This window comes from Oncorhynchus masou, chromosome 5, assembly GCF_036934945.1.
Source record: "Oncorhynchus masou masou isolate Uvic2021 chromosome 5, UVic_Omas_1.1, whole genome shotgun sequence".
Classification (NCBI taxonomy): domain Eukaryota; kingdom Metazoa; phylum Chordata; class Actinopteri; order Salmoniformes; family Salmonidae; genus Oncorhynchus; species Oncorhynchus masou.
Window position 1 is genome coordinate 29,334,285 of NC_088216.1, and position 111,421 is coordinate 29,445,705.

Genomic DNA, 111,421 nt, shown 5'->3' on the forward strand with positions numbered 1-111,421 from the left:
TAGACAGCTTCATTAGATGTTTTATCATGAACTTTCAATCATTATTTACTTTAACTTCTTTACTTTAACCTTGGTCCATGGCTATCACCATAACATGATTTGCACTGTATATTTTTATTTTATTTCTGAACAGCTTCCCGCTAGTGATTTTGGTATGCTTCAAGAAGAGAGCACTTCCCAACGAAGTAGAGTAAAAAATATATATATATAAGAACAAATAATAAATATATAAAATAATACAAATAAAAATAGTAACACAAAATGAATAGGATACACACTAATGAAGTTCTATACAGGGAGTACCAGTACCATATCACTGTGCAGGTGTATGAGGTATTTGAGGGATACTATACAGGGAGTACCAGTACCATATCACTGTGCAGGTGTATGAGGTATTTGAGGGATAATATACAGGGAGTACCAGTACCATATCACTGTGCAGGTGTATGAGGTGCAAAAACAAAGTACAGAGTAAAGGTCTGAATACTTATGTAAATGTAATAATTTTTTTTTCTAGATTGATGAAGGGAAAAAACAATTTAATCCATTTTAGAATAAGGCTGTAACGTAACAAAATGTGGAAAAAGTCAAGGGGTCTGAATGCACTGTATATACACACAAAAGTATGTGGACACTCCTTCAAATTAGTGGATTCAGCTATTTCAGCCACACCCATTGCAGACAGGTGTATAAAATCGAGTACAAAGCCAAGCAATATCCATAGACAAAGTATGTGTGCATACAGTTGAAGTAGGAAGTTTACATACACTTAGGTTGGAGTCATTAAAGCTCCCTTTTCAACCACTCCACAAATGTCTTGTTAATAAACTATAGTTTTGGCAAGTCGGTTAGGACATCTACTTTGTGCATGGCACAAGTAATTTTTCCAACAATTGTTTACAGACAGATTATTTCACTTATAATTCACTGTATCACAATTCCAGTGGGTCAGAAGTTTACATACACTAAGTTGTCTGTGCCTTTAAACAGCTTGGAAAATTCCATAAAATGATGTCATGGCTTTAGAAGCTTCTGATAGGCTAATTGACATCATATGAGTCAATTGGAGGTGTACCTGTGGATGTATATCAAGGCCTACCTTCAAACTCAGTGCCTCTTTGCTTGACATCATGGGAAAATCAAAAGAAATCAGCTCAGAAAAAAATTATAGACCTCCACAAGTCTGGTTCATCCTTGGGAGCAATTTCCAAACGCCTGAAGGTACCACGTTCATTTGTACAAACAATAGTATGCAAGTATAAACACCATGGGACCATGCAGCTGTCATACCGCTCAGGAAGGAGACGCATTCTGTCTCCTAGAGATGAATGTACTTTGGTGCGAAAAGTGCAAATCAATCCCAGAACAACAGCAAAGGACCTTGTGAAGATGCTGGAGGAAACAGGTACAAAAGTATCTCTATCCACAGTAAAACGAGTCCTAGATCGACATAACCTGAAAGGCCGCTCAGCAAGGAAGAAGCCATTGCTCCAAAACCGCCATAAAAAAGCCCGACTACGGTTTGCAACTGCACATGGGGACAAAGATCATACTTTTTGGAGTAATGTCCTCTGGTCTAATGAAACAAATATAGAACTGTTTGGCCATAATGACCATCATTATGTTTGGAGGAAAAAGGGGGAAGCTTGCAAGCCGAAGAACACCATCCCAACCATGAAGCATGGGGGTGGCAGCATCATGTTGTGGGGGCGCTTTGCTGCAGGAGGGACTGGTGCACTTCACAAAATAGATGGCATCATAAGGAAGGAAATTTATGTGGATATTTTTATTTATTTAATCTTTATTTAACTAGGCAAGTCAGTTAAGAACAAATTCTTATTTTCAATGACGGCCTAGGAACAGTGGGTTAACTGCCTGTTCATGGGCAGAACGACAGATTTGTACCTTGTCAGCTCGGGGGTTTGAACTTGCAACCTTCCGGTTACTAGTCCAACACTCTAACCACTAGGCTACCCTGCTATATTGAAGCAACATCTCAAGACATCAATCAGGAGGTTAAAGCTTGGTCATAAATGGGTCTTCCAAATGGACAGTGACCCCAAGCATACTTCCAAAGTTGTGGCAAAATGTCGAGGTATTGGAGTGGCCATCACAAAGCCCTGACCTCAATCCTATTGAAAATTAGTGAGCAGAACTGAACAAGTGTGTGAGAGCAAGGAGGCCTACAAACCTCACTCAGTTACACCAGCTTTGTCAGGAGGAATGGGCCAAAATTCACCCAACTTATTGTGGGAAGTTTGTGGAAGGCTACCTGAAACATTTGACCCAAGTTAAACAATTTAAACGCAATGCTACCGAATATGAATTGAGTGTATGTAATCTTCTGACCAACTGGGAATGTGATGAAAGATATAAAAGCTGAAATAAATCATTCTCTCTACTATTATTCTGACATTTTACATTCTTAAAATAAAGTGGTAATCTTAACTGACCTAAAACAGGTAATTTTTACTTGGATTAAATGTCAGGAATTGTGAACATTTTAGCTTACACTTTAGCTGTAACGATGTTCTTCGTTTGTCAAAAGAGAGTCGGACCGAAATGCAGCGTGGTGGTTACTCATGATCTTTAATGAAGGATCGCGATACATAAAATAACTATTACAAAATAACAAACGGAACGTGAAATCTAATTACAGCCTATCTGGTGAACTACACAGAGACAGGAGCAATCACCCACGAAATACAAAGTGAAACCCAGGCTACCTAAATACGGTTCCCAATCAGAGACAACGAGAATCACCTGACTCTGATTGAGAACCGCCTCAGGCAGCCAAACCTATGCAACACCCCTACTCAGCCGCAATCCCAATAACTACAAAACCCCACTGCAAAATACAACAACATAAACCCATGTCACACCCTGGCCTGACCAACTAATTAACAAAAACACAAAATACTAAGACCAAGGCGTGACATTAGCCAAATATATTTATGTAAACTTCTCACTTCAACTGTATGTAGTATATGAGAGTGGTTTTGTGTGAGAGTGTCAGTGTAGTGTGTGAGAATAGTGTGTATATACTGTATAGTCTTGTGAGTGTGCATAGCGTCAGTGCAGATAGAATGGGTAACCATTTTAATGAACTATTTAGCAGTCTTATGACTATTTAACAGTCTTCTGGATTGGGGGTAGACACTGTCTCAGAGCTTGTTAGTGAACAGTCTATGGCTTGGGTGGCTGAAGTCATTGGCAATCTTTCGGACCTTCCTCTGACAGCCTGATATAGAGGTCCTGGATGGCAGGGAGTTTGGCCCCGGTGATGTACTAGGCTGTCCACACCACCTTCTGTAACACTTTTTTCGGTCAAGGGCGGTGCCAAGACTCTTATCGCCGTCGGTGATTAGGCCTACCACCGTCATGTCATCAGCAAACTTGATGGTGTTGGAGTCATATTTGACCACGCAGTCGTGGTAGAACAGGCAGTAGTCGTGGGTGAACAGGGAGAAAAGAGTACCCCATCCGCTTGATGTTTTTCCTCTCTCAATGTAGGTATTGATGTCTGCCACCGTCTTGGTAACAGCCAGTGCTACTTTAATGTAATGTTATTCCGGGAAGACAATATTAGGCTACAGGCCTTATTTTGGCTAATCTCTGAAAACTCTATTGGGGCACATGAAAGTAATTTTTTAATTGAACCTTTATTTAACTAGATAAGTCAGTTAAGAACAAACGATGCTGGTGCCAATTGTGAGCCGGCCTATTGTGCGCCGGCCTAGCTGGATGTGGTACAGCCTGGATTTGAACCAGGGACTGTAGTGACACCTCATGCACTGAGATGCAGTGCCTTAGACTGTTGCACCACTCGGGAGCAGTGTATGTTTTGACGTTGCCTTGGTAAACCATTTACACCAATAGAGAGAGAGAGAGAGTGTGTGTGTGTGTGTGTGTGTGTGTGTGTGTGTGTGTGTGTGTGTGTGTGTGTGTGTGTGTGTGTGTGTGTGTGTGTGTGTGTGTGTGTGTGTGTGTGTGTGTGTGTGTGTGTGTGTGTGTGTGTGTGTGTGTGTGCGTGTGTGTGTGCGTGCGTGTGTGTGTGAGTAAAAATGAGATACAGAATGAATGAGAGTAGCTCTATCATCTGAAATGCTTTTTGTCTTTAAGGCTCCTTCTTAGTGCAGGAACACACAACACCAATCCACTGAAATCTCTGTCAGGCATCCCTCGAAAATATGTATTGTATATGATTCCAAGTGTCTGAACAAAAAAGTCCTTTTCACTGTCTGAAACATGATTTTATTGAGTTGAGAGCGCCAAAGAGTTGTGCTCATCCACATTTATAGTTCTGAATACTCAAACAGATCAAATACAGAACTGGGGAAAAAACACTGCCATCCCGCAACATTTTCCCTTAAAAGCTTGAATCCTCATTTTCAAAATGGCCCAAACATTTGATTATGTTTGAGGACTGTATTGTTTCAGAAGATGAAATATCAGACACTATTTTACTGTAATTGATACTAAATCTGAAAGTGTGGTTGAACGCTTCCTTGCTCTCTCTATTGTGTTTTGGTTTAGAAATTAACATACAAAGAAGTTTGCTGTGCTAAAATGAAATATCTCCTTTTCCTTCTCCCTCAATTCCAAAAAGTATTATACTTTTACTTTAAGAACAATGAAAAACAACTAAAAGTGGAGATTTGTCATTAAGGGCAAGAAGGTAGAGACAACAATACATCACGCAAAGCAGGCACGACTGTCAGTAAGACAGCGGCAGAGTGGTAATCACTGACTGGTGTCCTTTCTAGGTGTTAGCAATAGACTCCATCATCACAACCCAGTCAATACATCTTTAAATATACTTAAATCATACTTCATTAATATATTTAAGTATCTGTAAGAAAGACACTAAAGTATATTTAAAATGTAATAAATATTTTTTATATATATACACATTTAACATTACTTTATTAGCATTTACAGTTGAAGTCGGAAGTTCACATACACCTTAGCCAAATACATTTAAACTCAGTTTTTCACAATTCCTGACATGTAATCCTAGTAAAAATTCCCTGTCTTAGTTCAGTTAGGATCACCACTTTACTTTAAGAATGTGAAATGTCAGAATAATATTAGAGAATTATTTATTTCAGCTTTTATGTCTTTCATCACATTCCCAGTGGGTCAGAAGTTAACATACACTCAATTAGTATTTGATAGCATTGGCTTTAAATGGTTTAACTTGGGTCAAACGTTTTGGGTAGCCTTCCACAAGCTTCCCACAATAAGTTTTGTCCCATTCCTCCTGACAGAGCTGGTGTAACTGAGTCAGGTTTGTAGGCCTCCTTGCTCGCACACGCTTTTACAGTTCTGTCAACACATTTTCTATAAGATTGAGGTCAGGGCTTTGTGATGTCCACTCTAACACCATGACTTTGTTACCAAACCATTTTGCCACAACTTTGGAAGTATGCTTGGGGTCATTGTCCATTTGCGACCAAGCTTCAACTTCCTGACTGATGTCTTGATGTTGCTTCAATATATCCACATAATATTCTTCTTATGATGCCATCTATTTTGTGAAGTACACCAGTCCCTCCTGCAGCAAAGCACCCCCACAACATGATGCTGCCACCCCCGTGCTTAAGGGTTGGGATGGTGTTCTTCGGCTTGCAAGCTTCCCCCTTTTTCCTCCAAACATAATGATGGTCATTATGGCCAAACAGTTCTATATTTGTTTCATTAGACCAGAGGACATTTCTCCAAAAAGTATGACCTTTGTCCCCATGTGCAGTTGCAAACCGTAGTCAGGCTTTTTTATGGCGGTTTTGGAGCAATGGCTTCTTCCTTGCTGAGCGGCCTTTCAGGTTATGCCGGTATAGGACTCGTTTTACTGTGGATATAGATACTTTTGTACCTGTTTCCTCCAGCATCTTCACAAGGTCCTTTGCTGTTGTTCTGGGATTGATTTGCACTTTTCGCTACAAAGTACGTTCATCTCTCGGAGACAGAACGCGTCTCCTTCCTGAGTGGTATGACGGCTGCGTGGTCACATGATGCTTACACTGTACCTCATTCCCATGTTGTTTTTTTGCTCCTTTACACCCCAGTATTTCTACTTGCGCATTCATCATCTTCTGCACACCTATCACTCCAGGGTTTTCTAATGATCAATTAGCCTTTTAAAATGATAAACTTGGATTAGCTAACACAGCGTGCCTTTGGAACACAGGAGTGATGGTTGCTGATAATGGGCCTCTGTACGCCTATGTAGATATTCCATTAAAAATCTGCCGTTTCCAGCTACAATTGTCAGGACCCGGTTGCGAACCTGGGTCTCCGGAGTGAGAAACAGTCACTTAACCAACTGAGCCACGAATAGTCAGCAGAACCCAGAAGATGAGGCAGACACAGCAGTACTTAAGACGGTGTATTTAATAAAGTAAAAGGGAGAAGTCCTTCAATACAAAAATGGTAAATCCAAAAGGTGGTAGGAATAGCACAAAAAAGCCTTAAGAGATACTCAAAAACAAAAACAGAATTCCACAAGAGCATTCACCGGAATCGACAAGAATACACAGAACACTAGGGCTGGGTGCTAACATACAAACACAGAGCACAGAACTGAGGGAAACTAAGGGTTTAAATACAATCAGGGGAAAACGAGGCACAGGTGCAAATAATAATGGGGAACAAGGGAAAAAACATAAGGTCAAAAAGCACAATGGGGGCATCTAGTGACCAAAACCCGGAACAACCCTGGCCAAATCCTGACAGAATCCCCCCCCTAGGAACGGCTCCTGACGTTCCTACCAGCTCTCTCAGGGTGGAGGGCCCTGAACTGACGAATGAGGTCAGGGTCCAGGATGTCTTTGGCAGGAACCCAGGACCAGGAGCGCTCCTCGGGACCGTAGCCTTCCCAGTCCACCAGATACTGCCAGGACCGCTGCACCCGGCGGGAATCCAGTATCCGATGGACGGTATAAGCCGGCTGGCCTCCAATGACACGAGGCGGAGGGGGAGGTCTGTCTGCCGGGACAAGGGGAGAAAAAACAACAGGTTTTAACAATGAAATGTGAAATGTGGGATTAATCTTAAGGGATCTGGGTAAGTGTAGGCGATAAGAAACTGGGTTAACTCTCCTGGCAACCTTGAAGGGACCGATGTATTTTTGGTACAGCTTGCGAGACTCCACCCGTAGAGGTAAGTCTCTTGTGGAGAGCCAGACTCTCTGGCCGGGGCGCAGTGTAGGCCCGGGACGGCGACGTCTGTTGGCTTGTTGTTGGTACCTCTGTGAGGAACACATAAGATTAAGACGGGTCTTCCTCCACATAAGCCGACAGCGTCTGACGAACTTCAAGGCTGAAGGCACTCTGACTTCTGCCTCCTGGTCCGGGAACAATGGAGGAGCATAGCCAAACTGACACTCGTGCGGGGACATACCAGTGAAGGAGGAGCGCAAGGTGTTGTGCGCGTATTCGGCCCAAACAATAAAGGATGACCATGTGGATGGGTTGTCACGAGTCATACATCGGAGGGTGGTTCCCAGCTCTTGATTCATCCTCTCTGTTTGGCCGTTGGACTCCGGATGGTACCCTGAAGATAGACTGGCAGAAGCCCCCATGAGTTGGCAGAAGGCCTTCCAAAACCTTGAGGCGAACTGGGGACCTCTGTCAGAAACCATATCTTGAGGAATGCCGAAGACTCGGAACACATGATTAATTACCAACTCAGCCGTTTCCTTGGCAGAAGGTAACTTAGTCAGAGGGACGAACCTGGCCGCCTTTGAAAACCTGTCGATTATGACTAGGATAGTAGTATTGCCATGGGATGGAGGAAGTCCAGTAATAAAGTCCAATGAGATATGGGACCAGGGTCTGTGGGGAACAGGTAAAGGGTGAAGGAGTCCTTGAGGGTGGAGGTGAGAAGATTTGCCCTGGCAGCACACGGGACAGGCATTGACGAAAGTGGCAACGTCTTCTCTTATGGTAGGCCACCAGAACTTACGCTGGATGAACTCCAAGGTGCGACCTACGCCCGGATGACAGGAGAGGCGAGAGGAGTGCCCCCACAGAAGGACCTGAGTCCTCACTGCCTTGGGGACAAACAACCGATTGGCAGGACCTCCTTTCGGGTCCGGTTCGCTAGCTTGAGCACGTCTCACGGTATCCTCAACTTGCCACGAGATCGGAGCCACAATCTTAGCAGCAGGAAGGACAGGCATGTCCGTGTCATCTCGAATGGCAGGAGCGTAGACTCGGGACAGGGCATCCGGTTTGAGATTCTTCGACCCGGGCTGATAGGTGAGGATAAACTGGAATCGATTGAAGAAAAGAGACCATCTAGCTTGTCTAGAGTTCAACCGCTTCGCCTGCTGGATATACTCCAGATTTTTGTGGTCCGTAAGCACTTGAAACGGGTGAGAAGCCCCCTCGAGCCAGTGTCTCCATTCCTTCAATGCCATCTTAACCGCTAGGAGTTCACGATCCCCCACATCGTAGTTCCTCTCAGTCGGGGTAAGCCGGTGTGAGAAGAAAGCGCACGGATGAAGCTTCTTGTCTTCACCCCTCTGAGACAGGACAGCTCCAACACCAACCTCTGATGCGTCTACCTCCACCACAAATGGTTCATCCGTAGTCGGTAGTATCAGGATGGGAGCAGAGAGAACGCGCTGCTTGAGTCCTTGGAAGGCCGTCTCAGCTTCTCTTCCCCACAAAAACCTTGCATTGCCACCCTTGGTTAAAGCTGAGAGAGGGGCTGCCACCAAGCTGAAGTTCTTGATGAACTTGCGGTAAAAGTTTGTGAAGCCCAGGAAACGCTGAACTTTCTTAACGGATTTGGGGGTGGGCCAATCCGCTACCGCCCCTACCTTCCTGGGGTCCATTTGGACTCGACCGGGTTCCACTACAAATCTCAGGAATTGTACTCGGGATGAATGGAATTCACATTTTTCCGGCTTAACGTACAGATGGCTGTCCAGGAGGCGTTTGAGTACTTGTCTGACATGCTTAGTGTGTTCTTGAAGGGAGCTCGAAAAGATGAGGATGTCATCCAAGTAAACGAACACAAATATGTTAAGCATATCCCTAAGCACATCGTTTATGAGCGCTTGGAACACCGCTGGGGCGTTGGTCAGGCCGAAGGGCATCACCAAGTATTCATAGTGACCAGTAGGCGTGTTGAAAGCGGTCTTCCACTCGTCACCAGGTCTGATCCGCACAAGATGGTATGCGTTCCGCAGGTCAAGCTTAGTGAAAACAACTGCTTCCTGGAGCAGCTCGAAGGCTGTGGCCATAAGGGGTAGCGGGTAACGGTTACGGACGGTTATGGCATTGAGTCCCCGGTAGTCGATGCAAGGACGTAATCCACCGTCTTTCTTGGCCACAAAGAAAAACCCTGCTCCCGCCGGGGAGGTGGATGGACGCATGAGGCCTGCTTCCAGAGCGTCCTTGATGTAGGTATCCATAGCAGCTCGTTCGGGTGGAGATAGGGAAAAGATCCGACCCCTGGGGGGGCAAGTGCCCGGAAACAGGTCGATGGGGCAATCGTAAGGTCTATGGGGTGGTAGCATGGTGGCCCTCTGTTTGCTAAACACCAGTTTGAGGTCATGGTAACACTCGGGAACTCGGGTCAGGTCGATGGATTCTAAAGACTCGGGAGTAGAACTCGGGGAATTCTGGAAAATACAAGTAGGTTGGCACGTAGGACCCCACTGCTTGATAGTGCTCACAGACCAGTCGATGTGAGGGTTATGGTTGTGAAGCCAGGGGTATCCAAGGACGAGAGGGAACTCGGAACAGGAGATCAAATGAAAGTTCATCAATTCCTGGTGTTGTGAAACTGAAAGTCGCAAGGAGGTAGTGACATGAGTGACAAGTCCAGATCCCAAAGGGCTTCCATCCAATGTAGTGACCCTCATGGGTTCACTTAGAGGTTCAGAGGGAACGCCATTCTCCTTCGCCCAGACACCATCCATGAAGTTACCTGCGGCTCCAGAGTCTACCAAGGCTTGAAGGTGAAGCTTGTGGTTGTCCCAGGAGAGGGTGACTGGAATGAGCAGACGGGAGTTGGACGGATGGGAGGAGGTTATGTTTCCCGTTACAGTTCCCCCGGTCTGTACGGGACAGAGCGTTTCCCTGGAGCCCGGGACATGTGGAACGGAAATGGCCCGGTTTGCCGCAATATAGACAGCGTCGCTCCCTCATCCGGCGGTCTCTCTCAGCCTGGGAGATGCGTCCAATCTGCATGGGTTCCGATGGAGCCAGTGAGGATAAAGGTGGGGACTCGGAGCTGGGACTGATAGGGGCTAGAGGTCTACGGTTGAGTTCTCTCTCTCTCAGACGCTGGTCAATGCGTGAGGCCAACTTGATCAGGGACTCGAGATTGTCCGGTGGTTCCCGAGTGGCCAGTTCATCTTGGATAGTGTCGGAAAGGCCTTTCAGAAAGCACACCGTGAGCGCCTCGTTGTTCCAGCCACTTGCTGCTGCCACCGTGCGGAACTGGATGGCATAGTCCGTCACGCTGCGCCAACCTTGGTGGAGAGTCAGGAGCTGTTTGGCTGAGTCAGAACCACTGCTTGGGCCTTGAAACACTCGTTTGAATTCCTCAGCAAAGGCAGAGTAGCTGGCACAGCAGGAACTATGGGCATCCCACACAGCAGTAGCCCAGGCCAGGGCTTTTTCCGACAGCAGGGTGATGATATAAGCGATCTTAGACCGGTCGGTGGGAAACGACGAGGGTTGTAGCTCAAAGGAGAGAGAACATTGGGTGAGAAACCCTTTAGAAGCACTTGGATCACCTGAGAACCGTTGGGGAGGTGGAAGACGAGGTTCAGCCAGGGGGTTAACTGCCATGGGTACGTGAATCTGAGGTACTGGGACGGGAACTGTTGCCGGGGTAAGACGATCAGATATTTGCTTAATGGAAGTCAGCATCTCCGACAGAAGATGAGAATGTCTAGCCATTAAGGCCTCTTGCTGAACCAGGGCGGCTTCGTGGTGTTGGACAGTCTCCTGGTGGTGGGACAGCATGGCAAAAAGGTCCTGGGAACTGGCTGCCTCTGGGTTCATTTATGGCTCTGTGTTTCTGTCAGGACCCGGTTGCGAACCTGGGTCTCCGGAGTGAGAAACAGTCACTTAACCAACTGAGCCACGAATAGTCAGCAGAACCAAGAAGATGAGGCAGACACAGCAGTACTTAAGACGGTGTATTTAATAAAGTAAAAAGGAGAAGTCCTTCAATACAAAAATGGTAAATCCAAAAGGTGGTAGGAATAGCACAAAAAAGCCTTAAGAGATACTCAAAAACAGAATTCCACAAGAGCATCCACCGGAATCGACAAGAATACACAGAACACTAGGGCTGGGTGCTAACATACAAACACAGAGCACAGAACTGAGGGAAACTAAGGGTTTAAATACAATCAGGAGAAAACGAGGCACAGGTGCAAATAATAATGGGGAACAAGGGAAAAAACATAAGGTCAAAAAGCACAATGGGGGCATCTAGTGACCAAAACCCGGAACAACCCTGGCCAAATCCTGACAACAATAGTCATTTACAACATTAACAATGTCTACACTCTATTTCTTTCAAAAACAAAGACATTTCTAAGTGATCCCAAACCTTTGAACGGTAGTGTGTGTGTGTGTGTGTGTGTGTGTGTGTATACACACACACACACGCAATGATATGCTTAATATAAGGAATTTGAAGTACTTTTTAAGTATGACAATTAAGTACTTTTTCCACCACGGTACTTAAGTACTTTTAAAACCAGATCGTTTAAGGCTTTTACTTAAGTAGTATTTTACTAGGTGACTTATCTTTACTTAGTCATTTTCTATTAAGGCCTCTTTATTCAGGTATTTGAGTACTTTTTTCCACCATTACCCAGGATAATATTCTGCAGTTTTGAGTTGATTTATAATATGATGCTTTTCCTCTTATTTAGCTTATTCACATTTGTTGATGTTTTCCAATTTAATAATGTTTTACTTTGAATTACACGTTACACATTACAAATGTTTTTCATTGTTAATTTATCAGTGTAATGTGAACATCTAGTGCAAAATGCTACTGGTGCACAGTTAAACAATGTTGCTTCTAAAGTGCTGCTCCCACCACAAGTGCTGTGTCAGTAGCCTGTTGTAACATTGGCTGAGAAGATGGTCAATCAAGTTAACCTTTACATGGCTAATTACAATAGCCAATGTGGTTAATGAGTAGATGTCTATTTGTATAAGTTTACTTGAAAAACATAAATGCACTTTATTTGTAAAGAAAGTACAGGAATTCTAATTCAAAAACAATTTCATTGATGATGCTAGTATACTAATAATACAATTACATTATTTGGTCAACTACATCAAACATACAACACATTTACAGTGAATTCGAATTTTAGTATACTTCTCATTTATTAGAAATATACATAAAATGTACTTAAGATGTATTCAAAGTATATTTGTTGTTCTCTTTATCTAATATACTAAGAATATAAGTACAAAAAAAGTGTTCCAATTTAGATAATTTTATGCATGTAATATACATACAGTTGATGTCGGAAGTTTACATACACTTAGGTTGGAGTCATTAAAACTCGTTTTTCAACCACTCCACAAATTTCTTGTTAACAAACTACAGTTTTGGCAAGTCGGTTAGGACATCTACTTTGTGCATGACACAAGTCATTTTTCCAACAATTGTTTACAGACAGACTACTTCACTGTATCACAATTCCAGTGGGTCAGAAGTTTACATACACTGTGCCTTTAAACAGTCATGACTTCGGATAGGCTAATTGACATCATTTGAGTCAATTGGAGGTGTACCTGTGGATCTAGTTCAAGGCCTACCTTCAAACTCAGTGCCTCTGCTTGAAATTATGGGAAAATGAAAAGAAATCAGCCAAGACCTCAGAAGAAAAATTGTAGACCTCCACAAGTCTGGTTCATCCTTGGGAGCAATTTGCAAATGCCTGAAGGTACCACGTTCATCTGTACAAACAATAGTACGTAAGTACATGTAGTTGGATGGGCTATTTACAGGTGCAATGATTTGTAAGCTGCTCTGACAGCTGATGCTTAAAGTTAGTGAGGGAGATATGAGTCTCCAGCTTCAGTGATTTTTATTTATTTATTTAATTCAATTAGTTCCAGTCACTGGCAGCAGAGAACTGGAAGGAAAGGCAGCCAAAGTAGGAGTTGGCTTTGGGGTGACCAGGGAAATATACCTGCTGGAGCGCGTGCTACGGGTGAGTGCTGATATGGTGACCAGTGAGCTGAGATAAGGCGGGGCTTTACCTAGCAGAGACTTATAGATGACCTGGAGCCAGTGGGTTTGGTGACTAATATGAAGCGAGGGCCAGCCAATGAGAGCATACAGGTAGCAGTGGTGGGTAGTATATGGGGCTTTGGTGACAAAACGGATGGCACTGTGATAGACTACATCCAATTTGCTGAGTAGAGTGTTGGAGGCTATTTTGTAAATTATATCGCCGAAGTCAAGGATCGGTAGGATAGTCAGTTTTACGAGGGTATGTTTGGCATGATGAGTGAAGGATGCTTTGTTGCAAAATAGGAAGCCGATTCTAGATTTAATTTTGATTTGGAGATGCTTAATGTGAGTCTGGAAGGAGAGTTTACAGTCTAACCAGACACCTAGGTATTTGTAGTTGTCCACATATTCTAAGTCAGAACCGTCCAGGGTAGTGATACTTGACAGCCGGGCAGGTGCGGGCAGAGATCGGTTGAAGAGCATGCATTTAGTTTTACTTGCATTTAAGAGCAGTTGGAGGCCACGGAAGAAGAGTTGGCATTGAAGCTCGTCTGGAAGTTAGTTAACAGTGTCCAAAGAAGGGCCAGAAGTTTACAGAATGGTGTTGTCTGCGTAGAGGTGGATCAGAGAATCACCAGCAGCAAGAGCGACAACATTGATATATACAGAGAAAAGACTCTGCCTGAGAATTGAACCCTGTGGCTCCCCCATAGAGACTGCCAGAGGTCCAGACAACAGGCCCTCAGATTTGACACACTGAACTCGGTCTGAGAAGTAGTTGGTGAACCAGGCGAGGCAGTCATTTGAGAAACCAAGGCTGTTGAGTCTGCCGATAAGAATGGAGTGATTGACGGAATCGAAAGCCTTGGCCAGGTCGATGAATACGGAGGCACAGTATTGTCTTTTATCCATGGTGGTTACGATATCGTTTAGGACCTTAAGCGTGGCTGAGGTGCACCCATGACCAGCTCGGAAACCAGACTGCATAGCGGAGAAGGTCCGGTGGGATTTGAAATGGTCGGTGATCTATTTGTTAACTTGGCTTTGGTTATATCACAATCATATGGTAAATTATAAGCACACAGCCTAGGCTACAGGGAAGCCTGCAATTTGGTCAGCGCACGCCCGGGAAATATGAAATAGCTGCTTGTCAACATCTAAAAACAGCCCTAGCCCATTGCAATATTTCAAAATTCAAGTGACATATTTTCTGGGTGATCCTTTAAAATGATTTAACTGTAAAACGTACTGTAGTTTATTCCCATTCGTAGGCTACACCAGGACTAATCTCTTGGCACTAGCGGAGTGCGTCGGACAGATCCCTGGTGAGTACGCATATTCACTGTCTTCATTGGGTGAGTCGGTGCCACTGGAAGGTTTAGTAGGATACTTTCCTCCTCCTGTCTAGATGGATGTCATGATGTGTATTTAATTATGTTTGTTTACTGTCGAACTTGGATGGTCAGCTTGTTTTGTCAGAGTTGTTGTTGTATGCGGTTTTAACTTGTGCTGCCTACTTGGCAATAGGCCTAATTACGGGCTTGTTTGACAAGGGAAATTTGTGGTGTTTCTTGGGCACATTTATCATGTTTTATGTGTTAAATGATGCAATTGCATTCATTTTCACTTACTATGTCGGGATGTTTTTGCTGGAAAATGTTGGCCCAGATCCAGTCACTTTTACTCGGCCCCAGACACAGCATTTTCTGCCTACACCTCTGACGGACAGACAGGTGCACACACTCCAACATCATTTGCAAACGCAGTATTTGTGTTTATTTACTCCGCCGAATCAGAGGCAGTAGCGATGACAACGTGTTATATTGATAGGTACTTAAATTGGACCATATTGCTTTCCTACCTGAGCATTTGATATTAAACAAGTACTTTTTGTTTCAAGGAAAATGTATGGGAGTAAAAAGTAGGGGGAGAGCGAGATATGTTGTCACATGGATAAGTTGTCAAACTGTTCATACCTTCGACACTAGAGGAGCTATCTCAAAAACTAAACAGCTACTTTGTGTGACTACATGTTCAACTTCCTGTCAAGTGACCTTGACACGTGGTCACGGTCACTCTAATCTGAGGTGAGCGCAAGTTTATTTTCTTCCCCCTTCAAAAGCTTTAGCCAACATTAGCACACATGTCAGTTTGGGGCAAGTTGTCTCAATGACCTTGGGGAGAATCTTCACATGACAACTTGCCACAGTATACATAGACACATAGAACATGCTCAATAAACATTGTGATATTGTGTAATCAGCTCTGATAATAGTATTAAATGCTACTGTAAATGGAATAGTATATATGCGTATAGTTTAGAGCAGCAGACATATCCCTGGACTACACAAGACAGGCTCTGGTGTGTGTGTGTCTACTAACACACAACATGCCTACTCGATGAGAGTATCCACACACACTACTTCATACAGTGTCATGAATTTAGTGTGGTGTTGTGAATTGCATTGTGACAACAAGGATTGTAGACAGGGAGGTGGGCATAATAAGCCTGTAATGAATATCCAATTGCAATGAGGAAATGTGTTTAGGAAGGAAGGAAGGAAGGAAGGAAGGAAGGAAGGAAGGAAGGAAGGAAGGAAGGAAGGAAGGAAGGAAGGAAGGAAGGAGAGAAAGTAGGTTAGAAATGATAAAAGAAAGACAGAGAATGGCAGCACACCACCTGGCATAATGTTAAAGAATGTGAGGCAGGTGAAGTTGCAGAACAAATCAATCAGGAGTACAGCTAAGGATTTCGACATAAATTACCATACTCTAACTCGGTATTGTCAAAAGGTTACCAGAGAAGTAGTTGAAAGTCAGACAGCCATGCCAACAACAGTGGTTGGCTAGTCAAAGCCACGGCAGGTTTTTTCACCTGATTTGGAGTTGCAGCTTGTTCAGTATATTACTAGGTCAGCTGACATTTATTTTGGTCTGTCGCCAAGCTAGGTCAAAAGACTTGCCTGCCAGTCTGCTATGTCACACCAGCTGATGTTCGCGCCACTGTGGGCAGAAAAAGAAAAGGCTTGGAGTGGTTTACAGGCTTCTTAAAGCGGCACCCAATGCTGTCCCTGAGAAAACCAGAGGCAACTAGCCTTTCCAGGGCAAGTAGCTTCAACAGAGAAAATGTTCATGCTTTCTACAACAATGTAGCAGAAGTGCTACAGAAACGTCAGTTTGGACCAGGAGACATATGGAATGTCGATGAAACTGGGGTGACCACTGTACATAAACCTGACAGACGTGGATTCAAACAAGTAGGGTCACTGACCTCTGCTGAAAGGGGAACCCTCGTTAAACTGGCCTGTGCTGTCTCAGCCACAGGGAATAGTATTCCTCCATAGGGGCAAATCCCTCTGGGTGGATGAAAGATGTGCACTTTGTTGACTTCCTGAAACATTTCGTTGAGCATACGAAGTGTTCAAAGGAGAAGCCCTGTTTACTCCTTTTGGACAAAACCCATGAGTCTCATCTGTCCATTGATGGACTCAATTATGCCAAAGAAAATGGCATAATTATGTTGTCATTTCCACCCAATTCCTCTCATCGGCTTCAACCCTTAGACAGGTCTGTCTACGGGCCGCTAAAGAGGCACATCAACACCGCGTGTATTGCAGGAAGACAATGTCAATTTATGACATTCCTGGGATTGTGGCAATCGCCTATCCTCTGGCTGCAACCCCCTTGAACATTCAGGCTGGCTGGGGTACAACCTTACAACAGGGGTGTATTTCTGGAAACCGAGTTTGCGCCATCCTACGTTACAGATCGCCCCATTCAGAACCCAACCCTACTAGGCCCCAGCACCAACCCTGCCCTGCCAGTCCCTAGCACCAACCTGCCAGGCCCCAGCACCATTTCAGCCCTGCCAGGCCCCAGCACCATTTCAGCCCTGCCAGGCCCCAGCACCATTTCAGCCCTGCCAGTCCCTAGCACCAACCTGCCAGTCCCTAGCACCATTTCAGCCCTGCCAGTCCCTAGCACCAACCTGCCAGGCCCCAGCACCATTTCAGCCCTGCCAGGCCCCAGCACCATTTCAGCCCTGCCATGCCCTAGCACTATTCCAGCCTTCCAGACCCAGCACCAACCTGCCAGGCCCCAGCACCATTCCAGTCCTGCCAGTCTCAGCACCAACCTGCCAGGCCACAGCACCATTCCAGCCCTGCCAGACCCAGCACCATTCCAGCCCTGCCTAGCACGATTTCAGACACAGACCTGCCCAGTTGTTATGCTAGCACCAGCTCACCCTTTTGCCCAGCAATGCCATTGCTGACAGCTTACCTAACTCCAGACTAACTCCAGAGGACATCCGGCCATATCCAAAAGCTGGACCCCGAAAACCAGCTTGCTAAGGAAGAAAACGGCGCAAAACAGCAATTCTAACTGACACACCAGTGAAGCAGGCACTAGTAATGGAAAAGAATAAGGCACAATCTAGCAAAATGCTGTTTCTGAAGAAAGGGAAGCAAGGGGGGGAGGCAAAATCTGGATCTGCACAGAACAAGAAGGCAGCTGAAAAAAGAAAAATGTTAGTCATCATCAGATGAAGAGGAGTGCTTCTGCCTTGTTTGTGTGGAGCCATTTTCAAACAGCCTTTCAAAGGAGACTTGGGTGAAATGTGTGAGAGGCAACAAATGGGCCCATGATGCTTGCACCTCAGGCCAGGCAATTTATGTGTGCCAGAACTGTGACTCTGAAGATGAGTCTGATTAGTCAGATACGGATAAACATCATATAGGGGCGGCAAGATAGCCTAGTGGTTAGAGCGTTGGACTAGTAACTGACAGGTTGCAAGTTCAAATCCCCAACCTGACAAGGTACAAATCTGTCATTCTGCCCCTGAACAGGCAGTTAACCCACTGTTTCTAGGCCATCATTGAAAATAAGAATTTATTCTTAACTGACTTAACTGACCACTAGTTAAAAACAAGTTTAAAAAAATAGGCTGTTACAAAACTGTGTGTTTGTTATGTTGTGTGTCTGGTTTGTCTATTTCTATGTTTGGCCTGATATGGTTCTCAATCAGAGGCAGGTGTTAGTCATTGTCTCTGATTGGGAACCATATTTAGGTAGCCTGTTTTGTATTGGGTTTTTGTGGGTGATTGTTCCTGTGGCACCAGATAGGACTGGTTCGGTTTTTTCACGGTTCTTGTTTTGTAGATTGTTGTATTTTCCTCTTTATTAAAGATGTACAAAAATAACCACGCTGCATTTTGGTCCGCCTCTCTTTCACCAGAAGAAAACCGTTACAATCTGCAGCATTACATTCTATTCCGATTCCAATAATTATGGATCTATGTGCACGCCACAGAATGTTCGATTTCAAGGTAAAGTGGTCGTGCCACTTAATGTGTGCTCTGCCAGCATTATTGTTTTGATTGAAAGGCATGATTTGCCAGATTCTCTAGGCATGATTGTTTTTATTTTGAGTTCTTTAATGAAGTTGAATCCAGTTTTGAAATTAAAATCAATATTCACAAAGAATTAGTTGCGTTCTTATTTGTTGATAATCCAATGTGACAATTTACCCGACGTAGTGTGACAATTTACCCGCTGATGGGGCAAATTGTCAAAAGTATACAACTCCGTACTGAAATAAGATGTGAAGATGTAAAGAATACAAAATATATGCCCAAGTGTTCCAGCTATCATTAAGTATGACATTTATACCATTGTGATGTATTGTGCCCAGTACATGTTAGACAGCGTGAAAAGTGTGACAACATATCTTGCTCTCCCCTACATATTTTCTGGACGAATGTGGTGAGTAAAAGTAAGACATTCAAGTATTATTCATTTTTAGGACATTGGTGAAGCTGACTTCCATGTATTGTCAATCTATGTGCCTGAGTTTGGCACAGAGTCAGTAATGGCAGTAATAGTAATGCCTCTGAGTCTGGTCCCTTGAGGGGATGTCAAAGCCATTCTCAGGCCTACAGCGAGACAGCTGCTGTTTACAAACACATTTAGTCCTTATAAATAGTTTACAGATACATAGAAACTTGGACCAAGCAGTTTGAGGATAGTAACAACACAAATCCTTTTAAAACAGCATCCACTAATTGTCATAGCATGGACATGAGAGGTCAGTACACCAATGCAGTTGTAAATGAAGTGGTGAAAATGGTAGGTCCTAGACTTACTCTGTCACAGCACATATATATTAGTTCACTGAGATGTTTGCCAAATAAAGTGTGTTGAATATATTACGGTAAGTATCGGGAGATAAAAATCATTTACGTGACTAAGTCCCTTATGGCATTTACACATTCCCACCCACTAGGATGTAACCCGATAAAGAAAGCCTGACATCTTGAATCACCGCACCCCCCCTCCCGCCGCCACTCCCATACCCCACCATGGCAGTCAGTTTGGTCATCAACTTTCCTGATCCACCTTAACAGCTGTAGTCTGAGGCACACAGGCCCCCTTCAGTCGACACAGTCAGAGAAGGGAGAGGGCCGTGAAAACTAGGGCACAGCTAAACTGACCCCATTCCCTCAAACTAGAGGCACAAATCCAACAGAGAGAGAGACAAAGAGTGATAGGGTGTAGGCTGGGGAAGAGAGACATTTGTGGACGGCAGTGTTGGCTGTTAAGGAGTGAAGCCCGCGAACATCCACCACCGACGCCTCCACAAGTTTGACGTCCCTTCAAGTCTGATCCAAGCGAGGACCTCGGTGCTACGCATTTCTTCTTCTTTGGACATCTTCTTGTCAGTGTTTCCACGTACAAACTACACCATGCACAAACGTACGAAGGTGAAGATCACGTTCTTTGTGATCCTGGTGGGTATGGCGTCCATGTTTACGGCGGTGGTGACGGACCATTGGGCCGTGCTGAGCCCGCGGGTGGAGCAGGTGAACGCGACGTGTGAAGCGGCCCACTTTGGCCTCTGGAGGCTGTGTAAGAAGGCCATCTACATCAGTGAGGCGGACTACAATGGAAAGGGTTGTGGCCCCATCAGCTTACCTGGAGGTAAGACAAGATACACGGAGGCGGCTTATAGCTTGGACCTGAAAATCTGCACTGTCTGTGTCCATCCTAACCCCGAACCTCTCTGTCCAATGTCTGAGGCTACCTAATGTTACCTAAATGTAACACCGACCAATTTGGTACTTTAAAACATTGTCTGTGTCTATAACTATTGTTAAAGTGGATACACACTAACTGCTGATCAGGAAATATGTGCTATCACACAGTATAAAAAAACAGTATTTGGATTGTTATAACAGGCCTGAGAGATTGGGTTTGGTGGAAGGGGGTCAGTTAACTCTTGTTAAGGGCATGGTTCAACACTTGACCATTATCATCAAGCACCAGTCATCTTTGCAATGTGGCCAGCTAATGTTCCTCTTAACCACAAGCCCTCCTGGTGCGGAAAACTGCTTGTCAGACAATTATTTAATTGAGATATTGGGGCTTCAGAAGCCAGGAAACAAGGGGTAACTACCCAACAGTGTGAGAATTAGCCTATGCTACAATAAATAGCACAAGAATAAGATAAACTACGCTAAGTCAAGCAATTTCAGACTGACCACAACACTTTCAGACTAATCTTAACCTTTAAAGTCCCAATCCAGCTACTTCCCCACAGTAATTAAATGACGAGGTGTCTGTCCCCCAGCTCTTAGCAACTAAGAACTCTTGAAGCTGCAGTATCCCCTAAGTGCCAGCTCTCACAAGTCTAGCTCCAATGCCTTAAAATACACTCTATAATGACTGCAGTTGTCATTTACTCCAATCAAAATATGACCCAGGGCAGGATTCAATCTGGACCAAGGATGATCCATTTTGTAGCGCGGTTGACATTTAAAAGGTAATTTCTAATTTAGACGACATCTGCAGCATTTATTTTGACTGCGACCTCCACGACATTGCCTTTAAATGGTGCATAGCCAAAAAGGGCCGATCGGATTGAATCCCGGCTTTATCCGACCTTTGAATGACAACTAATGCTTTGATCCCGCTACACTAACTTGTGATGACTCACACTAAAGGCTGTGAGTCAATATCACATTGAGTGAGAAATGAACGCATAGACAGGAAGCGGACTAATTGAGTGGAGCTTGTAAAAGCAATACAACACGTTGCTTTAGTAATGGTCTGATACAAAGCAGAATGAAGGAAACACACTTTCTGATGACTTATGATACATTCTGCCCTGCGTTTCTTGAGGTCTTTCCGACTGCTCCGCCATTTGAACGCTTCCATCGCCAAAGGTCCCAATGCCCGAACATACACACCTTTACAACAATCTTGGATAGATTCACTGAAGCAAATGTGCCCCCTCCAAAGTTAGCTCAGCTATGGGCTTCTGGGAAATTCATATGCCGACTGGTGCAGGCACGCACGTTCATGAACAGATGGAAATGCCTGGTTGAGGCTCATTTTGTAAACATTCTTGGCTGACCCCTCCTAGCTAGAAAGAATCAAGGGATTTATCATGTTAAGCTTGGGGCATTCCCGAACCAACAGCACGGTCAGATAGTGGTAATGTAAGGAACAGTGTTGGGCAGGCTATTTAGAGATACCCAAACTTGCAATGTCTTATTAGATACATGGTGTTATGTGCCATCAGACGTAGACCTATCATGGATACATTTGGTGGTCAGTGTGGGTGAGATGCTCTTGGCATCTCTCCACGTAGGGCTGGCTTTTACATTTTTGAATGATAACTCATTGGCGAAACTATAGACATCTCACACTCCTTAACTCTGATCACAAATGAAAAAGCCTAAACTTATTTTCAAATTGTCACGGCTTTCATTGTGGGAAGGAGGAGCGGACCAAAATGCAGCGTAGTTGTGATTCATTTTATTTAATAAGGAAACTATACACGATCAAAATAACAAACGTCCGAAAACAGCCCTATCTGGTGCAAAACACAGAGACAGGAACAATCACCAAACAAACAGGGAAACCCAGGCTACCTAAATATGGTTCCCAATCAGAGACAATGACTAACACCTGCCTCTGATTGAGAACCATATCAGGCCAGACATAGAAATAGACAAACAAGACATCCAACATAGAATGCCCACTCAGACCACACCCTGACCAACCAAACCATAGAAACATACAAAATAAACTATGGTCAGGGTGTGACACAAATAGTCTTTATGGGGAAAACCTCAATGAATATCATGTTGCTAAAACTCCCTTGCAGCTAACAACCAAATTTGACTACATTGCTAATGCCACACACGCAGTGAGTAATGGCATTGCGTGTGAGAAGTAATGCAGTGGATAGGTGCCAAGATGAATATAACCGTTCTCGTATGTACAAAGCCAGACACCAGGGTTTCATTTGGTATCGCTAGCTCTATTTGCGAATGAATAACAATATTTATTATAGCCCCACATCTTAATGAGAGAAATACCAACCACTCTCGTCTCTAAGATGATGACACTGTCGAAGTGACCCTCCCTGAGTTTTGCCATCCGAGTTGGAATAAAAAATGTGTACATATACTTTAGCTGGTAGTCTACAAAGATCAAATTCCTTGAGGAGAAATGGAGATCTCTGTATATATGTACATGTAGGTTGCCCCCCACTTGTTGCTCATCTCGTTTCCCTTCCTAAATAATCATAACAGATAGTTAGAAAATAAGAATGACTGTGAAACAGGATATTGATATAATGGACTTCACATGAACAGCAAACATGCATTCTAGGTCAGGGATGTGGCGAGATGTTCAGCCCGAAGCCAATATAGCAACTGTTACAGAAACAAAGATATCGGCGGGATTTTCTGTTGTGCGCAGCACTACGGAGGATAAATATAGGCTGTGTAAATACCCAGCTGTCCCGGGGTAAGAGCTGTGAGGGAGTCAAGTGTGTGCACACCTTCAGAGCCCTACTGAGTGACAAGGCCACCTGCACCAGCCAGGCATAGCCCTTCAACCCCTAACCCCCTCCCTGGAGCTGCCCTGTAGCCCACCGTTCAAAGTTATTTCCTGTCCCCTGGGGGTGGGCTACAAAGGGTCCTGGGGTGGGCTAGTCAAAGCCCTGGCATGTAAGGCAACCGGGAACTTCAACCACATACCAGTCCTGGGAGGGGAAACCCGGCTGTGGAAGTGCCAATGATGACTTGTTCCCAATGTTGCATGTTGGTCTTTCTGGTTTGCCTTTCTGTATAGAACGATCTCAATGGGTCGACTATCTAATGGTGGGTTATATTTCCTTATTTTGATTTTAGGCGTGAGCTGAAATGTTTGTATTTAACTTGTGTCTCGTATTCATCCTAGCTGGCACCATCAGATAGAAGCTAGAGTGGTCTGGGGGGATTTTTCTGGGTGGGTCATTTTCGTCTACAACACAACACTTGCTGCTAGCTATATATAGCCTATGCAACATGGCAAAGAGAATGAAAACACAGGCTCAGAGAAATGCCTAACACCTTATGTTAATGACATGGCTGTTAATATACAGGCAGACAAACTCACTGTGAAGCACCTCAGTACAACAAGAGTCGAGGCTTATTCTGATGCCCTCACCTTCCTAAAGACGGGTGTAGAATTGTTGAGTAGCGCGTAGAGTTTCTGTTTTGAGCAAGTCAGCTAATTGAAACGCTGTTGAGTTCCACCGGGTGCTATTACTTGTCGTCTCCTTGAGATGTTGACGTCGACGAAGTGGCTCCTAGTTAGCGTGCGGTTTTGGACTCCTCCATTCGCACTGAAATCTATATACCCTGTTGGTGTGGAGAGGCCTTGGGTGTCACCTGGATGTTACACGGTGGGACAACACTGGCAGTACAAATCCACTCACTGACAGACAGAGCATTGTCTGGACATGTGCCAAGTGATAAGGTTCCAGGGTGGAATTAATACAACACAAAGAGAGCCACGGCATCTGGTAGTGTGGGTCGATATTCATGGATGTGGATAGACATGGGGGGAGCCTTACAAGTCCTTATAGAGACCTGGGTTTGAATACCAAGCACATATACTGCAAAACAGTTCCTGGAAGGCCTGGGTCTTTTCTACCCATCATTGGTAACTTTTTGAGTGGCCTCCAATGCCATTAGAGTGCACAGTGGCACAGACTGTGTGTGTGTGTGTGTGTGTGTGTGTGTGTGTGTGTGTGTGTGTGTGTGTGTGTGTGTGTGTGTGTGTGTGTGTGTGTGTGTGTGTGTGTGTGTGTGTCTCTAAAGGTGAGGATGGGAGTGCCGTAATGAGGACATCAAACTAATGAGGCGAGCAACGCCTCCGCATAATTGGCATAATCCCTGGATTTAGTGTTTCAATTAACACACACAGAAAGACAACAACACAGCCCCAATGTCTGTTCAAGTATCTCATAATGCAGCGTGGGCTATCTCTCCTCTCAGCGCAATGAAAGGGCACTTGGTCTTCAGCATGATGACAAGAATCACTTCTGGTCCATTATGGTTATTAACAAAGGAGTTTGTGGTGCACAGAGATACTACCGAAGCTAGAGCCGAGGTGTTTGGTTTTAAGGGGTGAACGACTTCAAATGGCTGGGTTGAGCTGAGGTGACTCAGCAATTTACCTTTTATGGACTGAATGTACTCTGACTCTTCTATAAATGAACTCTCTCTCTCCAAACCAAAACATTGAATTCTGCCTCCTTTTCATTCCCCTGCCCGCCTTTACTCAATAAAAAGAGCAGACAAGCCAGTTGCTAAGTAACCCCCTCTGTGTTTTCCCTTGATGGCCAGTCCCTGTCTTCATTCACAAAAACATCCTCTGTGTGAGAGTCAAAACATTAAAACATTTAGATCCATTTTCATGGTCTTTTACTTTACCAAAACCAAGGTTTTCCCCAGCGGGCAATACTGGTTGCAATTAAGTTTTTATGACATTATTGTCTGGTTGTATACTAGTTGTATAAGATTGTTTTGTGAGCAGCTTTTAAGTAACCAGAAAAATACATCTTTATCTGGTGTAAATCTGGTGATTTGACGAGATAACAACCTAAATGTGACATATTTAACTTCAGGTTTTCATTCTGTCCTGAAAAATACATGTTTACCTGGTTGTAACAATGACCAGTTGGTTGTACTCTGATTTATATGATGTCTTCTCAACCAGAAAACCAGTTTACACCGAGAAAATTAAGTCATTAAAACATGTTCCAAATTTGGTCTGCTGGGTTCTACTTAATGAATAGTGCTTTGCTGGTGCCATGTATGGGCGCCAAATCCAGGTAATTGAATTTGCACATACTTTGTGTATCTTTCTTTATTAGCCTTCTCTGAGTAATGCATCCAAACTGGCAACCCCACCCACCACTAACTCTATCTTCCTGGGTGTCCTGGGAGGGCGGAGTTATCTCCAGCCCATGTGTATGTGTGGATATGAGGAACGCTGGAGCCGATGTGATAACATGCTTAGCTCACATAATTCTACATGAAAGCCTGTCACTTACTCCCCCGTGGTCCCTGTAGTTGGCCCAGCACATTAGATGCCACGTATCTGATGCAGAGCAGGCCTCTCCGGTGACAGAACAGAGTTGAGCGACTCTGAAGTTTCCCCTAACGTCTGAGAGACGAGACACACAGCAGTCTGCCGCCGCCGTTTACAAATATAGTTTCCCTGGCGAATGGATGTTTTGACGTTCTGGCTTAGCATCAAAGCTTAGGGCGATACTCCTAGCCCCCTGCAATCGCTGTGATCGTATTCTGTGGATCAGCTTGTACTTGTGCTTAGCACGGATCCCCGGTGGTGAGCACATTGGGCCCAAGTGAATGGGATGCCCCTATCGGCTGTTTCAAGTTTGGGGAAGCTAAAAATTATAATGAATCTCATGCATCTATCTATTTGCAGACTAACGTAAAATATATTTCTATTCGTAATATGATGAGTAGATTGGATAGTCATAAACTAGGCTAATAATATAAAATTGGCCTTTTAAAAACATATTTCATGCAATTCTACGACACTTTCGTCTCCATAACTGGGGACTAGCAGAATCTTTAATGCCACAAAAAATGACAGGCTACTCTGACAAACTCAGATCATTAAAAACGTCTGGACTGCAACCATCTAATCGAGGCCTATGAAAAGGGGAGACACAGGCTATGACTTTCAACTAGCCTGGAGGAGGAAATTATTGTCCCTACAGGTGCAGGGACCCAATGAATAAGACACTGAATATGCGCACGAACCGGGGATATGGCAGATGGTCTCCGCTATAGTGACAATAAAATAGGCTACTGTTCGCTCAATAGCCTACTGTGAGTTGAGAATTTTGATAGCCTAACTTCACTGACAGCCGCAAATCAACAATCAGCTACTTGATATGCTGCGCAGCCTGCCAAAATTGCGCGCTTCCCAACTGTAGGTTATGCCCTGGACTTGTGATTTAAAAGAAGCGAATCATCCTCTGTGGTTAAATCATACTCTCTGGTGTAGTGTGTTGAAGGAATGTATTTATTATATTATACAGAGGAGTAATTATATCATTTTGGCAAGTTCAATTAAATGTACCTCCTATTGGATGCGCCGCTTATGGATGCCCAGCATAACCTACACTAACAAAAAATCTGACACTGTCAATCAACATGGTGCAGATAGAGAAGGATTTTTATGTAAACTCAGCGCACACCATAAAATGAAAGTTGCGCGCCTAAATGTTGATCCGTGTTGATTAACTGTTACATCGCAACTACAGAATGCTTATTCATCGGTACCATATAAAAGTTGTTTTAAAGGTAGTCCAGGTAAAAAAATCATCAAAATCCTTTTATTTTTTTAATGAAGTTAGCGTCTTTACATTTGTGGAAGACTCGTGAAACAGTTCTTGGTAAACACGTTGGTCTATTATGCTACTGTATTTCCAAAGTGTTGTGCATCTATTATGAAGTAAATATACCTATTTTTACGATTGTTTAGTAACTTCTGTGATGTTCCGCGTATTGATGAGAAACTGCACATTGCCCTAAAGTGCTACTATCTTCACCTTCACCTAACTGTGTTTTCATGTCTCCCACAGCGGAGAACTGCACTTACTTCAAACACTTCACTCCAGGGGACGAGTCTGAGATTTTTGAAGTCAAAACCCAGAAAGGTAAGGTTTATTTTGTGCCATGATTCTGTTTTGTAACTTTCACGTACACTGAGTGTACAAACCATTAGGAACACCTTCCTACTATTGCGTTGCACCCCCTTTCGCCCTCAGAACAGCCTCAATGCGTCGGGGCAAGGACTCTACAAGGTATCGAAAGCGTTCCACAGGGATGCTGGCCCATGGTGACTCCAATGCTTCCCACAGTTGTGTTGAGTTGGTTGGATGGATGACCATTGGGTGATGGACCATTCTTGATACACATGGGAAACTTTTGAGTGTGAAAAACCCAGCAGCATTGCAGTTCTTGACACATTCAAATCAGTGCGCCTGTCACCTACTACCCTACCCCGTTCAAATGGCACACATACACAATTTGTCTCACTTGTCTCAAGGCTTAAAAATCCTTTAACCTGTCTCCTCACCTTCATCTACACTGATTGAAGTGGATTTAACAGGTGATAAAAGGGATCATAGCTTTCACCTGGATTCCACTGTTCAGTCTACGTCATGGAAAGAGCAGGTGTTCTTAATGTTTTGTACACTTGGTTATACACTATAAATACAAAAGTATGTGGACACCCCTTCAAATGAGTGGAATAGGCTATTTCAACCACACCTGTTGCTGACAGGTGTATATAATCAAGCACACAGCCATTCAATCTCCATAGACACACTTTGGCAGTAGAATGGCCTTACTGAAGAGCTCAGTGACCTTCAACATGGCACCGTTAGAGGATGCCACCTTTCCAACAAGTCAGTTTGTAAAATTTCTGCCCTGCTAGAGCTGCCCCGGTCAACTGTAAGTGCTGTTATAGTGAAGTGGAAATGTCTATAAGCAATAGCGGCTCAGCCTCAAAGTGGTAGGCCACAAATGCTCACAGAACGGGACCGCTGAGTGCTGAAGCATGTGGCGTGTAAAAATCATCTCTCCTCAGTTGCAACAATCACTACCGAGTTCCAAACTGCCTCTGGAAGCAACGTTAACACAAGAACTGTTCGTCGGGAGCTTCATGAAATGGGTTTCCATGTTCGAGCAGCCACACACAAGCCTAAGATCACCATGCACAATGCCAAGCATCAGCTGGAGTGGTGTAAAGCTCGCCGCCATTGGACTCTGGAGCAGTGGAAACCTGTCTCTGGAGTGATGAATCACGCTTCACCGTCTGGCAGTCCGATGGACGAATCTGGGTTTGCCGGATTCCAGGAGAACGCTACCTGCCCCAATGCATAGTGCCAACTGTAAAGTTTGGTGGAGGAGGAATAATGGTCTAGGGCTGTTTTTCATGGTTCGGCTAGGCCCCTTATTTCCAGTGAAGGGAAATCGTAACACTACAGCATACAATTACATTTTAGAAGATTCTGCGCTTCCAGCTTTGTGGCAACAGTTTAGCGAAGGCCCTTTCCTGTTTCAGCATGACAATGCCCCCTGTGCACAAAGCAAGGTCCATACAGAACCCCATCGAACCCCTTTGGGATGAATTGAAACGCCGGCTAATGAAAGCCTTTTCAAGAACAGTGGATGTTGCTATAGCAGGAAAGGGGGGGGGGGGCCAACTCCATATTAATGCCCATGATTTTGGAACGAGATGAGCAGGTGTCCACATACCTTTGGCCATGTAGTGGATCTTCAAGAATAGAAGAAGTGTATTCTTTGATGTCCTTCTGACAGAATGTTTCATAAGAGAAGATTCAAAGGGAACAGTCATACAAAGAATAGGCAACTCGGGACATGAAACATGGGTGGTGAATAATACAAGCCAAATTGGATACATCTCAACTCAAACAGTCCATGCTTGGCGCAAGGCAGTTCTGCCCGTTGTCTCCCAAGTTTCATGGACAAATGCTAATAAAAACAAACGCACAAAGAACCAGACATACTGCTTCATTCTAAGCTTTGCACACTTAACCAACGGTGATTTGGTCATTCTTAGAATGTGTCCATCAGCCTTTAATTAATTTCAACACAAGCAGAAATGTTTAAGTATTTAGAGCTTTCCCAGGATACCAAGTCAACTGAGTGGATATAAGCTCCGGCAGGTAGCGTCAACGGACCTCCACGTGACAGAGATAATCCCTGTCACTGCCCATTCCCTTCTCTCCTGGATATTTTCCTTCTCCCATCTCCCCTCTAGCCCCATTGGTGACCCTGCCAGTACTGTGCACATGCTTGGCCCATTAGAGACATGTACTCTCACATATGACAGGACTTCATGTGATGCACGCAAGGGCGCCAAGCACATGCAGCGCCTTGTAAGACCGAATCAGTAGGGTGTAAATCAAAATAGACTTACACACACATACACACACAAACACAGACACACACACACATACACACCCTTTAAGCCCCCTATGGTCCTTTGAGGACCCTCTTTCAAAGTCACTTCTAGCCATAGTAGCCAAAATAATGGGCAACTGGGCATTTTTATACATGAACCCTAAGCATGGTGGAAGGTTTTAATTGCTTAATTAACTCAGAAACCACACCTGTGTGGTAGCACTTGCTTTTTAATATACTTTACATCCTTCATTTACACAAGCGTTTCCTTTATTTTGGCAGTTACCTGCATATTGGTTTATACTCTTCAAGAACAAAATATGTGCATTCTTTGAAGTCCTTTTGACAAATGTTTCATAAGAGAAGATTCAAAGGGAGAGTCATAAAAACAAATAAGCAACCTGGGACATGGGTGGTGAATAGTACAAGCCAAATTGGATACATCTCAACTCCATGCTAGGCGCAAGGCGGGCTGCCCATTGTCTCCTAAGTATTATGGACAAATGCTAACAAAGACCAAAGCACAAAGAGCCAGACTTTGCACACCGACTTTGCACACCTTTGCACACAGACTTTGCACACCTTTGCACACAACCAATGGTGCCTTGAGGCTGGATTCAATCCGCATCGCCAAAGTTTAGAGTTACAGCGCAATGGAAATTTCAAGGTAATTTCCGATTGAGCCGACTTATGGAGTCCTAACAGTCAATGCAGTCTCCGCTGACGCGAGAAGATTGCCTTTCCTTTCCTAATGCGCTGTAGCGTATCTCATCAGCACTATGGACTGAATGGGGCCCTTGGTCTTTGTTAGCATTTGTCCATCAGCCTTGGTTTCAACACAAGCAGAAACATTGAAGTATATGTAGTTTTCCCAGTGTACCAAGGGACGAGGCCAAGTCAACTGAATGGATAGCAAGCTAGCACATCCTAGGAAATTGTGGAAACATATATTTTTGATTTCTCATTGGTTCTGTGAACGAAGCCATATGTTTCCTGATCGCTGGAACTGACTTAAAAAAAATTTTTCTGAAAATGGAATGATAACTTAGCCTGTTCTGGGAATGTTAGTTTAGGTTGCAGGGGGGTTCTGGGAACGTTTTAATATGGTTCCTTGAAAGTTTTCCTGGAATGTTTTTACTTATGTTCTGAGAACTGAAATTATAGGTTATTTGGAGTTTTTTGAATAACTTCCTTAAAACTTTCCCTGAATGTTTCAAGAACATGGAAAACTTGCTTGGGCATTAATCATGCAAATTTATTTATATTTTTTATTAATGCACGGCGTCAGTGAGATTCAAGCCTATGATCTTCTGTTCTCTATCCATGGAATTAGTCCACCGCGTGCCATGTTTGTTTTGTTTTTTATTCAGCTGTTTACAAAGCTGTTCATTTTAGTCTATTCAAACAGACCCCATTTCAAATGAAACAAGCACTCATTAACATTAACAGATTTTCCATGGCAAGAAAAGAAAACACGAAGCAGACTCAACTCTATGGTCCTTTAAATCCTACTATATTGTGTGCTATTGCTTGGAGAATAAGCAAATGTGACTCTGGGTGACAACATAAGACTTCTTGTATCCAACATTAGGAAGGTTTCCCTCAAGAAATGTAGTCTGCTTCATAATTTGTTTCCTTTTCTTCCTTTCTTCCTAGTATCGAGATACTGGTATCGTGACAACGTTACTAATGCTTTCTCGTGTTTTTTATGGAAAGAACATGACTTGCAAAAACGTTACGCTGAAGTACTAACATTCCCAATCAAAAAACATATGGTTCTCAGAATGTTATGTGTTAGCTGGGTATCCGATCTGGCAGGTAGCATCAATGGAACTCCATGTGACAGACCTAATCCGGCTCAATGCCCATTCCCTTCTCTTTTGGACATTTTCCTTCCCCCATCTCTCCACTAGCACCCTCTGTGACCCTGCCAGTACTGTGCACGTTTGGTCCATTCAATGTACACTCACATACGACAGGACTGCTAAGCACATGCAGGGCCTTGTCAGACCCAATCAGTAGGGTGTAAATCAGAATATATTTACACACACACTACGTTTTTATAGTTTATGATGTCAGTCAGTTTATAACATGGTTTATAGGGACCCACCTTTCCCATGGTCCTGTCAATTAAATGAACACATCATTTTAAAATTGTTATATATAGAAGACATGTCTTACTTCACATTTGTTCATCGGATCATATTAAAATAATATACCTGTAAATTCACAGGTTTGCAAGGGACATGTGTTTTATAGGGACATGTGGTTTATAAGGACATACATTCATACTGTGGTTTATAAGGACATTGTGTATATGAGTACATATAAGGAGAAATGTAATGGATATTTGCTCAAATGAGCAATAAGAGGCAGTAGACTGTAGCAGTAGCAATTGCCTCTTGTGCTTCTGAACGAGCATTGCTGGTGTAAAACTGGCTACTGCCAATCTGTGATGTAATAGTTTCAACCTTTTCTGTCAAGAAACGTAAAATCAGTTTGCATAGATCAGGAGATACGAGCAGGTCACTGTTTTTGACGTCCAGGTGACCACGACAAAAACCTTTTGATGTTCCGAAGACGTCCTAACGTCTCCTTTTTGTTTGCATGCGTCACTGGGCGTCACGGCTTTCATCTGTAGAAGGAGGAGCGGACCAAAATGCAGCGTGGTTGTTATTCATTTTTACTTTAATAAAGAAACTGTACACAAATAAACTAACCAAAACAACAAACGTGCGAAAACCTAAAACAGTCCTATCTGGTGCAAGAGACAGGAACAATCACCCACAAACACACAGTGAAACCCAGGCTACCTAAATATGGTTCCCAATCAGAGACAATGACTAACACCTGCCCCTGATTGAGAACCATATCAGGCCAGACATAGAAATAGACAAACAAGACATCCAACAAAGAATGCCCACTCAGATCACACCCTGACCAACCAAAACATAGAAACATACAAAGTAAACTATGGTCAGGGTGTGACACTGGGGAGTCCTGCAAAAAGAGCTATGATGCTAATATTTGTGTAAACTCTTCCGAATTGTAATATGTGGGTGTCAGTGAGTAGGCTGATGCACCATGTCATGGGTGCACACACTATAGGTAAAGCTATATGAATGTTCAATACGTACAATAGGCTGAATAGTGTGGTGATTTCACACAGTTAAAGAGCCACTGAACACACTGATTGGCACATGTATTTTTCTGTTGCTCATTAGAAAAATTTGATTTCAGTCTTGGTGGTGTGCGTCCTGACCGATTCTGCATTTGGTTAATGATGTTTGTCCATCATGAGACAATAGGAAGCCTATTTCTCTTCCTCAAAATTCCCAGAATGAATCTAAGAACTCAAGAAATCTGTATTTAATTTTGATGTTTTTTGCAGAGGATGTTTTAGTTGTGCAATTTTACATCTAACTAAGGTGTATGGTGCAGTATTTCTCATGTTTAAACAATGCATGACATGTTGTCTTATGTAAACAAAGTCGAAGCTGCTGGCCAGGTCTGTCTCACTGTCTAATATTGGATAGAGAGCAATCACCTCTGCTTTTCACCCCATGTTAGTGGGAAAATGGACATTGTCAAATCAAAACCCAACCTTCATTTACCCATTGTGGCGCACGGATGTTCCAAACTCCGTTTTAGACCAGACGTTTGAATAAAATGATCCTATTTACATTTATTTTCTCAATTTTGACACTAAAATAACTGTTTCTGACACATAACGATGCCACATAGGCCGTTTTTAAAAGGGATTTGTTGTTTTTTAAAGGAAGTCGCTCTCTAAAGTCCTGCAACAAACATGGTTAACATGTTAATGACTAACAACATGGTGGTTGTTGAATTACATGAGTACATGTCTAAAACACGGTTTATGACAAAATACTACTATCTGTTTAAAGCAACAAGCAGAGTGTGGCTGCAGCAGGTCGGGAGTGAGGTGCAGCATTTCAGAGGGAGAAGGATGCAGTGTATTGCGGGATGAGCAGTGGGCTCTCTCTTATTGCAGGACTTTGACTGTGAGAAATCACCTTCCCAGTCAGTCTGTTGTGTGTATTGGAAATTAATATTGCAACGTACTGCCTTACTTTTGAAGTGTGCACCGATGAAATGGGGTATCAGCCCAGCGAGTAACAACCACAGATTACAATTCCAAAGATTTTACACAAATATTAGCATCATGGATCTTATTGCAGGACTTTGACTGTGAGAAATCACCTTGCCAGTCAATCTATTGTGTGTATTGAACATTCATAACGGACTGTAAAGTCTTGCAATAGTATTATGACGCTAATATTTGTGTAAACTCTATGGGATTGTAATCTATGGGTGTCACTGAGTAGGCTGATACCCCATTTCATGGGTGCACACTCGAGGTAAGGCTGCACATTCCAATATTAATATTTAATAGGTTGACCGTGGAGGTAATTTATCACAATCAAATGTCCTGCAATAAAAGCTATGACACTTAATATTTGTGTGAACTCATAATATATTTACACACACATCTCATGCAAATACTAATGGCTATCCCCAGAGACAGAAATAGCCCTTACTTGAAATATAGCACTGGCCCACTCCAAATGCCCATTTGGTATTCTTCACTCATCAATAAACCAATGGATACCATTTATATGGAACATGGCCATAGAGCTACGCTCCAGTGCTTTCTGTACGACTGGCCACAGGCAGATCCAGCTGAGCAGCGCACACAGAGCTAAACTGAAAGTGACCCTGGGATAACAATCACTAAAGCACCAATAGAGCGCAAAATATATATTTTAGCCCCTTCAGACATTAAACCACTGATCCAACCTACTCTGACACCACTCACCCCTCTCTTTGGGTTTTCAAGGGGAAGAGAGCTAGCACTCCAGCGGGATGTAGCATGATTCCAGAACTACTCAAGGGGTGAGAGCCACCATCCTCCCCCAGCTTGAGATGAAGGGGAGCCCCCGAGGCGAGGCTCTCCCCTGGGCACCGATTCTAGGAGAGCAGGCTGAAGATCAAAACCTAGCTCCTCCATTCACATCACAACAACAACATAACTGGAATGGCTGGTTAAGCAGCTTGGAATAACAAGCCAGTAAACAACTTACAGTAATGCCAATCGTATTTCTCTCCTTTGGTTGAATAAAGATGGCTGCCTTACTGCCAGAGGAACTTTTTCACTGGGTAACATGGCTCTCATTTCACACAACAATTTTGACTTAAAGTGCAATGTAATTTCAAATGTAGACTAGTTATTTAATTCTGTTAGTTAGTTTGATTGATTTAGGTAGTTTGAGTAATGGCAGATTCCACCAACCAAGTGAAATTCCATCTTCCTTATCATACTTCACACTCCTGTTCAGAGAGAGCTGATAATTAAAAAAATATATATTTAATTGTCATTTCTGTGACTGTACACAACCTCATGTATTGTACAATGAGGTGACAAACTAAATTGTTCTGCACACGTAACAATTCAGTTAGGCCCCGTCAACTATTTTCTCAGGCAGAAATTAAAGCCTAATTAAAAAATCCACATAAGCGTTTGCACATCCAGTTACGCCCAGCGTTGCAATGTAATGAAATATCATTTATATAATTCAGCTGGAGACATAAGGACTCATGCTGCTCTGGAATAAAACAATATTTATTGGTAAGCCTCCTATCGGTTTATGGCTGATTTATATACACATACAAATAAATTAATCCCCACAACCCACCATAATGACTTTTGCTTACCTTTTAGTGTACTGTAACGTAAAATGAAAACAAATTAGAGTATTGAAAGTTAATTCATGCAGATCCAGTTTAGGAGGGAGGAAAGTAGCACTCTACAAGTTTACAGGTTGTACAATTGCTTAAGATAGAAGTTGCCCTTTTCCACAGATCTAGGATCAGATTACCCTTCCCTCAATCCTAACCTAAACCATGGGGATGAGTAAAAATGTCTGACCCTGTATCAGTGGTTAGGAGCAACTTTAACCTATGTTGTGTAATTATGTACTTTGTAACTCGGTTAGTAGTGCATGGCGCTTGTAACGCCAAGATAGTGGGTTTTATTCCTAGGACCACCCATATGTAAAACGTCTGCTAAATGGCATACTATATTTAAAATAAATATATTATTTCCATAGGTCAGGGGACATCTTGAAGTGACCTCTATTTGCTCTCTTTTCAGAGTACAATATCTCGGCAGCGGCCATCGCCATCTTCAGCCTGGCCTTTATGATCCTGGGCACCTTGTGTCTCCTGTGCTCCTTCAAGAAGGGGAATGACTACATCCTTAAACCTGCCGGAATGTTCTTCGCTTTTGCAGGTGAGACCAGACAAGCAGATAACGCATGACCTTTTTAATCTTTTGGTTGTACTGTTATCAGTGGGTTAAAGGAACAGATACAGTACTAAAATCATAATGTAGTAGAGCAAATTAAAAACACCTGTGATTGGAGGTCATCGCCGTTAACCCATCCTCCTCTCTCCCTCTCCGCCCCAATCGCAGGCCTGTGCGCCGTCATCTCAGTGGAGGTGATGCGTCAGTCGGTAAAGCGGATGATCGAGAGCGAGGACACCATCTGGATAGACTACTCCTACTCCTGGTCCTTTGCATGTGCCTGCGCTGGCTTCTGCCTCCTCTTCCTCAGTGGCCTCGGCCTCCTCCTGCTCTCCATGCCCCGCATGCCCCAAAACCCCTGGGAGTCCTGCATGGACGCTGAACACGAAGTGGAGTAATAGACAAGGAGGGATGAGAGGAGGAAGAGTGACACTTTCTTTAAAAGCAATACGATCACGATCAATATCAACTTTGTTTCGTTCTATAGTGGAACCAGAGGGTTCTTTCACACAGTGCTTGGGAGCAGTCCAATGTACCGAATGAAAAATACAAGTTAAATGGGTTTCCATCGCATTTTCAACTCTAATGACGACAGAAAACGGTTGCATTATATAGCAAATATGCCGATCTGGTCTTGGCACGTGCCCTCTAGCCAACACGTCGCAGATACAGTGCGGGTAGGCTACCTACATTTTAAGATTATTATGGATAAGAGTGATACCATTTTTATTTGTCAAATGGCACTTTCATCACCATGTGAATCTCATAATTTATTTTGTCTGTAGCCTAATAAACTGCATGCTTTCCCGAGTCATAGTGGGAGGACCACACAACATACAGTATCATCGCGTGACTCCCAAGTTTACTTCGATATGATGGTTATTATATACATATTTGCAGATGAAGGCATGTCCACCACCATTTCTCACATATTTAATTTCTGACACAAAAACATCCCACCATGTCCAACAAGCAAATTGTCTGTTTTATTAAATTGTAGAGGCATTTCCTGTTTCCATCAGCCCAGTCATGACTTTTTTTCAAGTGTCAGGTAATTCATCAGCATGAAATGGTTGGTTAGAAAGCTGGTTAATTATACATTTTGACACGTTATTTAACGGTATAAATAGTAATTGACATTTGACCTATGCATTCACCTTTTCTGTACTGTGTGTTTTGTATGATAATTCTGTACATAAGTCAATCAATTTATAACTGAGATGGTTCTCCTGTTATTTTCAGTGCATCAAGCACTTGCATTGAATTTATGTCAAATTCAGGCAAGATTAAGCTAAACCAGGAAATTGTTAGTGTCAGATGCCAAATTATTACGTCATGATTAAGTATTTAATACTATTACAACTCCTTAAAAAAAGTATTCACAGCATACATAACACTAATTGTGATGTATAGAAGTGTTATCAAAATGATCAGTTTTAATTCAAGAATTTAGGTCATGTTAGACAGAGTGAAAAAATATATATTTTCAGTTTTCAAACAGACTTACTTTTATAAGAATAATACATGGGTGTGACAGTAAATTGGAGAAGCAAATAATGCTGTCTGGTGGGTTTAGTGTGCATACCAATGCAGAATGCTAAACACCAACAGTCTCTGAACCACTGAATGTGTGGGTTGCCATGTTGGAAAAAGTTTAGTTCTAGCAGGTGTACACGAAACACTAAAAATCTACCAATTTTTTTTTGTTAGATATATATTCTTTTAGAGCTGAGGACATGGCAGCCCAATTTCTTTGACTATTTGATCCCATTCAATTTAGGGGAACCAAGCGCTCTATTTTTAATCAAGGTATAATTTTCTGATTTTAGTTAGTGTCTGATGCATTTAACTTAGATCTCACAAGGTATTCAGTAGCCAACACTTTCAGGGTCTTTCAGTTCAAATGGTCAGGGAAAAACTCAGAGCCTTAATATGTACCATCTAGATCTAGTATACGGCTTTAATATATATATATATATTTTCCTAATGTCGTCTTCTCAGCCAAACTAACCTGGACTGCTCTCCCATGTTACCATTCATCTTTGGCTTCTATGGACAGGCAGGAATTAGGTGTACATTCTTTTTGTTATGGATGATACTGCTTTTGTATTTACTCAGTGGAAGTGTTAAACTAGGATTCTTTTTGATACAGAAATGTACATTACTAGTGTCTTGAGCTAAGACCATTACTTTCCCCATTTGATATTTGATTGAATAGATGAGGGCTTTGATAAAGGTATTGGCACTATTGTACTTAAATGCTACATAAGACCTCAGGAATGTAGCAGATTAAAACTTGCTTTGCCATGTCATCTGTTCTTGCCTGTTAGAACTAGCTTTTGGTATGCAATGATGGATTACAGTAGAGTGGTTGTCTTTAGCTCTGTGTACATGTTATAACCATAAAACCATGCATTTCTAATGAAAATAAATTCACTGATATCTAGCTTTGATGAAAGCCAGTTTCCTGCATCTTTTTAAAATTTAATTAATTAGGCAAGTCAGTTGAGAACAAATCCTCATTTACAATGACGGCCTAGGAACACTGGGTTAACCGTCTTGTTCAGGGGCAGAATTACAGATTTTTACCTCGTCAGCTCAGGGATTTGAACCAGCAACCTTTCGGTTACTGGCTCAATACTCTAACCACTAGGATACCTGCCGCTCTCTTTCATCCTTGTCTCCTGTATACAAGACACTTGGGTCGTGTTCATTTAGGCACAAAACAGAAGAAACGGGACGGACTACCTGGACTTCCCCAATAAGAAAGGCTAATTTGGTTCTTTGTTGCAAAAGGTTTTCCTTTGTGTGTCCCAATGAACACAAACCTGTGGTGAGGAAAAAAAGCCTTGCAGCATGGTCAGAGGGGATTTGTGAAATGGTTACTGTTGCTGTAAACCCTGCCGGGAACCTGCGCTGGTCACTGGCAGGAATGACAGCATGGTCTGTGGAAGCGTCCCCTCACTGTGTGTGTAGGGGGATGATGAAAGAGGAGCAAGAGCACCCTCCCTGTCCTTCCCCACATCAGAAAGAGTCCAGGCTATTGAACTGGAAATTTGGTGGGTTAATTTAGATTCCAAAAACTCACAGCCGGAGTTAGTTTGGTGGCAGAGAAGATGGAAGAGAGGGAGCAACCGCATGGAGAATGGATCAAAAATAGAAACATTGAGGAAAATACTTCAGAGCTCCCTCGGTTGATTCTAAGCCAATAGTAGCATCAAATGCACAAGACGCAAGTCTATTTTCCTTGGGTCTTGAGTGCAACCTGTTGGGGTACTGTAAACCACTAGCAGCAGTTATGGGTAGCGGGCCTGCGCACCTGTTGAGACTGCTAAGGATAAACCGGTCCTAAGACGGATACAGTGTTGGGGTTGTGTTCCTCAGGGGCCACATGACTTCTGAGTGAGATAACGACAAGTCATAACTTCAATGACAAACAAGACACCCAGCGACTTAATGAGAGTAAAGTCAGTTGCGTAACCCTTCGTGTTCCTTTTGGGATATTGAGCCACATGGTGTGCACTTCCTTTCCACAGGGAAAATCACTCAGCGCAATAAAACACTACCTCATCCAATCCAACAACTGAAGTATGTCTCTGCAATAACAACAAGAGTAACTGATTCAATAAGACACTTTAATAGAGAAACACATTAAAAAAAAAAAAAAATTAATAAAATCTTTGAAACAAAGTCGAAATTCTTTATTATGACCACCACCAATTGAATTGAAAAGAGTGAAAGGGAAATATTCATCATTATGTAGCCCACCTGTGTGGATAGAGTGGAGGGATAACAGTTAACAGGAGTGCCATTGATTTACTGTGGGAGGGGAAGAAATAGAGGAGACTGGAGACCAGATGGATGACAACAGGAGATGTGGTTTTACAAAAGGCTGAACACAGTGCTCTCTACTGGCTGGGCAAAAGGCTGCTCCCACCACAAAAACCATCCTTTCAAGTTAAGGTTGTTTTACGAAAGCAACGTGAGGAACCTTCATAAGCCACTTACACGCAATAATATGTGACTGGGTCTGGGTGGAGGCTAACTGACATTCAAACTTGGTTGTCTACAAACAAAATTAAAAGCTTCAGTCTCGATGCAAAGTCAGTCAGGTCACGAGTCATGACACGGCACAAAATGGAGATTTTGATAGTGAGTAAGCAATAATAAAGGCCTGAAAAAGGCCCGGTATGGACACAAGCACAGACCTACAATTACTTACTCCTGGACAAGATTATTAAGAACAATCTCTTACGGTTTGGATTTTACACAAATACAGATCAGATACTGCAGATATTGTGAGGAATAAGTCTTGCACAATTCAGGTTAACCAACAACTAATTTGCAGAAAGCGGATTCAAATTTGATATCCACTTCTTTGTAAAGATGTTCAAAGCTTATGATATGTGCCCCGTATGGCTGGGAGCAACTTTTGCCCAGCAAAATAATTTGGAGGGAAAACAACTCTTACATGAGCATTACATAATTCATTGACATGTTAGTAAAATATCATACTTTTTTGTTCATAATGTCACAAGTCATTGTACAGATCAAATAATATACCAAAATGTTACTTGGTAGGGAGAGAACAAAAACATTTTTTATTGTTGTTGCACAAATCAATAAACTATTTGATAAATCGGGGATATAAACAAGCCATGTCATCTTGGCATGCACAGAATGAATGTACAGTCTTACATGAAAAATCATTGTCGAACCACAAAGCACCGCTGAAATTAAAATATCTTTTAAATGGATTTAGCGGAAAAACTGAACCAAGGACAAATAATTCCTGCAACATTGATTTTAAAAATAAGTATTCTACAGTAAAATAACATTTTATATGCCTGCAACAAAAACACTTTGTAAAAGCAGCCAGACACCATCTTATAAAAATGAATTTAAAAAGTTATATTACTATAAGATGCTGTGACTGCCAACACGGTCCATGTCCATTTTTGTGAGTTGATTTTGTGAATTTGCATAATTAAAAAGGGCATACCTCTTCTTTTAAACAGCTTCTACAAAATTGAGGCACTCCCTAAACCTTGTTTGTAAATACCTAGAAAATGCATATTTACAAGTATGTTTTTTGTTGTGATGAACCTAAAATTCACAACCTCTTGAATCTGGACCTTGAAAAATTCAAATAAACTGTCCCCGTAAATGTTTTGAATGATTGTTTCAACTATGTTTAAGAGATGTTTTTCATTCCAACTAGATTTGAATAGCTGACAGCATGTTTGACTCTTGAAAAAAAAAAAAAAAAACTTATTGACGGGCTCATACATTAAAATGAATGACTAAATAGTTACATAAAATGTACCAGTTAGAATCCAAGGGTATTTTATTAAAATATACTGAAACATACCATTAACCAATTAAAAATAAATGAATCATGAAAAGTTGAGAGAAGATGGTTTCCAGTAAATGTGATAACAGTGGCTATTACACACCAAAAAATAATCTACCAAGTCAATCAAAATCAGTCACAAATTTGCATTTGATAATCGTCAATAATTGTCATTATCATTTTATCCTACAGGCAATTTATTTTGAGTGTGCACACCATACAAATGTATAAAGATTTGACAGCTTGATGGTTGTTAGCAAATTATTTTACAAAAATGCAAATCGATTTCACTCACAAGATGCGTGTCACCCTAAAAACAAAATACATCACTGAATGGAATGCATGTCAGAAAAATCCTACAAACGCCTGAACAATTTAAAAAAAATGTTGTGGTTAAAATAACCCACACTGATTGCATTTATTTGCTAACAATTGAAACATTTTGAGTCGTCAAAATAAAAGCATCATCTTTTTTTCTGTCTATATTTCCAGGCAAATTGCCAGGGCAAACAGACAGAATGAGTTCTGTCTTCTAAGCAACGATCTAATCAGAGCAATTGGTTGGTAGCTAAAAGTGATGTCCGCTGATGCCAAAGGGTACATGGAATATCGGTGAAAAAGACTGGTATTGCAGTACTCAGATGATAAGCCAGAACCAAATGGTAACTGATAGTGCTGGTCTAAACCAGCCGGTATTCTTTCGGGCCGAAGACCTACACAAGTCTCGGGTCGCAAAAAATAGTCTCGGGTTGCAAATTTCCCCAAATTCCCAGTTTTTATTTTTTAGAAATCCTGGTTGAAGAATTCCAAGTCAGACGATTCCCTAGTTGCTTACTCCCTTGGCTGAATCCAGAAAACCTCAAACCGGGATTTCAGAAATACCAGGGAATGTTGGGGAAAGTTGGTGATAGGATCTTTCTCAAGCCTTCTAAAATGACCGTAAAGCTCTGAAGTGGGTCAAAGAAAAACAAGGAGATAACTGACGTAGACCCAACATCTCACTCAACGTGAATCAAAATCTTTAAAACTTGGCCGTCATCCCTCTCTATACCTTCAGACTCCCTCAGCAGCCGAGCCTTAGTTATGACCCACGTTTACCCAGCCACTCATTCATACAGTTTGTCTCAAGTTTTTTAACAAACTTTTTTATTTTTATCTGCAGTTTTGCTTAACTGATTAGATGTTTGGTCGACATGTGATTGGACATGTAACACTTTGGAATTTAACCCCTTCACGCAATATGCCTACTTCAAAGACAGTGGGTAACGGACAAATGGGAAAGCCAATCGAACAACTATCTGTGGGCCTCAGATGAAACGGCAGAAGACACGTACCATGGTTCTTCCTGAAACTAGTTTTTCCAAGTTGGAATCAGACAACAGCAGACCTCACTTCGATGCGGCTTTGCATGCTTATCATCAATCATCATCTATCCTCTATTTTGATCTTTTAAACGAGAGGGGCCAGGGAAATAAAGGAATCGACGTGCAACCAACATATTTGTATAAATGTATAATAAAGTAAAAGTTTTATTCTGAATCGTGTGTGTTTGCATGTATGTAAAAATCCCATTTACTCCACTAATCTGTTACTGAAGATGATTTTCAGGTGAGAATGTCTAAGGTTAAGGATTAAAAGCAAACCAAATTAAGTCTAAATGTAAATTCTAACATGATACAGGAATTTAGGTACATGTCTGTGGCATACAACTCAGTCATTTATTTTCTCTATATGTACAGATTAGAGGAAAATGCATCTACTTCTATACAATGTTCCATATATTTTATATGAAATTAGTTGACCACTTAGCTTTTTCCCTGTTAACACAACTATGATGAAAATCAAGACATAGAATTCCACTCAAAATGTTTTTAAAAATGAAAAAAAAAAAAAAAAAAACAAACAAACACAAAAAAACCAAAGTGGCCAACATAACCAACTTCAACAAGGGAAAACAGACAGGCAGCCAAGTGGTCAACCAAATTTTGTGTTTTTAAAATCATTTTAGTTAATTTTTCTACTTTTTTTTTTTTTTTTGCATTACGTACATATATAAGTGTACATAATATAAGCATATATTCATATATACATAATGTGTATGTATATATACCAGTAATGCATCCATTATATATACTTATGTTTTACATATTTTTTTTACATTTTTTATGTCAGATATGTGAAACAGAAGAAAGATTTGACTGTTACAAATAAAAGTTTAAAACAAAACAAAAAAGCGGGAAACAAAAACGATGAATAGAAACGATTTGTAAAAGCACTTGTACCGTTTTTTTTAAGTTTTGCCATTTAATTTTTTTTTCTCTCTTTATATTTTACATGTTTTTTTTCTTTATATTTTTCTAGGGGGTATTTCTCAGGGGTGAAACTCATTTAAAATAGGAATAGTATCCGTTGCTACCATTTGAACTTCCTATGCTCAGCTCTTGGAGTAGGGAAAGTGGGTCGCTGTGCTTTTTGACCTGTTCGGGACGAGCTCTGGGTTTAGGTGGGGCGCGGAGGGCACTGGCGTAGGACATGGTGGGGGGTTTGCCAGGGTTTTGGGGGCCCCCAGAGCCTTGGCCAGGCTCTGGGGTGGCCTGCTGCTGCTGCTGCTGTGGCTTGCTGTTGGGCATGAGAGGGGGGAATTGTCCGAGGTGCTGGAGGGAGTGGGCGGGAGGCTGGGCCGCAGCTACTGCTGCTGCTGCTTCAGCCTTCATCTGCTCCTCTGCTGCCTGCCGCAGGGCCTTGGAAGCTACTGGAGAGGGAGAAGGAGGAAGGAAGAAGGATGAGGTGGAGGTGAAAGACGAGGCAGCAGAGCAAGAGGGGAAAGAGTAGGAAGAAGGGAAAGAGGAGAAATGAGGGATGAAGAGATTACGTTCAACTTCCAAAACATACAATACTTGGGGGTTACTTGTCAATGTCAGGAGAACAAATGGTCACACGTGGGAAGGAAACTGACACATTTGCTTTTGTCACGCTTGCATTGTTGGAATCATTGACAATGGCAGAAACATGACAGGCATTTCAGCAGGAGGATTCATCAACCGTACAGTGGCCAACAAGCCAACAGCCTTCAAATTGTATTCACTAGGTCAAACCTAATGACAACTGTCAGAAAGTGAACACCCGATTGGCTCTCACCTGTCACAACCCTGCCACTGCTAGAGTTATCACTGCCAAGTACAATGAGTGCAGTAGGTTACACTTGATCTGCACTGTACCTCGTTCGGGTACATTGTCAATAGAATGCTGAATAATTAGCATAACAGATTGATAACAGTTTAAAAAGTAATTTGTGGCGCTTCTGCTACATACCTAGGAGGTCCCGGTGTTGAATGAGTGTGCTGGCTCCGTTGCATGGAATGTTCTGGAACGGGCCGGGGCCGCCCCCGTTGCCGGGCCACAGCTCGGGCGGGGGGTAGCCGTAGGGGGCGTGGGGGTGTTGGTGGGGGTGTTGGTGTGTGTGGGGGTGCTCCTGGGGGTCTGGCGGGCAGGGCTGTGGCTGCTGCTGGGCGGCGGCGGCGTTGGCGGGGATCCCTCGTCTGGGTAGCTGGAGGAGATCCGCCGCTGGTAGAGGGGCCGCCCGGGACCCCTGGGTTCATACTGAGGGAGAAATAAAATAAGAGACAGGTGGGACACAGAAAGGAGGAAAGGAAGGAGAGAGAAAAAAGACAATCTAGGTCAATCACAAGGTTCTCATTTCACTTATACAACACATTCACTCTTCTGCCAGAGTGCCCATTACAGTTCCCGTAAGCTGGGAAGATGCAAGGAATCATGATTAAAATCCTGGAAACCTCAAGGGAATACCAATAAGACGTGATAAGAGCCACGGACAGGCTGAGCCTTCCGAAGAGCAGTCGAGAAAAACACCCATTCTGAAATTGGACAGTGGTGTGAAAACAGAACAGCCCTTGGACCAGAACACCATTCAAAGGTGTTGGTGAGCTGAGCCTCACCCTGTAAGAGCCCCTTTCTTCTCTGGAAATGTTGGTCGCATGTTTGTGGCAAAAACAGTTTTTTACTGAAGCGGTCAGATTTTCCAAAAGGACTAACGTCAATCATCAGTTGAACGTTGATTCCGGGTTATGCGTGCGGGTGTTGAGAAGCGCGGCTTGGCAGGTCATGTTTCGGAGGACGCATGACTCGACATTTACCTCTCCCAAGCCTGTTGGGGAGTTGCAGCGATGAGACAATATAATAATTGGATATCAAAAAATTGGAGAGAAAGGGGGTAAAATATATATTTTTAGAATAGCTATAAAACTGCAAATTTTTCTTCCCCATGTGTAGAATTGCTAGAAGTTAGCCGTTTTCCCCCCAAAACATATTTGTTTTAGGTGGAGGGGTGAGACTTGACTAGTGCAGTATTGAAACTTGACTAGGTGAGAGGTGAGGTGGTGTGCCGTCTCTCCAGGTCTGACTAGCCACCCTGCGTTTCCTGCTCAGGCAGGTTTGACTACCACACCGGCGCAAAGAGCTAAATAACATTTAAAACGATGTTGCACTTGGACAAATTATCGAAAATATGTTTGGTAAAAATACTATGATTTTAGCGTGGCGCAGCGCCACAGCTAAATGAACACAACGAAAACACTGGAGTCCTAACACTTCAACTGGATACACTGTGGGCGAATATCCTTTTCAGATCGGATATTGGCAAACGAAAAGAGCAATGTCTTCCAATAACGTTAATTGCCTGTTAAAATCTAATAAAGGAAAATGCCACGAGGTCGACTAGGCTGCCACGTTAATCGAACAGGCTAGACAATAACACATACGTAGGATGGAGAGGGCTGCTTATTCACTCTGTGGTCTGACCCAGCTGGGTAGGACCAAATGCCTTGGTCGTGTTCATTAGGGACCCGCAACGGAAAATGTTTTCAAACATTTTACACTGGGAAATGAAAATTAGTGTTGGACAAGTCCATGTAGTCCCTGCTCGTTTGTCCGTTTGGTGCCTAATGAACAACCATGCACACACACACACTGTAGCTCTCCAGGACAAGGGTTGCCCAAACCCTGGACCACACCTTCACCCACAGAAATCCTTAATGCTATGCCCTAGCATCTCTTGTCCTCAGTCACCTGGCTTTAACTTTCTACTGCGACAAAGTTAGCAAATTATTTTCCCAGCGTTAGGAGAGCTTCTGAGCAATATGCTGCGCTTTAACTGATACATGTCTCCTTTTCTCACAGTCATTTTTAGGTCAGAAAAACTAATTACAGAGAGTGAGAAAGTCACAGCTTCCATTTCCTGTGATGTCATGGTGAGAATTCTTTCTCTCCAAACATTTATGTATTAAAATCTTGAAATACATTTACATGCACCCGTCTGTGCTAAAACGTAGCATTGGAAGTGAGGTGAAAAGACAGTATACTGTAGCACAAAACTGTGACAGACAGGGCATACTAGTAACGGTGACAGACGGGGCATACTAGTAACGGTGACAGACGGGGCCATACTAGTATAATAGTGACAGCAACTCTATTCTTCACACACACACACACACACGGATGGAGCATGGTCCTTACCTCTTCTACATTGTGAAGGGCGGTGGCACCTGTTGTTCTGGGGGAGAGAGGGTGGTAGGGCTCCTGGCCTGGGCCTTGACCCTGCTGCTGCTGCTGCTGTTGGTGCTGCTGCTGCTGGTGGTGGAGCTGCATGAGGTGGACCTGCTCCTGTCTACTGGGGTGGGCCATGACGGGCAGCCCATAGGGGAAGCCCTGGCCCTGGGCCAGCATGTGGTTCTGGGCCACGCCAGCTCCGCCGTGAGGCCACTGGGCCTCCTGGAGGAGGTACTTGACCTGCGGGGGCGGGGTAGTGGAGTGGCCCAGCTGGTGGGGGTAGGCGTTGGGGTTGTAGAGCTGGTTCCCCGGGTGCTGATGGAGACCCGGGTTATTGAGGAGCTCCAGCTCGTGGCTGGTGGGATCTCGGCCGGGATAGGGGCCAGGGGGGAAGGGGCCGGTCTGGTTGGAGGTTACAGACGAGGGGGAGGAGGGGTCTCCCGGGGAGCGGGACTGGACCTGGCGGTACTGGAGCAGGCGGGACTGGGGAGGGGGCTGCATCTCAACCGGGTCCCTGGGATCGGGCTGATCCTGGGGGGGCATCTCTCTTAGGAGGCCTGGGAACCTACGGAGGACAGAAGACAGATATATACCCTTAATATCCAAAGGCAGTCAAGTCAGTAGAAAGAGAGGGTGTGAGCGGAGAGTGAGAGGAAAAACAGCCAGAGATCGAAAGAGCGCGAGGGAGAGAGAAAGAGAACAAGACAAAGCCGTTGTCAGCCCTGAAGGTTACCTAGTGAAAGGCGGTCCGCCAGCCTCGTCCTCCATGCCGGCGCTCATTCTCCAGTTGGCCCGTGCCAGCAGCTGAGGGGGGAAGCGGGCTAGGCCGGGCTGGGCCAGATGGGCCAGCTGCTGGGGCAGAGGGAAGGCCACACCGCCCTGGAGGAAGGGCCCGGGCTCACCCCACTGGCCCAGCCGCGCCTGCTGGCTCAGGGCCTCCAGAGTTAGGGAATCTGTTGTAGGGAAAGAGGGAGCAAGATTGTTAGATTATGGTTTGATACTGTATCAAAAAACTATTATTTTAGTGTCACATCATATGATGCAAAAAACATCATTCTGTGACACTTGAAAGTTCTATATATTGAAAGTGTAATTGCTGACATGCAAAACATTTTGGGAGTGTATCAACAGTGGACCAACAAATACCAAAAGATAATTTGAGTGGTATTTTCTCTCAAGTGTTTTCCTAGGTAGTAGAAGCATCGGAAGACTAGGAGTCATCACCAGATTGCTTAAACCTAGGCCTGTCCGAGTGTCTTTAGATACGAAAATATCAAAGTTGTAGTGACAAGGGTTTGTTTCTGGACCCGGTCAAAGACTCAAATTAAAAACAAGCCATAGCCTACGGTCGCTACCTCACAGCCCAACCAAGGTGTGTGAAACAAAGAGCAGACTGGAACTACAAGAGTTGTTCAGACAGAATCATTTAAATAAAAGGTGTTTAATTATTAAATTCATATATGTCGGTATAATTAAACCCAAATGAATGCTGTAGAGTCACGCGTTAGGTTTAATTAACAAAAAAAAACCTTTTATTAAACTTCCCATTTCCTCAGAGAACGGATTATATATTTCAGTGAAAGAGTAAGGTTGACAGTGTAATGTTATCCTTTCTGGTTGAAAAAGAACTTGGAAGTTTGCCTAAGGTCGGTACTGAAATCCAGCCACTCGAAGGGAAAATAGTTGTTTTCAGAAAGCCATTTCAAATAAAGAATTTCAGTCAAACACTATTTTCTCTGCATTAACCATGACTTGAACCATTCAAAGTTCAAAAACGTTGTTTCCCTATAGCTAATTACCTGACCTTTTGTGTAGTTATGTGAAAGTGATACCGGCATCAACTTTGAAACAAAAAGCGAGGGTCAAAACTGATTACTGGATCTCCCACAACTACAGGAGGCACTCACCGAAGTGCCCCGAACCATCAGTTTAGTCTAACGTGACCTTAGACTGTTGCATGTGAAAAGACACAGACCACAGACCCACACCCACCACCTCCTCCTCCTCCTCTCAGGGATTATGAAGAAAAACTAATTGAAGTGTTGACCAATTATAACCTTATCTGTGTCCCAAGCTATAAAAATACAGACAAGGAAGAGACTGCAGCAAAAGCTATACATGCATACAGTAAATAGATCAACAGGAAATGCACACAGCTACAACACAGCAGTGAAATAACTCCAGGTGATTATTCCATTGGACAAGTCATCTCACCAACATCTCGACCCATTTGGAAAAAGGTGCTTCTTTCTATGTGCGCAGGCCTTTATTTGTCACTGAATGACAAGAAACATTTCTGGACAAGACATTTATGTCCTTAGACAAACTATAGTGTGATAATCAACACATTTGATCAAAACAGTGTCTACTTCACACAAAAAAAACAAGGCTTCCAGTTTTGACTATTTGCAGCATGGATGGTTGATTCCTGAGGTTGGTTGAGTAACACATTCTCTGTGAGAAGACTTGACTATTGGGAGTTCATTCACCCTAAATGCCCATACGGCAACCTCAGTGCCACGTGCTGGGATGTATGTGTCCTCAACCTCTCCATCATTCTGTCAAACTACCTTGCCCTCTGTCTTGAGATAAGAGAAGGGTCTGTCCTGCTGTCTGGCGCTCTGTCTCGATTTGACAACCTCAAGAGCCTTTACATACAGGGGTGTCTGCCCACGATTCTTCCTGAGACCTTCCAAGGGGCTGTCCAGGGTGAAGAAACTCTCTCTGTACTGCAATAAGTGTTACAATTCATCACTTCTATCCAACACCTTTACTGACCTGACTAACCTGGAGGAAGTCTATTAATAATTATAGGCTTTCGAGCCTGGACTTTACATCAGACGAGAAAGTCATTGACCTGCTCCGAAACCAAAAAGGGAGCCGTTTTGAGCTTCCTTACTTCTATCGTCTTCAAGAGGTGTTTCTTACATTCCCTAATGCACGTCGTTGAGAAAAAGGATCATTCAGATGCTTTGAAAACATCTCATCTCGGTCTTTGCCCGCTATCGATGAGTTACAGAAACAGCTTCTGCAGTCTGGTATCAACAGATTAGGTTATTTTCCCTTTGGCGAGAAAAGCATTTCCTTTGTGAGACGGTATATTCAAACTGTCAATCACACAACCTGAATTAGATCACTGAAAATTCAGGAACTACTCCACATCCACAGTCAAAAATTGCTTGGGAATAAAGACGATAAATCTTGTTGGCTTTGGATTTCATGCCAGCATAAACTTGAGCTTGATACATTATCTGAAGAATGTCACCAAGATTTGTCCTGGTCCTCTGCACCTCCTTGGCCCTGCTCCTCTTCATGCTGGTGGTCCTGCTCCATCAGCTGGCCCTCTTCGACATTGTCTGAGGCTGGCTGGAGGAAGGATTGCGGAGGCCCAACCCCAGGTACCGCTATGATGCCTATGTGTCGTACAGCAGAAGGGCAAGTCTTGGGGCCTCCCTTCCTATGTCTCTGTCTGCACAGCAGGGACTTACAGCGAGGGAAGAACATCGTGGACAACATCACAGCGAGCCTCTACGCCAGCCACCACCTTCCTGAGCAGTAACTAGTGCTCGCTGGAGCAGAGACTGGCCACTCTCCGTATGCTGGTGGAGCACAGGGACTTCCTCATCCTGGTATCCTGGAGGACATCCCACATAGGCAGATGTCTGCCCACCACCGTCTGGCCAGAATGGTCAAGACCAGGACCTACCTGGACTGGCCCCGTCACACAGCCTGCCTTCTGGGACCATCTGTGGACCAAACTGGCCCTCCCAGACTAACGCAACACACATTTACACCTGTATACCTACCTGTATCACAACAAGAGTATTCAACATTTACAGATTCTTGTTTGCTATTTTGTTGTTATTATTATCGTTCCCTTGCTTTGAATAAACTTCCCGGTTAGAGGGGACAAAAAAAGGGAGAAAAAAAGTAGCACTCGTAGAATTTGTACTCTATGGTAGAACTCACCCATCCCATCTCCCAGGCCTCCTTCCTGGTTTTCCTCTCCGAAGCTGTTAACTCGGCTGGGTTGCGACAGGGCCGGGTGGTGCCCCACCTGGTGGCCCATCTGGGACCTGATGGAATTCCCAATCTCCTCCGGCCCCTCCTCCTCAGTCTCCGGCACACCCCTGTGGGAGGCCATGGTCCCACCAAAGAAGGAGGGGTTGTGGCTGCCGCTGGCGTAGGCTGGGGATAGCTGGGCCGAGTGATGCTGGTTAGGCTGGCCCATGCCTGGGCTCCCACCTGGGTGCTGGGTCGGCACCCTAAAGGGGAGCCTGGACACGCCGGGGTACTGTGGGGGGAAGGCCCGACCCACGGGATGGGGGGCAAAGGCCGGGTTGGGGGGCGCCAGGTGGTAGTTGAGGGGTCTTTGGCTTGAGTTGTCCTTGCGGTGGAGCATGGCATTGGGGAAGCCCAGTCCGTCCGTCTGAGAGTCCAGACCCCGGCCACCGCCCGGATCACACTCTCCCTGGAGCAGTTGAAAACAAAGTGTGAACAGGGCTACAATCACATTGCTCATTTAGCCATATAGCAATTCTACAGAATAAATTAAACTATATTAACTTATATACATATTCATTTATACATGTATCAATTCTAAATTGTTCATTAACTATAAATGGGTTGGTTAGCTGACAACGTCAAGACAACGATGCTTCATTCGGGCAGAAGTCTGTGTATTGTTGTGATTCTGGATGGCCAGAAACGATGACAAGAAACTGCCAGGTGGGGAAATCGCAGGTGGCTCGTTTCAGCCAGTTGTATCTTGTTCTTGATACCATGTGTTGTTTTGTGTTTTGACTGATGTCACATTTATGCTAATATGGATCAAATTCGCTAGCTCGCTAAACAACAATTGCAACGACGTATTTGAGAGAAAACAAGTGCTGATTGTGCAAATGTATTTATGTTTTCAAAAACATTGGAGACTAAATATAGTTTACATGTTGTCAACAATCAAGCCAACCCAGTCTGTTTCGCCCCATAGTTGTACACACGTCGGTTTTGTTGCTAAACAACCAACCATTCTAATATCAATACTTATTTCTGGAAATACGTGTGAGCAAAACACTCCTTTTTGAAATCATGTATTATTTGAATTATTGCTAAATAGAGGCTTTAATGGAGACCAGTAAAAGTCCTTTTTCTCATTGTGATAACGCACCAAGCCCACAGCGTGACTACAGAGCGAGTCAACAACATACCTGCTTGTCCTTCATCTCCGAGGTCTTCCTCTCTGGTGTCTGCAGCCGACTCTGCTCGGACTTTGCACACCCGTCCATTTTACCTGTGTGTGTGTGTGTGTGTGTGGGGGGGGGGGGGGTTAAAAAATGCAGGCACCTTTTCAGCTACTGTGCTGTGTTTGAGTTACTGAGCTAAAAAAACACCAACTTCACACAGTTTCTAGCAATTTCCACATTAAAGCACTTCAACTTATTTGCTACACACCGTTTCTGACGGAATCAGCCTGAAGCTCCTTGTCGGGACTGGTCTGCTGGCCCAAGGGGGAGGGGTGTGTGACTCCGCCGTAGGGGATGGGCGAGCCCCGGTTCTGGGCCTGCAGCAGGTTCAGGTTGTAGGCCATGGCCGCCTGGTGGCTCATGATGCGTGGGTCCATGGCAAAGCGGTTCTGGTAGCCGGGCCACGGCAACTGGATGGGGACAGACTGGACATCACATCAATACGAGTCAATATAAATCAATCCATGCAATACGCCTGGTCAGAGCAGACAGGGTTGACAGGATGCAGGTCAGCTAATTCCAGTGGTGTTCTATCGAAGTTCATTCTACAATGTTGACTACAGTGCATTCTCGCTGTTAAATCAATTACAATATCGGTAGAAACAAATAAGTGCAAGTCTAGGGAACAGATCATTCCTAAAGAGTGGTACCTAGGCCAATTAATGCAATGATCCCTCTTTCCCCATGGACATCCTGGTAAAATGCATTAAGACTTTCACAACTGACTAGTAAATACATATGCAGGAGATACTGTGTTGAAGAGTGAACGCAGCAGCCTTGATGCGTCGAGCTGAACTACCATGCTAGATATTTAAGCATATTTAAGATATTTATTGCTATTATAAACTGGTTTATATACCGCAACCCCCCAGGAGATGCCTTATTGCTATTATAAACTGGTTTATATACCACAACCCCCCAGGAGGTGCCTTATTGCTATTATAAACTGGTTTATATACCGCAACCCCCCAGGAGGTGCCTTATTGCTATTATAAACTGGTTTATATACCGCAACCCCCCAGGAGGTGCCTTATTGCTATTATAAACTGGTTTATGTACCACAACCCCCCAGGAGGTGCCTTATTGCTATTATAAACTGGTTTATATACCGCAACCCCCCAGGAGGTGCCTTATTGCTATTATAAACTGGTTTATATACCACAACCCCCCAGGAGGTGCCTTATTGCTATTATAAACTGGTTTATATACCGCAACCCCCCAGGAGGTGCCTTATTGCTATTATAAACTGGTTTATGTACCGCAACCCCCCAGGAGGTGCCTTATTGCTATTATAAACTGGTTTATGTACCGCAACCCCCCAGGAGGTGCCTTATTGCTATTATAAACTGGTTTATGTACCACAACCCCCCAGGAGGTGCCTTATTGCTATTATAAACTGGTTTATGTACCACAACCCCCCAGGAGGTGCCTTATTGCTATTATAAACTGGTTTATGTACCACAACCCCCCAGGAGGTGCCTTATTGCTATTATAAACTGGTTTATATACCTCAACCCCCCAGGAGGTGCCTTATTGCTATTATAAACTGGTTTATGTACCACAACCCCCCAGGAGGTGCCTTATTGCTATTATAAACTGGTTTATGTACCACAACCCCCCAGGAGGTGCCTTATTGCTATTATAAACTGGTTTATGTACCACAACCCCCCAGGAGGTGCCTTATTGCTATTATAAACTGGTTTATGTACCACAACCCCCCTGGAGGTGCCTTATTGCTATTATAAACTGGTTTATGTACCGCAACCCCCCAGGAGGTGCCTTATTGCTATTATAAACTGGTTTATATACCGCAACCCCCCAGGAGGTGCCTTATTGCTATTATAAACTGGTTTATATACCGCAACCCCCCAGGAGATGCCTTATTGCTATTATAAACTGGTTTATATACCACAACCCCCCAGGAGGTGCCTTATTGCTATTATAAACTGGTTTATATACCACAACCCCCCTGGAGATGCCTTATTGCTATTATAAACTGGTTTATGTACCACAACCCCCCAGGAGGTGCCTTATTGCTATTATAAACTGGTTTATATACCACAACCCCCCAGGAGGTGCCTTATTGCTATTATAAACTGGTTTATATACCACAACCCCCCAGGAGGTGCCTTATTGCTATTATAAACTGGTTTATGTACCACAACCCCCCAGGAGGTGCCTTATTGCTATTATAAACTGGTTTATATACCACAACCCCCCAGGAGGTGCCTTATTGCTATTATAAACTGGTTTATGTACCACAACCCCCCCGTGCAGATGGTCTATGTGAAAAGCACAGTGGCTGATGCAGGTCGGAGGAAACAGACAGTGTGTTAAAATATTCATCTGTTTCGGTGAGGGAGAGCAGTTTGATGTTGGATCGGTCTCTGCCACCTGTCAGACCGGCTGGTGAGTGAAACATATCCCTTTATTGCAGTGGATGCAAATGGATTGACAACAGTGAGCAGAAATACAATGAACATTTAAAAAAAGGCTATTTTGAACAAAGCACATTCATCCACCACCCCCCCCCAAAAAAAAAGAGGCATTGGTATGCGAAGGAATGAAGGCTCTCCGATTGCTTGCATGGTGCATATAATAAACTAACTACTATATAAATGTATTTATCAAAAAAAAGTATGCCAACAAAATCCTCCTCAAATATAAAGAAAAGGGCCCTGAAAACAGTAGAACAATCTTCTGCTTCCCAAAATGATGAAACAGAAAAAAGGATGCCATGTATCTCATGAGAACATCACTTCCCTCCGTGTGTCGACACTTAGCTATTTGCCGTGGCAAATCATACTCCTGATTAAAAAAAAAAACAACTCATTCTATCAGCCCTGTGCCATTATGGTTTAATGGGAAAATAAACAGCCTAGGTTGGGTTAGACGGAGAGTTGACTTTCTTTCCATTACTGAACGAGGAATAACGAGCATGAAATATCACCCCGCGGGCCGAACTGAAAATGTTCAGACTAACAGAAGTCATTATTCTCAATTAACGTGTTGTTCCCTGTCTTGTTTTCAGACATGGAGGAGACGGACGGAGACCGAGGGCCCAAACACAAAAAGAACATTTTGCAATGAAGCTTATGGGGATTTTGACACTCTATTAGCAATCGTTACGCGCTGCTGAGTTTTCGTTAACAACTCGGCGTAACACCACAGCCCAACTGACAAGTCTGAATTAAATGCAGTATTGCATAAGGGGTCCGTGTTTTTTCCCCTCGACTGATTCATCACGTTACAACCCAAAGAAATCTAGTTTTCTTTGAAACTCAAATAAACAGTGCATTTAGACCAAGAACGAACACCAACTGAAAGACTTGTGTAAGTCAGTGTGTGTGTGCTAGCATGCATAAGAGTGTACGGCACGCTGTGTGCTATTGCGCACACAGTTAACCCCTTCCAACTCCGACTCAAAGTAATACACTTTACACAAAAATTAACACAAAAATGCATTAATTCAAAGCAAAACCCACACATTTTGAGTCTTCCCTCAACAATAAACAACTACAATTCCCAGTAGCAGTATACTTACGGGCAGTGGCATGGACATGACCATGTTTCCTCCGTAAACGGCGGGCACGTAGAGGATGCTGGCACCCGTGTGGGGGTCTATCCTCTGCACGGGACTGGGGGACTTGCCCATGCCGCCAGGTGTGCCCCCTAAGGGCGGCGTGAACGCCCGGATGGGGTTGCCCATCAACACCGCGGGGTTGGGTTGAACTGTAGAGGGTTGGGGGAGGAAGGGAAGAAGAAAATAAAAGTTAATATCTGCTAACAATGTGCAACTCTTAGAAGTAGAAGAGAATAGTAGGATAGAAAATAAAAGTTTATATCTGCTAATGATTTGCTACTCCTATGTGATATTCATTTCAGCAGTGGCTAGTCTTGTTGCTCAGGATTTTATTATCTAGACCAAATCACTGTTTTGGTCTGTGTTATTTGTGCCTATGCAGACCAAGCTAATTTCCCCATGAGATAATAAGTTATTGTATTTTCAAACAATTGGTACTTAAGATGTCTTAACTTAATACTGTATTGTATTCTTTTTCACAACAACAATTGCACCATGTTGGTCTTCAAGTGTAGACAGCTCCTGTGACGATCTAGCTAGAAAGATAATTCCATGACCCCCAGAAAGGGATAAAGAACAGTTAACCTTATAGAAACTGCCACAGTAGCTGTGGGCCTAAAGTTCTGCAGCTAATGTCGGGGTGGGGGATGGGGGACAGGATGGTGACGGAGTGCTCAGTTCTGTTGCGTGATTATGTTGACTATGCTGGCAGTAATTACTGCGATGATGATAGTAATAACATGTACACTGTTATGACGGTACTCTTGGTACGCTTCCCTGTTCTCGTCGCTCCAGCTCTCGGTCTAAAGGGATGGCACAATATGCATCCTTCCTCCTCCTGTCCATCTCTCCCCTGTGCGCCTGGTGATTTCTCCATACGGGGTGACTAGATTCATGGTGACAGAGCTCCTACACAGTAGGGTACACTGTGCTCTGTGCTACAGCTCTCTAATAGTGAATATTCACATCCCAGTGGAACGTGAACCATTGAGAAGTGAATCCAATCAATGGAAAAGAAAGAAATATGGTGTCCTTCCTGTATTATGAATAACAAGTTGTTGTTGTTTTTGGAGAAGAGGGAAACATATTGAGTATGTTTGTGGAGAGATGGAAGTTTAAGACTTGGACAGTGCTTCAGCCTCAAACTACATACAGCTAGAGTATAGTGTTCTTGACTTGGCAGTGTTCTCCCTTACACTAACTGTGTGTGAGTGGTTTGTATTGGGATTTGTGTGGACTCCAGAAAGAGTATCCCGAAGTGGATACAAATAGACAAGTCAACACTCAAATGATGGAAGGAAGAGAAAAGATAGACACTCACCAAATCCTTCAGGTGGGAAGTGATCCGTGTGGTTCGCATGTTGACCTTTCCCCTGGAAGAGAATGAGAGAGGGAGGGAGACACCCTTAGAAAGCGCTGGAGCGAGAGAAGTGGAGGAGTGCAAGGCTCCCTATATGAAGCGGTGGGCAGGCCATGGCCCACATATGTCACAATGGCTACATGGTTAACGCTTCCAAAGACACTTTAAAATATCCAACCCTGTTGAATCTAAAAAGGCAATAACACTCTAAGAGGATAATGCATTCACTACAGCTCTTGAATATAAAGCCACCGTGCGGATTCATGAGGGAGGCAGCTATAGTAGTCTAGGGCCAGGAGTTTTACCTAGCGTGACCGGATTAGGGAAACCGCTGACAGAAAGAATAAGCAATGGGTCAACACATTTCAAACATCCTGCATTCGAGTTCTTCGCCTACTTTCGCTTTCATGCGGTCAAGTCATGTGGGCAGAAATACTACTGGCCCTAAGATATCAAAACGCCGGAGGTTTCCTATTTTCCCACTCCTCGCTTCCTTCTTTAAAATCATTTGACCAATTCTGTGCTCATTGAAAGATGTCCATCCTACACTGGCGTATCATTTAATAAACTCGTCAGCTCTTTTGCTGTTATGATGGTCGCACACAGAGGCGCTTCCTTACATTATTACTGTATTAAAAGGCTAGCAGACACCACGCACATTTTTCATCACTTTCTCTGCTAATGAGGACTGACACTAACTGGAGTGAGCAAGCAAACACAATACCCCATTTAGCAGACACTTTTCCCCAACGCAACGTACACAAGCACGCACCAATAAGTCTTAATTATCTCTCTCCATCTCCACTCTCTCTCGCCATACAGAAGGGAGAGGCAATTCTGTGCCCCCGGGTTCCATTTTAACGCCCTCACAACGTTGGGCCGTATCTATTTTCAAACAAAAACGAAGTCTGACATTGATTGTTATGTGACCAACAACATGGAGGTTCTCGATCCAATTGACTTTCGGTGGATTGAAACCTGTTGCATTATTGATGCACGGAGGAATGTACACAATCATCGACTTTAGCGTGTCTTAGCGTAGCCGAGCTGAGGCACGCATTCCCCCGAGGTGGTGGTGTTAACACTTGACATGGTTTCCCTTGGGAGGGATGCGCCTCGTGATAGGTTAGATGGCTGGTTTGGGTTCCCCTTTATGGGTTTAGACACTCAGGGAATGCTTCTTGTAGTTGTGTTAAACTATTAAAAGTGCGAGTCTTTCACTATTAAATATAACATTGCCTAGTTAAATAAAGTCAACGCAGGACAAGCTAGTTAACATGGATGATATTGCTAGGTTAGCTAGTGATTACGTGAAGATTGATTGTTTTCTAAAAAGTAAGTTTAATGCTAGCTAGCAACTTACCTTGGCTTCTTGCAGCCACAAGGTCCTTTTGATGCTGCACTCGCGTAGCAGGTGAACAGCCTGCCACGCAGTCTCCTCGTGGATTGCAATGTAATCGGTCATTATCGGCATCCAAAAAGGCAGATTACCGATTGTTATGAAAACTTGAAAATCGGCCCTAATTAAATCGGTCGACTTCTACTCTCAATGTCACTCCTGCCAAGCCAACCTCTGTCACAGGTGCAATACAGTGGCTAATGATAGCTCCATTGCATCTGCCTGGCATAGATCCTTCGAAGTCTATGCCAGGCCAGATGACCAGTGCCACACATCAAGAGAGGGAGATTGAGACAGAGCTGGAGGAGGACACCTTCAGACCAGGGGACACCGGGTGTTGGCAGCAGCATTTCCTACTTAGCAGCCATATTGGACCAGTGATATTGGGAGCTCGGAACGAGTCTACGCAAAGTGACAGCAATGTCAGATGCACCTGGAGGATGAATACCTGATCAAGACGGGCTCACGCGCTCTCACACACACACGGTTATCAGTCAGCTCACACAAGATGGCAAACAAACTGTGTCGAAGAGGTCTGGCCACATTTCTCTGCAGCAGTGTCTCTAGAAGATGCTTTTATCAGCAGCCTTTTAACATACATAAGATAGATTACAGCAAGTCTTTTTTTTGGTGAGGGCAGAATGGAAAATATACTTTGAGTGTCAACTGTAGCAGACGAGGTGAAAATCCCTGTAAGGATGTATGTTTGTCACATGTGAGTATGTGCGCGCGCCTAGGTGCACAGTATGTGTACTGTGTATACAAGAATGTATGTGCATGTCATACGATATGGACAAAATACCATTCGTTTGTGAATAATAAAAAAAGTTATAGTGCACGGCAACAAATTAAGTGGTTTAAATGTTTTTATTTAACCTTTAACTAGGCAAGTCAGTTAAGAACAACTTCTTATTTTCAATGACGGCCTAGGAACAGTGGGTTAACCGCCTTGTTCAGGGGCAGAACGACAGATTTTTACCTTGTCAGGTCGGGATTCGATCTTGCAACCGGTTACTGGTCCAACTCTCTAACCACTAGGCTACCTGCCGCCCCAATAGGCTTTCTCTTTCCAATTGCTTTATAGCGTTCAACCAAACCAACCAAAAATAAATAATAGGACTAAACTGACAGTGAAGTGGTCATACTTGTAGGACTTTCGATAAGAGATTTAAAATCCTCTTTGGTTGACTTCAACTCTGGTACTCAACCAATGGTTTCCATTTGCATAGTTATTTTTTCTCTTCAAGCATTTATACATTTCTTAATTTCCTGCATTAATTTCCTCTATTTAGTACCCCCCAAAAATCCTTTACGAGAATAATTATTCTATATGACTTAACCTAAGTGTCAACTGCAATTCTTACTTCCACCACTGGTGGCAGTCAGACAATTTCTGGGGGTCTGTACTCAGTTGTTGACTGTTGTGCTTGCAATTTAACTAGTAGTTCTCAACTGTTAGCTGTTACTGGCAAAAAAACTGATGATTATCATCCTTTTTTTTAGGCATTACTGAATCATTTAACATTTAACTTCTGACATTAAAACAACGTTATAGAAGGTAAAGCTGTCCATAAATTAATACCGATACTGTTTACCGCCCAGCCCTACATGGCAGGAGACAGCGAGGCTTAATACTGACCTTTCTGTTAGGAGGAGTATTTTAAAAAGAGTAAGAGCCTGTAACCAACCCACTCTCTGTGTGTGTGTGTGTGTGTGTGTGTGTGTGTGTGTGTGTGTGTGTGTGTGTGTGTGTGTGTGTGTGTGTGTGAGCCAGTATGCGTGCCAGTGTGTGCTATCATGTGTGTTAGCGTGTGTGGAAGTGCGCGCGACTGTGTGCACGCACGTGTGTGAGATGTGGATATCCACTTCATTAGACGCAGTGGGCGAAAGAGGGCTTGGCAGCTGTGGTGATTTAGTTCACCTTTATGCCAGTAGCGAGGACAGCAGAAAAACAGTTAACATTTTCACAGGACACAAAAAAATCTAAATAAAAACACTTTCGAAAAGTAAAACACGGTTTTGCGATAATAATAAAAACTGCCTAGAGGACTGCAACCACAAAAAAACGTTGTTTTTTCACCCAAAAGGCCCGCGAGGGAACCAATTACGTTGTATTGAACTGAAGTTAATTTAATTGAAAATAAGATTCATTCCTTGAGCCCTAAAACCACTGACTATGTGAGTGTACTCTTGTACTACTACCACCAAGACAAAGACGCTGGAGAGCCAGAGCCATGCATCCCTCTCATTAGGGCTGTGACAAAGGCATGGAATTTTAGATGAAGGTAATTGGTCAGCCAAATGATTGCATTCCCCCCCACCAAAAATCTATATCTAAATCAAATGAGAGCCTTTTTACAACAGCAGTTGTCCCAAACCGCTTACACAGAAAGAGCCTAAACCCCCAGAGAGCAAGCAATGCAGATGCACGGCGGCTAGGGAAAAACCCTAGAAAGGCAGGAACCTACTGTAGGAAGAAACCTAAAGAGGAATTAGGCTCTGAAGTGGCCAGTCCTATCCTATTTTTGTTAAGACTGACATTTTCTCCTCAGCGCTTGACTGCATGTGCTGCTGCAGGAAGGGGGGTTGCCTAGGCAAACCAGGACTTGTTTGCTACAACAACTTGATTGTGTCAGCAACGAGCAACAAAGTGTTATCATGTTGTAGAGTTCATGTTACAGCAGAAACAGACTCAAAAGCACAAATGCCCATCAGTCCTGTATTCAATCAGATGTTTGTTTGACACAAAATTATAATAAATAAAAATGTTATGGTTAGTTTATTTCCATGACGGTCTTCATCCATAACTGTCGGTTACACGGTTATAAGGTAATTGTGACAGCCCTCTCTCTCATCACGGTTCACTTAATATACACTTAGTGTACAACACATTAGGAAGACCTTCCCAATATTGAGTTGTACCCCCTTTCGCCCACAGAAGAGCCTCAATTCGTTGGGGCATGGAACTCTATAAGGTGTCGGAAGCGTTCCACATGGATGCTGGCCCATGTTGACTCTAATGCTTCCCACAGTCATGTCAATTTGGCTGGATGTCCTTTGGGTGGTAGACCATTCTTGATACACACGGGAAACTGTTGAGTGTGAAAAACCCAGCAGCGTTGCAGTTCTTGACACAAAAACCTAGTACAACAAAGACCTCAATTCACAGTACCTCCAGCCTTCAGTATCCTAGTACATATCCACACCCAAGACCCATAGCCCCAAGACCCAAGTGCCCAGCTGCTCTGCCACCCCTCCCCCAGGCTTAACACACTTACCTTCGGGGGAGACTGCTGCGGTTGCTGCTGCTGGGGCTGCTTGATGGCCGTGTGTCCCTGGGGGTGTTGGTGATGGTGTTGGTGATGATGGGGGTGCTGGGCCGGCTGGGGCCGCAGGGCGCGGGGGATGAACTCGGGCGCCAGCGGGTTGAGCACGTAGGTCTTCTTGAGCTCAAGGGCCTCCAGCTGGGCCTTGATCTGCTCAAAGGTGATGCCGTGCAGACTGGCGTTCTCGTGGCAGATGGAGATGAACTTCTCCCAGAACTTTCTGTTAGAGGGGAGGAGAGGGAGTGATGAGAGTGGCATGGACATACATGCACTTTATCTCGACTCTCGAACGAGCGGTTGCACACTTCTTCACACGCCAACTTAAGTCATTACTATTTCAAGAAACGCATAGTGCACACACACACGCACGCACGCACACACACACACACCCCCTTCAGTTTGAAGTCACGTAGATCACATCATTACGCTCTTTTTGTTTACAAAGCCCTGCTCTACAAACCTCCGACTTACCTAACATCACTATTAAGATCTAAAATGACAAGTTATCAAACCCGTTCACAGGGTTGGTTAACTCTGGAGACTTTTAGGTAAATCGACCTGAAATTTCCTTGCACCTTACATGTGGAACGATCGACAACATGCTTTAAAATTTGAGGAATTGGTGCTTCTAGGGCATTTCAGACTGTTCTTAAGGGACATCTTTACTGAATAATGTCTGTTTTTTATGATTCTGTTTTGCTTTTCGTGTATTGTTGTGTATAATAACGTGTATTTTAAGGGTGTGCATGAATGTGGAGCTGAATGTGTATATTTAGGTGCTATACAGGGCTCATCTGGAAAAGACGATGTCAAAATAAAGTTGAAATGAAACAAAGTCAAATCTTGCACAGAATCTTCATGTGAAAGGCTCCTACTTTCAGAATTCAATTATTAAACCACCCACTACGGTAGATATGACTCCAAATCATGTAGTGTAGCATAAATGAATAAACCATGGTCCATTTAAAAAAAGACCTATTGTCGGCAGCAACACCAAAGCAAATGAAGTTGAAAAGAAATGTCTTTAGTGGGGTTGGCATGTTCATAACAGCTCAGTTCTGACGAGTAGACCGTGCGTGTGTGTGTATGATTTGCATGTTTGTGTGTGTGTGTGTGTGTGTATACGAGTGTGTACGGAAACAACGTCGCTTGCATAATGTCCGGTTGAACAAACATTTCCGGAAATTACTCACCGATTTGCATATTAACTGCAGAACCTGCGACCGAGGGGAAAATAAGCTGTCAGCCCATTAAGGAACAGAGACCGGTCCCTATTCACAACTGTCCCCTATTCACAACTGTGCCCTTTGTGAAATGGTCATCATCAAAATGAGATGGGTTCCTATTCACAACTGTCCCTTACCTCACCAGTGTGCGACAGCTACAGGTGCTTTCAAATGACACCGCATACTGATGGCAAACCCAACGAGAAATATTCAAAGAAGGGGTCAGAGTTTGTGACTTGAAAATGACCGCATCTAGAGTAGACGTCTCTATGAAAAAGCATCACTATGACTCAGGCTTGTGAGATTCACTCTACTCCCCAACAGGGGCAGCTCCATTTCAACTCCATTTATGGAGTCATTTGAAAAATCCTTCTAGAATATGAATGGAATTGAATTTACATTTCTATGAATCTCTAGCTTTACTCTGAAAGCAAATGCAAGGCTTTTGTGCTGGTATCAAATTGAGGGCACCTCACAAGTATGGCTGGTGTGGTACAGTGCTTGTCGCTAATCAGGCGTTAAATCAGCCCCGCGCCCAGACGAGACCACCGCTATCCCATCTCCTCCGATTACTCGCGTTTAAGGCATCGCTTCCATGACCCACATCAAGCCCAAACGGGCAGCATTGACGGAGACTACTGTCCTGACTACAATCTGTTCATTCTGAGTTTCAAGCCCAAATAGATGGCGAATTCTATCAATTGCACACAAACCGTAAAACAAATCTGAATTGGTAAGTTCACTGCCAACTTGTTTGTTTATTCAATGTGCATTTTATCAAGAGCGCGACTGTATTCCACACGTCAAGTGACGCTCAATGTGGATCACGTGATCAATAATCGAAGCTTCTAAAAAGATAGAGATCATAACATGTCTGGTGACATTTCACTGTGGAGGGGTATATGTGTATATAGAACTGCTATGGCCGCTCTCTGTAGTCAGAACGCTTAACCTTTGTGGCTACCCGCTGGTTCATCTGACAGGCACAGCAGAGTGGTGTGAGTGTGTGTCCAGTGCCGTGTTCTTACCAACATGGGGAGGGGTCTGTGACATATCGAAAATGAGTCGACACCCCAATCATCTCTCCCTCTCGCTTTCATGCTCCTCTTACCCACCCTCCATGTGTGTGTCATATGCACGCTTGAATGTAAACGTGTATGAGCGAGTGTGTATGCACGTCACACGCGCATGTACTGTGCAGCCTACTCTATGGGGCCATGACCAGCCCACTGGTCTGTTCTTTTTAAAGGTGACAGTCTGACAGTCTCCTCCCCCTCTCCAGGCATTAAGACAGTCCATCTAAACAGAGCTTCTTCCTCGTTAGCGCCATTGATTTAACTGGGGGAGACATTTTCTAAACTGCCAACAGTTGCCATGGCGACGGGGGAGAGGGGCTGCAGCTGGGGTCTGGGGTGTATGTGTGTGTGTGTGTAATGGGGAATGGGCTAGCAGAATCTGAAAATGTTTTGAATATGGGGAAAATATTTGGACATAATCAACACAGAACTAGGCAAAGTGTCGATTTTGGCTTAATTCTATTCAGGGCAGAGATGAGAACTCCTTAGGTCACAAATTGCTGCACCAAATTCAATACACCCCCCCCTCATATTTCAGTTCCATTGAGAAAAAAAACTAAACTCCTAAAATATGATTTCTGAAAGTAGTGCCCCCTTGACGCACCACTTCTACAATATGATAGCATTATCAAAACAAACACACCCCAGAAACACAGCACATTGCTGATGTCAACGGCTCTGGCAGGGCCTGGCATTATGATGTCATCCTAAGCGGACACTCCGCGGGTGTGCATTGGTGAGGGCGTGTGAATGAGTGTGGGGCAGAGGTAGAGCGAGCCTGCCTGGCAGGGAGACATAACCCCACTGTGCTACTTCTTCCTGCACAGCTGGCACACTGACTGTGCCCCTTCCCCCCCCCCACACACACACACACAGCAACGCGTAACATATTTACTGTGAGACTTCAGAACATGAAAACAGTGAGATTTCAAACCCCGTCAAGAGCAATACTTCGACGACTAGGACGTGACCAGGGAAAACTCCAGGCCCCGTTTGAATGCTATAAAAACACACCCATCCTTCCTTCATCCCTTGGAGTAATTCACTGATCTAACCCAAATTGATAAGTGTAAGCAAAAGTTCTACCATATAGCTGTCGCCAATCATGTCAGATCAGGGATTTCTTTCAGGAAGGATTCATTTAAGTATTCAAAACAGGGCCCTAACCCATGACAACACTTCCTGATCTGTTTTTCATACCTGCAGCGGCCCACCGAACAGAGCGCTATGGGGTCTCCCACCACGGCCACCAGGGACTGGGCGCGAGTGATAGCCGTGTTGAGCAGCTTGTAGTTGGACAGGAAGCCGTAGTCCAGGTCCTCCGTCGAGTCCTCCACCAGCTGCTCCTTCCGCTTGATGGCCGTCTGTTTGTGCTTGCAGGTGTGCCGTGTGCGCACAGTGCTCAGGAAGAGCACCCGGAACTGCTTGCCTGGAGAGAGTGTGTGTGTGGGGGGGGACATACAGGGCCAGTTTAGACCTTAGTTTTCAGCCATTGAGCAATGAGGAGCTAGTGTGTGGTATAGCAAACGTTAATAGTAATGAATTGCATTCACACAATGCTTTTTCATTGGGTCACTAAGCGCTACTGGTCATATTCAGCTTGCTTTCGTGGATATTCATCTTATAGAAACTAATTCATTACATTATAACCATTATATGATCCAAGTACCTCGACTAGGCGCTGACATCATTCATGTCATGACCCAAAATACGATCCAATTACGTCAGAAATTACTCATAAAGCTTAAGCGTTTGCAATACAAAAAAAACACTATTCACACCCTCTCAAACTCCAGGTAGTGTGTGTACTGTACACACAGCTGTGTGTTGCGAGACCCGTCCTGATCGCTGCATCTTCTCCTTAATGAGAGAGTTAACGAGCTGGAAGCAGCAGCGTATGGCTGGGAGTGTGAGTGAGTGAGTGTGAGAGTGAGAGAGAGTTGCCAGTGGGAGCATTAGCCTCGTCCCGGAGACGAGAGGAGCTGGGAGATGAGAGACAGACTACGTTAGGAGAGAGGATGTGAAGTGCTGCTGCCAACTGCACCGGCCCCACATCTCACACACAGTCACTGAGAGACTGAGAGTCTCAGATGTCGGGTAGAAACGGGAAGGGTCACACTTTAAAATCGCTGGCTCTCTTAGAATGCCAAAAAATCATTTTTAAATGGGAGAATGGGAAAGTTCCATAGTGAAAGTCCTGTGTATGAGTAATATGGGATTTGATCTTTACAATTCCATTGTGATTGCAGTATTGACATTCTTATTCTATTTGACAGCAAATATGTGCCAAATGGCCGTCTGTGCCATGGGTGACAGTGGAATGTAGTGTCATAAGTTAAATTAAATAAACACAGATCTAATTGTAAGGAAATGGAGCAACAAAGTATTCTTCTCACCTTGGACGTTGAGCACCCGTTCCACGCTGACCTCGTGCATCCTCTTCTTTCGGAGCTCGGCGCGGATGCGGAATACCTGGTCGGCGTAGGGCGACACCACGCCGATGCTGCCCTCGTCCAGCTTGCCCCACGCCACCGGCCACTTCTTACGCATCTCCTCCACCCGCTCCACGATCTCAAACACCTCGGGTAACACAGGAGGAGGGAGAGACTGGTTTCCAGTGCCAGTGTTTCTCATAGATCATGTCCAAAAACCGACATCTCTACGGGGTGAAGTTTCCCCTAGGTACAGATCTAGGATCAGCTTCCCCTCCCCCAATACTAGCCTTAACCGTAAATGGGGGAAATGCTAAACTGACCCAAGATCAGCGTCTAGGGGCAGCGTCACCCTACTCCCCAGTCCCCACTGACTACAAGGTGGTGTGCTTTTTCATGGTCCTTTGAGCTGGATAGAAACAATTGTCCTGGAAGGCAGGGCGCCCTGTCAAGCTCTGTTGCCTCCCGCCAAAAAACCTTTTCATCTTCTATTGGTGTCAATTGAATCTTTACAAGGGCAACACAGGAGACAGTCAATTTTAATCAAGTTTTTGCCATTATTTACGAGTCATCAAAGTACTTAACCAGGGCCTAAAACCATCAAAGAGAAAGCAGAACTAAAGAGACGGTGGAAATGACAGCTGCTCAAGGGGCCTTTTCAGCCGAGAGAAGAAGAAAAAACTAGGAGAATCCAGACGTCACATCAGCAGACAAACAGGACACACACATAATCAAGGCAACCTAAACTTATGACATTATGCTAATGTCCCGAGCCGTTTGACACAGGTGCAGTATCATCAAAGGGAGGCAGGGTAATTCCTGTGGCGTCTATGACAGGTTGGCACAGCGCTGTGATAGGACTAGGTCCAATTTAATTGGGCAGCTTCTGTCAGCTGGGTTCAGGGGTCAACTTAGCAAGTTTCCCCTCAGATTTAGCAGAGGCACCTCTGAATTTCAAACTCAGTGGCTGGAGTGCCTGGTTTTGAATGCTGGGCTTCATGAGGAATTTGCATTTAGGTATTTTCCAAATAACTGTCTGGTTGTGAAGTGCAGTAAATAGTATGAGGCATAAGTAATACATCACAGTAATGTTGACTGTATGGGGTGAGTTGTCTGCGTGTGCATTTCAACTCAATTCCATTGAACGATTAACCATTTCAATTCACCATGAACGCACTAATAGCATCAACATTCAAATTAACCAATTCATTCTATCGCTGCAGTCCTAAGTCAGTGGCGTACAGGGAATAAAAGGGTTTATACCTCTGCGTTGTTGTAGTAGGCCGTGCTGTTCTTCTCCTGGACGTCCTCGCCGCGCGCCGTGAAGAAGGTCAGCGGGTAGAAGTCCTTGTGAGACGGCTGCTTGCCGCTGGCCATCAGCTTCCCATCGTAGAACAGTTCTGACGTGTAGCTGAAGGTCGGTAGGGAGGGTGGGAGACTTAACATCAGTGGGTCAACCCAAATGTCACAGTTGCGACAGGTGTCAGTTGAGAAAGGCATGGTTGAACGGGCGTACATTGTATATTAACAGTGTGGTCATGGGACTCCGAGTGCACATTGGGCTTCTATTTCTGTCAACAGCCTAGAGGGACTATCAACTCTGTCAAGTCTCCTGCCTGCATAAAATCTCCCATTTTTAAACGATGTTGCTGAGTCGGGGTCAAATGTTATTTCATCCAAACTATTCTAACTATCAATTTCCCACCATCACTATTGCAGAGTGTTTTTTCATGATGCATTCACTGTACCGCCTTCCCCTCCCCCATCTCCCCATCCTTCCCCTCCCTCCGCTCTCCTCCTCCCACCCCCTCCTGGTGGTGTGATAAAAGTTCACACCTACCTGATGATGGCTTCGTGGGAGCGGTAGTTTTCACAGAGCAGGATGCGGCAGGGGAACTCGGCTGGGTAGTGCTCGTACAGCCGGTCCAACAGCGACACATGCAGGTTCCGCTCTCGAGAAAACTCGCTGTACACAAACGGACTGAGCTGGAGGGAGGGAAAGGGGAAAAGAGCGGGATGGAGGTAGAGAAGTGAGGGCAACCCAAAAGCATTGAGTAAAATGAATCTTGAGTAATATAGTCAATTTATTTTTTATTTTGTTTCTTTTCAATGCAACAGGGGTGTGCAGGTGGTGATATAGCCTGACTGGAGTGGTCTTTTCTGCATTTGTAGTAAAAAAAAAAAAAAACTGGAGCTGTACATGTTTAGTGGCAATATTTGTTTTGATCCAAATTCATTCTACATCTACTTTGGTTTCAGATACTGTATGTAGTCTTGTGGAACAGACATCTTGCTGAACTCAAAAAGGCTAAATCAATTTCTTCCAACAGCTCATGTCACGTAGTCTGTGTAGACAACGCAATGCTCCAAATCAATAAGTTCCCGTCCAACCGAATCGGAAATATTTTGACCTGTGGCTCCAAAACCAAAGTGACCGGTATCCTACCATCGGTAGCTACATTTCTGCTGAGATGTTTTGCCATTAGTGTGATTTGTCAAGTTGAATTTGATTAGTCATATGTACACATGGTATACACTAGAGATCGGCCGATTTCTCAACACCAATACCGATTATTGGAGAACAAAAAAAAGCAGATACCAATTAAAACCGGCCGATATATATATTTATAATGACAATAACAACAATACTGAATGAACACTTATTTTAAAATAATATAATACATCAATAAAATCAATTACGTCTCAAACAAATAATGAAACATGTTCAATTTGGTTTAAATAATGCAAAAACAAAGTGTTGGAGAAGAAAGTAAAAGTGCAATATGTGCCATGTCAAAAAGCTACCGTTTAAGTTCCTTGCTCAGAACATGAGAACATATGAAAGCCGGTGGTTCCTCTTAACATGAGAATTCAATATTCCCAGTTAAGAAGTTTTAGGTTGTAGTTATTATAGGACTATTTCTCTATATACCATTTGTATTTCATATACCTTTGACTATTGGATGTTCTTATAGGCACTTTAGTATTGCCAGCCTAATCTCGGGAGTTGATAGGCTTGAAGTCACAAACAATGCTGTGCTTCAGGCATTGCGAAATGCTGCTGGCAAACGAAGGAAAGTGCGGTTTGAATGAATGCTTATGAGCCTGCTGCTGCCTACCACCGCTCAGTCAGACTGCTCTATCAAATCATATAATAACACAGAAATACGAGCCATTGGTCATTAATATGATCAACTCCGGAAACTATCATTTCGAAAACAAAACGTTTATTCTTTCAGTGAAATATGGAACCGTTCCGTATTTTATCGAATGGGTGGAAACCCCAAGTCTAAATATTGCTGTTACATTGCACAACCTTCAATGTTATGTCATAATTATGTAAAATTCTGGCAAATTAATTACGGTCTTTGTTAGGAACATATGGTCTTCACACAGTTCGCAACGAGCCATGCAAACCAAACTGCCGCTTATACCCGGACTCTGCTTACACTGAACGCAAGAGAAGTGACAACTTCGGGCATTGATTATATGCAACACAGGATAAGCTAGTTAAACTAGTAATATCATCAACCATGTGTAGTTAACTAGAGATGATGTTAAGATTGATTGTTTCGATAAGATAAGTTTAATGCTAGCAAGCAACCATGGCTCCTTTATACGTGCACTCACGTAACAGGTGGTCAGCCTGCCACGCAGTCTCGTCATGGATTGCAAAATAAAATGGGCATCCAAAAATGCCGATACCGATTGTTATGAAAACTTGAAATCGGCCATTCCAATTAATCGGTTGACCTCTAGTATACACTGTCCAACTAAATGCTAACTTGCAGGTTCCTTCGACAATGCAACAATAACAAATAATAAAATAGTTAAAGCTCCGAAAGATATCCTCAGCAGCATCTTTGAAAACTATTACAGACTACAAAGGGAAACCCAGACACGAGCTGCCCAGTGATGCGAGCCTACCAGACAAGCTAAATGCCTTTTATGCTCGCTTCGAGGCAAGCAACACTGAAGCATGCACGTGAACACCAGCTGTTTTGGACGACTGTGTGATAACGCTCTCGGTAGCCGATTAGAGCAAGACCTTTAGACAGGTCAACATTCACAAAGCTGCGGGGTCAGACGGATTACCAGGACGTCTACTCAAAGCATGCATGGACCAATTGGCAAGTGTCTTCACTGACATTTTCAACCTCTCCTTGACCGAGTCTGTAATACCAACATGGCCAAGGAGGTGAAGGTAACCTGCCTAAATGATTACCGCCCCGTGGCACGTCAGTAGCCATGAAGTGCCTTGAAAGGCTGGTCATGGCTCACATCAAGAGCCTCCTCCGGACACCCTAGACCCACTCCAATTCGCATACCGTCCCAACAGATGACGCAATCTCAATCTAACTCCACACTGCCCTTTCCCACCTACACAAAAATAACACCTATATGAGAAAGTTGTTCATTGACTACAGCTCAGCGTTCAACACCACAGTGCCCACAAAGCTCATCACTAAGCTAAGGACCCTGGGACTAAACACCTCCCTCTGCAACTGGATCATGGGCTTCTTTACCGGCCGCCCCCAGGTGGTAAGGGAAGGCAACAACATGTCTGCCACGCTGATCTTCAACACTGGGGCCCCTCAGGGGTGTGTACTTAGTCCCGTCCTGTACTCCTTGTTAACCCACGACTGAGTGGCCAAACATGACTCCAAAACCATCATTAAGTTTGCTGATGACACAACAGTGGTAGGCTTGATCACCGACAACGATGAGACAGCCTATAGGAAGGAGGTCAGAGACCTGGCAGTGTGGTGCCAGGACAACAACCTCTCCCTCAATGTGAGCAAGATAAAAAGGAGCTAATCATAGAGTACAGGATAATACAGGCTGAACAGGCCCCCATTAACATTGACAGGGCTGTAGTGGAGCGGGATGAGAGTTAAGTTCCTTGGTGTCCACATCACCAACGAACTATCATGGTCCAAACAGACCAAGACAGTCGTGAAGAGGGCACGACAAAGCTTTTCCCCTCAGGAGACTGAAAAGATTTGGCATGGGTCCCCAGATCCTCAAAAGGTTCTACGAGCGCATCCTGACCAGTTGCATCACTGCCTGGTATGGCAACTGCTCGGCATCTGACCGTAAGGCGCTACAGAGGGTAGTGCGAACAGCCCAGTACATTACTGGGGCCAAACTTCCTGCCATCCAGGACCTATAGAATAGACGGTGTCAGAGGAAAGCCCATAAAATCAGAGACTCCAGTCACCCAAGTTATAGACTGTGTTCTCTGCTACTGCACGGCAAGCGGTACCGGAGCGCCAAGTCTAGGAAAAAAAACCTCAACAGCTTCTACCCCCAAGTCATAAGACTTACTATTTACATTGACACCCCCCCTCCATTTATTTTGTACACTGCTGCTACTCAATGTTAATTATCTATGCAGTCCCTTCACCCCTACCTACAAATTACCTCAACTAACCTGTACCCCCGCACACTGACTCGGTACCGGTACCCCCAGTATATACGTACGTTATTGTGTTGTGTTACTTTTTATTATTTTTTACTTCAGTTTTATATAAATATTTCTTGAATGGCACTGTTGGTTAAGGGCTTAGGTCTACACGGTAAGGTCTACACTTGTTGTATTTCGGCGCATGTGACAAATAAAGTTTGATTTGATTAAGATGCGCTTAAGACACACAATCCCCCCAATAGCAATTATCTCTAATCTGACACTGGCTGAACTAGATTGTTTTGTGTTTGTGGTAATTTAGCTCAAGGTTGGTCCTTCCAGTCTCAGGGGAAATTTTAAAAGCCTGGCTGAACCAGGCCCACACAGTGAATAGAAGACCTGAAGTCAATAGGAGCCGTGAACCTTCATTCACTATTCTCAGCCTGCTTCATTCAGCTGCGGGACAAAAAAACATCCGATAATGAACAGTGATAACAGAGAAGAGAGTAGGATGAGGGGCAAAGAAATCCTCCTCGGTAACAGACATGCAGCGCACAGACAATGTGCAACAGATTTAGATGTAGAGGGAGAGAGAGAGGTAGACAGAGGGAGACCGAGAGAGAGAGCAAGAGAGAAAGAAAATGGCAGGAGGAAAGGCAGGAGAAGGGAATTGAGCATGTTTCGAGGCGTTGCTCCTTCTGAGAGAGAGCGCAAGAACGAGTAGAAAAATAATTACAACCGTTATCGTATGGTTAAACTCCCGCGGGGTTTATTCATCTAATGCCTACTCTTAGTCCTGTCGCACTCAATAAACACAATGTCCAGAACACAAAAAGAAACGGAAATGAGGGGCTACTTTGGAGTGTTCCACAAAGCTTGACTGACAGGGGGAGTTTAGTTTACCTCGTCTGACTGGACTGTGAATGGTAAACATGCTCTCTCGGCCAAGTTCTTTCTTTCCTACGTCTGTTTCACTCGCGGTCAACGTGAAGTTAGCCTCAGGCTAACGACGGAGTCCAAAGCACACGGAAATGTAAAGGACTTTGGCGATACACTGGTTTTTATTTGCTGGCTTGGCAAAGGCCTGCAGAACTCGGAGGTCATTTGCATGAGAGAATACAAGTAAGGCCGCAAGTTTTTCCACTCTGTGACCTGACCCTAAAAAAAAAAGGACTTACAGTGAGTTTTTTTTTCAAAAGGTCAGAGTTTGTTCAAACCAATGACATCATCCTAAACCGCAGTTTTACCTGCATGTGGTCTCCAGCCAGCACGATGCGGGTGCTTTTGCTGGCCAGCGCGAAAGGCATGATGGTCTCACACTCCATGGCCTGGGCCGCCTCGTCCAATAGGATGTGAGAGAAGAGCCCTGCGGACACAGAAGAACACAAACCATTTCAGTCAGAGCACCGTTAAATGGCCCATTAATTACCACGAGGTGAGGATTCATTAGACACCTTGAAACAAACGGTCTTGTTCTGTGGCGGTGCTTATGGTGAATGCCGTCGGTAATACCCATTGACACATGTAACATCACAACCTCATTGGATAATGATTGATTTCGATATCGTGTGGTATAGATCTGCTATGTAGCTTTGCAGTTTGGTCCTTTTGGATCGGGGTCCAACGTTCCCAATGCGATGGTCTTATTTGTGACTAGTGCTATGCACTTTAAATATTCAAAATTGACAAACATGAACTTTTTAACTCCAAACAAACTATTGACGAATGCTCTCATGTACTATTCGTTCTGTAAACTTGTAGGCCTACTTTAGCTGTGCTTATTGTTCCAGCAAAAAAGGTTGGTTTATCTTCTACCCCTTCTGTCTATCCATCTTCAACAGTAGCCACTACACACCAATGCTGGTTTCGCTGACGTTTGAAAGGGTTTGAGCGGTGGCATCCCGGATTTAAAATACTCAAACATTTCTCAGTCCATGAGGAGAAGGTTATGTACAGACTTTTTTTTTGTTGTTGTTGGTTTCTCGTCCGTCTGGCTTTGTGATTGCACAGACAGCAAAAAAATAAAATAAAAAATACACAGGAAAAAGATAAATGCGGGCCTGTCTTCTGCCACATCTCTCCGTCTCTTTCTCAGCTTCAGACAGTAGCCGCTATACACACTAAAGCTGGTATTGCAGACGTTTGATAGGTATCGAGCGGTAACCCTGATTTAAAAAAAAGGGGCTCAAACGCTGCTTGGCACATGAGGATGAAACGGCATAGTCGAGGACTGTCGGAGCAGAGCAAGCAGGGAGAGGTGGAAGAAACAACCACTGTACAGCCAAGTCCAAACGCCGCAACATTTCCACAAGAATAGTAAAGTATGGTGGTGGAGAAACGGATCAATTGAGGGCGTCAGAATATATTTTAAAAACCAGACAGGAGTGGAATGCATTCACGTTCTGTATAGTGTAACCCCATATTTACAATATTTATCTTTACAACTAATTATTTAGCAAAATGCACAACAAAGATTGTATTCATGTTGAGCGTTGGAACTGCAGTTGCACTTGAGCAAGAGATTAAATATAAAGCACATTTTGCTATATATTGTAGTAGGGCTGTTTGTGTACGGCACCCTGTATGTCAGTTAAGAGTCTACAAAGACACCAAAGTGCCATAAATTCACCTCCCATTGTCATAAGAGTCATTATTAACAACTATAACCCAGCCATCTAACCCCAGCCTAAGGTGAAGTTAGTGCCACAGCTCCACCCTCATAAATAGGCAAAACAGCGCATAATGGACAGGAATGGATGTACAGGATGTACAGTGATAATTACGTAAGGGTCTGTAATGTACCGAGGCTGGGCGTAAGAGGGTAGGAAGGCAGGTTCTGTTAATGATCGGGGGCAGTCGGACATGAAAGGAGGGTGGGTGGGGGTGGGGTTGTACTTAATCGTGCACATGCCTTACTGGGCCGTCTAAGAACCAGGGGACAAATTGCATTTCTCCATACCCGCTATCATCATATGTCTACCTGCCCTACAGGACACCTACACCACCCGATGTTACAGGAAGGCCATAAAGATCATCAAGGACGTCAACCACCCGAGCCACTGCCTGTTCACCCCGCTATCATCCAGAAGGCGTGGTCAGTACAGGTGCATCAAAGCTGGGACCGAGAGACTGAAAAACAGCTTCTATCTCAAGGCCATCAGACTGTTAAACAGCCACCACTAACATTGAGTGGCTGCTGCCAACACACTGACACTGACTCAACTCCAGCCACTTTAATAATGGGAATTGATGGGAAATGATGTAAATATATCACTAGCCACTTTAAACAATGCTACCTTATATAATGTTACTTACCCTACATTATTCATCTCATATGCATACGTATATACTGTACTCTATATCATCGACTGCATCCTTATGTAATACATGTATCACTAGCCACTTTAACTATGCCACTTTGTTTACATACTCATCTCATATGTATATACTGTACTCGATACCATCTACTGTATCTTGCCTATGCTGCTCTGTACCATCACTCATTCATATATCCTTATGTACATATTCTTTATCCACTTACACTGTGTATAAGACAGTAGTTTAGGAATTGTTAGATTACTTGTTGGTTATTACTGCATTGTCAGAACTAGAAGCACAAGCATTTCGCTACACTCGCATTAACATCTGCTAACCATGTGTATGTGACAAATAAAATTTGATTTGATTTGTCTAACGATGGCTGTGGAATTTGGCCTGAGCTGGGGGAGGAAGGAGAGCCCTGGGGGGGTGCGGTGGTGTTAGGAGGTAGACTATTTAGGAGAAAAATGTAGTTCTCTCGGTCATCTCACACACACAGACAAATCATTGGCTGCCAAAAGCCTGGCCCATAGAGAAGGAGAGGGGATTAACAAGCCCAAACAAAAACAGATGAGTCAACGCAACCTGATCGACATGTGTACTGGATTGGTGATTTGTTATCACTACAAAGGAGTGGGAGGGGCTCCCAATTGCCTCATTTGTCGACGGTTTTCATCAACGGCGAATGCGGGAGACAGATGAAACGCGAGGGGGGGGGGGGCTAATAAAGTGAAGTGCATGCAATACAGGCAGACAGTGTTCCTAAAAAACAGACAAAGCCCTCCGCTGACACATTAGAGACGGTTATTAGCTCGCTGCTGACAAATTGGTTTGTTTTCATCGTCTTTTTAACTCCATCTTAAAATGACTTCTTTCCTCTCTCCACCGCCTCCTGCCGTTACGGGGAAGGGGTGGCGGCTGATCTAAAGGCGCGCTGGGGCGGGTTTGAGATGTGTCATGTAGCTACGGGGACGTGGGGTGTCTGGATCGTTTTAAGGCCCCGTTGTCATTCCGTTGACTTTAAAACAAAACTGCTTGGTAAACGAAGAAAATGTGCATGTAGCCTAAGCCATTTCAACAGGCAGTTTGCAGTTGCATTGCTCACTTGTTCCTGGCTATACAGCTCCTTGTGTCAAGTAGTTATCGCACCTGTGTATGATACGTTTGCTGTATATGCTACGTCAGCGGGTAGCCACTCACCTGGCTCCAAGTCCAGCTGGCAGAGGTACTGGGAGGTGCTGAGGGTGACCACCACCACGCGGTGCCGGAGGATGTCCTCTCTCTCGGGCATCTGGAAAGTGTACTGTGTGTTAGAGATCAGACAGTACTGCTGCACCAACGGGTGGACAGTCTTCACCCAGCGGTTCCTGAAGTATACCCTGGGGGAGCAGAGAGAGAGGACACAGTGGGGATGGTTAATTACAGACAAACTGGGCCGACAAAATCAAAAGTAGCAGATATTTACTTTGAGAAGTATCTATTTACTGGTTTTAATATGATTGTAATTATTTATTTATTTTAATTTTAATTCCTGTACTTGCAACTGACAAGTAGTGACACAAATTAGCAACATCTCAACATTTCATAGTTTTAGCATTTTGCAACTGTCCTGACATTTTCATATCACTCCATTGGTTGCATCTGGCCTCATTCCCTACGGGGTTGTGTGCCTCGACAGGGTTTAGCGGGCGTAAAGAACTGTCTGGGTATCGCCTTCAGCATGCACACTTACGGCCTCCTCACTTGGCTAAGCACACAAAGCCCCGGGAGAAATTGGCTGATAGCCCAATTACATGGCGATTACAGTGGGATTCCCAACACAGCACTTGGTATCAGGCCATCAGTCAAGTGTAACAAGTCATTTGTTTCCCCCTCTGGGCCTTCACTGCAACATGGGGTCTGGCTAGAAGTCAGGGATACATTTTGATTTTTGGGGGGGGCTGGATTACAGTTATTGTGATTAGAAGTCACTGAAGCAGTAGTTGAGGGAAGGAGATTGAGTGTAGGTGAGAAATGGAGGAATGTAGGAGTCTTTATGTCACAGCTGCTGTGTTGTGGGGCCAGGACACGTCTCCTTAGAAAGATCCGAGGGTTTCGGTATAGTTTCGGTTTGGGTTTCTGAACAGCACTTTGTGACATCTGCTGATGTAAAAAGAGCTTTATAAATACATTTGATTGATTGATTGATGATTGATTTTGACTGCGATTCCATGCAGTCGATACAACTACGAGTGGATTTGGGTTTGTTGATGCCTCAGGCTACAGCCAGCAGGGAGAACTGAATGCCTGAAAGCACACTGCTCACAAGAGGTGTGGATTGATTTCAGGCGGCAGGTTGGGTACTGTAACAGCCAAAAAAAGAATGAATATCTTGGAATATAGCAAGTATTGTGTCTTATGAGGGCATCAGTGTTCTGAAGAGGTGCTGCAAACCCCTTGTAGAGCGTTTCTACAGACCCTTACCTGAGAGGTCTTGCGTGTGCGTTGCCCGCTTCCACGTATGGATGAAGGTAGTCCTTTATGTACAGGTCAGCTGCACTGTTGGAATGGGTGCAAATGAGGACCCTGCGAAAGAACGGGGATAAATGTGTCAGTACTTAAGAGATCTTTACCAAATAAATATGGCCAGGAGATTTTGTTGACCACCTGATCTGACCAAGGAAAAACTCCAAGGCCATAAAAATGAAAGACAAGTAGGTATGTCGGAGAATCACTGAATAGAAGTGAGAACACCTACCGTTTCTGCGTTGAGGCAATACAGACAATTCTAGAACATTTATTTTGAGGTGAACATGTTAACACGTCCCTTAAACAGAGTTGCAGGAACGTTGTGCACTTGACCGCATGTTCCTATTTCTCAGAAAGTTAACATCATGATGAACAACTGTCTATAGGGGTCAATCACCCTCCTTGTATCGGCTTTTAAAACATCCATAATTCATTCCCACCATATAATATTTAACATTGGAAAGTTTCAGATGAATATAGTATTCCTACACATTTTTCATTACATATATTTTTATTATGTATGAAGGCTTTATAAAATAAAAATATCTTATGTTCAAGGCCAAATGCCACAATGTATTTATGATTTAAAAAAAAAAAAAACACAGGAAACATTGTTGTTTCCTATTTTTACACGAGCCAATATACATTTCCTGTCAGCGCCTCGCCGTACTAACAAGAGAAGGGGCAAAAAGTGGAAGAGCGGGAGTCTTCAGGGCATTTTGCATTCTATTACAACATGGAATTCTGTTGGAACTGAGATAACAGGCCATTGTAATGACAATTCAATTGAACACATGGTTCACTTGATTGGAGATTAACCATCCAAACAATCGCTGCCTCAATCCTAATCAACTGACATTCCCTTAATCCACACACACACACACATCTCCCCAATTGCCTTCAGTGACACATTCTGATCGGATGATACACCCAACTTAACAATGACACCCTGAGTGTTTTCTTAACTGTCAAATCCAAGGCCGCCTAAAGCCCCGGGAGCAGCAGTAACCTTTGCCCTTTCGCCCTTTTAGAGCAACCCATCTGGCCGTAGAGGAGTTGGCGTGTGGTGCCCGCCTCACCTGCTATCGTCCTGCTTGAGGATGTGCTTGACGGCCTGTGCCAGGGTGAAGGTCTTGCCCGTGCCGTAGGGCCCGATGATGAGCACAGGGGGCAGGGGGATGGTCAGAGGCGTGGTGATGGCCAGGATGGCCTCCTTCTGCTTGGCGTTGAGACGCGGGTCCAGCTGCTCGTCCCACTGCCTGTGGGATGGCAGAGAGAGAGAGGGGATGACATACGGGAGGGAGAATGGAGGAGGAAGATGATATTCACATTGTCACTAAGTCGGCTGGCTGGCGAACAAGCATCATCGCTCATGGGGTTTCTGACACAAGGAGGGGGACATCGGTCCACACACACACCAAACCCCACCAAAGCACACCAACACACCCTCTTAAGTCTGATAAACCATGGACCAGTCTCACAGTCTACGAGCATCTCGGTCCTCATTAGAAAGCGGTGGCCAAGTGGAGTCGAACAGCCCGCCCGGTCGATCGTATACAGGCCCAGCCATACTAAGGCAGCTGTAAGCACCGTGAATGGAATGTGAATAGGTAGGGCAGAGGGACGGATTCAGGGATCAGCGGGGATGAACGGAGAGCCGGGTCAGGGTTTAAAACTGAGCTGGTAGGCTCACACACAGAGTAATGAGGTCTGAGGGAAGAGGGGTGAGGAGGGTTGAGGTCTTGGAATGGCTGGCTGATCAAAAGCACTGTGTATTGGGGGTGAAACAAACAGACACACACAGGGTGCACAGCTGGTCTGAGAAACCCAGACACGGGAGACAAGCACATTGGCGCTGGCCAATTAGCTTATTCATGGCCAATCAACATGGCAGTCAATAGCCACCATGCAGTCAGGCAAGGCAGGGGCTTTGTTAGGCCTACATAACAAGTAACAAGCAATACAACCTACTTACTCTAACAAGCAACACTTTCCATATTATTTCAAACCCATTTTTAACAGCACTCATTCTCATACCATTATCTTAATGAGGTGAAGCACACATGGACCCATAGTACTTAGGGACTTTATCCAAATTGGTTACTTCCATATGGAGCTAGTTAAGGTGGTGATTGTACTAATAACCATTGGCAATATTGTAAGTGTTTCCCCTTTATGCATTTAAATTGTGGCCACCACTGCAAAACACATATATAACGCAGGAAGAAGAACCTGACTTGCTGATCTTTCAGTAGCAAAAGTTCTAGCGCATGAAATCTTTAACCAAAGCCTATACAGTGTTAATCATAGTCAGGAAACCAGATCAATTAGTTATTTGGAAGCATGAGATTAGTCTTGACTTTGTTGACTCTTGGGTTTGTGTCAATAACGATTAGTTGTACGACTTTAGCCGGGAGAACTAACAGCTTTAAAAAAAATACCCACCTAGTCAGCGAGGGCAGCTAGTCCCGGTCTCCTTTCTCAACTTTATTCCGATGTGAAGGTATTAGCAAAGCTAATTTACCATGCATGTTTTAGGGAGACTTCTATATTTAACCTAAAGGAGTATTCTTTAAAAAAATGTCCTCTGACAAAATGTATCAAAACCTCACATGGATCAATGGAGGTGAGTAAGGGGCCTGTTGGGCAGATGCTGATTAGCAATGGCTGTCCTGAACCTGTTTACACACCATGGAACAGGGGTTGAAGGATCTATGTCAAGCAAATTCAAATCTGGAACACGGAGCCAGTGCCACTTCTGATTTTCATTATTTCCCTCAATGACAGATTTAGACCTGGGACACCAGATGGTTGCAATTAATTATCAGGTACAACAGAACAGCAGACCTCCAGGCTCAGATTTGAATACCCCTGGTCTAGGGTGGGTTGGATAGTACCCGCTGGGGCTCCGGGAATCGTGCACGCGAGCGTACCCGCTGGGGCTCCGGGAATCGTGCGCGCGAGCGTACCCGCTGGGGCTCCGGGAATCGCGCGTGCGTACCCGCTGGGGCTCCGGGAATCGCGAGCGTACCCGTTGGAGCTCCGGGAATCGTGCGCGCGAGCGTACCCGTTGGGGCTCCGGGAATCGTGCGCGCGTGCGTACCCGCTGGGGCTCCGGGAATCGCGAGCGTACCCGTTGGGGCTCCGGGAATCGTGCGCGCGAGCGTACCCGTTGGGGCTCCGGGAAATGTGTGTGTGCATACCTGTTGGGGCTCCGGGAAATGTGTGTGCGCGTGCGTGCATACCTGTTGGGGCTCCAGGGATTGTGTGTGCGCGTACCAGTTGGGGCTCCAGGAAATGTGTGTGTGCGCGTGCGTGCATACCTGTTGGGGCTCCAGGGAATGGTGGGGGTAAGGCTGGTGTCTGGGAACAGGATGCCGTTGTCTTTGATGCGGTCCAGAGCATAGTGCATCTCACACAGGGGCAGGCGGTTCAACTGAAACTGCAGCTCCACCTGGGGCAGAGGGGAACACAGGAGTGGGTCCTCATGGACAGTGTGGCCACGGCCAGAAGACAGAAGTGGTCTTGGTTAGTCGTTGTCAGGTCAGAAGCAGTCAGTGTGGTCACTTATTTAGGTCACTCAATCCAAGTGTTGAGACTAAATAAAGAGCCATTTTAGAGGAGGCTCAGCTGGAAACAATTGGCTCTAAACAACTGCACAACTGAAATATTACCCAATGACCTATCAACACAATGCTAAAATGGTTGTTACGAATTGAAACTGTTGATCTCCCACGCTCCTTTTCATGGACAAGCAGCCATTTATAAAGGTCCTATGAAATCTGTCTAATGTTTCACAGGTCCCCCCCCTTCAGGTTTTCACTCTTTTTTAAATAGAAAAAACAACTAAATTGGATGTTTGAAGCCCACAACAATACTCAAACCATATCAGGAAACCACTTTTGAGTCCTGGAAAAACATTGAGAAATGTAGATTTGTGTACTTATTACCCTTTAAATTTGAGTGTGTACCTTGGAAGAAGCTGTTGCTTAGATATATTTTTGTAGCGCACGTGACGGTAGAGTTTGCAAAATAAATAGCCACTGTATATCATTTTGTTAGGTAAGCATAGGCTACTTTGTGTAGTTAACATTTAATTGAGAAGGTTTTTGGAAAAGGCTTTCCCCATTTACCTGAATACTTTTCATTAGCATCATCGCTAACGGCTACATACCGAATCATTACTGCATTCTGTTCATGTCTTATGATGAACTTGTGCACTTCTGTGATTCCGTGTCCTCCCTCCGCATTGCAGATTTTATACAGCCCTAGTGTAGTTACCCTTTAATTCCCTTGTACACCTAGAAAGAGGCTAGGGATGTTTTTGTAGAGCACACGTGATGGTAGAATTTGCCAAACACATACCTACTGGATTAATGCAAATAATCATGATATTCTTCCAGGTGAGCATAGGCTGCTTTGTGCTTAACTAAGAAGGTTTTTGGGAAAGCCTTTCGGTCGACCAAAATATTTTTCATTAGCTTCGTCGCTAACAGCTACACAAAGTTCAACAATTGTTTTTATTGTTGAATTCAGTTATATTGTCTAGGTTCTGTGATTCCGTCCCTACATTTGTTCCTTATCTGCGGTCAGTCTGCTTGGCAATCAAGGGTCTTCGTTGATAACTAGGGAAGGCTAGGTGGCACGTTCTCCCCCTGACAAACTGCTGTTTCATTTCATAATAGCGTGGGTTTCCACAGGGTGGCTAGAGAGCTAGCTTTAATTCCCCCATCGCCACAGACCCTGTCCGAATCACTTAGCCAGACATGAGCTGCTAACAGGTACAGTAGCCAGCAGTAAAGTGTGGAGAATGAGGGATAAAAGGACACCGAAAGAGAAAGATTTATGAATAAAAATATATTTTTTTAAACATTGAGGAGAGAGAGAGAGACATTCTAAATGGCAAGAAGATAAGGACAAAGAGCAAAGAGATAGAAAGGCAACCAAACGGCTCGCTCCAAAACACGACGGACAGATTATTTTCCCAGCAACAGGCTTGTTTGGATAATTGCTCATGCCCGGGTCTCGCTTTCCCCCCGCCAACCCATCATTCACACCGGAGAGAAAGATCAGCCTTCAGCCGCCACTGGGCAAAGTAATCTGGATCTCTCGCCGCGCTGGCAGAGTGCAATTTTCCCTGGAGAGCCAGCCTTGCTGTTGACGGCGCTAACCTTTGTGAAGTGGTAATCGATACGGGGACCTTTCACCCTGAGAGTTTGCTTTCGCTAAAGCATCAGACGTTGGAGAGGTGGAGAGGTGAGGCTTTCATTAATGATTTCTCAACTCTCAAAATGGCAGAGGACACAATGGAATGGGAGATCGAAAGGATGGGGTGGTGGGCCTTTAAGAGGTTTAAACCATTCACCCGACTCAGAGAATAATTTCTATGCCATCTCCTCTGTCCGTGGTGACATGAACAAGCTTTTCGAGTATGACTCCATGTCAAGGGAGAAGTTGTGTGTTGTATTGAACTAAAGGTAACAAACATCCTCCATATTGCAACAAGGCTAGAATGGCACTGACTCCATACTGGACTTTGGATCCGTTCAGCCAATAACCTACCCACAAAAATAAATAGACAAACACCTATTGTGGCAGCTGCCATTTTATAAATCTAAGTTGAAAAATCAAATATATTCTAACCAATCAACTCTTCTGTAGCAACTTGTTGCTATGTCAATCACAGTGTTATACAACAATTTATTTTGTCCATACCTGCAGTTCCCTATCGGGTATCAAGCCCAGCTCCTCGCAGCAGTCCTTGCATATCCGCAGGAAGATGTAGTCCTTGGTCTTCTCCTCGATGCAGGCCTCGTAGACCCGCTCCTTGACCCCCGGGGGCTGGCTGCACCACTCCTGGCGGGCCAGGGGCAGCAGCAAGACAGAGTTCACCTTGGTCATGACAAGGCGGCCCGCCAGCGTGTCCTCCGACAGCGTCTCCGTCAGCTTGAAGCGGGCGAAGAGCTGCCCGTTCTGGGCATACTTGGCGCCACCCGAGATGCCCGTCAGCATGAAGCTAGTGACCAGCTGGAGGTTGACTTTGATGTTGAACCTGGTGGGAGAGGAGAGTTAGCATCATTAGCCAGAAATGAGGTTAGGAATGGGAGCATTAGCATTGTTAGAAAAGGCTAATGTGACTGACGAAAGGGGAGAGTAGGCCTAAGCGAAGTTAGACATTAGCCTTGTTATCCAGTGCTGAGGCGACTTTGATGTAGGAACTTGGGAGGGGAGAGGGTGGGACGGTAGCAAAGATGGATAGCAATGAAATGGGACTGGAGTTGTCGTGTCGAAAATATGCACCATGTTTAACTGGAATAAGGTGGAATCAATGCAACTGCTTCACTTCTAGAAATTTGACCATTTCACATTATTTAAATGTAAACAGCAGTTGTGATCCGAAGAGGGCCTAAACCATGCGGTTTACAGGACAAACTTTTTGCCCAGAGGCATTCACATAGACAGCTGTTAGTGGTTGAAACATGTTTGTGTTGGGTAGAAGGATCTCCTGTTTGGCATGAAAATCTACCAATTCAACACTTTCGATTTTAGCGGAGTGGCACGGACTTGGACCATATGTTTCAGCTTCAGGTGTCCTTTAGGTCGGGCCCTTAGAGAGCATTGCAGATTGATTGTTGAATAATCACTGGTTTGAGGAGAAAAAGGACACGAGTTGGGCCATGTAGTCATGGGTGGTTCATGGACAGCCAAAATTACTTTCTCAGAGAACAATATCTCTTATCGAGACAGCAATACTGGGAGAGTATTTGACAGGGACGTTAGACTATATTATAGATACAATATTCATATTATATAGCATAATATTATTGTGTATTATCAATTACAGTTCATTCATAAAGTATTTAGACCCCTTAACTTTTTCCACTTTGTTATTCTAAAATGGTTTTAATATCCCCCCCACCCACCCACAACACCCAATAACAACAGAGAAAACAGGTTTAGACAAAAAAATTATATATACAGTGCCATGCGAAAGTATTCGGCCCCCTTGAACTTTGCGACCTTTTGCCACATTTCAGGCTTCAAACGTAAAGATAGAAAACTGTATTTTTTTGTGAAGAATCAACAACAAGTGGGACACAATCATGAAATGGAACGACATTTATTGGATATTTCAAACTTTTTTAACAAATCAAAAACGGAAAAATTGGGCGTGCAAAATTATTCAGCCCCCTTAAGTTAATACTTTGTAGCGCCACCTTTTGCTGCGATTACAGCTGTAAGTCGCTTGGGGTATGTCTCTATCAGTTTTGCACATCGAGAGACTGACATTTTTTCCCATTCCACCTGCAAAACAGCTCGAGCTCAGTGAGGTTGGATGGAGAGCATTTGTGAACAGAAGTTTTCAGTTCTTTCCACAGATTCCCGATTGGATTCAGGTTTGGACTTTGACTTGGCCATTCTAACACCTGGATATGTTTATTTTTGAACCATTCCATTGTAGATTTTGCTTTATGTTTTGGATCATTGTCTTGTTGGAAGACAAATCTCCGTCCCAGTCTCAGGTCTTTTGCAGACTCCATCAGGTTTTCTTCCAGAATGGTCCTGTATTTGGCTCCATCCATCTTCCCATCAATTTTAACCATGTTCCTTGTCCCTGCTGAAGAAAAGCAGGCCCAAACCATTATGCTGCCACCACCATGTTTGACAGTGGGTATGGTGTGTTCAGGGTGATGAGTTGTGTTGCTTTTACGCCAAACATAACGTTTTGCATTGTTGCCAAAAAGTTCAATTTTGGTTTCATCTTCTTCCACATGTTTGGTGTGTCTCCCAGGTGGCTTGTGGCAAACTTTAAACGACACTTTTTATGGATATCTTTAAGAAATGGCTTTCTTCTTGCCACTCTTCCATAAAGGCCAGATTTGTGCAATATACGACTGTTGTCCTATGGACAGAGTCTCCCACCTCAGCTGTAGATCTCTGCAGTTCATCCAGAGTGATCATGGGCCTCTTGGCTGCATCTCGGATTAGTCTTCTCCTTGTACGAGCTGAAAGTTGAGGGACGGCCAGGTCTTGGTAGATTTGCAGTTGTCTGATACTCCTTCCATTTCAATATTATCGCTTGCACAGTGCACCTTGGGATGTTTAAAGCTTGGGAAATCTTTTTGTATCCAAATCCGGCTTTAAACTTCTTCACAACAGTATCTCGGACCTGCCTGGTGTTTCCTTGTTCTTCATGATGCTCTCTGCGCTTTTAACGGACCTCTGAGACTATCACAGTGCAGGTGCATTTATACGGAGACTTGATTACACACAGGTGGATTGTATTTATCAATATCATTAGTCATTTAGGTCAACATTGGATAATTCAGAGATCCTCACTGAACTTCTGGAGAGAGTTTGCTGCACTGAAAGTAAAGGGGCTGAATAATTTTGCACACCCAATTTTTCCGTTTTTGATTTGTTAAAAAAGTTTGAAATATCCAATAAATGTCCTTCCACTTCATGATTGTGTCCCACTTGTTGATTCTTCACAAAAACATACAGTTTTATATCTTTATGTTTGAAGCGTGAAATGTGGCAAAAGGTCGCAAAGTTCAAGGGGGCCGAATACTTTCGCAAGGCACTGTATATATATATATATATATATATATTTTTTTTTAAATACCTTATTTACATAAGTATTCAGACCCTTTTTATGAGGCTTGGAAGTTGAGCTCAGGTGTATCATGTTTCCATTGATCACCCGTGAGATGTCCAAAATGTGGTAAATTCAATTGATTGATGTGTTTGCCTTTCAAAATCATGTCCAATCTACATATAATGTCCTGCATGTCAGAGCAAAATCCAAGCCACGAGGTCGAAGGAATTGTCCGTAAAACTTCAAGATAGGATTGAGTCGAGGCACAGATCTGGAGAAGGGTACCAAAAAAATTCTGCAGCATTGAAGGTCCAAGAACACAGAGGCCTCCATCATTCTTAAATGGAATAAGTTTGGAACCACCAAGACTCTTCCTAGAGCTGTCCAACTGGCCAATCAGGGGAGAAGGCCTTAATCAGGGAGGTGACCAAGAACCCGATCATCATTCTGGCAGAGCTCCAGAGTTCCTCTGTGGAAATGGGAGAAACTTCCAGAAGGACAACCATCTCTACAGCACTCCACCAATCAAGCCTTTATGGTAGAGTGGCCAGGTGGAAGCCTCTCCTCAGTAAAACACGCATGACAGCCCGCTGGCGTTTAGCAAAAAGGCACCTAAAGGACTCCCAGACCATGAGAAAACAAGATTCTCCGGTCTGATGAAACCAAGATTCAACTCTTTGGCCTGAATGCCAGCATCACATCTGAAGGAAACCTGGCACCATCCCTACAGTGAAGCATGGTGGCAGCATCATGCCACAGGTTTTTTTTTCAGCAGCAGGGACTTGGGAGACTAGTTGGGATTGAGGGAAAGATGAACAGAGCAAAGTACAGAGAGAACCTGCTCCAGAGCGCTCAGGACCTCAGACTGGGTTGAAAGTTCACCTTCCAACAGGACAATGTCTTAAGCACATAGCCAAGACAACACAGGAGTGGCTCCGGGACAAGTCTCTGAACGTCCTTGAGTGACCCAGCCAGAGCCTGGACTTGGAAGCCGATCAAACATCTCTGGAGAGACCTGAAAATAGCTGTGCTCCCCATCCAACCTGACAGAGCTTGAGAGGATCTGCAGAGAAGAATGGAAGAAACTTCCCAAATACAGGTGTGTCAAGCATGTCACGTCATATGAAGGAAGACTTGAGGCTGTAATTTATGCCAAAGGCGCTTCAACAAAGTACTGAGTAAAGGGTCTGAATACGTTTGTAAAATGTGATATTTCAGTTTTATTTTTTCTGATGAACAGATTCCCCTTGAAGAACACCCCACGAAGCCACACTTCCCAGACACAGATTAAGCCCTGTCCTGGACATAAAAGCCCTTTAAAAACTAGAGCATCTCCATAGAGCATGCTTCTTGTCCATGACTCAGCTTAATCTGTTTCCCAGGAAACCGTCCCTCAATTTTAAATTGGAAGATTAAAAGGAACCCATCATTCCACAGCCCCAGGCAAATGACAAAAACAGTGATGAGGGGGAACAGTGACAGAGTGGGGGAGGGCAACCCTGGTTACTTCAACTCAGGTGACTAAGCGAAGGCTTTGGGGGCCTTTGATTTGGTCTTAATCAGGATTGGACTGCTGTGATAACCTGGTCTCCTTCTTACCTTCCACTGAGGAGAGCAGCAGATGCTGAATTACAGGGGGGTTTTGGGGAGGCGCCTCAGTTTATACACAATAAATTACTTCTATTCTAAAACAAATTTCCTGCTCTGGGGAAATCTCTGGGGATGCCGAGGAGATATGCATTATTAAAAAGGGCTTTAGCTGTGAGCCTGGCCACGTGTGCAGTGCACACACACACACACACACACACACACACAACCCCTTTCACTGTGGAAGACCAACTCTGACACCTTGTGGTGGGCCAGTCTCCACTCAATCCAGACTGTCGCTCCGTACTGTCTACACTAAAATGTCTATTTGCAGGTATAAAGAGGTGACTGACTAAACCTCCAACCCTTCTGAGAAAACAGACTCAAAAATCAGTACACACTCCTTACAATTAAAAGACAATTATCATCAGCAATGGAAGTGCTATTTAAAAAGTTTATTTTTAGCAATACAACCCATTGTCAGTGGTTGAAGGTTTTCAGAATAGGACCGATTGGAAACAGACTACAACAACAAAGAGACTCACTTGCTGACTTCTTTGTACTGGGCGATCTCCTCGATGTAGAGCAGGTCGTGCAGGCGGGCCTGGTAGTTGTCCCGGGTCAGGGTCTTGTCCAGCACCGACTGGGTGAAGAGCTGGTCGGCCGACAGGGGGATCTGGTAGCGGGCCAGCAGGCTGCGGTCCAGGTCCACCGTCTCGTTGGGGCTGAACTCCACGATGGTCTTGCAGGACGGGTCCCAGCGCTTGGCCGTCATTAGGAGCTGCTGCCTGGCTTGCATTAGGTGCTCCAGGTCTGGAGAGGGGAGGGTTTATTGTGAAAACCACACCTTCCAACATTAATATTGACACTTGATCATGAGGGTTATCAGGAAATATTGGCCTGCACTTGAGTGGTTCTGATGGGTCAGTTGGTAAGACCAGGGTTGTGCGTTTGATTCCCGCATGGGCCATATATACATTTTACTCTAAGTCACAGGGGATTTTGGGTAAGGCTAGACAGAATCTGCAGGTTTCTTACTCAGAGATCTATATAATCCTGATATTGTTATTCCAATCCTATAGAACCTTATCAATAGCTTTCATGCATTTGTCTGTAAACAAAATGTAATAATAATGTCTAACAGTGTTATGAATGTTATGATTCATACAAGTATTATTTTATTTCAAATCCTCTTCCAGTTCAGGAAGAGGAGCTTAGGAAAATTCTGCCCACGCAGATTCCACCTGGCCCAAATCATGGGAAATATTGGCCTGCTACTAAAGCTATGAGGACTGGCCAGTAACCAGATTTTTTTTTTTACATGACCAAAGGATAAGAAGAACATTGGACATTGCATTTGCACTTCTGAAATAGTGAGTAAAATAAGTCTAAATTCTGTAGTGTCATACCTAAGAAGACTCAAGACCGTAAAGGGTCTGAATACTTAAAAAAACAAACTGTTTTTGCAATTTTAGAACAAGGTGTTAACGTAACAAACTGGAAAAGGGGTCTGAATACTTTCAGAAGGCACTGTACATCCTGACGTATCCCTCCAGTTGGTGCTACACATTGTGGTGGATAAGGTGAGGTCAGTTACCTCCTAGTACATTGCTAAGCACTTTGAGGCCTTATAAGAAATGTCATAAATGCAACCCATTATCAATATAACCCAACAAAGTCATTTTAGTTTTATTTTCTATTAGATGTTAGAAACTTGGACTACTGAGGGAGGGAGCGGGGTGGGAGGTTCTCTGAGGTTGTATGTCATAACTGAAAACCTTCTATGGAGGCGGCGTCCACCATGATGCGCTGCATCAGCACGGGCTCCGAGCCAAAGTCGAAGACTATGGTCTGGCGGAAGGTGCCGAAGATCTCGGTGCTGAAGCCCACCACCACCGTGTAGACGCAGTGGTCCATGCCGTTGTTGGCCGCCAGCGCCTCCTCGCCCGCCGTCCACTCCTGGCAGCCCTCGGCCGCCGCCTGCAGCCGCTGGGCACCGGCATCGCCGACCGACACGCCCGTGATGGAGAAATGGGGTCGGTGGGCGTCGTAGAGCAGGGCGATGCGGTACAGCTTCCTCACAGGCTGGGGGGAGGAGAAAGTGTGAGTGGGCAATCAATAAAAGGCAGATCATTTCCGTCTCATGTGGGTGCTCTTCGGAAGCATAGTCAGTCAGTCAGTTAGTCGAAGAGTATATCAATGGATGTATGAAAACGTTGGCCTTTGAGAGGGAATGTTCAGACGCACAAGTACATGGTCTCCTGTTGTGGTGCTGGGAATGAAAAAAATACTACTTCAGTCAATGATACAAACTACTCCCACACACGACCTCGGCACAATTATTCTGTGATATGAGAAAGTCTTGATAAAGGTCGACATGACCAGACCGCCGGCAAAATCAACATGTAGAGCCTGCCTGTGTGTGGGAGCAGTCTTTATCAAAGCTGCTTATAATGATATGGCCGTGTACGGCCTACAGATAACAGCCAGACGATTTCAAATCAAAATCTACTTTGTGAGGTGCTTTTGGAAATATATTTTTGATTTGAACCCATTGGATGAATTCATCCCAAACAGCACTCTATTCCCTAGTGCACTACATAGGGAATAGTGTGCCGTGTATAAGGAATAGGGTGGCATTTGGGGGTGCTGACATTGAGTGAGACAGAGCCCCTGTTACCTTGCAGAACAGGGAGAAGGTCCAGGAGTGAGCTGATTTCTTGGTGGTGACCGTTACGGAGAGGTTGGAGCTGTGTTCCACGCTGACGCCATCCAAATAGTCACTCAGCTACGGCAGGAACAGAACATAAGACCATCCATGCCAAGTTAAGGAGAGTTTTAACAAAATAAAAGCCAGGCTAAAATGAGGACATAACAGCTTAATAGAATGTACATTTAAAATGGGCAGTGTATTTCAGATAAGTAGACAGATGAAAGGGTCAACGAGTCTAAAAGACAATATTTGCTGAAAGTACAGCACTGCATCTACCACCTGTATCAGCCTCGGGGGCTCTGTTCCAAAACAAGCATCTTTACTTCCTCCCTTCTTTGAAGGACTAATCCCTGATCTGACCACCATTCAATGTGTGTTAGATCAGTGATTACTTCAAGGGAGGAAGGAAAGAAGCGCTTGTTTTAATGTATTTGAACAAGACCCAAAATGACCAGCTTCTCGGCTTATCGTCCACTAGTTAAATCAGTGATTACTTCCAGTAAGGGGGGTGTATTTTAATAATATTCTAACAGGGCCATAGATAAGTGACGAGACTAGGGTTAACTCACCACTTTCTCAGGGGAGAGAGAGTTCATCCACTTCTCGATGAGCGCCTCCATGTAGTTCTCCGTGAAGTGCTTGCTCTCCTGCTGCTGCTTGAGGCGGATGAGGCGCGAGGCGTAGCGCTTCTGCCACTCCATCAGCTCCTCCCGGGAGTGGGCCGACGTGCACTGGGCACCGTAGCGACACAGGCCCTGCTCCAGGAACCTGGAGGAGGACATCAGGATATTCAACCAGGTGGCGTCAACTTGTTACATGGTTTTCATTTCTAAGAGAGTCTGAGAAACCAACCCAAGGGCCTGAAGCCAAAGGGCCTCACCCTCTGAAGCAACACTGAAAACCTGTGTCTGTTGCTTAGCTAGGTAACAGTGTTAATGTTTAGTTGCATGTAAAGCAAACCCATGTTCGCAGCATGGACATAACACTGGTACAATAACAATGGCTTTAAATGAAGGCCACTCAATGTACAAATGTGATTAAGGGATTGCATACAACATGCCAATTACTTGTTAAACTAGTCTTGTAATATATTATATGAACTATGGTCTTGTGCTACTGTTAACACGTAGTTAGCAACGCACAAAAGCATTACCTTTTACACAGCGTGTACTCCTCACTGCTGGTGACTCCTCTAGGCGGGGGGCGAAACTGCCATCCATCCCGTACTTCTGACCACAAAGACATCGTTGCATCAACAAAACATCCCACCCACAGTACATAACCACCTACATATGGACTGAGTGTCAAGCTTTTGAGACTAGAGTCAAAGTGAAAATGAAATCCAACTTTAAAAGGCTTTGTCTTTCAATATTCCGCAACCAGGCGTTAAATGAGTTTTCCTTTTTGAAGCAAATCGGAGCATTGAGCCTGACTGTGTGTTGAGCGCAAGTTGTTAAGTCTAAACATTGACATAAATAAATGCATCCAAATCAGTTTTTCGAGTGAGGATGACTTGCTCACCTTCCTCGTTGTCGTCTGTATATTCTGTGACCATCTCGCTACGAATGGCCTGAGGGTGGAGAGAAAGTATTGTATTCATAAGACAATAACATTTCAATGTCTATTCAAACAAATAGTTGACCTCCTGGGGACTGCAACAGGTGAATCATCTGCAGTGTCATTCACTTTTAAATATAATCAATACTCATAGCCCAAAGTCCAACATAAGGCCAGACCACCTCACACAAACACTTACTTCAATTTCTGAGAGAAGCATTTTTAATCTAGTTAAGTCCTTTGTGACGATGCCGTTCTGAGGAAGAGAAGATACAGGAAATACATTACAACACATATAATATCGGCAAGCATCTCCAAAAGGGTTTTAGACTGTATCAAGAGACATGGCACAGTCACTGGTAAATAAATAGTGCCGCTTATGATTCTTATACCTTCTGCAGTAGCATGGTTGTTTCTCCCTGGTTCCAGCCAACTTGAGAACAATAAACTGATTTCATATCTATGCTTTTTTTGTTGCCAGATAAGACACCGGTGTTCAGGCTTCGCGTTTCACAGTTGAATGTTATCTGTTGTTGGGAGTTGAATTAACGGACAGTCTCCTCGTGTGATAGGAAAACTTGTTTCCTGACACCAGAATGCTGTCCATTCATTCAACTACACTTATGTCAAATCACACTGCCAAAATAAAATCATACAATTGAAACGGTCCGTTAATCTGAAAAGTAATTAATATTTTAGCAATAAAAACAAAGTTAAGTCAATTGAGATTTAACACTAATATTTGGCTATTTTCTGGCATTTGCCCTCATGCAAAGACGCTGGAGACTAACATGGCAACAAACCCTTAAAAGCATATCGATTCAATAGTCAACATGAACAACTCTGTGCTGAGAGAACTTGTTTCATAAAGAAAACCCAGAGGACATTTCCTGGAAAAGTCAAATAAACTAAAAATGTTCCAGCTGCTCCCAGAGCTAAATGGCTGTGTTTGTCTCCATAGATCAGTTATAGGAGGGAGGAGGAAAAAGGAGGTGAAGGGAGAAGAGGAAAGGTGAAGAGGAGGAAAAGGAGAAAGAGGGGGATGTGGAAAAGGAGGAGAAAAGGGAGTGGGGGAAAATAAGAGGTGATGAACTAGGAGGGTGAAAAAGATGAAGGTGTTGGAGAGGCAGAGTTAACAGTGGAGTAAGGCTGAGAGCCAGTCTTACCAGAGGCTCCCCAAACAGGGACTTGGAGAGGAGGCCGGCCACTTCGTGCAGGCTGCCGTCCAACAGCATGCAGCGCAGGCTGGCCTGAAACGACTCGTCTCCCTTGGCCAGCTCCTCAGCCAGAACTGTAATAAACACACACAGGATGACGGGGAACGTAACTGTGCATGATTGCACCGCACTACATTGCATGGAACGTTTGCTCACTCCCATCACGTCAAACTGCATTCTCTCCACCCAAGTCACATGACATGGGCATAACTGCTGAACTGAAGCAGGCATGGTGTGGTAAAGTCCTCCTACACAGGGCTATGACCACCAATGTTATTCTAACCGCTTGTCTTGACATGGGTACAGCAAGCAGGCATGGCATGGAGAAGTCCCACTCATGGACACTCTTACCGACAGCTGTGCCTGCTTTGCGTGATGCATTGTTGTCTCTACCTTCTTGCCCTTTGTGCTGTTGTCTGTGCCCAATAAAGTTTGTATCATGTTTTGCGCTGCTACCATGTTGTCATGTTGTGTTGCTACCATGCTGTGTTGTCATGTGTTGCTGCCTTGCCATGTTGTCTTAGTAGGTCTCTCTTTATGTAGTGTTGTGTTGTCTCTTGTCGTGATGTGTGTTTTGTCCTATATTTAAATTTGATTTATTTTTAATCCCAGCACCCGCAAGAAGCCTTTTGGTAGGCCGTCATTGACTTACCTAGTTAAATAAAAAGGTTAAATTTAAAAAACACGGCTATGAATGCAAATGTTATGCTAACCGCTTGTCTTGTAAATTCTCTAACTTGAGCCTGAACCTTAGCACTGACATTTACCCAAAACGTTGACACATTTCTAACCGTAACATTTGTTAAGCATATCATCGTGTCTGGAATGAATTTAATAGCAATGAAACTATCTGAGATGACACTAATTGCCAATAAAAACAGAACGTAAGGTCTGTTGAGTAGGACTGTTATACTTATAGACTTGAATAGAAGGCATCTTTGCAGCAATGGCTCCGAGCAAATGACATACATGGCGACATCCATTTTAAATAGTGTTTTTTTGTTGTTGATAGTTACAGTTGAATCCGGAAGTTTACATACACTTAGGTTGGAGTCATTAAAACTTGTTTTTCAACCATGACAAGTAATTTTTCCAACAATTGTTTACAGACAGATTATTTCACTGTGTCACAATCCAGTGGGTCAGAAGTTTGCATACACTAAGTTGACTGTGCCTTTAAACAGCTTGGAAAATTCCAGAAAATGATGTCATGTCTTTAGAAACTTCTGATAGGCTAATTGACATCATTTGAGTCAATTGGAGGTGTACCTGTGGATGTATATCAAGGCCTACCTTCAAACTCAGTGCCTCTTTGCTTGATATCATGGGAAAATCAAAAAGAAAACAGCCAAAACCTCAGAATAAAATTGTTAGACCTCCACAAGTCTGGTTCATCCTTGGGAGCAATTTCCAAACGCCTTAAGGTACCACATTCATCTGTTCAAACAATAATATGCAAGTATAAACACCATGGGACCACGCAGCCGTCATACCTCTCAGGAAGGAGACGCGTTCTGTCTCCTAGAGATTAACGTACTTTGGTGCAAAAAGTGCAAATCAATCCCAGAACAACAGCAAGGGACCATATGAAGATGCTGGAGGAAACAGGTACAAAAGTATCTACATCCACAGTAAAACGAGTCCTATATAGACATAACCTGAAAGGCCGCTCAGCAAGGAAGAAGCCACTGCTCCAAAACCGACATAAAAGCCAGACTACAGTTTGCAACTGCACATGGGGACAAAGATTGTACTTTTTAGACAAATGTTCTCTGGTCTGATGAAACAAAAATTGAATTGTTTGACCGTAATGACCATTGTTATGTTTGGAGGGAAAAGGGGGAGGCTTGCAAGCCAAAGAACACCATCCCAACCGTGAAGCACACGGGTGGCAGCGTCATGTTGTGGGGGTCCTTTGCTGCAGGAGGGACTGGTGCACTTTACAAAATAGATGGCATCATGAGGACGGAAAATTATGTGGATATATTGAAGCAACATCTCAAGACATCAGTCAGGAAGTTAAAGCTTGATCGCAAATGGGTGTTCCAAATGGACAATGACTCCAAGCATACTTCCAAAGGTGTGGCAAAATGGCTTGAGGACAACAAAGTCTAGATATTGGAGTGGCCATCAAAGCCCTGACCACAATCCCATAGAAAATTTGTGGGCAGAACTGAAAAAGCGGGTGTGAGCAAGGAGGCCTACAAACCTGACTCAGTTACACCAGCTCTGTCAGGAGGAATGGGCCAAAATCCACCCAACTTATTGTGGGAAGCTTATGGAAGGCTACCTGAAACATTTGACCCAAGTTAAACAATTGAAAGGCAATGCTACCAAATGCTAATTTAGTGCATGTAAACTTCTGACCCACTGGGAATGTGATGAAAGAAATAAAAGCTGAAATAAATCATTCTCTCTACTGTTATTCTGACATTTCACATTCTTAAAATAAAGTGGGGATCTTAAATGACCTAAGAGAGGGATTTTTACCAGTATTTAAATGTCAGGAATTGTGAAAAACTGAGTTTAAATGTATTTGGCTACGGTGTATGTAAACATCCGACTTCAACTGTACATATTGGGCTATTATTTGACGATATATCCTATTGTTTTAACAACATTTCAATACAAAATGTTGTACCTGCACCAAAACTCCAGGATTTTCTTTTTCATAGTTTATCTTTTTTATTTATTTAAAAAAATAAAAAAATAAAAGGGGAGCCAATTTGTTTTTAGCACTTTTCTTTCCTTAACGGATCAAAATGTGTTTTCTCATGCTCTCGCTTCAGCTGACAAAGGCTTAGCAATATGTTTGGAACATCGAAACGCAATAAAATCATTGTATTCAAATCACAATACACAGAGAATCAAAATACATATAACTGCACCCAAGTATTGTGATAACATCGTCTCATTAGGTTCCTGGCAATTCCCAGCACGGATTTTAAAGTAGTCAATGTCATCTTCTTCTACGAGTTTTAGAATGGTGAAAGCCCGCCATGGCGTAGCCCATGCAAAAACAGGCTTTATGGCAAGTGCATCCTCTATCCAACTCTATAGTTGGTATATGACTGTGTAACCCGGGAAATGGGACTTCAATACAATGGGTCATGTTCTCACTATGATAAGTACTCTACCAACTCACCATGTTTGCAGTCTTCATCTGCTTGATCATAGTTTTTCTGGAGGTAGAAAGAAAACAAGTAAACAGACAAAGTCTAAGCAGCAGAATGACTGTCCTCATAAAGGAGGGTTTAATATGACAGAAGTCCTGACTGAGTCTTAGATAAGTGCCCAGAATGGATATCTTCGCTACTCAGAGCAGAGTCACTCGCAATATAATTATAGTACTTAAGTAGGCTCTATAATCGTGAGGCTTAAGTAGTGGGGTATAATTTTAGTGCTAGAAGGAGATAACAGCACAGTGCAGTTTGCGGCAGAGAAATGAAAGGAGGCGGGACCTTGGTCGTTTTATCTGGTTCTCTGAAAACAAATCTAAGTCAAGATGGGCTTATGACATTTGACTTGAACACACTTATCAAATTCAAACATGTTGGTTAAGTCATAATGTGAAGGAATATGAGCAAAGAGTACTTCTTACTGGCTCGTCTTGCGTTACTTAGATGACTGCTTGTGCAAAACATGCCACAATTTAGTTTTCCGTGTGAGAGAGAAGTGGTGTGAGTGCGTTTGTATCAGTTAACTTGTGTGTGATGCGTGCACAAGTGCCATTTTTGTGTGGGTAGAGGTCAGGGGGCCATATGCCCACTGAGGGAGTGGGTATGGGTGTGGGCCGAAAGGTGTGCCTCCCGGCTCACCAGCTGTAGCAGGGCGGCTATCCTGTAGAGCAGGGCGCGGCTGCGGAGGGGGGTAACCGTGTCGTTGGGGGCGTTGGATGCGGGGGGTCCAGGGCTGGGAGGGGCCGGGGGGCCGAGGGCCAGCAGCGCATCTGTGCAGTGGCTCACTGCCGCCTCGTACTCCCTCCTGGCTAACGATCCGCTGGCTTCTTCACATGACTTCTCTGCTCTCCTGTCTGCCATGACTCAGGGACAGAATGTCTGGAGAGAGGGAGGAGCGATAAAAAATGGGGATTAAGTCGCACCTAGACACTAATTGTGGGTCAGTTTAGCATTTTCCCCACTAATGGTAATCGCTGATTCTAGATCTGTACCTAGTGAAAACTTCACCCCAGAGTGAGAGACAGGGGGAGATGGGAGGCAATGCTATTTCTGTGATGGGTACTTGGGGTAGTGGACTGGTAGGTCTATTTGTAGACACTTGCTTTGACGAGTTGAAATATCTTGGAATCCAACTATTGGTTCATAGACCTATATTCTCCTCACAGAGCTAAAAAATAAGTAGTCATGTGTGGCACTACAAACCTAAGTCAGTCAGTGTACACTAGGCTGGGGCGGTATATCGTATTTGGAAATAGCCAAGTGGTGTTTTTTCAATACCGTTAAAACTATTTCTTTGATGTTTTTTTATTTATACATTTGAATATTTGTAGCTACTTTTTAAGTAAATACCTGCAGTCAACTTGTGGAATACGTTCGGAGATAAAGATCGCATTTTTAATTTAACCAGTCACAATTTTTCATTATGAAGCTTACTAGTAGTCTCCAGTCACATGGTATTTGTTTACAAACACACAAAGAGACCAGAGCCTTGTAAGTCAATCTGTCGTGCAACATGCGCCAGGTGATCTAATTACAGTATGGAATTCACAACTAAATGTGAATTCCATACAACTAATAACTATTAAGTTAACTGTGCTAAATGCTCTGCAGTTCTGCATTTGGTTTGCTAATTTAGTGGTTAGCTTCTTCCTAAATCATGCTTCTCTTGGTAACAGCAGAGAATCCCCTCCTGGATCAAAAGCCTTGACGTCTAGTATTTGTTTTGTGCAGCAAACCAAGTAGATTTTTTTTAGTTACTTGTATAAAAGATGAGATGGGGATGTCTGTCCTGCTATATAGTTTAGGTCAGAGACAGTATAAAATGTTAGCAATGCCCTCGTTAGCATTCTCTATGGGATTTTACATGGACTTGTTTGTTATTGCTAACCTTTGGATTACAGAGGCTCAGTGGGGTTTGAAAATGTGTGTTCAGTGCCAGTGTTACAGAATATCTTGGGATGGCACAAGATCGGTATAAAAGGTATGACAATCTTTAGCTGTCCCAGACAAGTTCGAGATCAGAGACAAAATCCCCATGTCGTTGGCTACTTGGGCCATGCGGTGGTCACTGACGCTTGTTTAATGTGAGCAGGTCAGAGATGCAATCTGAGGGCTACCCATCCTGTCTTTGAGCAGTTCCATCATCCCATTATTTTCAAACACCTTTGACAAAATCTGCAACGCTCTTGTAATGTGAGATGTGCAACACCAGGTAGCCCAGCGGTTAGAGTTGGGCCAGTAACTGAAAGGTTGCCAGATCAAATCCCTGAGCTGACAAGGTAAAAATCTGTCGTACTGCCCCTGAACAAGGCAGTTAACCCACTGCTCCTAGCCCGTCATTGTAAATAAGAATGTTCTCAACTGACTTGCCTAGTTAAATAAAGGTTAAATTTAAAAAAAATGGTGAATAGCAATAGCCAATGAGAAGTCGCCAGAGAAGTAGCCAGTGAGATGACGTAGTTTGGAATCAACCAGAATGTGTAGACTCTCTAGCAGGGGCGATGACTACTAGTATGCATTTAAACCTGCCTTTAACCAAAGTGTCAAATCGTTAGGGTTCTGAAGTTCACAATCAGTGATAATCAATTCAAAATGTTGGCTAGATATAGTTCAACTCTTATGGCAAGGGTGAATGTCTGACTGAAAACGTGAGGCTGCTTTGAGCCACAGTTTACAATCTAATCACATTGTTTTTCGCAAAACAGCGTGGTATCGAGAATCCTTACGACCAACTGAAGAATCGTGTACAGTGTGGCTCTTGTCTGTGCCACATGGTTTAGGGTGCGCACCACTACGTTGGCAAGACAAAAAGATACAGTTAAGACTGTTGTTTAACGTGAGGCTTGGTGATGTTAGGATTTTGAAAGTGGCGGGTTTAGGGAACAACCGGCAATGCACAGGTGGTGTGCACTATTTACAATACAACAGCATTCTAAGCCATGTACTCATGTCATATAGTGGCAGCAATTTTGTAAGTGATTCAAAGTTTAGGGTTGTCAAATATAGTAGTCAAATATTTTAACTATCCCACAGCTAGCACACCTGATTCAAATTGTCAACTAATCATCAAGCGAACTAGTTTAGGGCTACAACAAAATTGTGACCCGTCTTGGGGTCCATGAGGAAAGATTTTAAAACTAATTTACAATGACGGCCTACCGCAGTCAAACAGTAACGCAGACGAAGCTGGGCAAATTGTGCGCCGCCCTATGGGACTCCCAATCACGGACGGTTGTGATACAGCCTGGAATATGGTCAGAGAAAAAGCACTATGTAGGGTTCCCTAAAGCAAGAACCACATCCTCTTTTGATGTCATCACAAATGTGATGAGAGGCCGAGCAGTATTTCCTCTGTGGCAGTAGGTCTATATATAGGCTTAATTGTTGACCAAGGCATTTTAACACAGTTGACTCAATAATAAAAGCGCAAGTCATATCACAAGCTTGTTTTAGGCAGGTTTTTTAACGTAACATATAGGCGCCAAAAAGGCCCCGCAGCCAACGCCACTGGAGTTATCCATTGGCGGCGTCGAGCCACAATTGAATGGTTAGCAAAGGACCCATCAAGGGCACTTAATCAATACAAGAAATGTGTGCAGCTGCGACTTTGGGTACTACTGTATGCTGTCTACAGGTGACACTGGAGTACTTCTACACCTAATAAGCCTAGGCTATAAGCACACACAGGCAACAGGGGCATTGAGAGGTCTACACTTGCCGCGCAAAAATATACCCCAAATCAATTCCAAAATAGCCTGCATGCTATGCTATCTACAGGTGACACTGGAGTATTTCTGAACCTAATAGGCCTATAGGCACAACTACAGGCAATAGGGCAGTCGAGTTCACTACCGGACACTTGCGGCTGTTGTGGTGGTGTCTGTCCTCTGCAGAGTGTGGTGTCCTATAGCGTTATTCACAGCACAGAGCTATGCCTGGCCATGGCGCCCGAGGATTCAAGGGATACAGTGTCACTAACAGAAACACACGCTACCCTCCCGCAACAGAGTGAAATGACAAATAGTTGGAGGGGAGAAGGGGGCCACTAGCTGATGGGCAACAACCTGTTTTCATGCACGTTAGACAAAGCCAGAAATTGGGAGGAACATGGAAAGGCTTGAAATTAAACCTGACATGCAGTGTCTGGTGAACGGTCGTCCCTCTGAGAGAAAACAGAAAAGGCCTCCGGGCCCAAGGAGCAACTTATAACAAATGCCCTATTTCTCCTTATCAGGGTTTGATATAGTTCTTCCATAGTGAAACAACACACTACGCCACAGCAGTTATATCTAAGGACAGTAGCCTACTACACACCACCTCTACTTTAGCAGACGTGGGGCTAGTCTTTGTTAAATGACCATCATTGACCGAGTCAGCTCTCAGTGTAGTGTCCAAAAATGCATATTTTGACCAAAGGGTAAAACATGTTTTAAATTAAAATGTTCCAAACCTCCGGTCTCTATCATAATCCGATCAAATGTTATTGGAGTTTTAACCCTTGTGTATCCTAGGGTGACTAAAAATCAATGGAGGCCAGAGGGGGACAAAAGTGGTAAAACAGAATTGCATCAACTAGGCTGGATGCTGTGCGAGAATTAAGGCAAACTGACAGGCTCACCGTTGAACTCGTCATCTTTCTTCTTGAATCTGGAGGACATAAGACAAAAGAGGCAAGATGGATATCGAATTTGAGACATGTAGCATTCTCTTTCTTTTTGGAAAGGTTATTGATATGTTAGAGAAGGACCAACTGAGCAATTCAGAACATGAAGAATCAGATTTGTCTTGGCAAAATGTATTTTATAACATAATGAAGCACGTTTTCACCCACTGAGGAAAGTGAGTGAACACCCCACTCAGTGTCTTACATAGAGTTTCCACAGAGTGAATCACATTTCAATTCCCTCACCATGACCAAGATGTGTATAAGCTAGGTTACTTAGGTAGGCTGTGTTTTAGTCATCCCATAGTGCCAGCCTAAACCAACACCAAGGCCACCCCCCAGAATGTGTGTGTAACAGTATCTTTTAAGGAATACCTCAGATAAGGCCAAGGTTCAGAGGCAGGTTACCAGAGCAATCAAAGCATGTTAGGAAATTCTACAACTACTGTAGTGGAAATATCCCTCACAGCACGTTGGAACACGTAATGCAAATACAGTGTATGATGACCAAAATATGGGCCAACACGTTTTGTTTGGCATCTTAAGTCGATTAGCTTTAACTTGTTTACTATTATGGATCAGTCAATATACAAGACATTGAGACAACCAAAGACATGACATCAGCATGTTATGGCCGTTTGTAAGAGCAAAATGACAACCATGTGGCTTGCAAGTAATGGCCAGAAGTGGTATGAATGATACTTTTACTGTAAAATGAAACGCCTCATTTCAAATAAACAAAGATGAATGAAGGGGCGACATTAATACAAGGTAAAAATGAGTCTCATCAGCAGTAGTCTACTACCACCTTGGACAATTAGGCTGTGTTAGATAGCTAGTTACTACATCTATGGTGTAGCTGATGCTTACCTAACGGCAAGTTTGATCAAAACACTGCCCTATTCGGCATGATCGCTCCAAAAAAGGGCACTCCTATAGACTAATACAAATATAAAACAGTCTATTTTGAGATTCCGGGTCAGTTAATAATAGGTGCACCATGTCTGTTGGCAAGCCACTAACGTTAGCTTGTTACTTGTCCATCATAGGTATTAGCTAAAACAAAACCGTAGAAGCACCGCTAGCTGTGGCTGACTCCGCGTTCGTTCGCATCATGTTTGGTGGAACCACGGTGAAATAGTCGTGCGGCGCGATCTAGCTCGTTGGCTCACATTAGCTTGTATCAAGGCATTCAGCTTTCAGATTGCGACATATCGGTGTGCAACGACATGATTAAATATCGGAGTTATTTGAACCATGGAAATGTATTGCTTCTAACTTCAAAAACAAATTAATGAGATTGGAAAAACATGTTGCTAGCTAGGAGGACTAGCAATAATTGTGATAGACTCAAGACTCACTGAGCGACGGTAGCCAATACCATTGCATTGGCACAACATTACGAGAATAAACATGAAAAAGTAACAATTATTGACGCTGAATTCATCATGAGTACATAGTGAGAAAAGGCAGTTTGCACGTCAGCCAAAATAGGGCCCATCGCTTTGGTTTTGGCACCAAGCTAGCTTGCTAACGCTAAATGTCTGGCTAGCAAGCTGACCAAAACGTATGCAGAATGGATTCACACCTAGCGCGTTATTGCCCGGGCCTGTAATTTTGGCTCGGTTTTCAGACGTATAAAAGTGAATTGACATTATATTGTGGTCTCGGCGTAAATGTTATACCTTCATTACTCTCTGAATGTGTTACAGACGGGAGTCAAGTCGGTGTCCTTGCCTATGAAAAAGACAACTGAAAGGACTGAAAATGGGAAGTCTACACTTACCTAGCTTTACTTTCTACGCCATCTTGGATCCACTTATCAGCCCATCGCAAAGGATAGTGGGATGTAGCTCATCTGAAGGTTGAGGGGATTTGGGTCTTTTTGGTGTAGGTTAGGGTTTGACGATTGTGATCTTCGAACCTAGTCATATAGCAGCCTTTATAGCAAGTCATTACTCCAGTTTTCATATATTTCCCTAGATAATTGCACAAACTGTTTTCCAGAGTTTGCCTAGATGAGCACTGTCAATTATATAACAGTATTGCACAAACAAAACATTCTGTCGAGTATTTTGTCCACTACGTGGACAATTTTCAGAGATATTTTGACGTATAGATGATTTGGATAATTAAAACAATTGAAAGGTAATGTTTAATCTTACATTACTACATTTACATTATTTCTACATAATATCTCAATGCCTTTACTTTTGAATAAATGCTGTTTTTCTATTTTCATGTGGATATAACTACACAGTAAGGTAGAAACATTCAGCATCTTGCATAAACTGACTAAATAAGTCTTGATTTAGTGTCAGCTGTGCATGCTGTAACATTTATAGTCATCCCTAGATGGCTACAGAGGATCCAGAACCTTTCAAACCAACAACAAAAAGCTGCATGTCAGGTTTGCATTTCACAGCTTTTAAATAAGTATTCTTAACTTGATCTGACAACAGTTACATACAACTCTGTAATAATCAAATTTGTTACAACACTCAAAATAATATCCATTATGCAAGGTGAGAATAGTTTGTTTACATTGCAAAGTAGACAAAAAGACATCAAGAACTTACAGTAAATGTTTTAATACAGCAAGTTGCACGCAAATGCTCTAACACTAAATCCCTTATGACGGTTACATGAAAAAGAGAGTTGGAACAGGAGAGAAAACATTAACAGTGTATGCCCTTCTGTGGTCTAGGTTCTAGAACAAAGTACATGCCCAGATTGTAGTAGATAAACTTGGGAGACCACTCTAAACAATGTAATTTGCATTACATCAGTGGGACAAGAGATAGTAACAACATATGGCCGTAAGACTTGTTTATTGTAAATGCTCCAACTTTGCTGACCGTAAGAAACAGAAAGGGATGTGTTATTTGTTATTCCAAAAAATTGGAGTAGTTGACATTGGAATAACGGTTCATTCATCAATATAAATTCAGAAGAACAATAAATGTTTTAATGAAAACAATGCACTCGGTCCTCATCACTGCAGATTGTGTATCATCTCCTCTTTGGCGATGAGATGTGTGGTTTTGTTGACCAGGGACATGAGGGAGTTCAGTTTGTGGGACCAGTCGTTGAGCAGGTCGTTGGGGTCCTTCGGCCTCTGGAAGTTGATGATGCCGGCTAGCCTGTCCACCTTGGCATAGATGGTCTTGTTCACCACCAGGTTGGAGAGGAACTCCTCAGACTCCTGCAAGACAGAGATGCTAGAACCTGTGTCTTCAAAAACCATCAATAACTAATCACATATTTCATTTAGGGTACTATAGTACATTTATTGATAACTCTACAAAAAAAAATCTGTTTTTCACACTCTGCGAAAATGACGTTGCCACGAGGAGAACTGCAGATATTGCAATGAGAGAGATGCAAAGACCTCACTCTCACACAGTATCTGCGCATGTGCACGGGTTCGCTTCACGCCTTTACGGCAACGGGACCAAAACAGCGGAAGAAGTTTAGCATTGCACTTAAACGCTCTTAGTTGTTATGGAAATTGACCCACTATGCTGTTTACTTTATACATTACATCATATCTCTAAGTCTACCTTAGATTTGACCTTTAAGCTACGAACAATTGTAGTATTTTGTGTTTTATTAGGTTCCCCATTAGCTACTGCTAAAGCAGCAGCTACTCTTCTTGGGGTCCAGACAAAACATAAAACATGACGTAATACATAACATTAGTAGACAAATACAGCACAGGGACAGAACTTCATATATTTAAAATAAGAATATGGGGTTTTCATACATTCCTTTGCTCAACTGTTCTAATTGCTTTGTCTAAGTTGGTTCTGGCTTCCTAATCTCACAGCACCAGTTGTTCTGTAAACACCAGAGATAATCCCACAACATCAGGAACCAACCATCCATATCCTTCCCATTTGGGCCTGTACGGGGGTGTTCTCGGATGGGGCCACAGTGTCTCCTGACCCCTCCTGTCTCAGCCTCCAGTATTTATGCTGCAGTAGTTTGTGTGTCGGGGGGCTAGGGTCAGGTTGTTATATCTGGAGTACTTCTCCTGTCCTATTCGGTGTCCTGTGTGAATTTAAGTGTGCTCTCTAATTCTCTCTTTCTTTCTCTCTTTCTTTCTCTCTCTCGGAGGACCTGAGCCCTAGGACCATGCCTCAGGACTACCTGACATGATGACTCCTTGCTGTCCCCAGTCCACCTGGCCGTGCTGCTGCTCCAGTTTCAACTGTTCTGCCTTATTATTATTGGACCATGCTGGTCATTTATGAACATTTGAACATCTTGGCCATGTTCTGTTATGATCTCCACCCGGCACAGCCAGAAGAGGACTGGCCACCCCACATAGGAAGAAACCTAGAGAGGAACCAGGCTAAGTTTTGGCCTTTCTAGGGAGTTTTTCCTAGCCACCGTGCTTCTACACCTGCATTGCTTGTTGTTTGGGGTTTTAGGCTGGGTTTCTGTACAGCACTTTGAGATATCAGCTGATGTACGAAGGGCTATATAAATAAATTTGATTTGATGTCCTTGCGTAAGCATTTCGTTGGACGGTGTATCCCGTACATACGACTAACAAAACTTGAAACTTGACATCAACACTGTGATTCATAGATGCTATTGAATGCAAGTGCAACATACACGGAAACGGAAATGCAACAATCGTGTGGAGTTTCACCGAAGTCGTTAACTCCTGTTCAGTTCCCCTGACGTGAACAGAGCCATATCATATGGAGCGGCACAGAAGTTTCAACCTTATTTTGGAGGGAAAACTATCCCTTTAAGGCTGCATACATTAGGGTTAAGGGCCAGTAAGTATTCCATCCCCTGACAAAAATGTAACAGATGTAAAGAGTAGATCGGTGGTGCTTACGTCAATGGAGAGGTCCAGGAGGCCAGCCATCCTCTTCATTGTGATTCTTGTGTAATATTTGGCCATAATTCTTATATTCTAAAAGAAGAGATTAAGAAAAACATAAAAATAAGCAACGGTGGAACATAACATAGTTGGAATCAAAAATACCAACTACATGAAAGTATTCTAGATGGGAAAGGGATGTTTCCAGATCCTTTTCAGCAACTATGTTCCAACGAAAGACAGCTTTGTGATGCCACCACAGACCCTTTGCTAAAACAAACTATCCCACTAAAGTAATTGTGATATTCTAGCTATAGATATTCCATGAAAGCAGTTCCATAAACTACTTACGTGCTCCACCACTCTATTTTTGAGGTCCTTCCACCTCTTCTCGCCCTCCTCTGAGCAGTTGAATACGTCGGTGGCCGGGCTGTCGGGGGAGCCCTCCCTCAGCTCCTTCCCATAATCCTCCACCAGGGAGGCCCAACGCATTAGCTCCATGGTGGTGAACTGCTTCAGGAGGTCCCTTGAGGGAAAGGTAAAAGGGAAACCAGGATGAGACGAACAACAGCACCGCAATAGCGCCACCTCACAATGATATGAAGTTGAGGCACCAGAGTTAGCCTAGGTTTCATCGTACCACAGAGATCAAGCATATGCTTTTGGTAGCTTAGCTAAGTTTCACCAATGGGAATTGGCTAGGTTATATGGTACCTTGGTGAATATATAGTTAATTACTGTGTTACAGAATTGGATGTCGTGCTAGGTTGATGAGGAATATTGTGAAACAGTATTGAATGCTAAGATTTTCACGAATGAATCATCTCAAGGTTACATTGTTCCGATGAGGAATATTTGGGCATTGCTGATGAGAAATAATGTGTTATACCATTGAAGATTGTAAGGAATGAACGATTGAAGCTAGATTACATTCTTGGTATTTGAGGGAGAAACGAAAGCACCGGAATGTAGTGTGATTGAATGTCTTACTTGTATTTGGGTATTTCTTCCAATTTCTTGTCTTCGTTGATTCTGTGCACCAGGTCTGACTGCTCGTTGTCGTAGGGAGCCAGTATCACATACAGAACAACACTTTTCAGGGCCTGGAACAGGAAAGAACATTAGCGTTGTATTTGTATGTATTTTAAAAGGTGCAATCTGTAACGTCTTAGTTCCCCCGTGAAGGCAGACCCAATCTTATTTCCATTTACACCAATCAGTGTGCAGTCCACTCGCTAAGACCCCTCTCCAACTAAGTCCTGCTGCCAGAGCAATATTTCTCTCAGAAACATAATGTACAGCGTGTGCCTTTAAAAAGGCATCAAATCATATCAAAAGACTATCATCCTGATGCCTAAAACAGTCTTCTGAAACCAGTGTTTACCTGTTGCCATTTGGAGCTATCCTCCAGAATGCAGGGGGTATCATAAATGGCACGGTAGTGTTTGCAGATGGACAAGTAGGATCCCTCGTGCTGGTCTACTTGGATCATCAGATTGTAATACTTCAGCTTAGACTCCTATGGAAAAATAGTGACGGAAATGGTTAATAATATTGCAGCTTGTATGTTTCTTCATCGGGAGCAGCGTAGACAGCCAAAACTAACAGTCATTTTTTTCCAAACAGACAAAAATTAAATCTGTTTTCAGTATTTTGCAGGAAATATTGTTTTCTGTAGAAAACTGTTTCAGGAATAGGAAACAAAAGTGAACGTTTTGATTGGAACATTGAACGTTTAGGTAGTTCCACCTCCCCCCCTATAGACAAAACCATAGCTGCGTCTCAAATGGCACCCTATTCAATACATAGACCCCTATGGGTCCTGGTCAAAAGTAGTGCACTATATAGAGAATAGGGCACCATTTGGGAGGGAGGCCATATCATAACACCCAGCCTGAATAAATTATTTCTTTCCTCTCTTCTTTCACCTCAGTGCCATCCTCTGTAAAGAACTTGGTGTTGATCTTCTTGCTGATGATCTGGGTGCGGATGTAGTCCTTGACAGCGATGCACAGTCTCATTTGCTCCAGAATGAACTCCACCTTCTCTTTCTTCTCCATGGAGCCATATGTCTCCACCTGTAGAGTGAAAGAGTGCATGTTGTGAGAGGCAGAATGCTATACTCTAGCCCTGGGTCACGTTCATTAGGGCACATCGTATCAAAACGTTTCTCATAATACCACTCCCATTTTGTGCCTACTGAACACAGCCCAGCTGTGCTACATCACAGCCTGGACCGGAAGAAGAATGGTGTGTGAACAGCTGTTGCAGTGGTTCTGCCCTCAATAAAAGGACATACTGATGGAGTGCGCTACACTTTACAGACACTAGATTTTATTTTAGATGAATTATGGTGTCTCAGTCAACTTTCACTGAAATGATTAAAGGGAAATTTCACAATCTCCAGCACCACCCCAACATATGTGAAAATGGCACATTTCTATGTTTTGTAGTAAAAAGAGAAGAGAAGATAAGTGTTTCCAATGACATCATCCACCAATTAGTAGGCAATGCCTACTCATAATTGGTTAAAAAAATATATAATCCCACAATGCACACAGATGTCATTGGAAACACTTTTCTTATTCTTCTCTCTTTTTTACTACAAAACATAGAAACACACCACGCTCACATATGATGATGTTGGGGTGGTGCTGGAGATGAATATGAGGTTGATTTTTAAAATGTATTTCCTTTTATTTGATGTGAAGGGGATTTGGCCACCAGTTTGAGTTCTGCTCATGTCTGAAGATTCAGTCCAGTAAGTCAAATAGCTTCAATCAACATGGACGGTTGAAACCTCTTACCCCTAGTCTATAAGAAATTGTGAAAACTGCCAAGTAATGTCAGCGAAAGCCCCTTACCTGCAGCTCTTGGAGGATGGCTGCGGCCTCTTTGACCTCGCCATGCTGCTCCTTGATGTTTGCCAATGTTTTGGTCAGCCTGGCTCGCTCAATCTCCACATAGATCTGAGTGAGGGAAACAAAGTCGTTAGCTCATTTGAATTGAATGGAGACATGACTTGGACCCACAAAAGTTAAATATTTTGTTTTATGCCATCTGAATATGCATGATTGGTGGTATATTCTTAAAATGTCATTTTAGGGTGATCCAAGTAAGGATAATCAGAGAAAGTTCATGACACCACATACCTTTCCAGCGGTCACTGTGCGTAGTGTGTCAATGAGTCTCAGCTTAACGGTCAGGTCGGTCACGGTATCTACATACTTGTAACATTCTTGCACCATCTTAGCAACAGCCTGAGAAGAGAGAAACAAAGCAAAATAGGTTTTTAAAGAGATAACATCAGGCAACACTTTACATGAATGAAGAAAACATTGCTTTAATGGTAAAGCCCCTTTCTTAACCTACTGGTGCATACCTGGGGTGTATTCACAATAAACCAAACGTTGGCAAACAGAACGAAATAGGGAGGGACCTACATTAATTTGTCAAATAGAAATGGTTGATGCCTTGCAAGACGTTTTGCAACTGCGTGCGCTAATGAATACACCCCATGCCTCAATGTTTTACCTTCCCTTAGTATCCCTTCAAAGAAGGAGCCCCAAGTCTCACCCCTTTGAGCTGACTCCTCCTTTTAGAGAGCAGCATGATGTTTTCATTCAGGGCGTCCATGTCCTTCGCTTCATAGCACATCTGCACAACGGCCACCAGGATTCTGGAGGTTGACACCATGTCAGAAGCCTGTGTAGATGGATAGAAAGAGGACAATGTTACTCAACAAAGATAGCTATGTGATTAGTCAGAGGAGTACGATCATAGAGATTATAGTTTAATCTCAATGTGTATGATGTTTAATTAGAAATGCACTTATGAATTCACGCTCACCGTTCTTGTTTGCTTCTCCAGCGACAAGAGGCTTTCAACGGCCTCCTGCAGCCTACCTTCCTAAAAGAGCAGGAGACACAACTTGCAGTCAGGACAAATGACAGACAATCGTTACAAAGATCAATTGAATGACCACACACGATCAAATTACAAGACAGATGACCAGAAATACTCATTAAAACTGTATCATCCATAACGTTGTTGATGATAAGAGTCTGATTTGAGAAAGCCAAAAGATGTCAACAACACATTTCTGTCAGCTTTGACACATGATTAAAACGGAAACTTCACTAGCTAACGTTAGTTAGAAATATACTAAAGTTACAGCTAAAGTAAAGGGGTCTAAGAAAAACAATAACTGTGGTACCTACGTTAGTAGTTGGTTGATAAATTATTCTAAAATCCGACTGAAACGACCAAGCAGCTGGTTAGCATAACATAACACCAAGAGCTACTGTATTAGTAGTCTGTAGGTAGCTAGAGAAGCTACATGACGAAAACAATTACCGTAGCTAGCTAAATAACTCATCAATATATATAACTTGCAAGTAAACCGAATCAATATTTGCGATACGTTGTTATAATAGAGCCGCAATGTTGCATATTATGAAAAACACTTTATTTGCGAACAAGTTAGCTAGCCATTTTGCTAACATTCGTGATGCACCATGACTCAGCCAGCGCTGGCCTCATTCATACTCAACTTACATTTGCCATTTTGGCACACTCCGGTAGACGTGTATCTACAGTTGAACTGTAGTCAATCTCCATCTTCACAAGCTTGCCATCTGATCTTTCTGATCGCTCCACCTCTGCTGACATGTTTTCCGACATCGTAAATTGAATACCACGGCGAATTGACAAGTGAAATGTCTGCTAAGTGCTAAGAACTGCTAGCCTGCTGCTGTTGTGTCAAAACTACGGGAAGTGAAGGAAAACCGGCCAATCACAATGAACTGCAAAGGCCACCGAGGCTGCCAGAAGGACCCAGAGAAGGACCATAAAAAAAAAAAATGTTATTTGTGTCAGGCGTTTTGAGAGTCAAGACTTAGTTATTCACAAAGCATCTCTCTCAACATAACCTTTTCAGCTGCCCTCCCATTAATAGGTTGTTGATGGGGGGAAACTGTGCTCAGATTGAAACGTTATAATTTCCAGAATTATTTTCTAGATTATTCTGGTATCTTTTTTTTAAGCATTACAATAGTGGACCACAAAAAAAAAAAATGTCTGTGAAGGAGGGATTTTAAGTAAAGTGAATGTAAACCCAATTGTGTAAGAAATGGTCTAATTGACGATGATGAGGATGATGATGATGTAGTCTCGAGGCCATCCTTCCAAATCTCATCTCATTGACTCAATCATCAAAGTTTCAAGACAGTTGTGCACTATTGGTGATAGAGTACCATTTCAGACACAGACAGTCCTGTTTTAAAAACATTGAGGAAGAGATAGTGAGGAATGTGTTTTCTTTGCAAATGGCTTACACCCATGGTGGAATGAGAATATTTTCCCGCCTGCCCAGGAAAAAACTCCCTATGCACTTT

At 43.7% G+C, this 111,421-nt stretch overlaps 3 protein-coding genes across 3 annotated transcripts; 1 reads left to right on the top strand and 2 right to left on the bottom strand.

Moving 5' to 3' along the window:
* Window positions 1–19,683: 19,683 nt before the first annotated feature.
* On the top strand, window positions 19,684–38,282 carry LOC135526549 (voltage-dependent calcium channel gamma-1 subunit-like). The gene is made up of 4 exons (XM_064955029.1): window positions 19,684–20,214; window positions 27,197–27,271; window positions 35,722–35,859; window positions 36,043–38,282. The coding sequence occupies exons 1-4, from the start codon at window positions 19,980–19,982 to the stop codon at window positions 36,270–36,272; spliced, it is 678 nt and encodes a 225-aa protein (XP_064811101.1). The 5' UTR covers window positions 19,684–19,979; the 3' UTR covers window positions 36,273–38,282.
* Window positions 38,283–39,491: 1,209 nt separating this feature from the next.
* LOC135539359 (probable helicase with zinc finger domain) lies at window positions 39,492–103,015 on the bottom strand. The gene is given in 33 exon segments (XM_064965188.1): window positions 39,492–43,979; window positions 44,540–44,744; window positions 44,747–44,827; window positions 46,760–47,357; window positions 47,526–47,745; window positions 50,762–51,263; window positions 52,000–52,082; window positions 52,244–52,460; window positions 55,580–55,767; window positions 56,940–56,991; window positions 61,656–61,923; window positions 65,206–65,434; window positions 66,402–66,585; window positions 67,701–67,848; window positions 68,278–68,423; window positions 73,092–73,210; window positions 76,363–76,541; window positions 77,626–77,727; window positions 78,750–78,929; window positions 80,994–81,124; window positions 83,386–83,722; window positions 88,402–88,669; window positions 89,635–89,941; window positions 90,537–90,644; window positions 91,139–91,337; window positions 91,723–91,798; window positions 92,091–92,139; window positions 92,326–92,382; window positions 93,293–93,417; window positions 96,489–96,525; window positions 97,162–97,401; window positions 101,141–101,169; window positions 102,972–103,015. Coding segments are annotated over 31 exon segments (5,985 nt in total). The 5' UTR covers window positions 97,384–97,401; window positions 101,141–101,169; window positions 102,972–103,015; the 3' UTR covers window positions 39,492–43,611.
* Window positions 103,016–103,274: 259 nt separating this feature from the next.
* On the bottom strand, window positions 103,275–110,818 carry LOC135539361 (26S proteasome non-ATPase regulatory subunit 12). Its single transcript, XM_064965191.1, has 11 exons — window positions 110,583–110,818; window positions 109,875–109,934; window positions 109,602–109,730; window positions 109,178–109,285; window positions 108,890–108,994; window positions 107,954–108,103; window positions 107,410–107,544; window positions 107,016–107,128; window positions 106,377–106,551; window positions 106,041–106,118; window positions 103,275–104,390 (listed from the first exon to the last, which is right to left on the bottom strand). The coding sequence occupies exons 1-11, from the start codon at window positions 110,706–110,708 to the stop codon at window positions 104,181–104,183; spliced, it is 1,389 nt and encodes a 462-aa protein (XP_064821263.1). The 5' UTR covers window positions 110,709–110,818; the 3' UTR covers window positions 103,275–104,180.
* Window positions 110,819–111,421: the final 603 nt, after the last annotated feature.

Coding starts and splice junctions, on each gene's coding strand:
- LOC135526549 (XM_064955029.1), top strand. CDS start 19,980: ATGCACAAACGTACGAAGGTGAAGATCACGTTCTTTGTGATCCTGGTG. Junction 27,272..35,721: donor TGAAGTCAAAACCCAGAAAG/GTAAGGTTTATT, acceptor CTCTCTTTTCAG/AGTACAATATCTCGGCAGCG. Junction 35,860..36,042: donor AATGTTCTTCGCTTTTGCAG/GTGAGACCAGAC, acceptor CCCCAATCGCAG/GCCTGTGCGCCGTCATCTCA.
- LOC135539361 (XM_064965191.1), bottom strand. CDS start 110,708: ATGTCGGAAAACATGTCAGCAGAGGTGGAGCGATCAGAAAGATCAGAT. Junction 109,731..109,874: donor TGGAGAAGCAAACAAGAACG/GTGAGCGTGAAT, acceptor CCATCTACACAG/GCTTCTGACATGGTGTCAAC. Junction 104,391..106,040: donor TCCTGGACCTCTCCATTGAC/GTAAGCACCACC, acceptor TCTGTCTTGCAG/GAGTCTGAGGAGTTCCTCTC.